Source organism: Ahaetulla prasina, chromosome 10, assembly GCF_028640845.1.
Source record: "Ahaetulla prasina isolate Xishuangbanna chromosome 10, ASM2864084v1, whole genome shotgun sequence".
Classification (NCBI taxonomy): Eukaryota; Metazoa; Chordata; class Lepidosauria; order Squamata; family Colubridae; genus Ahaetulla; species Ahaetulla prasina.
The window spans coordinates 32,549,645-32,674,099 of record NC_080548.1 but is presented as its reverse complement, the minus strand read 5'-3'; the positions used below and the strand labels follow the sequence as shown (position 1 = coordinate 32,674,099).

Here is a 124,455-nt window from a genome sequence, read left to right as displayed (position 1 = left end):
TCATCCTTACAATTCCTGGGTGACCCTCATGCAGTAGTTCCAGGACTTTTTTCCTCAGCTTCTCTGGAACTACCACCCTATCCCCCCAGAGCAGGCACCCCCCTTGCACAGACAATTCCCCTCTTTTCTTTACAAATTCTCTAAAACGGTCGCCCAGCGCAGCGGGCCATCCCCTTTGAACCCAACCGATTACAGTTCTTAAGACAACGTCCCGGTAGGAGGCCCGAGCCACTTCCTGCGATGTGACTGGCCCAGAGTCCCAAGAGTCAATTAGTAGAACGGGGGTGCCCGGAGTAGGGTCTCGATTTCCCGGCAATGGGCATCTGCTCAGTGCGTCCGCATGCCCCAGCTCTTTCCAGGTCGATGCTGTAGTTTGTAAGAGTAGGCGGCCAAAAGATAGTCCATCTGGTCAGCCGGGGTGATAGTGCCACTGGCGTTGGGCGGTCGCCAGCCAGTAAGCCCAATAGTGGTCTGTGGTCAGTGATAATGTCAAAGTCTCTCCCGAAAACGTATTCGTGGAATTTTTTCACCCCTGACACTATTGCGAGAGCCTCCCTATCTAGCTGGCTGTAATTTCTCTCAGCCGGGGACATCGTTCGTGAGTAGGACGCTATAGGGACTTCTGTGCCGTTTGGGAGTCTGTGGCTAAGTACAGCTCCTACTCCATAGGGGACGATCACAAACCAATACTAACGGCAGTCTGTTGTTGTATTGTATTAACAGGCTATCGCTTGATAGCAAACTTTTTACTGCCTCAAATGCCCTATTCTCTGACTTCCCCCACGACCAAACTGTGTTTTTTCCAAGCAATTTATGCAACGGTTCAGCAACGGTTGCCTTGTCTTTTAAAAACACGGCGTAAAAGTTTACCAGACCCAGGAAAGCCTGGAGTTCTGTCTTGTTTTTGGGTGCTGGGGCTCTTTATCGCCTTGACTTTGCTCTCAGTGGGGTGAATCCTTTTTGTCTATTCTATAGCCCAGAAATTCAACAGATTCGACCCTATCTGACACTTGCTTGCTTTAACTTTTAATCCTGCCGTCCTAAAATGGCCAAAACTTTCCTTAATCGCTTCCCCAGTTCTCTTAAATCTTCCCTGATACCAACACATCATCGAATAGGGCACGACTCCGGTAACCCTTGTAGGAGTCGCCCATCAAATTTTGAATAGCCCGGGCCACACTCACCCCAAACTGTAACCGGGTGCACTTAAAGGCACCCGGTGCGTTACAATGGTCTGGGCTTCCGCTGTGCTAGCATCTACGGGTAGCTGTTGGTACGCTTGTGCCAAGTCTAATTTGGCGAAAACTTGTCCGTGCCTAGTGAGTGCAATAAGTGTTGCACTACTGGAACTGGGTAGGCGCTCTTTTGCAATGCTTTGTTCAAGGTAGCCTTGTAATCGGCACAAATTCTTATGGACCCGTCTGGTTTCATAGGGTGACGATTGGCGCCTCCCATTTGGCATGGTCAACTGGCACTAGTATCCCTGGCTGACTAATTTATCTAACTCTTTGTCGATTTTAGGTTTGAGTGCAAAAGGAACCCTCCTTGCCTTTAACCTAATGGGAGCTATTTGGGGTCTAAATTGAAGGATATAGGGGTCCCTTATACTTGCCTAAACGGTCCTCGAATCGTCTGCGAATTCCTCCATTAGGGCGTTTTGCAGGTTGCATCCGCCCGTGGACGCCAGTCACCCCATTCCCAACGCCTGAACCAGTCTAGCCCCAGCAAACTTGGCAAGGTTCCTCGACTAACGTGATGGGCAGGGTCTTTTCGTATGTTCCGTACTTGACCTCGACGGTCGTTGTCCTCGAACAGGGATGCGGTTGCCCTGGTAATCCTGCACCCGGGCCGTTGTTTCTGTAGCTTGCGCTTTGCGATGTCGGCAAGGCTTTCACAAAAGTGTCCCAGGACATGATTGTGATAGCTGATCCTGTGTCTACTTCCAGCCGGCACGGTACGCCTTCAATTGTTGGGTTAGTGAAGATCTTTTCTTCGATGCGGGTAGCTGCGTGGTCTATGGTAACAGTCATTCGGTTTGACTTCGCGCTCTTTCTTTCCTGGCCAATCGCGGGTCGCCTTGCCGATTTCGCGCTCTGATTGGCTGGTTTGAAATTTCGGCGGGAATGTGGGGTTTGCATCTCTGACTCAGAGCCGCTCTGATTGGCCGATTTGAATTTTCGGCGGGAAGGTTGGGGTGCTCGACAGACTTGGGCCAGGTGCCCCTTTCTCTCACACCGCCGACAAATGGCGTCCCTGAACTTACATCTTTGGCGCTGATGTCGCCCCCCGCAGCTTCCGCATTCCTCCGGGTCTTCCCTTGTCGATTTTCCGGTGTAGTGGACTTCTTCCTCCTCTTCGCTGGTTGACTCACGATAGGTTTCTTCGTGGTGGACTGTGCTCGGCTTTGCGCCCGCCATCGGCGTGAGTCGCTTTTGCAAGGTGTCTGCTGCATGGTTGGACATCTCATGGGCTCTGGCTTCGTCCAGAGCGTTTGCCAATGTCAGGTTGCTCTTGGCTAGCAACCGTCTCCTCAAACGGATGTCTCTGACCCCCGTATAAGTTGTTCCAGCAGCTCTTCGTCCAGATCGCGGTACTGCAATGCTTGGAGGCTTGTCTCAGGGCTGCCATGTAGTCGCTGATAGACTCGCCTTCTTGTTGCCTCGCTCCCCAAACTCGTACCGTCGAACGATTTGGACGGGCTGGTGCGTAGTGATTCTTCAGGAGGGTCTGAAGGGTCTGCCACGACACGGAGTGTAGCGGTGTTGGCTCCGCCAGGGCTTCTGCGACGGCGATGACTGCGGACCCACAGTGGCTTATGAAGTAAGCCCGTTTGCGGTTGTCGGAGACTCCCTGTAACTCGTTTGCCTCCAGGAAACTTTCGAAACGGGTCATGTATATTCCCCATGTTTCCTGGGCAGGGTCAAACGGAGTGGGTGGCGTGTAGCCGGTCATCGCTGCATTCGCTATCACCTTGCTGGGTTTGATTCTCGTAGTGAGTTCAGCTCTGTTCTGGTGCTCTGCCTCAAGATCCCATCCTCGTCGCCAATGTTAAGTTCGGGTATTGACGAGGCAGGAGACCAGGTTAGTGACAACAGCTCTTTAATATAGTGTGACCCAGCAAAACTCTGGAGAAAAACCTCTCCTTATATACACTTCAGCCTGAGGCTGCAACCAATCAGGAACGAGATATTTCCCGCCTAAAACTCCCGCCAAAACTTACAGTAATACATTACAGTTTTAAGTTGACTCCCTATATATAGTTAAACATTAGGAAAACGCCTTGAAAAGCTGGCCTTGAGGCTTTGGTTACTAGTCCCTGAATTCACTGCTGGCACATAATCAACCTACGCAATCTGCTAATAGTGCCAATAATGCAAGATCTCCGGAAGGAGGATACGGACTTAAAAAGTGGGGACCATAAGCCCCCCCCCATGAATGAAAACGCCCCATTTCTCATGGGAAGATCTGAAAAATGGGAATGACTTTCACTGGACACTTTTAGTGGCGCTTTTTGCAGTTCTGGGCAGGAAGCCCTGAATATTCACTTGAACCACTTTTAAGCAACACTTTGGCTTGAGATACATGTGAACGCAGCCCGGCGTGTCGGGGTTGAAAGATGCTTGCTCCACCTTTTGCCTCCTAATCCAGGAAGAACTACATTTACCAGAGTGCATTTCCACCCGAAAACTGCAATGGCTACGAAATGATGGGCAGGCCGAGTCCCGCCCCTTTTTAAACAAACAGCGGCCTCAGCCAGTGGCTTTTTGAGCAAGGCGCCTTCGTCTCCGCAAAGAGGCGGCGGTGGCTTGGAATGACAGCTCAAGCGGCCTATCAGTACTAATCCCGCCCACCGAGCCTGACGCAACGGGAGACCGAGGTGTCCGATCCCCAGAGCGGCTCCAGGGCCTCTTCCTCGCTATGGCGTTCGGCGGCGGTTGGTGGGGCCGAGCCGCGGCGCGGGCCAGGGGAGCCGGCGGACTGCTAAGAGGAGAGGCCTGGCCGTGGCTACGGAGGCCGACGAGGCCCAACTCCGGCCGCGGCGCGCCGCTCCCGCCCGCTTCGGAGCTAGACAAGGCAGACGCCTGGCTGCTCCGCAAGAGTCACGAGACCGGTGAGGAGGAGGGAAGGCGGGGCTGGCGGGTGACGTCATGTTGCCTGACAGCTGGGCGGGGCTGTAACAGCGGCTTGCCTGCGGGGCGTGATGGGAGTTGTAGTCCCTCAAAGTTGGCCTTTCATTTTATCAGCGTACAAAAATATATACATATGCACATTAAAGTAGAAATAAGGATATAAGGTCAATAGCTTAAGATTCAAAGCAAATCAAAGCAAGCATTTTGATATGAATTGCAGCAATTCTTTTTCTTAATATTATATATTAATATAATAATATAATATATAATTTATAATAAAATATTAATATAATAATTCAAGGCCTGGAATATTGGGCTCTTGAATTGTAATGAATACTGTTGATTTTTTTTACTTTTAAGTTAATTCGATAGTAGAAAATAATCTAATCATGTTGTATAAATATTGTACTGAGACAATGCAAGTTATCAAGATTTATACAAAAATAATGAATTACATCCCCCCACTTATCCTACTCCCTCCCTCCTCATCTTTTAGTTGTAGTTGATAACTCGTATATTTATAGTGGTTTTTTTGTATTGTGTACATGTTGTTGTATTGTTGTATTGTTTTTAATACTGTATGCCCCCCAGAGTAACCTAGTGACCGGATGGGCAGCAGAAGTTTAATAAGGAAATAAATAATGAAAATGAAAAAATAAGAAACTGTATCTGAGTGAGACCTCTTGGAAGACCCTGCCCAGAACACCCTGAATTTTATAGTTAACGTCAGATGAATGGATGGGTAGATGGATGATAGATAGATCGTTTAAGAGATGGATACATAGATAGATATAGGCATAGATAGCTAGATGATAGATGATGATGGATAGATTGATGACGGGTGGATGAATGGATGGATGGATGGATAGATAGATAGGTAGGTAGGTAGGTAGGTAGGTAGGTAGGTAGGTAGGTAGATAGCCAGTGGTGGATTGCTCCTGGTTCTGTTCGGTTCTATAGAACCGGTAGTAAAACCGGCGGGAGACTCTGCCCACTTGCCCTGACATCATCAAGGGGGCTTCTGCGCATACGCAGAAGTGCACACACACACATGCTCTCGTTGCAAACTGGTAGTAAAGGTAAATAGAACTGACCCTTGTAGATATTGGTAGATGGAGAGATACTGGTAGACAGATATAATAGTTTAATAGCTAGATAGATAGATACAGGCATAGATGGCTAGATGAAAGATAGGTAGATGATAGACAGACAGATAGATGATTGACAGGCTGGCAGGCAGACAGACAAATATGCCGGATGGAGGAATGGATATGCAGAGCTGACTGTGTCCTCCTGTTTCTGCTTGTCCTTCAGCCTTCCTATCCTGGTTTCGGAATGGGCTGCTGGCCACGGGCATCGGCGTGATTTCCTACATGCAGAGCGACATGGGGCGAGAAGCGGCCTATGGTGGGTAATCCAAAGGCCATTCAGCTGGGCTGGGTGCCCAGAGCTGGCCTGGCCACAAAGCATCAGGGCAGCTGCAGCTCCCGTCCGAGGAGAGCTGGAAAGCCAGCTCCATCTTTCCATCTTAGCATCTTTCTTCACATCCCATGTTTCCCCCTCAGGTTTCTTCATTCTCGGGGGAATCTGTGTCTCGTACGGCAGTGCCTCCTACTTCGTCAGCCTCCTCCTCCTCCGCCGCACCATGATGCTCTCCTTCTCGGCCGCCCTCCTGAACTCGGCCGCCGTGGTCAGCGTGGCTCTCTTCTGGCTCTGCGCCATCTCCCTCTACATCGGCCGGCTGGAGGTGGAAATCATCCAGGAGGACGTCACCGACAAGAGGAAGGAGAACGGCAAGGCTGAAAAATGAAAGCCGGAGGGACTCTTCTGGACTCGATGAGACTCTACGGACAATTCGGAAGGGACCGCTCCAGGGTGTTTGGGTCGGAGGGGACCATGGAAGAAGGAAGGAAGGTTGGCTGGCCGGCTGACTCTCCTGCACACGAGAGACGAGTGGAAGGAAGTCTGGTCTTTCAATTTATTTCAGATTTTCTGGATGGGGAGCAACAGATGGGAGGGGAAGGAAGGAAGGGCTTTGAAACCTTCCTCAGAGCAAATGAGCTCTGGAAGCATGAATACTTGCTACTTAAGGATCTTTGATGCTTTTCATGAGTGGGCCTGCTTTGCAAAAAAACCCTCCCCTTTTTGCTTCGCCCCTGCTTTCTGGTTTCAGGTGTGTGTGTGTGTGCATGTGTGAATAAAAGCCGATTGTCTGAATGTCTTCTGCATAGCTTGCCTTAGCTTGTCCACTCTCGCTTACACTTCGGACTCTTTCTCCGCCTCGCTTCTGTCATTGGGCCGGCTGTCGCTCTGGACATTTATATTAAAGACACACAAAGCAAATTGTGCATTTTCTAAGGTTTTTTGTGTGAGAGAAGGGAGTGGGGCCTGTTTTGAAGATACGTTTGGGAAATAATATTTGCTATTATGCTATTATTATTACCTGCAAGAGCAAGGAAGGTCTTGAGGTGGGCGGAGGGAGGCTCTTTGAAATAACATGTTTCCCCAAAAATAAGATCGGGTTTTATATCAATTTTTGCTCCAAAAGATGCATTAGGACTTATTTTTTGGCTAAATCTTATTTTTTGGGAAATATGGTACCAAATGCACCCATCTGGCAATCTGAACTGGGGCTTATTTTGGGGGTAGGGCTTACATTACGAGCATCCTGAAAAAAAACCATGCTAGGACTTATTTTCTGGTTGGGTCTTATTTTCGGGGAAACAGGGTACAGTTAATCCTCAATTTACAACAATTCATTTAGTGACTGTTTGAAGTTAGTACAACGGCACTTAAAAAAAATATTTTGTGACTGTTTTTCACACATACGACCGTTGCAGCATCCCTTATGAAAGGTTGTACAATGGGGCAAAAGTCACTTAACCAATGTCTTACTTAGCCACAGAAATGTTGGGCTCACTTGTGGTCGTAAGTTGAGGACTACCTGTGGCAAAGCCAGAGTCTTGTTGGCATCGTCTCCAGAGGGGGAAGAGTTAGGGCACTTAGAGCTGGTTCTGTGCCTCACCATTTACGGTGATCCCTTTAAATTTCACTCATTTTGAATTTCAGGAAGCTGACTTGGGAAATGTGTGATCTAAGTCAGCTGCAGGTTTCCATAAAATGAGGCTTCTTTGGGTTAACTCCCGAGGATATGTGGTCCTTTCAAGGGCCCGCTGGGGAGGAAGTCTATGGAGATTCTCCATCATGGTTGTCCCAAAGGTGCTTTTTCCAAGAGGCAGCTGAACTTCCTTTGTTTTTCTTCGAAGACGTTTCGCTTCTCATCCAAGAAGCTTCTTGGATGAGAACTGAGCTGAAGAACAACAGAACTGAAGAAGCTTCTTAGATGAGAAGCGAAACATCTTCAAAGAAAAACCAGAAAGTCCAATTGCCTCTTGGAAAAAAAGCACCTTTGGGCTGGGGACGAAGTGCTTGTTTGATCACTCAGGGTCAGGTAATTAGTAAACTAATTACTTTAGTTAATTAATCCAAAAGAGGAAGACAGGACACATGACAAAACAGCTTTCCCAGTCTGCTGAAATCATTTTAGAAGGCAGGAAAGAATTCTTGTTTATTTTTTAATGTTCTTTCAAGTCTCAGATTGCCAAAAGAAGCTGCAAAATGTCAACAAGAAATTATAGCTACCTTCAGCTACCTGATTAATAAAAGGAAAGAAAAAAACCCACAGACACGTACAGTTCTTTAGCAAGGAGTTATAGAGGGAGGGAAAAAATTCACATTATCCAAGTGCTACAATCGTCGGTGGGCACCATCCGTGTCCCACTGACACGTAGAGACAGTCCTCGACTTAACGACCACAGTTCAGCTTGAAATCTGTTGCTAAGTGAGATGTTGAGTGAGCTTTGCCCCATTTTGCGACCTTTCTTGCCACCGTCGTTAAGGGAATCACTGCAGTGGTTAAGCTAGTAACCTGGTCATTAAGTGAATCTGGCTTCCTCACTGACTTTGCTCGTCAGAAGGTTGCAATACTGGACCACGTGATCCTGGGACGCTGCGGCCGTCATAAATACGAGCCAGTTGCCGAGCATCTGAATTTGGATCAGGTGACCATGGGGAGACTCCAATAGTCATAAGTCTGAAAAACTGTCATTTGCCACTGTTTTCACTTCGAAAGTCACTAAGGTTGTAAGTCGAGGACTGCCTGTACAGTTTATTTTGAATAAGTGCTTAAAATTACAGTATTTTCTTTCTTTCTGCTCCAGTGCCACCTTTACCTGTGTTGCCCTGACTCGCCCCCTTTTCTAAGCCAGCTTGAACCCGGGTCCAGCCCTTCTCATCTGCTGCTGGGACTATAGCATAGGAATTGGGGAAAGAATTGAAGAGGATTTTTGCATAAAAAGAGGAACAAAAGTACCTTTATTGGGGGGCCAGATCCAAAAGGCAACCTAGAAGTGCCAACAAAGGACCTCAAGAGGTCTCTTAATAAAGAGGCGGCATTTTGCATCCGTTCAATTGCTGGATAGCTAGGACAACTGTTCAAAAATAAACTGTATAGAACAATTTAATAGCTCAGGATTAACTTGATATCAGTGGGAAAACCACCTTCTACATCCATGTAACACATTGGGTGACGCGTATACGATAGGGGCGCCCAACTGGGCACCTTTAAGACCTGTGGACTCGAACTCCCAGAATTCCCTAGCCAGCCTTAAAGTTGGCTGGCTGGGGAATTCTGGGAGTTGGAGTCCACAAGTCTTAACGTTACCTAGGTTGGACATCTCTGGTGTAGGAGAAAGATAGGCAGAGTCTGGAGGTGGAGTCAAGAGAGGAACTAGCCTGAAATCCTTACATCCTCACAAAAGGTCCAGGTCCAATCCTTCTTGAATTCTCTTCACCCTTATCTAGCTCCAATATACCGCTGACCGTGAGTTGACTAGATTCTTCAGTACACACACGAGGAATAAATCAGCTTCACACGAACGTGACCTCTGCTCCTGCTTCTTCGGGCCTGGCCATGGCAGGTTTTGCATGTTCAACTTGGCCACCCACCCTTGATCCAAGCTCACTCCATCTCAAGATGAGTTCAGAAGTGGTGGGGAACTTCGGCCCCTTTATGACTTGTGGACTCCCAATCCCAGCACGCTGGCTCAGGAATTCTGGGAGTTGAAGTCCACAAGTCATAAAAGGGCCATAGTTCCCCACCCCTGCCTTCAGGGATAAATTCCCTCATCCCCCCCCAAAGCTCAAGGTCAGCATCTCTGCAAAATCCAAGTTGGAAAAAGTTTGCCGATTTGCACAGCAAGGCCACGCGGCCACGTTCCTAGAAGGATCCATTCGCACCATTTTCTATACTTGATTTGATTGATCTTCGCGGTGTCCTCGTATGGATTTGTCCCTATTGCATATTTCAAGGATTAATTCAACGGGAGCAAAACAATGTGAACTGCTGGTGTGACAGGCTGGAATAAGCACATTGAGGAGAGGCATGGTGGGCAACGGCGGGCAACTTTTCATTGGCACATAAATGCAGGTTATAATTGACCACCGACAAACCCCCCCACTTCCCCGAGTTTTTAAAATCAGTCAAGTTCTAGCAGCAGGAACACAGATACAGATGTGCGTGGGAGGTGCCCCTCAATACGTCTGTGGGACTTTTTTCCTGGAAGTTTGGATAGATTTTCCACATTCCTCCAAGCAAAATCCTCCACCAAACACCCCCATTTCAATCCACCGCCGATCTTCAGAAGATGGCGATGGGCCATCCACTCTCCTTGGCGCCGAGGACTAGGAAAGAGATGTGATGAGCAGGTACGTAGGTAGGTAGTAACTTCTTCCAGGACTAAATGTTTCTTCCCCCGGGCTTCCAGAAGGCTGGTGAGCACCCCAGCACCGAGCTATCTCAAGATCCGATCGCTCTCTTGCAGGCAGGATTCAACCGTGGTTCTCTGGGCAAAGAGGACACCGATTTGATCACGGACCATCAATGCGTGGTTAATCCTCCTTGCGTTCCAGAGCTGACCCACTGTGGATACCCCCACTGGCCACAGAGAAGGGCAGGGTGGAAAACAAAGAGTCAGCAGCCGCAAAGGCTCCCCCGGAAATCTGGGCCAAGCTAGCTGAGTTCCCAAACGGGGCCACCATGTTCAACCGCTGCAGGTGATGGTACATGATCTCCCGGGAGGTCTTGGCCTCGGCACTGCTGATGTCCATGAGGCTGAGTGGGTGGTGGGAAGGCGGCAGCATGTTGCTTGGCATGGCCAGGGTCATGTCCGCGGGAGCGTAGCGAATAGTACTCGTGGTGTAGAGTCCCGGGGAGCCGGCCGGGGAGCTGGAGTGCGGATTGCCGAGCTGATGCATCAAAGGGACGACCACGTTGCTCGTGTGGAACCTCTGGAGAACTTCCATCTCCGTCGGGTAGATCAGCGGAGTGAAAGGTGTGGTGGTGCCCCGGTCCTCACAGGGGGAGCCCGAGAGCGGAGGCGAGAGCGTGTCCCCCGAGGAGGACGGAGCCGCCCGGGGAGAGGCGCTGAAGGGCCCCTTGGCCGGACCGCTGTCCATCTCGGGTGGGGTGAGCACCGAGTCTGGGATGGAGACATACAAATGCGAGGACGCCTGTCTCACTACAGGCTTCTCCAGCCGAAGGGCTTTGTTCACAGGGAAAGGACTGGCCTTCGCCCCAGGACAGGTCCAGAGCCCCACTTTGGCCTGGAACCCCTGCTCCGATTTGATGCTGAGGGCCGGACTGGCTCTGAGGGAGGCACCCTTTTGGGTCTGGATGACAGAGGTGAACTCTGATGTGCAAGGTCGGCTGGGAACCATGGTCTTCCGCCCGCCGGTCTTGCAACCATTCACCTTCCTGGCCAGGAGCCCCGTCTGCTGGGGGACCAGCTCTGGCTCCGAATCGCTGCTGCTGTCGGAGTCCTCGGAGCTGGTCGGCAAGGTCTCCTCCTTCCCCTTGGATAGGGGGCTCTCAGGAGAGAACTCCAGCTTGATGCGCTTCCTGGGAGGGGTCTCTGTGTTGCTGCCAGCCCCCTCCTCCGATGCCGCCTCTTCTGGGTATTTGGTTTCAGGACCACTGGGCTTGCTCTCCACCAGGTGGCAGTGCCGCCTCATTTCGGCCACACTTCTGGGGTAGGACTGGGCCAGGGTCCCCGGTGGTTTGCTGGCCGGGCACGGCTTCCCCCGGTCAGTCTCTGAAAAGGGAAAAACAGGGAAGTGTCAGCCAGACAGGGAATGTGTTCGGACCCAGCTCCCCAAACACAACAAACCCTCTCTATTTAAATCAATGATTCCTTTATTAGGAGCGCCAGCAGCCTCTCTCACCGCAGGCTAACAAGTCCGTCCGGCTGGAAGATGGATAGTGGTCTGCCACATCTATTCCTCTTCACCACCCTGCCTTTTGATCCCCAGGACTAGGGTGGGGCTTTGCTAACAGTGGTGGCTCTTCCGTCCCAAGGACCAGCCCATAGATCTCCACTGCTCTCCTCTCCTCTGCCTTCTGTGCATCTGTCTGTCAGTCACTGGACCCAGCTGTTCCTCCTCTTCCTCATCAGGCACCTCCAGACCTGGCGGCTGTTGACTCTCCAACTGAGGGCTGACATACGGCCCAGGCTCCGCCTCTCTCTCTCCCCCCTCGGGTTGCCTTGATGCTGGCCCTGACTCCCACGCCTCCTCCTCCTCCTCTGAGGCTGCTGGAGGGGCCAACAGGCCACAACAGAATGCCCTAACCATACATCCACCAGGCACCAGAGGGAGACCCAACCCCCTTTACTAACTGGATGGAAGTATGGACTTTGGTTAGATTACGCTTGGTATCCGGTGTCCAGTTTTGGTGACCACAACACAAAAAAGATGTTGAGACTCTAGAAAGAGTGCAAAGAAGAGCCACAAAGACAATAAAGCAGAGGTGTCCAATCTTGGCCACTTTAAGACCTGTGGACTTCAACTCCCAGAATTCCCCAGCCAGCTGTGCTGAGAATTCTGGGAGTTGAAGTCCACAAGTCTTAAAGTTGCCAAGATTGGCCACCCCTTGTGTTAAAGCGTCTAGAGCAGGGGTGTCCAAACTTGGCCCCTTGAAGAGTGGTGGACTTCAACTCCCAGAATTCCCCAGCCAGCATGAGCTATAAATATGAGCAAGTTGCTGGCTGGGGTATTCTGGGAGTTGAAGTCCACCACTCTTCAAGGGGCCAAGTTTGGACATCCCTGGTCTAGAGGCTAAACCACACAACCAATGGTTGCAGGAATTGGGTATGTCTAGACTAAAGATCTTTTCTCCCGAACGTCTTCTTCCTCTTCCACCAGCAAGGCACCGTCAAAAGGTGCCCCCCCCCATGCAAGCCCTTCCAGGACGTTCACCTTTGAAATCCGTTCCTGCGCTGGGAGCTTCCGTCTGTCTGGCGGGAATGCCAGGAACCTGGAAAACATCCAGAGCGATGTTCTTGCATTCTGGTTTGCTGGAAAACATTTTAAAAATATAAAGAGCAGGACGTTATTGTTGTATTTATTTGCATCACACTGTTTTTCTTCTTTCAAATTTTGCTGGTCATTGACCTAATAAATGTGGACTGACTGATGGATCTTGCTTGTGTTGCCAAGGTCGGTCCCTGACTTGGAGGCAGCAAAGCCCCTTCAGCTGCCCCTTCCCCAAGCTAAAAGAAATGCAAATTGCCTCCTGATTTGCAAAAGTAAGAGGCAAAGGATTAAAATAACTGCTCATTCCACCCGCCTAAGAAAGCCCACTTGAATGGGACTGACACAGCCAGCCACCTGCAGCCGGAAGCAGCAGCCTAAGGAAGGGACGAACGGCAATGGAGGGCCACAGTTGCTCCATTGTCCAAGAACAAACAGAGGCAGATTAAAATTGCAAACTCCTAGAAAGAAAGAAAGAAAGAAAGAAAGAAAGAAAGAAAGAAAGAAAGAAAGAAAGAAAGAAAGAAAGAAAGAAAGAAAGAAAGAAAGAAAGAAAGAAAGAAAGAAAGAAAGAAAGAAAGGGAAAGGAAAGAAGGAAGGAAGGAAAGAAAAACAGAGAGAAAGCAACAAAGCAAGAGAAAAAAAGAGAGAGAGAGGGAGGGAGGGAGGCAGGAAAGAAAAAAGAAAGAAAGAAAGAAAGAACGAAAACAAAGAAGGAAGGAAAGAAAGAAAGAAAGAAAGAAAGAGAAAGAAAGAAAGAAGGAAGGAAGGAAGGAAGGAAGGAAGGGGCCTCTGGTGGCCCAACAGACTAAATCTGTCTGTTATTAACACAGCTGCCTGCAATTACTGCAGGTTCGAGTCCCACCAGGCCCAAGGTTGACTCAGCCTTCCATCCTTTATAAGGTAGGTAAAATGAGGACCCAGATTGTTGGGGGCAATAAGTTGACTTTGTATATAAATATACAAATAGAATGAAGACTATTTCTTGACATAGTGTAAGCCGCCATGAGTCTTCGGAGAAGGGCGGGATATAAATGCAAATAAATTAAAAAAAAAGGGAGGAAGGAAAGAAACAGAGTGAAAGCAAGAAAGAAAGACAGAGGGAGGGAGGGAGGGAGGAAGGAAGGAAGGAAAGGAAGGAAGGAAGGAAGGAAGGAAGGAAGGAAGGAAGGAAGGAAGGAAGGAAGGAAGGAAGGAAGGAGTCGGGCAGGGGGATTCATTGCTATGGGAGTGATCTGTAAAGGTTTCAAATAAGATTTTGTACAAAGGTCACCAGGATTGCAGGAGAAAGGAGGCAGCAAGTTGGGGTTCTGCTTGCCGGACTAATTCTGGACCCCAATTTGGGACTTTCCTGATCTGGAACGGATTCCAACGGCTACAGGTTGTCCTCTGCCAGGTCTCTCAACTCATTGACGTTTCTAAGCACCTTTTGTAAGGCCTGTGACGCTTGGTGCTTCGGACTCTGATGAAAGAATTCTTCATTCCTTAAACACTTCAGTCCCTTTAAGACTTCTGGACTCCAACTCCCAGAATTCCCCATTTGAAATCCACGGTCTAAAAATGGCCAAGTTGGGAGACCCTGGTTTTAAGGAAGCCTTAGGCAGAAGACTTTGGGGGCTCAGCTTTCAACCTCCACCCCAAATGGAAACTCCTGCTGCCCCACTGCAACACACACACACACACACACACACACACACACACACGGAACGGCTTTATCCACCTATTTAGGAGCTGCCGTCTGCGAATCTATGGGAGGCTGGGGAGATTCAGTGGGGGAGAAGCCCACCCCTCTTTGCCTTGATTGGCCACAAAAAAAAAGTTTGTCAGCAACTGCAGGAGCAGCACAGCTGCCTTTCACTCCATCTTCACCCCCCACTGAACTGCATAATTTCCCCCCTCCCCATGTGCTTGCAAAGGGAGCAACGAAGCCCCCAGCAGAGGGGCAACCAGCTTGGATTGTTGCTCAGCTCCGTTTGTTATTATTTTACCCCCCAAATCTTGGACCCTCCTGAAAGAAAGCCCCTCTCTTCTTGCAATACACACACACAGACACTGCCAGCTACAGGACCCCCAACAACCCCACCCACCCCCTCCCATGCAAAGTTTTAGGGGCAGCTGCGGGGGAGAGGGAGGGAGAAGGAGCTTGCTTGCAGGCAGGGAGGCTGCTGCAAGAAAGTTAATTAGGCTCTAATTACAGCTCTAATTAACTAAAATACTAATCACCCTGACAAATCATACATTAGTATCGGCAATTGCATGCCCGTATTAGCATAAGAATGCTTCCTTTGCCTTTATGGAGAGGGGGAAAAAGAGAATGCAGCCATTAATAACCATCTGGGCCGGCCATTCACACAGCCCGGCTTTTATTCCTGCAAAAAAAAGACTCGGCAGAGGAAATTTGGGCAGTTTAAAGGGTCCAGCTGGGTGGGGAGGGCCCGAGGGGGCTGGGGAGGAGCAGCAAAACCAGGGTGAGGACAGAGCAGGACCCAGAGCCCGAAGGGTGCGCTGGTGGAGGGAATCCAGAATCCAGAATTGTGATGGTCTGTATTTCTTTCTTTTTTTAAAAACAAAATCCCTAAATGGAGAAATTTAGCCCAGCAGGGAGAATACCTGCAGAGCTAAGTTTCTGCTTTAAGGGAATTTAGGGTAGAAAAGCACATAAGGCGGTCTTGAAAAAGGTTGGGGAGCAAATTTTGCTGGACTGCCTCTGTCCTCCTCGAGAATAGAAACAGAAATAGGAACAGAACAGAACAGAACAGAACAGAACAGAATTCTTTATTGGCCAAGTGTAATTGGACACAAGGGAGAGAATTCTGGGAGTTGAAGTCCACAAACACCTGAGGGTAGAACAAGAAGCAATGGGTGGAAACTGATCAAGGAAAGAAGCAACTTAGAACTAAGGAGAAATTTCCTGACAGTTAGAACAATTAATCAGTGGAACGACTTGCCTGCAGAAGTTGTGAATGCTCCAACACTGGAAATTTTTAAGAAAATGTTGTATAGCCATCTGACTGAGATGGTGTAGGGTTTCCTGCCTGGGCAGAGGGTTGGACTAGAAGGCCTCCAAGGTCCCTTCCAACTCTGTTGTTATATTATATTATATATTAAGTCTTAAAGTGGCCAAGGTATATCCGAATTCTTATACTCACCTGAGGATGTAGTTCACCCACACCATGTTTTTTTCGGAGGGATTCTTGACGTTGACCGAGATGGTGGCGCAGGACTGGACCCAGATGAAGCCCCCATTCTTCTGCAGCCAACGATAATAGCGGGTGACCACCTGTCCCTTGTTCAACACTAAAGAGGGGTGCAGAAAGAACAAAAGAGTCCATCTTGGCCAAGGCTCAAAACAGCCACGTGCTCAATTCAAACTTCTGCAGGTGTTTTAACTGCCAGGCAGTTTGCTTGTAGACGTTTCATGACCCAACTAGAGAATGTCACCTGTGCAAGTGGAGGTGGGATATGTGCCCCATTTATATACATGGTGACATTGTCTTGTCAATGTCATTGTGATTTTCCCCTTGATGGTGCCTTCATTTGGGCATTACACTGTAAGCCGCCCTGAGTCTTCGGAGAAGGGCGGGGTATAAATGTAAACAAAAAAAAAAAAATTACTCTCTGCTTGATGGTTTGTTTGGGGTTAATCCCTGCTTATCTAAGTGTTGGCTGCTGGAGAGGAGGTATTCTCTCACCCTCATCAGCACTGATGATGTTCCCTAGTTGGGTAATGAAATATCTGCAACCAAACATCCAAGCTTAAGAGAAGCACCAAGAACTCCACAGACAAATTTATTTACAGCATCTTACCACATTTATCTGATACAGTAAATATTACCTTACTTGCAGCCCATAAAGCATTTCCTTTCCTGAAAGGGAACTCCCTCTTGGTGGCAGAAGCAGTGTACAAATCATTCAAAAATCATTTTCTAGATAGCTCCACGAAAACAATCGCGATGCTTAGGGAGATGGGCAAAGCTCCCCAAAACAGGAGAAGTGTACCTGATTTATTTATTTATTTATTTTTATTTATTATTTAAATTTATATACCGCCCTATCTCCCAAAAGGACTCAGGGCGGTTTACAGGCATATAAAACATCAGTATACAAAATTAAAATAATCTTTAAAAAACTTATTCCAGTGCCCTATCATTTAAAATAGAAATATAAATATTAAAATCAGTTTAAAACCCCTATAAAATTTAAAAATCTAAGCCAGTCCTGCACAGATGAATAAATGTGTCTTGAGCTCGCGACGGAAGGTTCGAAGGTCCGGAAGTTGACGGAGTCCTGGGGGGAGCTCGTTCCAGAGGGCGGGAGCCCCCACAGAGAAGGCCCTTCCCCTGGGCGTCGCCAGACGACACTGCCTAGCTGACGGCACCCTGAGGAGTCCCTCTCTGTGAGAGCGCACGGGTCGGCGAGAGGTATCTGGTCGCAGTAGGCGGTCCCGTAGATAACCCGGTCCCGTAGATAACCCGGCCCTATGCCATGGAGCGCTTTAAAGGTGGTCACCAAAACCTTGAAGCGCACCCGGAAGGCCACAGGTAGCCAGTGCAGCCTGCGCAGGATGGGTGTTATGTTATATAAACAGCTCACCGTACTGCATGGAAATAAGAAGTTTGTTGTTCCTAACATCTTTTATCTTTTTGTAATTTTGTTGAAATGTCTTGGTTTTGGATGGTTATCAGAGGCCCAGTTTTGTGGGGAAGCTGAACAGCATACAGATTAGTCCTCGACTTACAACGGTTTGTTTAGTGACCGTTCAACGTTACAACGGGACTGACAAAAGTGACTTACGACTTACATTTTTCAGACTTACGACCATTGGAGCATCTCTCCGGTCACATGATCAAAATTCAAATGCATGGCAACTGACTCATAGTTATGACGGTCTCAGTGTCCCAGGGTCACAACCTTTTACGACCTTCTGACAAGCCAGATTCACTTAACAGCCATGCTACTAACTAAACAACTGCAGTGAGTCACTGCAAGGTCATAAAATGGAGCAAAACTCACTTAACAACTGCCTTGCTTAGCAATCAAAATTTGGGGTGGCCAATTGCGGTCATAAGTCAAGGACTACCTGTACCACTAATATGTCTGGTGAAGAAGGAAGCCTCTGGGATTGCAACTTAGCAAGGATCTCAGGATCCATAAATCCCGACATGCCATTGCACCATTCTTGGGGCCACGTACAGTCCAAGTGGCTTTGCTGGATCCCTTCAACGTCTTCTCCATGAATGAACCGATAGCAGCTCTTCCCCACGAGTTCCGAGGGACAAAAGTCCATGTAGTCGGTGATCCTGAAGAAGAAAAGAAGAAGGAGACAGTTGTTGACCAGAAATGGTCTTTGGTTTGGGGTGGAATTTAAAGGAGAAGTAGAGCTTGGTCAAACTCTTGTAGATGGTCTTGAAGGGGAGATGACCCACATGGTCTTCTCCATGGGGTGTCTAAGGAAAGCTAGGACTTCCTGGCTTCTTGGAAAGGCAGGACACCTTCTAAGGTGAAGACAGACCTTGGGTCCACCAAGGCTAGGAGGGTTGACCTCAAGCTAGTTGAGGTTCTCCAAGGTTTCTGTCCAGATTGTGGGTATGTGGACAGGTAGGGGTCTTAGGGTCGGAAGGGGTCAGGAATCTTCACATCAGCCCAGACAACTGGACACCCAACTTTTACTTGAAAACTTCTGGTGATGGAGCCCTCACAATTCCAGAAGATAAGATGGTTCTTCTGCTTCCTAGCTTTCATGATCAATGAGAGGTTGAGTTTCTTCCCTTCCCTCTCAAAACCAGTGAGGTCTACTTGATGATGAGCAGAGCACTCCCTCAAGAGAACAGGAAGTCAGATGTCACCAAACCAGGTCATCAGGTGGCACAAAACTTGGTCATCACCCAAGCTGAACAGTGCACTACAAAACATGGCTGAGAGGGCTAGTTCCAATCCAGGCTGAGTCAGCCTGCCGTACAAGTTGTAAGTCAGAGCTAGCGACCATTCCCAAATGTGTCGGGTTCTAGACACGCCATATGCTCTGCGGGGCTTCACTTTCGATTCCCATTTTTTAAGCAATGCCTGCAAGTGTCCAGCCCTCTCCGGCCAGGGCAGGCTACCATCCAGCTGTCCCCTTCACTCACCTGCTCTCACAGTACACGATCTGAAGGTCCATGTTGACCCGGAAGACAAACATGTGACACTCGATGCGCACCTCGCTGAGGGTGGATGGGGGCAGGGTGTGGGCCAGCGCTACAAGTCCCAGTACCCGGCCCAGCACCGAGTGGGCGTGGGAATAGGACGGACGTCGGGAACGGAGGCGGCCCGTGACGTGAATCACCTGGAAGGCAAAAGAGGAGCACAGAGAGGATCAGGGCCCAAGGAGAGACGCCGTATCCCAAAGGGTGCTCAAGTAGTCCTCGACTTACGACCCGTTCATTTAACGATGTTCATTTAACCCTAACCTTTTACCTTATAGCCTGAAGTCTTGATGTGAAGTCCTCTCTTGGTCAAAGTGGACTTCAGACGGACGAAGAAGGAACGTTCCAGGCCTTCATCTCCTTCAGCAGCGCGGGAACTAGAAAGATCTAAAGCACAAGGCTATGTGTTTGTGTGTGTGTGTGTGAGCATCACAGTTTCTATGTGTGCCACAAGGGTCAACAAGGAGAAAAGAAGGACCGAATTTGTTCACCCAAAGCCTCCCTCACCATCTCCTCCTCCTCCTCAGCCTTCAGGGAAAAGAGAAACGCCAATAAAAGTTGCGTTTATTTATCTATGGGCTCCAATCTTGACCACTTTAAGACTTGTGGACTTCAACTCCCAGAATTCCCCAGCCAGAGCAAGGACCTCCAACTTTGGCCATATGCTGGCTGGGGAATTCTGGGAGTTGAAGTCCACAAGTCTTAAAGTGGCCAAGGTATATCTGAATTCTTATACTCACTAAATACTCACTTATACTCACTAAATATTTATACTAAATATAAATATTTATACTAAATATTATGGATATTTATAGAAAAACTATATATAAATACAGGTAACTCCTCGACTTTCAACCACAATTGAGCCCCGAATTTTCATTGCGAAATATTGGTTCAGGGAGTTTTGCCCCATTTTACGACCTTTGCCACCGTCAAGTGAATCACTGCAGTTGTTAACTTAGTAACTCAGTTGTTACGTGAATCCGGCTTCCCCATTGACTTTGCTTGTCAGAAGGTCACAAGAGGGGGTCATGTGACCCCAGGAGACAAGTATGATCACATGACCATGGAGATGCTGTCATGGTCATAAGCATGAAAAACGGTCATAATTCACTTTTTCCAGCACGGTTTTAACTTTGAACAGTCAGTAAGTGGGGGAATATTTCTATTTATTTTAAGATATAAGATGCTTATAAGATATAGATTTATCTTAAAATAAGAGCCAAAAAATGTTCAGTATCTAGGTACAAACACTGCATGCCAACGACATGGCAGCTGACCATGGGCAGCAAAGTTGCTGGCTAATAAGGAACTGGGTTCAGGAGGAGGAGGAGGGAGGGAGGGAGGGAGGGAAAAGGAGGAGGCAGCAGGAGGAAGACGAAGACAGAGGGGGTGATGGTGGAGGTGGAGGAGGAAGGAGGAGAAAGGAAGGAGGAGGAAAGAGAAAGAGGAGGAAGAAGAACAAGAAGAGGAGGAGGAAGATGAAGACAGAGGAGGTGATGGTGGAGGTGGAGGAGGAAGGAGGAGAAAGGAAGGAGGAGGAAAGAGAAAGAGGAGGAGAATAGAGGAGGGGAAGGAGAAGGAGGAGGAAGAAGAACAAGAAGAGGAGGAGGAAGATGAAGACAGAGGAGGTGATGGTGGAGGTGGAGGAGGAAGGAGGAGAAAGGAAGAAGGAGGAAAGAGAAAGAGGAGGAGAATAGAGGAGGGGAAGGAGGAGGAGGAGGAAGAAGAACAAGAAGAGGAGGAGGAAGATGAAGACAGAAGAGGTGATGGTGGAGGAGGAAGGAGGAGAAAGGAAGAAGGAGGAAAGAGAAAGAGGAGAATAGAGGAGGAGGAAAGAGAAAGAGGAGGAAGAAGAACAAGAAGAGGAGGAGGAAGATGAAGACAGAAGAGGTGATGGTGGAGGAGGAAGGAGGAGAAAGGAAGAAGGAGGAAAGAGAAAGAGGAGGAGAATAGAGGAGGGGAAGGAGGAGGAGGAGGAAGAAGAACAAGAAGAGGAGGAGGAAGATGAAGACAGAGGAGGTGATGGTGGAGGAGGAGAAAGGAAGAAGGAGGAAAAGAGAATAGAGGAGGGGAAGGGGAAGGAGGAGGAAGAAGAACAAGAAGAGGAGGAGGAAGATGAAGACAGAGGGGGTGATGGTGGAGGTGGAGGAGGAAGGAGGAGAAAGGAAGGAGGAGGAAAGAGAAAGAGGAGGAGAATAGAGGAGGGAAGGAGAGGAGGAGGAAGAAGAACAAGAAGAGGAGGAGGAAGATGAAGACAGAGGAGGTGATGGTGGAGGTGGAGGAGGAAGGAGGAGAAAGGAAGAAGGAGGAGAGAAAGAGGAGGAGAAGAGGAGGAGGAGAAGAGGAGGAGGAAGAAGAACAAGAAGAGGAGGAGGAAGATGAAGACAGAAGAGGAGGAGGAGGAGGAGGAGGAGAAAGGAAGGAGGAAGAAGGAGGAGGAAGAAGAACAAGAAGAGGAGGAGGAAGATGAAGACAGAGGAGGTGATGGTGGAGGAGGAGAAAGGAAGAAGGAGAAAGAGGAGGAGAATAGAGGAGGGGAAGGAGAAGGAGGAGGAAGATGAAGACAGAGGAGATGGTGGAGGAGGAAGGAGGAGAAAGGAAGAAGGAGGAAAGAGAAAGAGGAGAAAGAGGAGAATAGCGGAGGGAAGGAGGAGGAGGAGGAGGAAGAAGGAAGAGGAAGAGGAGGAGGAAGGAAGGAAGGAAGGAAGGAAGGAAGAAAGAAAGAAAGAAAGAAAGAAAGAAAGAAAGAAAGAAAGAAAGAAAGAAAGAAAGAAAGAAAGAAAGAAAGAAAGAAAGAAAGAAAGAAAAGGGGTAATATTTATATCCCATGGCTTCTCCTTGGATCCACTATGGACAGAGAAGGCGTCTTTTCCTTGCCGCCCCATAGATGCTTTGAGGCAGAGGGGCAAAGCTTCCCGGTTCAGGCCAAGGGGCCAAGACGTGATGGACCCTCACCCAAATCCTGGAAGACCCCTTCTTCTTCTTCTTCTTCTGAGGATTCAGCCTTGAGAGCCGGCTGATCTGCTATTCTCTTTCAGTTGCCGTCTTGGAATAAATCTTTAACAAGTTCCCCAGATAAAAGCTCAGCCGGCAACAATCCAGCGGAGGAGCAAAGGCGGCCCAAGAGGTTTCCCTTCTTTCTCCCTGCCCGTTATTCATGGGGTGGGGGAGGAAGAAGGGGAGGTGAAGCTGAGAAACCCCCGTCTGCACCGAGCCCTGGTGCAATTAAAGGCCAGACCTGGCTCAGCACCGGCACCCCAGGGAGCACCCCAATTCCTCCTCAGACCAGCACAAAGAGGTTTACTTTGGAGTAAGGGTGCACAGAACCCATCAGAAGAAAACAGCCGGGTCTTAAGTTTGAGATGCGGCTCAGAAAACCATGATTTATTCAAGCTGACTTTTAACGAAGCTGCCACCGGCTGGGCTCAGGCACGCAAGAGTGATAAATCCAACAAACCAAGTTTTGGGGCCTAGAATAGGATAGTTTGGGCTCTGCCAGCCAGAGGACAATCTGGGGCTTGCTGGAATTCTGTTAAGTAAGCTCCAGACCAGGATAGAAGTAAGAGAGAACCTCTGAGCATGTGCTAAGTGCTTCCTGACTCAACAGGTGACCAGGCAGCCTCCAAGCCTGCTTGAGCAATCGGGCACTTTGGGGAGGGGGGTGTCCAAGAGTGGCTGTACCTGACTGAGGACCCTCGGACGAGGCTTTGGGGCGGTGGGGGTGACCGGGACCCAGGGGAGCCTTCAGCCCCAGCTGATCGGCCACTTCTAGGTGGTCTCCAGGGTGGACGTAGTCGAAGATGCTGCTGCCGGTCAGCTCCACCTGGAAGAGCAAGGAGAGGTTCAAAGGTCAAGCGGGGATAGTCAGCTGCTCTGGAGCCCACCCAGGGTTCCCCCCGCCCCAGCTGTACACTCATAATATCTAAAGCAGGGAGGGAAGGGAAGGGAAGGGAGGAAGGAAGGAAGGAAGTGCATGTCTTAAACTCTAATTAAATGAAGTCTTAGATTCTTCTCTCTAGATTCAGAACCCTGATCCAGGATTTCTCCTTGCCCATCATTTACTTGTGGGGTGGGGGGAGGGAGGGATGGATCCAATGATCTCCCGAGAGCAAAGCAAAGCAAACCCACCCCCATTATACTCAAATCAGCCAATCTGTGCAGTCAATATCCCAAAATCCCCCTCGTTCCCCTTCTCTCAGGAGGTCCTCTCTTGCCTAGAGGTGCACGGATGCCTCTGCAGGAACTCCCACCCCCCATTTCTCTGTCTCCTTCCTGCTCCCAGGCCCTTGGCAGCCCTCCCCCCCAGAGCTCCCCAAGGAAGTCACATTCAAAGTTAGTCCCGGGGTGGGGGGGTGGAAAGGGGGACCTCCCAACCCACCCCCTTCTTTGAAACCCTGCCGGGGGGGGGTTCTTGATGCCACCCCCTGGCCCAGATTCTAAGACGGCCACTGCGTCAGGTTCACGTCCCCTGCATTGCAATGAAGGCAGGGCAAAGAAATCGATAAATAATAATGCAGAAGTATTGGCTTTCCCTGGTGCGGGTCGCATGCGTTCAAAGAAGCTAGTCCTCATTAAAGATGCGCCAGCTACTCCTCAGCCAGGAGAACTGAGAAAGCCGGAGAAAGGGAGAAGTCGGAAGGGGGAGCAGCCGAGGGGAGGGGAGGGGGAAGGAGGGTCTGTTTTTGGGTGGGGAGAACCGACACGGCTGCTTCTAATAGCTGGCAGGATTTTCATGCAGGGCAGCCGTGTCCATTGTGACCTCGACAGACACATCTGGGGGAGGAAGGGAGGCCACTTCATACAGTGCCTGGTGCTGCATCGGCCTCCCAGCTTGCACAGATCCGAGTGCAAGAAGTCACGGGTGCAACCGTGAGCGAGAGAAGGCCTTTGGGTGAGCGAAAGAAGAAGAAAAAAGGCAGTTGGAGAAAAGAGCAATGGGACAAGAAGATTTACTCATATTTATTTATATAATCTCAATGATCTCAAATGGACAGCTAACATCAAAAACATCATTAAAAAAGGACAACAAAGAATGTTCTTTCTGCGCCAACTCAGTAAGCTCAAACTGCCCAAGGAGCTGCTGATCCAGTTCTACAGAGGAATTATTGAGTCTGTCATTTGCACCTCTATAACTGTCTGGTTCGGTTCTGCAACCCAACAAGAAAAACACAGACTTCAGAGGATAATTAGAACTGCAGAAAAAATAATTGCTACCAACCTGCCTTCCATTGAGGACCTGTATACTGCACGAATCAAGAAGAGGGCCGTGAAAATATTTGCAGATCCCTCGCATCCTGGACATAAACTGTTTCAACTCCTACCCTCAAAACGACGCTATAGAGCACTGCACACCAGAACAACTAGACACAAGAACAGTTTTTTCCCGAAGGCCATCACTCTGCTAAACAAATAATTCCATCAACACTGTCAGACTATTTACTGAATCTGCACTACTATTAATCGTTTCATAGTTCCCATCACCAATCTCTTTCCACTTATGACTGTATGACTATAACTTGTTGCTGGCAATCCTTATGATTTATATTGATATATTGATCATCAATTGTGTTGTAAATGTTGTACCTTGATGAACGTATCTTTTCTTTTATGTACACTGAGAGCATATGCACCAAGACAAATTCCTTGTGTGTCCAATCACACTTGGCCAATAAAAAATTCTATTCTAAAGATAAGATAGATAAGATCACCATTATTACCATTTTCTTTCCTGTGACCACACGGGCCTACATTAAAAATGAAATTATGCTGCCCGCTCTCAAAAGAGAATATATATCTACCCATACACACACACACGTATCACAAACGCACATATACACCTGCTATACACACACAAACACAAACACAGACACACACACACACACATATATACCTATACATACCCAGTTTCCCCCAAAATAAGACATCCCCTGATAATAAGTCCAATCGGGCTTTTGAGCGCATGGCAATAAGGCCAAATATAAGACAGGGTCTTATTTTTGGGAAAACACGGTATACACATATATATTAATCACTGTCCATGTTGAATACATAGCAGAAAGAGGAGATTTCACAAGGTTGGTGATATAGGGAAGCAAACGGTGACTGGATCCGGATGGCCTGCTTTGGGTACTCCGAAGCCCCATCCCAGAAGTTAACAGGTGGTGGAGAGGATGCGTAGCATCCCAGAGTAATCCTGCAGACCCTGCTCAACAAGCATCGCTTATATGCTATATATTTCACATATGCTTAACATAAGAAGTATGTTAACGCAACAGAAAGCATCCGAACAGTTAAAAAGACATTAAAACGCCTTAATTTGAAATGCAATTTTGGGGAACCATCGGTGGGGGGAGGGGGATGGAAAGGATGGGGAGGGGATGCCAAGGGCCAGGAAGCCCGAAGAAAGGGGAGCTGAAGGAAAGGACATCTCCGGGGCGCCTGGTGAGGTGGATGCGGGGAAACGGAAGTGCCCATCAGCCAGGTGGCCGGGCTCCAGCCGGGCATTGTGAGGTTGCCCAGCAGCCAGGAAGACATGGATTGCAGAATGCCATTTATCTCCCGGGCATTAAGTTGCGTCCGGCTCCTCTGCATCCCCCCCTTCCACACAAACCAGGCGCCTCTGCTTCCTCCCAGGGCCCACGGCAAGGCCCATCCCCTTCCCAACTCAAGACGGGCGGATCAAAGGCCGCCGTCTCCTTGCCGGAGGTTCGCTCCGGGCATGTAAGACTCAGCTGACAAGCAGTTGAAAAGGCCAGCGTGGGCGCTCGCCTCGGGGCTCCGGCAAGAGATGTGCCTGCCAGGCTGAGCCGATCAGACCAGGCGCGGGCACCCTGGTTTCCTCCCTCCTTCCCTCAGTGGCAAGGCGCCTGGTGATTGGCCCAAAGTCACCAGCTGACTTTTAAGGCAGGACTAGAACTCCCAGTCACCTGGTGACTAGCCCCAAATCACCCAGCTGGCTTTCACGGCTATGGTGGCACTTGAACTCCCAGCCTCCCGCTTTCTAGCCTGGTGCCTTAACTATTAGGCCGAACTGCCTCTTTATTTATATTTCATAAACGTGTATTTCTATATCCAATTTTGAGACTGCCCCTCTTGCTCTCAGCACGACTTCGGGGGGCATATGAGGAAAACACGGAAAACGACTCCTCTCCTGGCTGTGTCCCAGAGGAAAAGCAACATGGGCCACTCGCGGCGGGCACGGTGCAAACCGGGACTCCGAATCCTGGCATGGTTTCATTGCATCGGAAACGGCCACCCCCAGAAGCACCAACCAGCCAGTCCTGGGAGGACGTCACGAATTCGGACGACCTTGACCAGAGACAGCGCGTCCTCCAGACATCTTTCTAGTGACTCACCCGCCGTTCCGGCCACCTCCTTAGCAAAAGGTGAACCGTGCCCTGCATATTCTGCCAGGCTCCCCGTGGAAGCAGACAGCTGTCACTCACATGTCAGGCACCATATCTGGGCCGGAGGCCAGCCCAGGCAGGCAGGCAGCTCAGCTTCTGGAAAAAACCCACATCCTTCCCCCGCCTTCCCCATCCTCCTTTTCATCCCCCTCTAATTGCTTAAGGCAAGTGGGCGAGTTGAAAGAACGCCCCCCCCTTTGGGGGTCTTCCCACAGACGGAGAAGCGGGCACCTTCCGGCGATTGGTCGGAGGCAGCACCGTGGGCCCCTCTTCTGCCGAGATTCAAATCCCAGCACCCGTCGGCCGTTCTTGCCTTGTTCTCAAGGTGAAAAGTAAAGAAAACAACAAAGAGAAAGGAGAAACTGTTGGAAGTGCAGCTAAGTGACTTGTTCCAGAAAAAGAGAGGAGGCGGTTTCCCCCCCGTAGGATCTTTTGGGAGCCGCAAGGTTTCTCCAACGGTGGAAACTGCAGCTCGCAAAACCTTCGCTTCAAGTAAAAATTGTCACCTGCAAAATTCCTGATTTTTGATTCCTGCAGAAAAACAAAACTTTCCCCCTAAAGGATTTGTTTACACTGTGGAACTGTGTAGGGTCTCCTACTCGAGCAGGGGGCTGGACTAGACGACCTCTAAGGTCCCTTCCAACTCTGTTCTTCTGAATTCTGTATGTCCCCCAAAATCACGATTCCACAATTTAATGGAGACTTTCCTATGGGGTGGGGTGGAGGGGCAACCCCCCAGCCTTGCATCAAGCTGTCCCCGACTAAATCAAAGTAGGAGTATATACAGTCCTCGACTTACAACAGTTCACTTAGTGACCATTTGAACTTACAACAATACTGAAAAGAGTGACTTATGACATGTTTTCACACTTATGACGGTTGAGGTATTCCCTTGGTCACGTGATCAAAATTCAGACACTTGGCAACTGACTTGTACTTACGTCAGTTGCAGCGTCACGTGATCCACTTTTGTGACCTTCTGACAAGCCAAGTCAACAGAGAAGGCTGATTCACTTAACGACCGGGTCACTAACTTAACAACGGCAGTGATTCACTGAACCATGGCGAGAAAAGTCGCAAATTGAGGTGAATCGCACGTAGCAAACCTCTCACTTAGCAGGAGAAATTTTGGCCTCAGTTGCCATCGTAAGTCGAGGACTGCCTGTGTTAGGAATGGCACCACAGAGAGTCCTTAATTTACAACCATCCATTTAGCGACCGTCTGAATTTATAACAGCCCTTTAAAAAAAGGGGGGGCTTATAATTCAAGCTCAAACGTGTGCGAGAAAGAAATGAAAGGCATGAATGAAAAGAAGCTGGGAAAATTTGGGAGGGGGGACAATGCCCCCTTCCCGGAATTTGGACACAATCTGGAATTAAAATCTGAAAGTCAACCCAAAGAGGGTTATTGACGGGCAAGGATCAGAAACGGTCACAGATGCCCTTCCCTTTTCAACAGCTGATTTGCAAGGCAGATTTTTTTTTCTATTTGAGGAGGGGGCATTTCTCCTGAGTGTTGGGCACTTCTACAATTCTCCCCTCCCCCCGTCTTCCTGCCTCAATTTCTCCCACAAGAAAAGAGGGGGGGGGGATAAACCTTAGCAAATCTCTCTCTCTTCCCCTGCGCTCAATCAATTCCTGCTTGGAAGGAGCCGCCTGATCATTGATCATCAATTATCAGACGAAGCTGCCCGGCTGGCGTCATTTCCAGGGGAGATAATTGCAGTGGCTCATTATGTATGTGGCAGAGTGGCTGGCGCGCCGAAAAACCAGACGGCGGATGTTCTGGGCGCTCAGCAGGTGAGGCCGGCGAGGACACGGAAGAGGGCGTCAAAACAGCGACTGGGCACGCGGGAAAGGTTCCCCACCAAACCACCAAGTTCATATCAGCATACTCCAAGGTTTCTACGGGTAGTACGTTCTTGTTCATTGGACAACGGTTCGAAGTTACGATGGCCCTGGGGAAAGTGATTTAGGGCAGGGGGTTCCCAGTCGGGGGTACGAGACGATATTCCAGGGGTTGTGAAATTATAGTGTATATACATAATTATATGCCTATAATTATTTACTTTTGTAAGGGGCGTGAGAATATATCAGAAGCGCTCTAGGCAGTGGTGGGATTCAGACAGGTCTGTCCAGTTCGGGCAAACTGTTAGTGGCAACTGCGAGAGGCTCCGCTCGCCCGCCTGGACGTAATACATGACTACTGTGCATGCGCAGAAGGCCATGCACCAGTGGTGAAATCCAGTTTTTTTTTACTACTGGTTCTGTGGGCGTGGCTTGGTGGGTGTGGTGTGGCTTTGTTCTGTCCCCCTCGCCTCAGTCCGAGCGATGGCTTAATTAGCCGGCACTATCAGCTCTGGCAGCAAACTAGCGAGCCTCTGCCAAGTGTCTCTGTTATCTCCCTTGATGCCAATGAGTCAACAAACAGTACTTCAGCTCTTAGTTAAGCAGTTGATTTGCCTGCTACGAAGAGGCATAGCAGCCCTAGCTGCTTTTATATCCTGTGGGGTGTGGCTCCATGACTCAGCACTTCCTAGGCCTGCCCCACCCCTGCTTCTGTTATTCCCGCCTCTCCTGCCTACAAAACCTAGGGTCCAGCCAGGCCTGATTGCCATCAGCTGGGTCTGGAGGCGTGGCCTGGGGGGGGAAGAGTCAGGGGACAGAGGCCTCGTTATCTCTTCCACCTGGCCTGCCTCTGGCTCCTGGAGCTGAGCCAGGGAAGCCGGTGCTCCAGAGGTAAGTCCTGATGGCCCTTCCCCCTCACTTTCCAAGTCACTTTCTGGCAGGGGGCCCGGTTCAGGGGGTGCAGACACAACAGGCTTAGTGGGCGTGGCAGGGGAAGGATACTGCAAAATATAATTTATATTATAAATTTATAAATTTATAATTTATATTATAAATTTATATTATGCAAAATATAATTTATATTATATTAAATCTCCATTCCCACCCCACTCTGGGGCCAGCCAGAAGTGATATTTTCCAGTTTTCCAAATTACTCAAAATTTCCGCTACCGGTTCTCCAGAACCTGTCAGAACCTGCTGGATTTCACCCCTGCCGTGCACATGTGCAGAGGTGGCGTGTGAGAGGGTAGCGACCACACTCTCACATTTGCGAACCGGTAGGGAAGGTAACTTAATCCCACCTCTGGTTCTAGGGGTGCAGGGTATAGAAAAGGTGGGGACCCCCTGATTTAGACTCGGCACTTGTGCACAACACCTACCTGTGAAAGGCCCAGGTAAATAGACACAGTCTCGGAGATATAAAGGAATTTCCCCTCTTGGTTCAGTGCAAAGACGAAGCCATCCAGGGACTGTGGGGGGAAAGGAACACAATTCAGCTGCGGTTGTGTGTGTGTGTGTGAACACAAACGATCTCCCCCGACAATGTAGTTCCCTCCTTTCCCCCAGCAGACCTGTGATGGAGCCCATCTTGCTCTCTCTTTAAAGTGCTTTGGGTTGTTCTGCGCGTGTGGTTTTTATATCTGTGCCTAGTTGTGTGTGGCTTTTTAGATGTTGATTGGGGTGTTGTTGGCTGGCTAAACACCACACACAAAACAGCCCAAAGCACAGAGAGAGAGAGAGAGAAAGAGAGAGAGAGAGACGCCCCGTGAAGATGGGCTTCATCCAGCAAGAGTCCGAAAGCTCAGAAACTCAAAACTTCTGAACCCAGGTTTGATCCTGCAACATTCATCCTGGGACACGTATATCTTCATTAATGGCCGCTACGATTCTGATTCTTCTTTTTCGTGCTTTTCTTTTTTCCTAACTTTTCCCGTGACTGTAATTTGATCCGTTTGAGAAATCCAATCAAGCTATAAATAAAAAAAGGTAGTGATTTCTTGGGGATCCTCCAGAGAGGGGAGCTACAGAGAAGCTGCAAAGGGAGAAGATAGAGGGGGGAGGGGAGGAATAATCAAACCAACTAACCCCCCTCCCCTTTCCAAAATTGTTCCGGAAAGCAGGAAATTGCTCTCTTGGGCGCCTCAAGGAGGAAGCCTGAAATGGCCCTTTGAATCTAACCATGGCAACTCATCCCCCACGCCAGGAAATTTGGCTTCTTCATCAACCCTCTGAAGCTGAGCCATGACCCTCCAAAGGCAAAAACTGCCCCTCGTCTTTTCAAGGTATTTTGGGGAAGTTACAAAATCAGCCCCAGAGCAGGAAAGACGGACATCCTGAACTCAGAGCCGGAAGTTTTCCAAATTTGGAGACAAATTCATCCAGGCACATGGGACGGGCGGGGGATGTCTTGGCTTTGAAGGATCACCTATAGGGCACAAGCAGAGTCTGTGAATAAAGACAGCTGGGCACAGAACCAGAGGGTGCTGCTACTTCGTTTCTCTGGGATCTGAGTTCAAATCTTCAGAGATGGAAGGAGGTGGTTTTTCTACCAATCACTTTGTTGGGGAAATAATATCGCAAGGGACCTTTAATGCAATAAAAAATCAGTTGACTATCTATCTATCCATCCATCTACCTACCTACCCTATCTATCTACCTATCCCATCCATCCATCTTATCCCTCTCTCTCTCTTAATCTACCATCTCTCTCTCCTATCTATCTATCTATCTATCTATCTATCTATCTATCTATCTATCTATCTATCTATCTATCTATCTATTCATTTATCTATCATCTATCTATCTATCTGATCATTTCTCGCCTTTATTGTTTTCACAAGTAAGTCAAGGCAGCAAACATATCCAACACACCTTCCTCCTTCTATTTTCCCCACAACAACAACCCTGTGAGGTGGGTTTCGCTGAGAGAGAAGGATTGGCCCGAAGTCACCCAGCTGGGTTTCATGGCTATGACGGGGCTAGAACTCCTGGTCTCCCACTTTCTAGCCTGATAGCTTAACCTCTAGACTAGGCCAAATCTCCTTCTGCTTCCACATCTTCCGTCAATTTCATTGGGGCAGCCCCCAATCCCCACCTAATAAAATGGGATCCCACCACCCACCCCTTTTCTGTTCTCCTCAACAACCCCCCCGAGACATGCCCGACGTCCTCTGGTGCCAACCATTTAATTGCTGCGGCAGTGACCTCCCAGCAGACTTGATGGGGGGAGAAGCAATTTTATCTGTCAGCGGTAATTAACACGTCTGAACATTAATTCCCCGCCGTTCCTCTTCCACGGCTTCACTGGGGTTGTGCCAAAGCATTTCCTCAATGTCACCTGTTGCCTGGGAGTCAGGACCCCCCCCCACTTCCCTAGAGCAGGGGTCTCCAACCTTGGCCACTTTAAGCCTGGAGGACTTCAACTCCCAGCTTTGCTGGCTGGGGAATTCTGGGAGTTGAAGTCCTCCAGGCTTAAAGTCAGGTGTGGGATTCAGCCGGTTTGGAGCGGTTTGGGCGAACCGGTAGTTACAGCCAGTGGCCTCCAACTTACAACTGTTTGTTTTGTGACCGTTTGAAGTTACAACGGCACTGAAAAAAAGTGACTTAGGACCCTATTTTCACACTTACAATCTCCAGGGTCACGTGATTTACAGTCAGATGCTTGTCAACTGGTTCGAATTACGGGGCTGGCAAAGGATCCAACGGAAAAACCCGGCAGTGCGAATAGAAACCACAAACAGCTTCCAGCACCTTTGTCATAACTGGGGAGGGGTCTTTTGTGGGAAGAGAAGGCAAAAGTTTCCTGCCCACCATCTGTTCCCCCAATCTTCCCATACATACCGAGGGACAAATCAAATTGCTTCCCAATAAATCTGCATTAGCTCCTGAAAAGGGGCTGGCGGAGGCGGCCGGCGGCACCAGGAGCCCAGGAAGAAATCTATTTCCAAAAGGGCTCCCACCTGGCTGAGCAGCCAAACCAGGTTAAGGCCTCGGTTTCCCTCTGTGCCGAGGCTGGAGTAAAGCCCCTAACTCAATTGGTCCCCTCGCCTGCCACCCCCTCCTCGCTCTCTCACACCTGCATCCAGCACTGGTTAATTAGGTTCCCTCCGAGGGAGGGAGGGGTTCCCCCCCCAACCCACCATGGCTGAACCAGCCGAATCCAGAGCGATGCCCTGAATGCAGAATTTCTGGGTCTTAAGAGAGAGGGAGGTGGGGGAGGGGCTCAGGGGGAGGGAGGGATCAGTGGGCAGCCTCGGTTGCCTGTGGGAGGGGGAAGCTGGGTTGGAGAGTGGCAGGTGGGGTGGGGGGCATGGAAAGGGGCAGGAATGGACCAGAAGACGAGGGAAATAAGGCCTCGCATCCACTCGCTTGTTTTCCTGCCGTGCCTTCACAATTTGCACACTTGACATGCACGGAGGCAGAGGTCTGGAGACTCGCATTCCTGCCAATAGTTAACTGGAGGTGTGTTTATTTTATTCAATTTGCACAGTCCTCAAGTTATGACTGGATGCTTAAAGATGGTTCAGACTTATGACAGGGGGAAGGCGGGAGGAAAGGGAAGAAGGAGAAGGGAGGGAGGAAGCAAGGAAAAAAGGAAGGAAGAAAGGGAGAAAGGAAGGACAGGGAGGGAGAAAAGGAAGGAAGGAAGGAAGGAAGGAAGGAAGGAAGGAAGGAAGGAAGGAAGGAAGGAAGGAAGGAAGGAAGGAAGGAAGGAAGGAAGGAAGGAAGTTGTCGTGGGAGGCACTTTGGTGAATCCCAAGTGATGGACATAACATGGACTTACCTGCAGGATGTGGCCCCCTAAGTGCTTTTCAAAGAGTTCCGTCAGCAGCCCGTTCATACTCCTCCGATCGGAAGCTGAAAGAAACCAAGATTAAAAGGTCAGTGAAGAGGATCCCGTGTGGCAAACACCCCCCTCCTCCCAGTAGGCTTCTTGGGGTCATGAAGCCTGAGAGATCCCTTGCTACAGGCAGGATCTGGCTAAGAGGAATCAAAGCTCCGGTGAGATCTGCTCGCTTGTTCATTCATTCATTCGATTTATATGCCTCCTCCTCCGCTTTCCTTCTCCAATGTAGTCCTGAGATTCCAAACCTCCTCTCAGGGTTGGGGGATCTTAAAGAACAGATCACAGACTCCCTCAGATCCACCACCCATCTGAGATCCTGGATCTGGATCTAGACCAAATGTTTCTTAATCTTTGCCCTTTTAAGATGGATAGACTTCAACTTCAAGGATAGATAAGTGACAGATATGTATAGATAGATGCCAGTAGATCAGATAGATAGGTAGGTATGTAGGTAGATAGGTAGGTAGATAGATAGAAGATGGATAGATAGATAGATAGATATAGATAGATAAATGATAGATGATAGATAAATAGGTAGATAGATAGAAGATAGATAGATAGATAGATAGATAGATAGATAGATAGATAGATAGATAGATAGAAGATATAGCTAGCTAGATGATGGATAGATGATAGACAGATAGATAGATAGATAGATAATATAGATAGATAGAAGATAGATAGATAGATAGATAGATAGATAGATAGATAGAAGATAGATAGATAGATGATAGATAGATAGAAGATAGATAGATGATGGATAGATAGATAGAATAGATAGATAGATAGACAGATAGATAGATAAATGATGGATAGATATAGATAGATAGATAGAAGATAGATAGATAGATAGATAGATAGATAGATAGATAGATAGATAGATAGATAGATAGATAGAAGATAGATAGATAGATGATAGAGAGATAGAAGATAGATAGATAGATGATGGATAGATAGATAGAATAGATAGATAGATAGACAGATAGATAGATGATGGATAGATATAGATAGATAGATAGAAGATAGATAGATAGATAGATAGATAGATAGATAGATAGATAGATAGATAGATAGATAGATAGATAGATAGATAGATAGACGTGCGTTAATTTGTTCCAGGAATATCTAGAGCAGGAACAAATAAGCAGAACTTTTGGCTGGTGTGTGCAGGGGAGGGTCTCTGACCAGGACCCTCACCTAGCACGGGGGCGGTGGGGGGAGGCAGCAGAGGTGAAGGAAGGCACTGAATTTGGGGGAAGCCAAGGATAGAGCAGGAGCGGGAAGAGGGGGGGGAAGGACAGGACGCGCCATTGTGTCCTGCACATTCTTGCCAGACGAGAGGAGAATATTGATCAGGCCCGGCATTCACAAGAACCCTGTCCAAGCTGAAAAGCTTGCCAGCCCCTAGGTTAACCTTTCCTCCAGCCCCACAACTGGCTGGGGGCTGAGAAGGGGAAGGAAGGTGGGCTGGAAGGGAGCCACACGTGCGGGGAATGCTGAATGGGGCTGCATCGGGTGACCCTCGGGGGCATCCCGAGTTCTTTCCTAACAGCCTTTCCGTTTTTTTTTTCTACAGCCCAACCACCAACCACCTGTTCAGAAGTTCCATAGAGTTTGTGGGCTGTTTTCACTTCTTATTTATCTCTTTTTTGTCACATTTTTGAAAAAAAATTTGTCAGTGGAACACCTTGCCTCCAGAAGTTGTGGGTGCTCTTAACAAACTGCTGCAACTAACTTAACAACGGTGCGGCCCAAAAGGGCATAAACATGCGGCTTGCTTCCCCAAAAGTTTCCCCAAACTTGCTTCCCAACTGTCTCGCATAGCAGTGGAAATCTTGGGCTGAATTGGGGGTCGTAAGTCGAGAACTACCTGTAGCCAGTCCCAGAGGCTTAAACCGCCCCCTCCCCCCAAAAAAGGGGAAGATGGCTTGTTCGCTTTAGGCAGCAAAATTGATCAGACGTGGGGTACAAAGAGCCCCCGTCTTTTGGGGAAACTGGTTTTCCAAGGAGAAAAGCAATCAAAAATAAAATTCATATTTCCCCCCTTTTCCTTCTTCTCCTCTCTCTCTGTTTAAATCGCTGCGGCAGCTTCACAGGCGCTATTCAGAACGGCTGCCTCGCCTCGGTTATCTGTACGAATTTACTTGTAACTAACAAACAGAGACCGACTTGACAGACAATTGGGAACAATACGAGCTCCGCTAATTGCTGCAATTTCCTCTGTCATTTTCTTTAATTCCTTCATTTTTCCTCTCTCGAAATAACCCCACAGGTCAGACAGAATGCTCCTATAATTAAAAGCATTTAATGCAAGAATTAGAAAGCTGCTCACATTATGGGGAAGGGAAGGGGACAGAAGCTGGGGTGGGGGTACTGTTAGCCCCCCACCAACCCTCTTTTCAGGTTTGCAACTTGCCAATTTTTCAAAGCCTTAAAACTGCATTTCCCCTCCCAAAAAAAGAAAGAAAGAGAGGGAAGGAAGGAAGGAAGGAAGGAAGGAAACAAGGAAGGAAGGAAGGAAGGAAGGAAGGAAAAAAAAGGAAGAAAGGGGAAGAGAGGAAAGAAGGAAAAGAGAAGGAAGGAAGGAAGGAAAAGAAAGAAAAGAAGGGAAGAGAGGAAAAAAGAAAAAGAAAAAGAAGGAAGGAAGGAACGGAGGAAAAGAAAGAAAGAAAGAAAGAAAGAAAGAAAGAAGAAAGAAAGAAAGAAAGAAAGAAAGAAAGAAAGAAAGAAAGAAAGAAAGAAAGAAGAGAGAGGGGGAAATTAACTTGGGTGCAAAGCCAATGAATTCATTCATCAATGAAGCACAACTTTTATCCCTGTTGCAACCAGGCACAAAACGGCCAAAGGAGATTCTTCTGAGAGCGGGTAGATTTTATTTGGAAACGGGGGGGGGGGGGGGGGCGGTCTCCAGACTTGGCCACTTTAAGAGATGTGGGCTCGGAATGAGGGTTAACGTCACAATCTGCTGAGATTATCGGAGCTGCGACATGGCACATGGCCGGCTGGGCCTAATCACTGAATTCTTTCCCCAAACGCCTAATTATGTGGGAGAATAAAGCTGCCAGCAACACTGGGGATGATGGGTCTACAGCTGCAGCCCATTCTTCCCAGCCGGGCTGCGATGGAATTAGCTGCAGCTGAGAGGCCAAAGAGTTTGCCCGCGGACTTTGGTGGAATCGAAGCGCTGGAAGGGACCTTGGAGGTCTTCTAGTCCAACCCGCTGCTCAAGCAGGAGACGGGAAAAGGGACTTCGATGGGGAGAATGGAGCAGGATAAGGTCATCTGTCCCAGGGATCCTAGAAATGGCTTTGGACGTAACAGGCGACTTTTGCTGGCTACTCAGAAGTTGCGCGTTGCATTTGCCATCCTTGCAATGCTCTTTAAGGGAACTGTGGTGGAATGGGGTCTGGATTCCCGGGAGGGACGGGCTGTTTCCCAGAGACCAAAGTGGCAATGGAGCTTGGAATGATGGAATGGGAGGAATGAGGGGAAAGGGGTTCAACGGCTTCCAGGATTTGTCTATAGTTATGCAAATTGTTTCTATAGGGTCCTGGTACTCTCGGAGCTGGGTGGTTTCCCTGCAGACGCTTCATGACCCAACTAGGGAGCATCATCAGTGCTAGGAGGGAGTGGGGTTTGTGGAGAGGAGGAGGGGAAGGAGGAGGAGGACTATGGGGTCCTTGGTGCTCTCTGAGCTTGGTTGTTTTCTTGCAGACGTTTCATGACCAAACTAGGTAACATCATCAGTGCTAGGTGGGAGTGGGGTTTGTGGTGTGAGGGAGAAGAAGGGGAGGAGGAAGAGGAAGGTGTGGCAAGGCAGACTCCCCTCCCCCCTTGGCACAGCCAGGCCAGAGATGCCATGGAGCAAGGAAACCAGGCCGTTTTTCACCCAACCCCTTTGCCGAACCTGGACAAAACCAAACCTTGTTTTGTTCCAGGTTTCCTGCTGCCGGCCAGTCCTTGACCCTTCCTCTGCCCGTCTCCTGCCACTGGCTCCAGGTGCGAGAGACATCGTACCCCGACATATATTTATTTACGTGCATTTATTTATCCATACCCGGCCTTTATTATTTTGACATGTTGACAACAGTCAGTCAAATGTTGAACTATGAGCTTGTAGGGGGGGGGGGGAATTGTGGGATATTTTTTTAATCAAAGGGGGCGTGGCTTTATTGTGGACGCCATCTTGACTTTTTTGACTGTCCTGGCAAATGCCTTCGCTGTGTGGCACTTCACCAGGTCCCTAAAATGTCCATTTCAGCCCCAAACACCCCTACCCAGCCTTTCCTTTTCACTCCCTCACATTCATGAAGTGCCTGGGGGGGGGGGGAAACGAAATTAAAAAATAAAATAAAATCAGGCTCCGTTTTCCTTGTCAAATTAGGGGCCATTTGAACAATTGGTCTCCCTCCGGAGGCCTCATAAAGCAGCCACTGATCTATCAGCAGGACTTCAGTCGGGTTTTTTCCCCCCTAACAAAAGTCCCAGGAACAGACAGAAACTCCCCCCTCCCAAAGGGAAACCTGCTGCTAATTGTGCTAAAGCAATTGATTACGGCCTAGCCCCCCCCCCAGATGGAGAGGGTAATTGAGGAGGGGGGCCTCTCTGCAGCCTATGTGTGTTTGTGTGTGTTGTGTTGAGGACTGCAGTAACGCAAGGTATAAAATGATGGGTTTTTTGGTTCCAATGAAAGAAGGAAGGAAGGAAGGAAGGAAGGAAGGAAGGAAGGAAGGAAGGAAGGAAGGAAAAAGAAATAAAGGAAGGAAGGAAAAGAAAAAAGATAAAGAAGCAAAAAAGGAAAAGAAATGGAAGGAAGGAAGAAATGAAGGAAAAAGAATGAATGAATGAATGAATGAATGAATGAATGAATGAATGAATGAATGAAAGAAAGAAAGAGGAAGGAAGGAAAGAAGGAAGGAAAAGAAGGAAGGAAGGAAAACCACCGGCATGTGCTAATGGAGCTAGGAAATTATCCTTAAATACTACAAACACTCTTAGAATATTGGCATAATGGCAGCTAACCAGCCCCTGCCCCCTCCCAAAATACGTCTGGGGGGGAAAACCCCTGCCCACCTCCTCTTGGGATAATGAGTCCTCCTGCCTGGCATATTTCCTTTCCACCACTCAACCATCCCAACAAGCCTTTTTCTCTGGGCCCTGTTCTGTACAAGTTTCTAGTCCTCATTGCAAAATGCAAACTCATGAAGCGCCAGGCATCCTCCCCCAACAAGCCCCTCCTTTATGGGGCAGGAATGGGGGAGGGGCAAAACTCCTGAGCCATTTCAAACCTCAACCTTTTTTAAAAACTGGACGCCCAGATGCCAGGAACCGCAGCCACCCCGGTTTTAAAAAGGTATTTGCGGTCTCCATTTGGCAAAGGCAAACCACGACCAAGATGAGTTCCCTGCAGATTTGGGGTGGCCCCCCAAGACGCCCCTCCATGAGCTGGGGTGGAAGGAGAGAGTAAAAGAGGAACAAAATGCCTCCCCCCCCCTTTTCCTCAGCCCCCTCCCCTTAGTGCTGGAATCCGCTGTTGCAGGAGGGCCCCCCATCTCCCCCAAAACAATAGACAGATGTTATCCCTAATGCTCAGCACCCTCGTTATGTGGCTGGTAATTACCCCACAGCTAATGATAGTAATCAGAAAATCCCGCAAGCCGTATTCTTCCCAGGCAGTTAATTTATTTAATTACAGACTTTGAAGCCGCATTATTTAAATGGCGATTTATTGCCTGGCTAATCAATGCCATTTTGCCCGGGTAAGGGGCTGCGGGCAGGCGGGTCTGGGGCGGTGGGCCGGGCTGCCTATGTGCTGGAATGGAGCTTTCAATTGGCCAGGTATGGGGGTGGGTGGGGGCTGGGCAGGGAGCTGGACTAGATGGCCTCCAGGGGCCCCAACAAGTCTTCCGTTTTGAGCGTTCTCTCCCTGCAACATCTACACATTGGGAAGAAAGGAACTGTACAGGGAACCCCCCACTTACAACTATTCATTTAGTGACGGTTTGAAGTTACGACGGTGCTGAAAAAAGGGACCTAGGACCATTTCCCACACTTATGACCGTTGCATCATCCCTTTGTCACATTACCAAAATTCAGATGATTGACAACTGACTCATATTTATGACGGTCGCAGAGTCCCGGGGTCACCTTTTGACCAGCCAAGTCAATGAGGAAGCCAGATTCACTTAACAACCGTGCCTCAAGAAAGGTCAAATGCCTTGCTTAGGAATGGAAATTTTGGGGTCAATCGGGGTCCCAGGCTGAGGACTTCCTGTAGTTTGGCCATTGCCGTCTTCCTAAGGGCTGAGAAAGAGTGGCTGGCTCAGGACCACCCGGCTGCGTTCAGGCCGAAAGTAGGATTAGAACTCGGGATCTCTCAAATTGTAGTCTGTTGCATTCACCAACCTTCCTCTTTTTTTCTGTCTTACTTGCAATAAAATCTGGCTTTTCACTCGGCCCCACCCAGCTCCCTTCCGTAGCTTTGCAGCTCAGGTTGCCTGCCCATCGTCCGAGCCCCCTGAGTGGTCAGTCCCCCTCCCTGTCCCGTCCCGTCCCCTGCCCCCGGCCCCCCCTCCCTGCCTGAGTGCCCTGGACCCACCGTTGCCTGCCGAGGCAGCAGGGACCTCTGCCCGCAGGGTCCAGGGGGGGTCTCCCTGGAGGGCGAAGGTGCGCATCTTCAGGTAGGTGATGGTGAGCCGGACGATGGAGGCCTTGTCCAGCTGGCTGGTGATGGCGCCGGGCAGTGGCAGGAGCTTGGCCAGTTCGTAAAACTCAAAATTTTCCTTGCCTCGGCGGGAACGTGCTGCGTTGCGGGATTTTTCCTTCCGTAGAGCCTGCAGGCTGGAGGAAGGGTAGAAGGAAAGAGAAACAGAGGAGGGAGGAAAGAAAGAAGGAGGGAGGGAGAAAAGGAAGGAAGAGGGAGGGAGGAGGAGAAAGAGAAAGAAGGAAGGGGGAAGGGAGGGAGGAGAAAGAGAAAAGGGAGAAAGAGAAAGAAGGAGAGAGGGAGGAAGGAAGGAAGGAGAAAAAGAAGAGAGAGGGAATGGGGGAGGGAGAGAGGAAGCAGAAATAGAGAAGTGAGGAAAAGAAAGAAGGAAGGAGAAAGGAAGGAAGGAGGAAGACAGAAGGGAGGAAAAGAGAAAAGGTAGGGGGTGGGAAGGAGGGAGGAAGGGAAGACAGGCAGGCAGGAAGGAAGGAAGGAAGGAAAAGAGGGAGAAGGAAAATGAGCTGAGCTAAGGGAGAAAAGGCCAGTGGTTCTCCAACTCCCATGCACCCGGTCAGCTCAGTCAGGGATGATGGGAGCTGTAGTCCAAGACTATCTAGACATATACTGGTCCTGGGAATTTAAACACGGGCATCATAAATTGGTCAACTTTTTCTACCAAACAGGGGCCGACCAATTGGGCCACCTTGACATATGGAAAGAGTCAGGGGGCCTTTTTTCCCAATCCCCCCCCCAGCCCCCTTTCGTGTAAAAATACCAGAACTGCCAAAAGTGGGGTCTACAAACAAACTGGATGCCTCCAGCTGCCCTTGTCCTAGGGAAAGCCATGGCTTGTGATCTATGGCCGGGGTACCCAAGCTTCACTTGCAACTCCCCAAAATAGATTTTGGGGCGCCCCCCCTCCCGCCTCAATCCGACAGCTCCGGAGAGGGCTTGAGTTCCAGTCCAGCTTCCTCCCATTTATCTCCCCCTTTCTTTCTGAGCTATGACAGCCCCTCCCCAACTCGGCCCCTCCAAAGCTGCCCATCTCCCACCCCCATCGTTCCCCACCTGAGGGGTCCGTGCCCACAGGAAGGGTCCCGGCACCCCTCCGACCTTCCAAACAGCCCTTCGAGGTAGGCTGAGAGAGCATGCCAGACTCTAAGGGGACAAAATGCAAGCTCTGGGTCATTGGAGCGGCCACCCAGCCCAATGCCCACTGGATGCCAACTTACCAGGGCACCGGCTGGTTCTTGACCAGCAGCCCCTGCAGGAAATCCCACTCCACGCTGACGCACTTCAGCTCGCTGCCATAGAGGGAGGCCATGGCGCCCAGCAGGGACCATCCGACTGGCGCTGGACGCACCAGGTCCTCCGGTCACTCAGGACGTCCTCCGGTCACGGGTGCAGCCTTCTGAAAGACGTGGGGGGAGGGGAAGTCCCTGTCACATCTCTCCTCTTAATACAGGTAGTCCTCCACTTATGACCACAATTGAGCCCAACATTTCCGCTGCCAAGTGAGACATTTGTTGAGTTTTGCTCCAGTTTTCCACCGTTCTTGACCCAGTGGTTAAGTGAAACATGGCCTTTGAGAAGTGAGTAACCTGGTTGTTAAGTGGCCTCCCCTCATTGACTTGGCTTGACAGAAGGTCACCAAAGGGGATCACGTGACCCCGGGAGGCTACAACCGACGTAAATACGAGTCAGTTGCCAGTCTGAATTGTGACCGTGGGGATGTTGCAAAGATCGTAACTTTGAAAAACCGCCATAATTCTACTGAACTGGAAGCTTTGTGGACTTCAACTCCCAGAATTCCCTAGCTAACATGCGGGGGTTCTGAGCTCTTGATCAAAGGGTGGGGGGAAATTCCTCAAGTTTCTAGTCCTTATGCTTGGGGAAGGGGAGAGGAAGAGTCAGGTGTTTAGAAGATGTTTTTTTTCTTGCTACATTAATTATTATCCTTTTTGGGGGGAAGGGCACGAAGAAAAATATTTTCTGATAAGAGTCGGTGGCATTCTGAAATTGCTTAATGACCAGTTTCCTGGCCTGGCTTTTCCCAATTATCTCAAAAAGACCCTCCAGTTGAGATTTTAGAACTAGGCGCCTGTGGAAAGAAATCAGCAATCTGTTAAAATTCCAAGAATGGCTAATCAGTGTTTCTTTTTAAAAAAAATTATAATAATAATGCACCCCTTTGAATTCCTCCCCAACAGAGAGCTGGAGCGTTCCCCTTCTGCTTTTCACCAGCGGCAAACCGAGGAATTTGTTCCTGTGGCATCCATCTTTCGGGAAAATGGCGTGGAAAGAACAGCATCTTCAAGTGTTTCGCACTCAGGACCCGCACTCAGCTCTTTTGCCCTCTCTGCTGCCACTTAGGAGTTTCCCTTTTTGCATGGCAAATGTGGGCAGTGGATTTTTTTTTTTGTGGCTCACGAAGGGAAGAAGAGAGTACAGGTAGTCCTCAACTCAACGTTTCACTTAGTGACTGTTCAAAGATACAACGGCACTGAAAAAAGGGACTCGTGAGTCGTGACCCTTTTTCACACTTACGATCATTGCAGCATTCATGAAATCCAAACAGCTTGGCAACTGGCTCATATTTATGACGGTTTGCGACCTTCACACAGGTAAAGTCAATGGGGGGAAGCCAGATTCACTTAATGTCCGGGTGACTGACTTAACAACTTTGGCAAGAAAGGGGGTGAAAGGAGGCAAAACTCACTGAACAAATGTCTCGCTTAGCAACAGGCATGTTGGACTCATCTGTGGTCGTAAGTCGAGGATTACCTGTATATATGATGAGCAGCCATCAACAAACCGAGCCTCCCTGTTCAGAAGCTGTGTATCTGAGCCCTTTGTGGGTTTTGAATGCCAGTTTAAAAGGGCTGCACCCGGATCTACATGGAATCGTTTAATTTGACTTTTTAAGATGGTTTTAGATCTGTTCTTGCTAACTTTAAGACCTGGAGACTTCAGCTCCCAGCATTCCCCAGTTGGCCCTGAAAAAAGCGACTTAAAGGTGATGGTCCTCACACTTATGTCCGTCGTAGCATCCCCATCATCACGTGATCAAAATTCGGGCAACCGGCACATCTTTAGGGTGGTTACAGAGTCCTAGGGTTGCCTGATCGCCGTTTGTGAGCTTCGCAGCTGTCTTCCGATAAGCAAACTCAACACGGGAAGCTGGATTCGCTTAATGACCGCACCATCCATTTAACAACCGCAGCAAAAAACATCATAAAATCGATGCACAATTCGCTTAACAACGACCTTGCTTAGCAATGGAGACGCTGGTCCCTGTTTATAGTCGTAAGTCGAGAACTACCTGTAAATCCTGAATCTGGAAACTCAAAGCTCTGGAAATTTGGAAGATGAATCCACTGTTTCTCCCAGGCTTTCCCCGAACCATCAGAGGAGCAATTCAGAGACCGGCTCTTCGAGTAGCAAACTTCAAGGCAGAGATGCAGTTGTTGCACTAAAATTCACAAACAAGAGTTTGCAGCCCGTTGAGACGCGAGGGTGATCTGTGAGCCCATTTCCCCAAAGCGACGGGGCTGCACCCATCAACGCACTAAAGCGACCCTCAGCTGGGAAGGCCCGTTTCTCTCGCCCTTCCTGGTTACAGAATAACAGAGTTGGAAAGGACCCTCGAGGTCTTCTAAACCCTACAGCATTTCACACAGATGGTTGTCCAATCTCTTCTTACAAACCTCCAGTGTTGGGAGCACCCACGACTTCTGGAGGCAAGTTGTTCTCCCTGTGAAAACAGAGAACCCCCCCCCCATGGAAGCAACCAACCCTAACCCTAACCTAATCCTAACCTTAACCCTAACCCTAACCCTAATTCTAACTCTAATCCTAACCTGGCCAAGTTGCTTTTCCGACATTCTTAACTTGCCCCAAATGTGAGAGCAACAGATCCAGAATCAACGTGTTTTAGCCAGCCAGCCCCTGAATTTGCAGCTCCCATCAGAGTTGCCGGTTGCTTTCTGGAAAAGAAGGATGACACAGATGTGGGGCCCCTTCACCTATTTACGGTGAGGGTTGGGTAACCAGGTGCTTCTGCCCCTTCCTCAGGGAGTGGTAAGGCGGGAGGGGTAGCCCTCCTGGCTAAGGGGGTCTTTGCCCCGTTAGACTCAGGAGGGTGGGCAACCCAGACTTCAGGGCCAAAGAGCTCTGCAGAATGGCAATGGAGCGAGTGCTGGCACCCACCGTCGGCCCTTCCTGCTTCTTCATGACTTCAACCGCAAATAAATCAAGACAGGAAGCGCCTGCCACTTACTTCTCAACTCCAAGACAGAATGACATTCCCAGGACGAACGGTACCTAACGGAGCGAGGCCGTAGGAAAACTGTTCGACATCCTGAGACGAAGCCAGGAAGATGGAAAGCCTGTTTGCCACGGATGGCTACACGCTTGCAAACACGCACCTGTCTCAGCCTGGCGCGCGAACGAGCCCGGGAGCAGAGCCTTTTGCCAGCCGACGAACCCGCCACGGGCCACCCGTCCTCCCTCCGTCCCCCTCCCCGCGCATCCAACGAGCGAGCGCCCACGCATACCGATCCGGAGGCAGGCACAACTGCACTCGCACCCCGTCTCCCATACCAATACAAAACCCACGCCTCTTGCGCATATAAAATGGAGATCATCAATAGACACACCGCCTGGCGCATACCAATGGGCAGCCTCGGGAGCTTGGCTAGCCACCTTTGCAAACTCGGGCAGGGCGAGAGGGGGCAGCGGGTGAAGGCCCTCCTGGGCTTTGCGGACTGCTGAAACTTTGCAAAGGCACGCTTGGAGGTGGGAGAGGCAGGGGCAGGAGAACAGCGGGAGTGCGGGGGGTGGTGGTGAAATTAGGGATATAAAGAGAGTCTCAGCCCCCAAATTGGAAGGGGGTGAAGGGGAGGAGATGGGCGGTCCACGCAGACTTGCCTTTCAGAGGGTGGCCACAAGGAAGAGGTTGAAAGTTAACTGCGGTTGGGATGATGGTAGGAGAGTTGTCTTGGTCCAGGGTGCCCCAAATCTGAAAAGAATTTGGTTGCATCTTTCCAAAGTCTATTGAAAGACGGAGGCTTTCACCCCGAAGCGTCTGCCTTTCAAAAAAATGTACCAGTCTGAAAAACAATTCAGTTTTTTTCTGATCCTCGGCTGAAGGAGCAAAGAGACGGGTGGGGGGGAACCTCTTCTGAAGCACCCAGATTACCTTTCAAACAGCACAAGCCATGTTTCCAAGGGCCAGAACTTTCTCCCGGCAAATTGATCTCCTGGATGATCTCGTGGTCCCCAGATTTTCAAGGGCGGGTGGGGGGGAGGGAGAGCAAGAGGGTGCCCTCAAACATGCGCTGGGCAACTGCAGGCAGAGTTGACCCGAATGCCTGGAACTCTCTGAAACCGAGCTGCCAAGACACCCACCCCCACTCGTTCCCCAAACGGGTCGAAACCCCACAACCGTGTGGTTCACAGGAGCACTCCTGCTGAGGATCGTGCCAACCCCTACCCTGGAGAGGAGGATTCGAACCCACGCCATCTACACCCAAAGGTGAGCAGTCTTTGAAATGAAATGAAATTAACGCCCCCCCCCACTTCCCAAACGGCTGTGTAAAAAAGCAAAGTAGCAACTCAAACTTACTTGGAGCTGGTCGCCAAGTGAGTGGAGGGGGGGCTTTGAAGTATTCCTGCTGCGACCCCCAGCCAGCCAGCCTGCCTGCCCTTTTGAAGGATATCTCCTTCCGTGCTCTCTTCTCCCGCCCTCCCCAGCCCCGTCCATCCTCCAGCAGATTGGGAAGAGCAGAAGAGGGACAGAGGAGCGTGTGACCGAACCAGCTCGCCTCTGCAGAATTGCAGCTCACCGGTAGTGACCAGGTTGGTTAGCGTGGCTCAACTCCGACCTCTCAGGCCTTCTCGGCTCTGAATCTCTCCCGTCCATCTCACTGCTGTCTCCTGGACTGGAGTTCCTGCACCAAATTCCTTACTCATCAGCTCCACCCCACAAATATTGGGGCCCAGATGTTGCAGCCATGGCAGAATGTGGGGTCCCTTCTAGGTCTGCAGCCCAAGCCACCTGACCCCACAGGGATTGAGCGGGGGTGGGGGGGGGAGCAAGCAGGCTGCCTTCTGGCTCTTCCTTCCCTCTTTGGAAATGAAGCTGGGGAGGGGGTGGGGGGGCTGGAGAACCGAAGGAAAATGTTTCACTGGGGACAGACTTGCTCCTGCCAAACCTTTCTGGGCTTTTTTTGGGGGGGGGCCCTCTGAAACCGTTCAGATGCAGGAGGCACCCCCCAGAGCCAAGCGAGATCCCAAACCCATTTTCAGTGGCGCTCAGTGGTGCCCGGATGGAGACCCCCCCTCCCCTCTCGAAATCACATACAAAAACCAAACCAACCCAAACCTCGCTCGCAGGATTGGACCCCCTTTGGGATTGGAGAGGTGGGTGGGATACGTAGCAATTTGAGCAAGGCGGAAAGAAACAGTAGGCAGAACTAATATTCAGCCCTTCCAAAGTCCTATTTCAGACTTGTGGGGGCCAGGCCTCCAACACCCATTTCACCATTTTCCGTGTGTGTGTGTGTGTGTGTGTGTGTGTGTGTGTGTGTGTGCTTCCAAGAGCGCCTGTAAATGCAACCTTCTGCCCAAATTCTAAAGCCAAACACAAGTTCTTTTGGCTGCCCAGGCGGGTGAAGGAAGCTGAAATGGCACATCAATTTTTGCAAAAAGAAAAAAGAAAAGAAATTTAATGCATGCAACCTTGCAATTTGGAGTCAGGATACCCTTCCAAGCCGAAGATCTTTTTTTTTGGGGGGGGGGTTGTCAGTGAACAATTGGGGATCTTCTCTCCCAAAAGAAATAAGTGTCTTTTCCAGAAACAGCTCCTCTAATCAACGGCAGCTCCCGCGAAGACCCCTAAATGGTGGGAGGAAGTGGGGATCTGCTTTGACCATCCAACCTCCACCATTTCCACCAATTCTTGGGGTGGGGAGAGCTCAATAAAAGAGCCCACCGGTTTGGCGATCTCAAGGTTCCCCTATTTTGAGCCCCCTCCAGTTGCCACTGAGCTGCCACTACAAGACCGCAAAACCAGCAGAGACCCATTTTTTGTCAACCGGGAATCACTTCAAACAACTTGGAACCAAGTCTGCAAATTGCCTTTAAAAAAAATACCAACAATCTTAAACATAATTTCCTCCAGAGGCAGGGAAAACCATCTCGAACCGATTTTTCAAAGGGCCATTTCTTTGACCAAGCCGTGCCCACCCCCCACCCCCCCACCCCGTCCTCCAGACAAGCATCCCAGACCGACAGCCCCCCTCCCCAATTCATCCCTGGATCTTCCAGGATGCAGCTCCTTGGATTGTGCATCTGATTCGCCTTTGTCTGACCTGCTTTGGCTTCGGGGGTCAAGCTCCATCCTTTCCCAAGGCCGGGGTCTGGGGTCTTTGCCAGAAGAAACGGTCTTGGATGGAGGAGGGGCTGCAGAACCCCAAGTTTTGGCTTCTTCGTTCATGCCGTGACAACTCCCAGCAGGGAGGGTGGAAAAGCTGCTTGTCATCCAGAGCAGCCAGCCAGGGTAGCAGCCGCTGCCTCAGTTTCCCCCCTCCCTTGGCATTCAGCGGTTGGCCGAAAGACGGCGGCCGAAAGCAAGCTGGCACCTGTTGCCTATAGGAAATTTCTAGCAAGGTAAAGAGTGCCTCTGAGGGTATGCAGAGTGCCTTCCCCTGACCACTCAACGAGCCTAATCTAACTCTCCCAAATCATCCAGTCAAGGCTGGCAGCTCCCAAATTTGGCCACAGAGTCATCTGCAATTGACCCCTTGGCCCAAGGGAGGGCACAGAAAGACCTGTGGACAAGCGCCTGGCACCATCAGAGAGAGAGAGAGAGAAAAAGAGAGAGAGAGAGAGAGTTATAGTGTTCTTCACCCAGTTAAATGCAGATTTCTAGCATGGGCAGGTTGTGTTGGATTTGGACACACCCTGTGCTCCCAATGCATCCATTGCCCAATTGCCAGCCTGGCACGGGGGAAGGTGAGGAGACCAGACCGCCCCCTCCCCTTTTCCAGGTATAATCAGCATGGGTGTCATGTAGACAATGCAGGTGGAAGGATCGCAGCAAAGAGCCTGCAAGTTTACTATCACCCACGCACAGACACACAAAGAGACACGCAAACAACCCCAAGGCTCCGCCAAGCCCCGCTTCAACTCACCTGCCTCCTCCGAAGAGCCGCCCGAGAGAGTCGCGCAAGTGGCGGGGAAGTCTCTTTGCCGCTGGGGGCTCCACCTTTCCTCCTAAGGACCAGCTTCCCCAACCGGGCGCCCGCCAGCTGTGCCAGACTTCCCGAACCCACCGCTGGATGGCCGGGCATCGCGGAGGCCCTTCGGCCGCTCTCTCTCCTTCCTCCTTTCCTTCCTTCCTTCCTCCCTTCTTTCCTTCCTCCTTCCTTCCTTCCTTCTCGCGGGCCAGGGTCTCTTTCACCCGGACTGACCCCATCGGCTGGGGGCAGAGCGCCCGACCCGAAGCCCCCCGACCCGGATCGGCGCCCGGCTCATCCCCTACGATCACCGGAGCGGCAGCCGCACCGGGGGGGGAGGCCCCTCCGGGGGCCCCCGAGCCGCCGCGACCCCCGCCGCCTCCCCGGCAAACTTCCCCCGCCAACCCGGGGCGCTTCGGCCGCCTCCCCGCAGCCCGCAGCCCATCGCAGGAGCGCGCTCGCCACCCCCCCGCCCGGGGCTCCCCCCCCGGCCCCTTCCCCAGCGCCAGCCCTCCCCACAAAGGCTGCCGGAGGAGGGTCTGGCGAGGCGCCCCTTCCTTCCCTCGGGGTGTTAACTCTTCCTTCCCGCCGGCTCCTCCTTCTCCCCACCGGACGCCCCCCCTGCCCGCGACCCCGACTCTCCTGATGGCGCCCCAGCCCCCAACTCCGCCCTTCCCGCCACGTGCTCGGAGGGCGCCTCCGGGCGAGACTCACCGCCAGCCGGCGCGACCCCCGCCTCCGCCTGGGGGCAGCCGGCGGAGCTCCTCCGTCATGGGTCGGTTGGGCTCGGCAGCAGCCCCCCCCCCAGTGCCGCCCGTCCCCCTCCCCACCTCCCAGTTGCCGCTTTCCGGGGCGAAGAGCAGCGGGCGCCACGTTGCGCTTCCAGCCGCCGGTGGGCAGCCTGCGGGGGGCGGGCGGGGGGGAGGCAGGCGGAAGGCGCCGGCCGGCCGAACGGGCTGACGAGGCAGCGGGGCTGGAGGAAGCCCAACAGGCGCAGAGACCCCCGCCGGCATCCTGCACCCAAGAGGAGAGCGATGCACGTGGGAACGGGGCGTGGGAAGCCCACGCGAGTTGGCCGGACAACGGGAACTTACGGTGGCTTCAAAACCGACCCGAGTCTTGGAAGTGGGGGCGCAGGGGAGAGATTCTGCCTTCACCCAGCCAGCCCCCCCCCCACTTTAATCTCAGGGGACCAGCCTCAATTTACAAAGAAGACTCTGCAGAACGTTGGGGAGGTGGGAGATCCCACCTGCACGGGTGACTGATTGCACTTGGCACCTTCCGTGAGTCTCTAAGCCATGGCTTACAGGTGGGCCCTCATCGTTGTGCCCCCAAGAGTGGTTCCTTGCAGCAGGTGGGGGGCGATCAGGTGTACCTACTCCCAGGTACACCTCTGTTTTCTCAGCTCTGCCCCCCTCCCCATTGAAGGCATGCTAAATCTGCCCCCATCCCCAAGACTCCAGAGTCCGGTCCACCTGCTTCTGAAGCCCCCAGACCCACAATATGTGTGACACTCATACCACACTCTGTGGACTGAGTGCGGCAGGACTTACCTGTTGCAAAGGGATGACAACAAGGCGTCTCTTGAACCCAGGTCCCCTGGCACTTTTCCAGTCCTTATGATCTGGCAAAGAAAGTTAATGTTTAACATTAACAATAAGTTAACATTTTGTTAGAAACTTGTCACATTTGATTTTTTTTTCTCAAGGATTCTCAGGCAAACGTCCATCCGGATCAGAGAACGGACTGATTCTTTCTTGGTTAGCAGGACAAAGAATTTCATTTTTGGTTTTATGCACAGTTCTTCAGATTCACACGCATTGGCCATCATTCAAAGGAAAGATAAAACATTCATGGTTTTTCTTTCATTTTCTTTTTCCTCCTTGCAGTGTCCTCTGTTTAATTCCCTCCAGCCCAAACTCCTTCTCTGAGCTAGGCCAAGAGGTCGGTCTGCAGAGGCTTAGGGGGCACAGGTCACGAGAAATATATATATATTGCTTCTTCCTGGGAGGTGTTGCAATTTAGCCATATGGACTCCTTTGAGAGATTGCTTATGTGCAGATTAACTCAAACTGCCCAAGGAGCTGCTGATCCAATTCTACAGAGGAACTATTGAGTCTGTCATTTGCACCTCTATAACTGTCTGGTTCGGTTCTGCAACCCAACAAGAAAAACACAGACTTCAGAGGATAATTAGAACTGCAGAAAAAATAATTGCTACCAACCTGCCTTCCATTGAGGACCTGTATACTGCACGAATCAAGAAGAGGGCCGTGAAAATATTTGCAGATCCCTCGCATCCTGGACATAAACTGTTTCAACTCCTACCCTCAAAACGATGCTATAGAGCACTGCACACCAGAACAACTAGACACAAGAACAGTTTTTTCCCGAAGGCCATCACTCTGCTAAACAAATAATTCCCTCAACACTGTCAGACTATTTACTGAATCTGCACTACTATTAATCGTTTCATAGTTCCCATCACCAATCTCTTTCCACTTATGACTGTATGACTATAACTTGTTGCTGGCAATCCTTATGATTTATATTGATATATTGACCATCAATTGTGTTGTAAATGTTGTACCTTAATGAACGTATCTTTTCTTTTATGTACACTGAGAGCATATGCACCAAGACAAATTCCTTGTGTGTCCAATCACACTTGGCCAATAAAATAAAATTCTATTCTATTCTTTTATGTACACTGAGAGCATATGCACCAAGACAAATTCCTTGTGTGTCCAATCACACTTGGCCAATAAAAATTCTATTCTATTCTATTCTATTCTATTCTATTCTATTCTATTCTATTCTATTCTATTCTATTCTATTCTATGAGTAACCTTGGCTGATTGAATCACGTACAAAAGAAATAGGCAGAAACTTGTTTGGTGTAAATCACATCAAAGCTGCAGGATGTTTACCTCTAACTATGGTGTGAAATGCATCAACAGTTTGGTGATTAACCACAGGACATCCCTCCTCCTTCTCCTACACACAATTATGTGAGATCAAATAGCATGTAGGGTCAGGATGTCACAGGATATTGCTATGTTTGCTACCTGATTGCTGTACAAGTCTTTGTCTTTAATGTAAGCAAGTCATTGTCTTTGATTTAAAGGGGCGTGCATTGTTCAAGTTCTACCTTAGACATGAAAACTTCCTGGGTAACTTTGGGCCAGTCTTCTCTCTCAACTCAGCCCACCTTGTTTCTTTCTTTCTTTCCTTCCTTCCTTCCTTCCTTCCCTTCCTCCCTCCTCTTCAGTCTCTCTCTTTCTTTCCTTCTTTTTTCCCTTCCCCCTTCCCTTCCTCTCCTTTTCAGTCTTTTCTTCTTTCTTTCTTTTCTTTCTTTCTTTTTCTTTCTTTCTTTCTCTTTCCTTCTTTCCGCCTTTCTGTTTCTTTCTTTTCTTTTTTCTTTCTGTTCCTTCCTCCCTCCTCTTTCAATTTTGCTTCTTTTCTTTCTTTCCTTCCTTCCTCTTCCTTTTCTTTCTGTTCATCTCCCTCCCTCCCTTCCATAGATACATAGAGGCAATCTCTCTGGGCTGACTATATTACAAAATACACAGTATAATAAAAGCCAGCATCCTAAAGAGAAGCCCAGTTGAGTCTGTCCCATCAAAGGACCAAGCTGGCAATAAAGCTCCAGTCCCACCTAAGACAATCACAGAGAGTCCTCAGCTTATAACCATTCATTCAAAGTCACTATTGAAAAAGAGACTTATGGCTGGTATTCGCACTTACGACCGTTGCTGCATGTACTGTTCAAATGACCAGAATTTAGGTGCTTGGAAACTGGCAGGTATTTAACTTATGACGGTTGCAGCCTCCCAAGGTGTGTGTGTGTTTGTGTGTGTGAGAGAGAGAGAGACGTGATCACCATTTATGACCTTCTCAGGTGGCTTCCTAGGAGGAAAATCCACCAAGGAAGCCAGGTTTGCTTAACAGCTGCAGTGATTCACTTAACAACCAGGGCCAAAGAAGTCAGAAAACAGAATGCTTTATTCATTTAACAACCCTCTAGCTTAGCAATGGAAGTTCCTGTCCCAGTCGTGGCCGTATGCCGAGGACTACCTGTAGCTTGGGGGAGGGGGGGAAACAGTCCCTTCCTCCAAGCACCTCTCAGAAACCCAAATGGTGAGGGGGGGGAGAGAGAAAATGGCCATCCCCTTAACCCCCCCATCCCACATTACTTCCATTTCGGGAGCTGGAATTTCTCCTCCCCCCCAGCCCCATCGAGCAATGGGCAGGATGGACCACAACCCCCTGCTATCCATCTCCAGGTTTTGCATCTACCTTTTGACTGCTGTAGAGATGGGGTGGGGGGGTCCCCTTCTTGAGTGTATTTGTGCAAGTGGCGCAGGCTCCCCTCCCTCTCCCCCGCTTGGCAGAGGTCTCCTCCAAGTGCTGGCATGCATGCCCAACCAGAGAGGGGAGCGTCCGGTGATGCACGGGGGAGGGGGGGCAGGTTGGGTGTCAGGAGGCCCCCTCCCCATCCTGCCTGAAGGGACACGGCCCAAACGTGACCTGTGGCCCAGCTGGGGAGGCCTTTGACATCGGCTGAGCCGTAGCTGTCAGTCAGCAGCTTCCCGTCCGTGTCAGGGGGATCTCTTGGGGGGCTGCTCGGTTTCCAGACGCTGCCAGCTGCTGACATGCGCTTGACCCCCGTTAACTCTTGCGCTGCTGGGTGGGCTTGGCTGGCAAGCCGGCAGGCAGGAGAGGGGCTGCGGTCGGTGGCAGCAGGAATTTGCTGCACCACCGACTTACATTTGTAAAGATGCCGGCTGCACCCTTGTCCATCCTCAGCCGGGTTTCTGTAGCCCAGGACAGTGGAGGAAGAGAGTCCATGTTGCTCTGTGGGAGCCAAAAAGTTAAGAGGGAGGCTTGTTGTAACACCTTTTTCCAACTAACCATTTTTCTTAAAGGCCTCTGATTTTGTGAGTTACAGCTCAGAAAAGCCGGGGCCTTTCAGTAAAGAATTAACTGTAGTTGGAAAAGGTGTTACAAGCTATTTTTTTATTTTATTTTATTTTATTATTTTATTTTATTTTATTTTTTATTTTATTTATTTTATTTTATTTTGGCTGTTAAAATATTTACAGACCCATCACATCCTGGACATAAACTCCTACCCTCAAAACGACACTATAGAGCACTGCACACCAGAACAACTAGACACAAGGACAGTTTCTTCCCGAATGCCATCACTCTGCTAAACAAATAATTCCCTCAACACCATCAAACTATTTACTAAATCTGCACTACTATTAATCTTCTCATCGTTCCCATCACCCATCTCCTTCCACTTTTTTTTTTGTTTGTTTACATTTATGTCCCGCCCTTCTCCGAAGACTCAGGGCGGCTTACAGTGTATAAGGCAATAGTCTCATTCTATTTGTATATTGACAAAGTCAACTTATTGCCCCCCCAACAATCTGGGTCCTCATTTTACCTACCTTATAAAGGATGGAAGGCTGAGTCAACCTTGGGCCGGGCTCGAACCTGCAGTAATTGCAGGCTACTGTGTTCTTAATAACAGGCTTTACCAGCGTGAGCTAAACCGGCCCCTATGACTGTATGACTGTAACCTTGTTGCTGGCATCCATAAGATTTATATTGACTGTTTCCCTGTGACTATCATTAAGTGTTGTACCTTAGAATTCTTGATGAAGGTTATTATTATTGATTCTGCTACCACATGCCTCCCACCGACCGGTACGCTCCCATAAAGAGGGTCTCCTCAGAGTGCCGTCAGCCAGTGTCGGCTGGCGGCCCCCAGGGGGAGAGCCTTCTCTGTGGGGGCACCTACCCTCTGGAACGAGCTTCCCCCAGGACTTCGACAACTTCCTGACCTCCAGACTTTTCGCCGCGAGCTGAAAACATACCTATTCTTCCGAGCAGGACTGGCTTAATAGGGGTTTTTAATTCGTTTTAAATGGGATTTATTTTTATATTATGTATTTTATATTTAAATTTAGGCCATATGGAATAAGTTGGTTTTTTTAAAATAGTTTTTATTGTAATATATTGTATGGTTTTACTTGGCTGTTCACCGCCCTGAGTCCTTCGGGAGAAGGGCGGTATAAAAATTATATTATTATTATTATTATTATTATTATTATTATTATTATTATTATTATTATTATTATTATTATTATTATTATTATTATTATCTTTTCTTTTATGTACTCCAAGAGCGTATGCACCAAGACAAATTCCTTGTGTGGCCAATAAAGAATTCTATTCTATTCTATTCTATTCTATTCTATTCTTTTATTTATTTTATTTTATTTCACTTCACTTCATTTTTTATTTTTATTTATTTATTTATATTTTATTTTATTTTATTTGTTGGTAGTCCTCAACTTACAACGGTTCATTTAGTGATGTTCAAAGTTATAACAGCACTGAAAAAAAGGGATTTATGACCATTTTTCACACTTACGCCCATTGTAGCATCCCCATGGCCACGTGATCAAACTTAAGACACTTGGCAACTGACTCATACTTATGACGGTTGCAGCGTCCCAGAGTCACATGATTCCATTTTGCAGCCTTCTGATAAGCAAAGTCAATGGGGAAGCCGGGTGCATTTCATAACCAAGTCACTAACTTAAAAAATCCAGCAATTCACTTAACAAACATGGCAAGAAAGGTCATAAAATGGGGCAAAATTCCCTTAACAAATGTCTCACTTACCAACATAAATCGACGACTTCCTGTATTCTCTTATTCCAATTTGGGAATAAAGAAGACGGATGAGGTTACCTGTACACAACAGGTAGCAAAATTGAACAATAGTGCCATCTGCTGGCCATGAAAGCAGTTACATGGCACGCTACTGGTCCAAGTACCGTAATTTAAATACAAATTAATTCAAGGGAATTGTGGCTATTGTTACCTCATTGCACTGAATTAATGGCAGCATATAAACATCGATTTGAATATTCACCTTTTGCATGCAGGTAATTCACAGGCAACGCCCATTTTCCTCCTGCAGATTTAAACCCTGAAATTAAGAAAAAATTGGGAAAGGAGATCTGGTCTTGCTTCATGTTTAAACAAACAAAATCTTGCATTCAGCAAAAAGCCCTTGTCCCACCCAAGATGTCACAGAACAATTATTTTGCATTTGATTCTCACTAACAGATACAAAAATCCTGCTAAAAGGGAGGAAAGCAAAATCTAAAATTAGCCAACCTTTGCAGTGTAGTTTGCTTTTCCTTTGCAACAGGTAGTAGCAATGCAGCCTGCTTACACTCAGGTGTACGGCCGGCACCCTCAAGGGCAGACCCTTCCTTTTCTAGCAGGAGGAGGAGGGATGAATAACACACTGAGAGCGATTGAAAAACATCAAAGGGTTCTGAACTCCCTGCCTTAAAGTAGACTCTGCAAGGTGTTTATAGGCAGTCCTCGACTTATGACCATTGAGGAGCCCAAAGTTTATTTTGCTAAGTGAGACAGACATTTGCCAAGTGAGGTTCGCCTCGTTATACGACATTTCTTAAGTGAACCACTGCAGTTGTTAGTCACACGCTTGTTAAGTGAATTTGGCTTCCCCATTGACTCTGGTTGTTGGAAGGTCGCAACAGATGATCACGTGACCACCACCACCCGGGACACTGCGACGGTCATAAATGCGAGTCAGTTGTCAGGCATCCGAATGTATCCAAGGGGATGCCGCAACGGTACTGAGTGCGAAAATTGGTCGTAAGCTACCTTTTTCAGTACCTGTGTAACTTCGGACAATCACTAAGTGAACTGCTGTAAGTTGTAATACTATCTGTACTCTTCTATATTCTCTAGGGAGCATGGCAATAGTCCAATAGAGGAGATGAACAGGTAATAACAACAACAACAACAACAACAGAGTTGGAAGGACCTTGGAGGTCTTCTAGTCCAACCCCCTGCTTAGGCTGGAAACCCTACACTATTTCAGACAGATGGTTATCCAACATCTTAAAAATTTCCAGTGTTGGAGCATTCACTTCTGCAGGCAAGTTGTTCCACTTATTAATTGTTCTAACTGTCAGAAAATTTCAGAAAAATGAGTTAACTTAGTTCTGAGACGAGTCCAGCACAGGAACTGTGAAAGTGCATTTAGAAGCAAAAATGGCCATCAAGGAAAGCCCCCCTCCCCAAAGTCAGTGGGGTGTTAAGAGCTATCAGCCTCTGACGTAAGGAGGGCTTCTGGGCTTGGTGTCAAGCGCAAAATATCAGGAACACTGAGTTCAAAGCACTAAGAGTTATTAAATGCTACCTGTATACAAAAATCTGTCAGGTAACGGTCAAAATTAAATTTGCACTAGATAACGGTCAAGGGAGTTCACGGGAGGGAGGGGGGATTGGCAGACTTGGGCTTCTTGTGGCTGCACGATGATTCCAAACTGATAACATATTTAATTCCGCCTTCCAGCTCGGACTCTTCTTCTCCAACCCTGGAGAGACTCCAGTGCCCCTAATTCTTAACCAGCAAAGTCAAAGAGTTGGCTACAAGCAAAAATGTTATCCTGCCCTTCCCGTCAATGTTGTGAAGGAGCCCCTCTGCCGAGTTAGATAAATGGGCAGGATGTGTAATCAATTAAGCAATTAGCTACCTGCCCTTAAACAAACCACTTAGCGCACCATGATTTTGCGGGCAGAGCAGTATATTAATAATAGGGTTGCGACTGCTTAATGTGTGACCGCATCCTTTTCTGATGCACTGAAGCAAAAGGATCGCGCCCAGCTCCATTCACTGGGGGTGGGGGTAGTGAGGAGAGGGGGATATAAGTTTCGTAATTGCTGGGTGCAATTCTTCAAAGCAAAATATTTAATTAACTAAAAAGCCGGTCACTCAAGCGAATCACTGGGACTGGCTGAGATTAATAAACAGGGAAGGGAATGATGCTACCAGAGAGGGGGATCGTAAGAGAGTAGGGTGAGGGGAGGGGCAGCCAGCAAAGGAGCAGGTTTGTCAAACAGTCAGCCGGGGTTAAGTTGGTCAATAAAAGCAGCCAGAATGGATTTTAGCTGTGAAACTGGAACATTGTTTTTTAACAGCAACAGAACGTCAACAGCTAATTTTAGGGGATTTCACTGAATTTGTAGTTTGCTCGGATTTGAAGTGGGTCAGAAGGACCCCTGCATTCTAACCCTCATTTCACCCTCCTAATAGACCCACAAGAGGCAGGCATCTGCTCCCAGATCATGTGGAGTTTTGATGGCAGCCACAAATTGAGAGCTCACCTCGGCTTTTTTTTCAAGCCAAGTTCACATGATGGCCGCATCCATCCTATTGAAGCCTTGCCTTTTTATATTGCGATTCCTCCCTTGCTCCAGCTTCCCTCTAATTAATTCAATCAATAAAGGAGAATATTTGTAGCTCAGGGTTGATACGAAGGGTCCTTGGTGTTCTCTAAGGAGTTGGGTAGTTTTCTTGCAAACCTTTCATGACCCAACTAGGGAACATCATCAGTGCTAGTAAAGAGTGGGTTTTGGGCACGGATGATAGTTTGGGTAATGAAAACAATCTGCAAGAAAGCCGCCAAGATCAGAGCACCCTAAAAATTCCCCACAATTCATTCAATGCGCTGGCGAGGAGCTTAAAAGCAGCGAAGGGCCGCTTGCAAATGCAGGCCCTTTCCATTGTTCCTACTTCAACAGAGGAGGATCCTGGCCAGTTGTGGGTTGCTACCAGTTCGGCCCAGATCGGGTGAACTGGTAGCGGCGGGAGGCTCCGCCCACCCAGACGCTTCTGCACATGCACAGAAGTGTTGTGTGCACATGTGTGCGCGCACCCACGAGCAAACCAGTAGCAACGGGGTTTTGAAACCCGCTTCTGGTCCTGGCCAAAGATTATTCCCCTCCCCCTTATTTCCTTTCTTCTCCCTCAAATTCTGCCGCTTCATAATTCAGAGGGTTGACGTTGGAGTTCACCTGTGCATATTTATCCCAAGAATTTGCTGGCAGTCCCAAGATGTGCAAAAACTCACCTAAACAAGACCAACCCCAGTTAGTTCTAACTTTGGCAAAGTGGCAGGTGCGGCTTCCTAAGCTTAAAGTGGCTGCTGGTTGAGGCTTTCACTCTTTCAAAACTTAAGTTCCCTTTTGACCTTCGGAAAGGCAGTAAAAATGTGTCTTTTTGCATTGAACTCTCAATGGGAGAGGGTTGTGATATTTTGGATTTTTACTGCTTGTTTTGGGGTTTATTTTAACGTGTTCCACGCTGACCAGAGCTGTAGAGTCTAAATTGGGCAGCCATAAAAATTCTTAATGAAAATAAAATAAAACGCCCACCTGGAGAGATAAAGGTGATGCAGAGATAGCTTGAAGCTAAAAAATGCAAGCGCTCAACACTAGAGGGCAGCAGCTACATTGTGGAATACTTTAAAAGTTTTTTTTTTCTTTTTAAACTCATCCCTGAACCTCCGGATAGACCAGGCACAATGGAGCGGATAGGCATCATGGAGACAAGGCAGGAGGGTGGCCCTCCAAGCAGGAGACGTTTTCATTGGGAATCCTGCACCAGGACAGAGATCTCAAGGAGCTCTCCCAATCTTAGGGCCACAAGATCCAGGTCGCCACAAGCGTCCACATCAAAATCTGAATGGGCAAGTCGCCTGCCTGATTACAAACTTAGAAGTCCCAGAGATTGTGTTTTCAAAAGGCAACTGGACTGTGGTTTTTCCCTGAAAACCTTTTGCTTCTCATCCAAAAAGCTTCTTCAGTTCTGGTAGAAATTCTGGTAGAACTGAAGAAGCTTCTTGGGTGAGAAGCAAAACGTCTTCAAGGAAAAGCGAAATCCGGTGGCCTTTTGAAAAAAAAGGGGGGCATCTTTGGGACAGCCATAATCTGGGTGACTGGAGAATTTCCAGACATGATCTTTAAGAGGGCAGGAGACCCCTCTGTTCTTTTGACACCCCCTCCTCAGGGGTCCCAACCGGGAGCCTGGCAACCGAACCGCAGGCTCCAGTTGGACCTTCTGGACAAGCACAAGGGATAAATTCTAACCTTGCCTGTGATCTGCAGCTTGCTCGGTGGATTTCAGAGATCCGGCTTGAAAGTGGACACGCTGTACGGAGGAGGCCTGTTCCACGCGAGGGAGCTCCGTGTTTCTCCACCTCAGCCACTTTTGAGATGTGCGGACTTCAACTCCCAGAACTCCCCAGCCAGCAAAACGATGGTCCAGGCAGCCGGGGGTGGCCCAGGGTTGGCAATTCCACATTGCCCGAACACCAAGTTGGAAGTCAGATTCTTTAGAGCAGGGGTTTTCCACTTGAAGATGGGTGGACTTCAACTCCCAGAATTCCCCAACCTGCACTGCCACCCATCGTTCATAGCCCAGGTTGAGAAATACTGAAACATGCCCACAAAACACGCAGGACGAGCAGAAAAAAACCACTTTTTTTTTAACAAGATTGATTTATTAACTATGATACATATCACATAAGGCCTTTAAGTTTTTACACCATTCCCATTGAGACACATACAATACTCTGTAGCAAATAACATGATTTTTTTTCCTGTTTAAATTCAGCAAAAAAGGGGGAGCTTTTCTTTGTTTGCCCAGAGATTTCAACAATTTCATGCACTAATTGGATGGGCTGAGAGAGGAGGGGAAGAGAAAGAACCACAAAGAGTTAAAAACGTCCTTAATAGAAGCATAAAAAGGAAATATAGTCTATCACCAATAACTAAAGGATGTCGTTAGCCTCCTAAAAATACAGAGAAATAACCATTATACTTTTTTTTTTCCTTTTTCTTTTTTACATACAGGTCTTTTTCGGTAAATTTTGCTTGCTTTTTCTGAAAAGTGTTCATTTGGGCACAGGTTTAGCTGGAACTACTACCACATTTTATCATCGTTCATCATTGTCTTCTTCAATTAAAATGTTATCCAACATATATAGAGATAATTTTACAGTGTGAAAATACAAGTACCAGGAAAAAAACAAAACAAACAAAAAACAAAACAAAAAGCTGAGTGCAGAACTAAATCCAACTTTTCAGAAGTTTTATTCCCATACAATTTGAGAAATGGATGTGGCTTTTTTTTTTAATATACACAGGAAAAAAAATTAAGATTATTTTAAAACAATAACTTATGCCCTGCTTAAAACTACACTTTGGAATACAATCTCTCTATTGTATTTCCATGTTACTGAAAGGGGAGGGAGGGGATTTAACCTAACGGTTAGACTAGAGCCGATCAAGAGGGGCAGCGAGGGGCAACATACCCCCACAACGGGACCTCTCAAGAATACTGACCAGATGAACTGGAGACAAAGTGACCTCTTGCGTTAGGGGAAGCCACTGGCTGGTTAGAAAACCGATAAGGGGAACGGGCGGGGCGGGGGGAGAGCTGCTAAGTCACCGAAGGACAAATGATTCAGACGAGCAATTCAGAACTTTCCTTTTTTGAGACAAGGCTTTCAAAACAGACCCTAGCTCAAGACCCTGCGTGGGGGTGACCAGACAGGAAGCTCCCGGGAACCAGAGCTGGAGAACCTCAAGACGCTTCTGGCTTTTCACTGGGCAAGGGGGAAACCGATGGGCCTTAGTAAGAAATGGAGAACCACCAGACTGCCGGCTGTCTTGCTGCCAAAGAAGCGAGCCCAGCAGTGCGCTCAAAGGGAGCAAGGCCGCAGTGGTGGGGCCGAGGCGCGTCCGTAAAAGCCGCCCAGCGAAAGAGGGACCGAGAGAAGCTGGTTTCAGACAAAGAAAAGGCAGCCCCAGGCCCCGTTTGTTGGTGACCCATCGTCTGGATTGAGGAAAAACTCACAGGACGATGAACGGGCATCGCCTCTGGACGGGAGAGGTGCTGCTAAAAAAGGAAGGCCCCGGAAATTGGAAAGGTAGGTAGGTTGTTTGGAGGCACCTGGCCCAGTTAAAGGGCCAGCCAATGCCAACTGGTCCCAGAAGAGGGAATGGCGACAGGCGAGGGAAGCAATTGTCACTCTGCAGGGATGCTCGGATCTTGGTCCAGACACCTGGAAAACTGCCCCCCTCCTCCCACCTGATCTTAAGGCCACAGGCTGACCTGTGCACGGGCAGAGCAGCCTCCTGCCAATTTGCAGCTCTGAGCTGGGTGTTGAAGTCAGGAGCTGAATGGCCTGGCACCGGACCAAATGTGAGATGAAGGGTGGCTGCCTTCCCTAATTTCAAGAGCTGCTAGCAATTGTTAAGGGAGGTGGGTTTTTTTTTTAGCACACTCACAAAGAAGGCACAGCGGCACTGGACGTGTGCTTAAGGGAAGGCCTGTCCCAGGTGGGAAACGGGCGTGTCCCCCCTCCCCCACCCACGTCAGCCTTCCATTTGGGTCAACGGCCCAAAGACTGCAGCTCAAGTGGGATTTCCACATATTTTTCCCACCCAGGAGGAAAGTCAGAAGGGAATTTTTTCCAGCCTTCTTGGCCTCCTCCCTACAAGCTCCCCCCTCCCCTTTGTGTGTTCATTTCACATGGCGCATGCATAATGGAGGGGAGGTGGGCCAATGCCGTGTTCCTTGTCAAGAGTCGAAAACAAACCGTTTCCATTATTTACACAAAAGGCGGTGAGAGTTATAAAAAGGAAGGAGGAATGCTTGCAAAGAGGGGCTTTCAAAGCACACGATTCTGACACAGATACAACTTTTAAATGTGGTTCTAAAATAAGGAGTACATAATTCATCTTATTTATAAGAGAGAGGGAGGGAGAGAGAGAGAGAGACTGAGGAAGGAGGAGGAGGAAGAGGAGGAGGAGTGGGCTCTGGATACCAGGAAGCAGAATGGAAGTGGAAGAGAAGTTTAGGGGGCTGAAGGGGATGGGTGGGGTAGGAGAAGGACCGGAATTTAACTCCCACCCAATGAATGTAACACAAGTATCCTTGAAAGGCTTAAAAACAGCAACAAACCACAGGTTTCATTTTAAAGTGCGAAAAGATAGTGAGGATGGCCTAGGGATCGCTCCCCTGCCCCCCCCAGTGGTACCGTGGAAACTCCAGTTAAAACTGCCCTGTTGATGAGAACAACTCTTCCCCCTCGCACACACACGGACACACAGAGACACAAACAGGGCAGTTTACCAGGCACTGCTAATACACAATCCCCTTCACATCCCCAGTGCAGAAACCCCGAACGGTTCTCCCGAGTTCGCAGTTTCTCCCGAACCAGGAAGCCGGGCCAACCTTTGGCTGGGAAGAGGGGGATGCCCCTAGGGCGAGATTCTCCTGGGCCACCAGCCTCTTCCGCCACGGGCCCACCACGCATCAGCAGCTGCCGCTTGGGAAGGGACCAAGGGAAGGGGGCCCAATGGCAGGGATTCAGAGCTGCCCAAAGGTTTCAAGCGTTTCCCATCAGCCTCTTTCCCGTGGCATCTTCCTGGTGAGGCAGCAACCCCGGAACTCCCCCAAGGACGTGGCTCAGGGCTCCCCCGCAGCTCCGTGGTCTGGGTGGCCCTTGCACCAAAGCGGCCAGAAGCAAAGCCCTGGTTTAAACCCTCTCTTTTGAACCCATCATTTCTTCCGGGGCCCCAGTTTCTTCGGCTCCTCCGAGAGACTCCAGCGAAACAGCCTTCCCGAAATACACCACACTCGTAACTCACCTTATTTCTCCCCCCCACCAATTTCCGGGGAGGGGGTGAAAGAAAGGGACGTCTGCAGGTTTGCCCTGCTCTCTCTTCGCTAGCAATGCTTCTCCCCAGTTGCTCCCAACCAGACACGCGCACACACACACACAGCACAACGAACAAGTGTGTTTCTGTCAACGTAGTGTTCCAAAGGAGTCCAAGCCCAGGCCCGACCACAAAACAGCAAACCTTCTTTGCAAATGGACATGTGCCTCCCCTCCCCTCTTTCTCTCCTCTGCTAAGTGCTAACACCAATATCCCACCAGGGCGGGCGAGGGAGGGAGGGGGAGGGAGGGAGGGGAAGAGGGTGGTGAGAGAGATGCCATGGTTTGTCCTAGGGAGACCACATGGCCAGGGAGATGGCCTTGCTTTGCCTTGCCCGAGGAACTCTGCCAGCCGCCAACACTCCGGACCCTTCCTCCCTGACGTTCCGGTCAAGAGGACGTGACATTCCGGCCTTCACTTGAGTTGAGTGGATCCAGCTCTTCTGAGCCACTTCTGGGGATGCAGCCAGTGGGGCTAAAGGAAAGGGGCCGAGGTGAGATGTCCAGCACTGCAGGATAGGCCTCCATCGTTCCTGGAATGTGCCTGGGGAGGGGGGGGGGAGAGGAAGGGGGGAAGGAGCCCCCCCCGCTTCACAGTCCTCTCTGTCCACACATGGATTGAGGCCGAGGAGGGAGGGGTCCAGCGCCCCAACCGGGCTAAACCTGCCTCTCTTTGCTTGGGTCCGAGTAGATCCCGATGGAAAGGATGCTTGCCTGGGAAGAGGGCTCCAGACTCTCCAACCACATCCCGCTGCTTGTAAGCCCAGGGGTGCCCTCCCGTGCCAGCCCCGAGGCCGAACCGGGCTCCAGAGGAGTCTGAGGCGCCAGCCAGCCCGCCGTGGTTCAGCCCCACAGAAGTCTGGAACTGAACGGCGGAGGCGAGGCCGGGCCAAGAGGCGCCAAGGTGGATGGTCCCGTCCTCTGCGTCGCTCAACGGAGGCCTTTCTTCCTGACCCGGCCTGGGTTCACAGTGTGTGCTGCTCGGCCTGGAGCTGCGGCGGGAGCAGGGACTGGAGGGGAGACTGGGGCGAGGGAGGCGGCGTCTGGGGCGGGGAGGGCTGGGCGATGACAGGCGTGGAGGAGAGGAAAGGGGTGCTGATGGGCAGGGTGGAGGGGGAGTTGGGGGTGGCGCCGGGGGGCTCGACGATGGGCCGGCTATAGAAGAAGAAAGAGCACTGCTGGATGAAGAGTTCGATGATTGTCTGGTAGATGCGGGTGGCGGTCAAGGCGTCCATGGTGCTGAAGTCGGGGCGCATCAGGGTGGGCCAGAAGCAGATGGAGAGGTTCTCGCTGGTCATCAGGTTGGTGCGGTTGTTGTGGCTCACTCTGCAAGGACAAAGGGCGGGGGGGGGGAGGTGGGAGGGGGTCAGGCACGGGAGGCAAGAGCCGTCCCTCACCCCCACCCCGCCCAGAGACCACCTGCTCTGTGGAGGGGACGAACTGGGAACGCAGAATCCAAACTGCAGGTGGTTCTCGACTTACAATCGTTCATTTAGCGACCATTCAAAGTTACAACGGCACTGAAAACAGTGGCCGAGGACCTTGCTTACCTGGGAGAAACGTCAGGGGAGGGATCCACCCTGGGGAGCTTCTGCTGTCCCAGCGGGTTTGTCCAATGACCCCCCATGTGTAGATTTTAAGGCACATCTGGGGGGGGAGGGGATGGAAGGAGCCGGAGGAACTTACTTGTTCAAATGGGAGATGACGTATTTGAAGACCTCGTAATTCTCCCTGGGGAACTTCTTCAGCACCTCTTTGAGCGCGTGCAGTTTCTGCTCTCGGTCATTGATCTCTGTTGAGGTGGGGAAAAGGAAGAAGGTTGGAGGTTCTTTTCGAGGAGCCTCCCTCTGAGGTCACCCAAGGGCAACCATGAGCAGCTCCTGCTTAAGGAATAAACCTATTTACCCTGGTTGGTCCTCCCCCCACCCCGCACCCCTCCCCCGTATCAGCTGAGGCTACCCCTACAAAGTGGTCCTGGGGAAGGGGACGAGCTAAGAAGGCAGTTAATACAAAAGTCTTACAAATGGCAATCAAAACATCTGAGGATTTTATTCAGCCAAATCTGCCTTATTACAAGGAATATGTGGCCATTAAAATTAATTTCCTTCCCAAAAAACACTACCAGATACTATAAACCATATAAATTTATCGGACAACTCTCTTTGCATTTTTCTTCCCCAAGTCCTAAGAATCTCAAATTGCTGGCAGAACTGAACTAGCGTGAATAGCAGTAGCTCTTAAATTTATATACCGCTTCACAGTGCTTTTGCAGCCCTCTAGCGGTTTACAGAGTCAGCCTCTTGCCCCCAACCATCTGGCTCTTCATTTGACCCACCTCGGAAGGGCGGGAGGCTGAGTCAACCTGAAGCCTGGTGAGATTCGAACTGCCAAATTGCAGGCAGCCAGCAGGCAGCAGAAGTAGCTTCAGTACTGCACTCTAACCACTGGGCCACCGTGACTCATGAAACTGGGCACTCCAAGTTAAAAGCCTCACATTTTATGAAATCTGTTCTATGTAAACCAGGAAGGGGGAAAATAGCTTTTCACAAGTCCTTGGAGTAATCAAGTCTTCCCAAATGCTCACAGAAAAATCCAGGTATAATATAGAATAGAATCTTTTTGGCACCAAGTGCTGAAAAGGTCGAGCAGAAACATCACGCATGCTCGTCAGGGCCACACTCCGGAAAAGCCGAACTTCTGGGTTCTGGTGCACATGTGCACCTGACAATCATCTGGGTGGCACACATGCGCAGGCCTGTTTTTGGCACTGCCACACGCGCGAAGAGCAGCTGATCATCACACACGCATGTGTGCTAGAAACCCAGAAGACAAACAGGCAAGGCCGCATGTGCCAGGCGACATGGCTTCGCATACTATTTTGGCCACGCATACCATAGGTTCGCCATCTCAGGAATAGAATATAGAATAACAGAGTTGGAAGGGACCTTGGAGGTCTTCTAGTCCGACCCCCTGCTCAGGCAGGAAACGCTCTACCATTTCAGCCAAATGGTTGTCTAATCTTTTCTTAAAAACTTCCAGTGTTGGAGAATTCACAACTTCTGGAGGCAAGTCGTTTTGTTTTGAGCAGTGTAATGCTTTGAGCCAGACATAGACTGGCCTTAAGCACAAAACCAGCTGAGTGATCTTGGGCCAGTCATTTTCCCTTAGCCCTAAGGAGGAGGCAATGGCAACCCATTTCTGAAAAACCTTGCCAAGGACACTGCAGGGACTAGCCCAGGCAGTCTCCGGAATCAAGACACCATTGAATGGAAGAAACGCAAAGCCCAGACCCAGCCTTGCTTAGCAGCCTAGTATAAGGACATAAGAATTTGCATTTTTATTTACCAAGTCTTTATGATCCTGTTAATTAGTCTTAATAGTTAGGTTCCTTGGTATTTTATTATCTGCACATAGCATGAGGGTGAATTCTTCCACTTATCACATCTGTGCTTTTTAGTTTGTACTTGCTAACACCTTACAATAATAGCCCAAGATCCTGACGGTAATAAAGTTAAACCACACTTCTCCAATTTTTGTTTGAAAGGGTTGCATTAAAAACGTCTGTGGCAGCAGCCACAATAAATATTATGGGAGGCTGTCTGCCCAAGAAGCCAGTTCCTTAAGCCAACAGCAGCCTTTGCTTCTTTCTGTTCTGCATTTTTTTTTAAATTTTTAAATGCACCAACGTCACTGGGGTGAATCCGTCACCGGAGAGAATAGCTTTCTGAGCTTAATTTTTTATTTCAAAAAAGTATCTTTTAGAGGAACAAAAGCAAAGGCATCTTTTGTTGGGAATCCCTCAGAGACGGCTTCTCAAGCGGAGACGCCAAACTCCACTTTAGATAGACCACACAGTTAAATATTTAAAGAGCTCTCAGCGCCGCTCGGAGCTCCGACAATTTTAAGTGCATCTGCAGTGAAATTCAGGATTGTCAACAGCAGCATTGCTGGCTCAAAAAAAGAAAGAAAGAAAAAGAAAAAGAAAAAGAAAAAGAAAAAGAAAAAGAAAAAGAAAAAGAAAAAGAAAAAGAAAAAAAAGCGGTAGGGGGGCGGTGTCTGTTTGGACTTCAGCACTGTCAGGGCAGCTTGAAAACAGAAGAGAAGCTTCCTAGAATAGTCACCAGACCAGGGATGCTCAATCTTGGCTTCTTTAAGATGGGTGGGACTTCAACTCCCAGAATTCCCTAGCCAGCCTTACTGGCTGGCTGGGGAATTCTGGGAGTTGAAGTCCTACCCATCTTAAAGTAGCCAAAATATATATATATTTACTGCTTTGAACCTAGCAGACCAATGTTGGAAGCTTTTTCATATATTTTTAGAAACTTGTGTTCACTGGCTATTAATCACCCCTTATTTAAAACAGTCAGGGGGCACTACTGCAATATCAATTTTATTTTGTGTAATTCTGTGACTGGTGGAAGCTGCACCATTTACCTCCGCCTAAAGAAAACCAAAGAAAACATATATATGAGTTTGTCTGAACCAAACAGCCCATGGCTGCAGATCCCCATGGATATTTCGCCTGCCCCAAGGCTGGCAAAAAAAAAAATCAGGAAAGTGACTAGCATGTTCTATCATTCTCTAATCTTATTTTAAACCACCGCACATGATTCAAACAATCACGGTTAAAAACGAAGAGATCAGTAATCACAGAACAAACTAATAACCAACAAGGGAAAGAATTAGAAAGCCAAGCCACCAAAACAAATCGGAACCCAAGTCAATTAATTAAAAAATAAAAAACCAGAAGAGATAAAACGACTTCAGCCTCCCCCTCTGATTTCACGGTGAGAGAATCTGGAAGCAACTCAATGAAGGAATTGCTGCCAGGCTGCAGACAAATATGCCTGTTAAAAAGATTTTGTTGTTTGTCTTCGGCTTTTTGAGATATAGTTCAAAGAGAACTAATTTTATCTTGCTATATTTAAAATATGGCAAGTGGCCTCTCATGGGCACAGGTTAGTTGCAGCCCTGCCACTTCACTGAGACCGCGGCCACAAGGCACCGTTCCTGCCCTAGTTTTTACTGCAGCAGCCAAAGATCTCAGGGCGATCTGCCATGTTTTGGACAGAAAAGATTTTTGGACCCGTTTCAGTTAGGTAGAAATGCATGAATGGCTTGAGTCGATTTAGAACACAGAATAACAGAATTGAAAGGGAGCTTTCAATTCTGTTATTCTTTTATTATCTGTTATTATTCTTTCAATTCTTCTAGTCCAGGGATGTCCAACTTTGGCAACTTTAAGACCTGTGGACTTCAACTCCCAGAATGGCTGGCTGGGGAATTCAGAAAGTTGAAGTCCACAGGTCTTATAGTTGCCAAAGTTGGGCAGCCATTCCGGACAAATGGTTGTCCAACTTCTTCTGGAAAACCTCCAGTGATGGAGCAACCACAACCTATCTAGGCAATTAAACACCCTTCCAGTGTTTAATTGTTCTCACTTTTTAGGAACTTTCTCCTTAATTCCAGGTTGCTTCTCTCCTTGATTAGTTTCCAACCATTCTTTCTTGACCTGCCCTCAGGTGCTTTGGAGAATAGACTGACCCCCTCTTCTCTCAGCCCCTCAAATATTGGAAGGCTTCTATCATGTCACCCCTGGTCCTTCTTTTCATTTGAGGGGTTTTTATTAGTCATTTCTACGAAGCATCCTAGGGCAGGGGTCGCCAACCCCCGGTCTGTGGCATGCCAGAAACTGGTCCTCGCAAACAAGCAAAGCCCCATCTGTGGGATGTAGGCAGCACACGAAACCAGGCCCCCTCCGGTCCGTGGGAAAACCTCTGTCCACAGAACCAGTCCCTGGTGCCCAAAAGACTGGGAAGGCTGCTGGCCTAGAGAACTTCTCTGGCTCAGGTTTCATTGGTCTCCAACCCTACAGCCCAAACTCTGCCTCGTTCCTCCATCAGATACGCCTTCCTTCCCTATTAACCAAGATAATAAATAAAACAGGGAAAAGTTTAGAAGATGCTGCTTCAGCAGTTCGTGTCCAATGAGACTCTTTTCTAGTCTGTTTTCATTTCTAACTCTAGGTGGAGCCACGGAATCCCATCACTCGGCAGCAACAACACTGCCTGACACACCATTTGGATGTTCAACAGCTGACAAGCAAGTGCCGCTAGTGCTCTTTGTGGGTTCGGTTTCAAAAATGAATCTATTCGAAGGCTTCACAAACACGAGGGATTCTCCCTTTGGCGTCCTAAGAAAGGCCGGCCTTGATGGCTGGTGGGCACATACTCACTGTGGGCCTCCACCAGCTCGACCTGCATGTTGTAGGGCACCAGGGGATCCGGCAGCTCTGAGAAGAAGCTCTTCATGGCTCCAGCTACAGCGTTCACAGTGAAATCCTTCTCGGCAAAGTCCAGGTTATGATCTGCGAGGAGGGGATTCAAGGGTTAGGCTTGCCTATCAAACAGCTGCAAAGAAAAGACCAACAGAAGCAAGGGGGGGGGGGCGGAGGGAGCCTCAGCTAAGAAGTCTGGCTGTCCTTCAAATGTCAATTGATTTAAAAAAGTAATTGGGAGGGACGAATGGCCACTCATTTCCCTTGACACTCAGAATGGTGGAATGCAGCATGAATTTAATACAAAATCCCTCAGTCTTGTGACTTTTGTGGGGTTGTGGATGGAAACTAGACAAAGATTTATCGGCAGGAATGTATCTCCAGACCCGAATCTCTCCAATTACAGGAAGTCCCCGACTTACAAAGGGTTCATTTAGTGACTGTTCAGAGATACATCACTGGAAAAAAATTCTATTTAAAAAATATACTATTTTTCACATTTATGTCCGTTGCAGCATCCCTTTGGTCACGTCATCAAAATTTGGCGACTGACTCATGTTTATGACCGTTGCAGGGCTCCCAGGGTCCCCTTTTGTGACCTGCTGACGAGCAAAGTCAGGGGAAGCCGGATTCGCTTAACAACGGTGCTGCTAACTTAACAGCTGCAGTGACTTGCTTAATAACTGCAGCAACGAAGGTCGTAAAATGGGGGCAAAGCTCACTTAGCAACAGAAATGGTGGGCTCAAAGTGTGGTCGTAAGTCAAGGGCTCCCTGTGTTATGATCCTGCTGGGAAAAGCAGCTGGTTGTCCCCCCACTTTGGGAAGGGGGGGGCGAAACCCAGGAGCAGTGTTTTTCCATAAGGGGGCTGGCCCTCTGGAACGCCCCCCGTCCCTTTGGAGGTGCCTCAGTCTCCTTCCAGAAGAAGTTAAAAGCAAGAGTGTCCCCGCCCCCCCCGCCACTGCCACTGCTCGGTCTCCCTGCAAACCCCGACTGCCTTCCTATCTCAAGGAAAAGCACGGAGGCTCTGGGTCCTACCTTGGTCAAATTGCCGCTGCAAACTTTCCATCTCAGACTTGTTTCCACTCACCCGGTAGATCCCTTCAGTACCCAACCCTGGTGGGAGAGAAAAAGATTAGAGCAGAGCAAAAGTGCAAATCTGAAGATTACATTACCAGGAAGGAAATATTTTATGGGAGACTGAGCATAGAAGCCTTCTGCCCAGAAAATGGGGGCACAGGAATGCAAGTCATGATTTCACTCCTTCTAGCACTGATGAGGTTACCTAGTTTGGTAATGAAACTTCTGCAAGGAAGCAACCAAGCTCAAAGAGAACCAACCCACCCACCCCCCTCAGTCGTTTTGTCCTCCTCTCCCTCCTTCTAGAATGGATGATGTTACATACTTGGGTCACAAAACATCTGTAAGAAAACAACCAAGCTCACACAGCATCAAGGACCCCACAGTCCTCCTCCTCCTCCCTTCTAGCATTGATAACATTACCTAGTTCGGTAATGAAACATCTGCAGCGCAGAGAGCACCAAGGACCTGACAAGTCACAATAAGGTGGGATATAGACACCTATTTAGCCCACGGTCACATAACAGGCCTCAAGCCTGTGTGAGGAAAATGTGATTTTGTATTAAATTTGCGCTGCAAAGTGTCAAGGGAAATGAGTGGCCATGAGTGTCCCTTAGTTCCTTCCAACTACTAAAGCTTTTTTAAATTGCTAAAAAGGCAGAAAGAACTTCAGAGCAAATAAACTTAGCAGTGGAGGTTATAACTGAAAAACAAACTGAGGTAGAAACGGTGATGAATAACCTTCTGCCTTTCTGCTTTCTGTATCACATATATATCCGTGTGGCTGTAACCGCTTATATTATACCTTTGTGGTGGATTTTAATTGCTACGAGATGCTGTGGGAAGATAATGATAGCTAAAAGTATAATTACTAGAACCCTGCACTAACCTCACGCCCCTGCAGAAATGTGTTGAAATTATATTTCCTAATTACAAAGAGCTATAAAAGACCTGCCATGAATGGCTAAGGCATTTGTGGGGTTTTTTTGCAATTTGAGGAGGGGGAGAGGGTGGTATAAATCAACTACTTGATCAGTGCATGAATCAAAAACTGGGGATCATCCACAGCACAAATGCTGAAAGTATCTGTCCACCAACTACTTTGACAGTGGATCTGTGATTACAGGTAGTCCTTGACTTACAACAGTTCCTTTAGTGACTGTTCCAAGTTACAACAGCACTGAAAAAAGTGACCTATGACCTGTTTTCACACTTATGACCACTGCAGCATACCCGTGGTCACACGATCAAAATTCGGGTGTTGGGTATCTGACTCCTATTTATGATGGTCACAGTGTCCCGGGGTCATGTGATCACCATTTGTAACCTTTCTGGTTGGCTTCAATGGGAGGAAGCCCGATTCACTTAATGACCACCTGATTCTCTAACAGCTGCAGTGATTCGCTTAACAATTGTGGCCAAAAATAAATAAATAAATAAAATGGGCAAAACTCACTTAACAATGGCCTTGCTTAGCAACAGAAGTTTTGGGCTCAATTGTGGTCGTAAGTTGAGGTATATACTTCAATAGGGGAGCATTTTCCTGCCAAAGAAAGCAACCCGACTTGGGTTTAAATCTTGCCTGTGCCAGAATCTCGTCTGGTGCAAACAGAGATGACAAGCTCCTATGACCATGATGGAGAACCTATGGCAGGAGTGCCACGGGGCATGCGGAGCCAATTCTGCAGGCATGTGAGTTGACGCCCAGGTCAGCTCCACTGCTCATGCCTGCCTGCCTCCCACTGGCCAGCTGATTTTCGGGTCTCTGCCGGGAGATGCAAGCACCTGTGCGGGATGGGGGTGGGGGGTCGCATGCACATGCGCGGGGGGGGGGCAGCACACACACCCGCACCCCGTTTCTGCTAGCAGCAAAACAGTCACACGCGCATGCAGGGAGGCGGGGGGAGCATGAGGAGGCCATGCATGCATGGGCGGGGGGCGGGGCCTGCAGGGGGGCACCGCATTATGTGTGTCGGCGTGCCCATTTCGGCACCCGAGGGAAAAAAGGTTCGCCACCTCTGTCCTATGAGAAAGCTTGACACATAAATCTCAGCATGCCTGGTTATTTTAAGTTCAAGCAAGTTTAATGGTTATTCTTTTTAAAAATGAGAAGCCACTGAATAGAAAGAAAGCTGGCGTGGAAATCTGGAAGCCATCATGAAGCTAAGAAGCCAGCAGAAGATCACAAATTATCCTTCTTGGTAACTGCAGGAAGGTCTTTATAAATCTACAATATTGGCGAGCAGTTCAGCATCTTAGCATCTTCAAACTTGGGTAGCTGCTTTCCGAGAAGCCGACTGGGGAGAAATGCAAAGGGCCTATCTCCCATTCAGGAAGGTACATTAAAAATAGGGGAGTCTGCAAGATTTATTCCGAGGGTAGAGATCACCAATGGCATGGCTTTAAAAGCTCCAAACTGCCAACTGCGATTATGCCATTGATCCCTGGTTGACAGGCAAAGATGCCCACCTGTGTGAGGAATGAAAACGAGACAGGGGTTTTGGGAAAGGCCAGATGAAGCGCAGCTGTACACAAGCAAAGCAAGGGGGCTTTGGAACAGTGCTACTTGTCAGGGGCTTCATCGTAGCCAGAAGGTAACGCGTGGAGCCCACCGGGGTGTCTTAGGGACGCCCAGGAGGAACAAAAATGGCTATCAAATCCAAGCCAGCAGCAGCTTCCCAATCGTACCATCGATGGCAAAAGCGGCTCTCAACTTTGCTGCGGTGAAAAAGCAATGTTTAGTAATATTTCCTGCAATCCACTTCCATGTTTATGTTATAAAATCCTGTTTTACACCCAATCCTTGTCACACACAAAACTAGGCAGGCGTTGTGTACTGAGAACCGTAGGTGAGCTATGACAATAGAACCGTTTTTGTGCCAGAAACAAGCCTCTTTGTTGCTAGATACACATCGAATTCACAAGCAGGCCAAATATCAGCAACTGACCCATTCGGGGGCCATCCAAAATACGGATTATACAAGAAACCGTGAATACAACTTCCCAGGGTTTAATTTGGGCTTAAAATTACATACTGTAAATTGTCCCTTTACACTACAGGTAGTCCTCGACTTATGATCCCAATTGAGCCCAACATTTCTGTTGCTAAGCAATACAGTTGTTAGGTGAGCTTCTCCCCATTTTACGGCCTTTCTTGCCACAGTTAAGTGAGTCCCTGCAGTTCTTAAATTGGTCACACGGTTGTTAAGTGAACCTGGCTCTCCCATTGACTTGGCTTGTCAGAAGGTCGCAAAAAGGGGATCACATGACCCCTGGACACTGCAACCGTCAAAAATATGAGTCAGTTTCCAAGCATCTGAATTTTGATCACATGACCACGGGAAAGCTGCAATGGTCTTAAGTGTGAAAAAACAATCATAAGCCACTTTTTTTAAGTGCTTTTGTAACTTTGAAAGGTCACTAAATGATCGGCTGTAAGTCAAGGACCACCTGCACAGAGACAAAACAGCACTGGGGTGGGAGAAGAGAGCAATCCCTCCCTTTCCTTCCCTAACACCCGTCTCCACCTTCACTTGAGAGCCCAGTTGGCATCACGGATCATTTCTAAGGCCACGTCCTTTGAAGTTTACACTCTGCTTAGGTGATGTTTGTGTACGCTATTTGTTCAGATTAACAGAGCTGGAAGGGACCTTGTAGGTCATCTAGTCCAACCCCCTGCCCAAGCAGGAGATCCTACACCATTTCTGTCCGATGGCAGTCCAGTCTCTTCTTGAAAGCCTCCAGGGATGAAGCTCCCACAACTTCTGAAGGCAACTTCTGTTCTATGGGTTCACTGCCAGGAAATTCCTCCTTATTCCCAGGTTGAATCTCTCCTTGGTCAGTTTCCATCCATTATTCCTTGTCCGGCCTTTGGGTGCCTTGGAGAATAGCTTGACCCCCTTCCTCCTCTCTGTGGCAGCCCCTCAAATAGTGGAAGACTGCTCTCCTGTCTCCCTTGGTCCTTCTCTTCACTAGACTAGCCATGCCCAGGTCCTGCAACTGCCGTTCGGTTTCCAGCAAGGCAAATAGAATGAGATTCTGTGGACCCAGGAGGACCAATGGAAGGCAGGCTCTTTTACATGTCGCGGATCCCCAGCGGCTTCCTGTCACCAGCCCACACGCTCCATTCATCAGTCATGCCCAGAGCAAAGCTGTCACAGGGCAGCTCATGGGCTTCCGCCGGTGGAAGAGACAAATATAATAATGCCTCTTGGAACCGAGACCTTCCTTTTCCCCACTGCCCTTTTATTCAACAGAGAAGCCCACAGTGTCCCATCGAGTTACTCCATCGAACGTGGCCGTTTCCAGAATGGGACAATTGTGAAAAACTGAACATTATGCAGCAACGCCTCCCCGTCCTTCCTGCGGGCAGCAAGCAGTCTCCAAATATAGCTGTTGCTGGATGATGGAAGGATAATTGTTTTATTCTATATGCAAATTAACGGCCAGGGTTATTTGCCCCGGTTAATGAGGCAGAGGGAAATAAAGTTTAAATTGGGGGGGGTGGGGGAGAGGTAGGAATAGGAGGTTTTCAACGTGGGTGGAAAGAACCTGAAGGCAGAGCGAGAAGTAATGGATGGAAGCTTATTAAAGACAGACCTAGAACCTAGAACTAAGGAGGATTTTGTGAGAACAATTAACCAGTGGTGCAACTTGCCTCCAGAAGTTGTGGATGCTCCGTCACTGGAGGCTTTTAAGAGAAGAATGGACAGGCATTTATCGTCAATGGTATAGGGTCTTCTGCATGAGCAGAGGGTTGGACTAGAAGACCTCCAAGGTCCCTTCTAACTCTGTTTTTCCATTATAATATGAAGAGCAGAAAATATTCAAAAACAAACACATACCATGTTTTCCCGAAAATAAGACCCTGTCTTATATTTTTTTGAACCCTGAAATAAGCGCTTGGCCTTATTGCCATGCACCCAAAAGCCCGATTGGGCTTATTATCAGGGGATGTCTTATTTTGGGGAAAATAGGGTAGTAATCATTAACTTTTGAAAAATCTTAACAAAGCTGCACGTTTCTGTTCAAATCTTATCTCAATTGCTGCTCAGCTCTTCATTTACCATTTCATAAAATGGGAATAATACCAGTTGAAGTAGGTGGACTCCATCTCAACAAACAAAATTCTCAGCTAGCAAAAACTCAGGGATGCAAGCTAGCTTATTTCCAAAGTAGGTATATATTTATAGCCTATTCTTTTCCACATCATGTCTTTCAAGGAACTTTAGCCTAAATATGGCAATAAACTGTACAACAAATTTGTGTTTTTCTGTAAACATTTCATTTTTGAAAACAGATAATCAGCCTTTCAACACTCTATTCAATGGCCGTCCTATATTTAGCGTTCTTCTTGCAGTGTTAGAAAATATTAAAAATATTCCTGAAAAAAATATCAAAATGTCTAATTGATCCAAGCCTATAACTAAATTAGAAACATTTTAAGGTGCCATTTGCTATCAAAGATCTGTCAGCACAAACACGAGTTTACTTTTCCTCAAATGTGTGTGAAAAATATGATTAATATGAAAGTAGGTAGCTTCAGTTTCAGAGAAACTAGCAGAAATGCATTTAGCCGATCTCAAATTGTATTATCACCTCGGGGAGGGGGGGAAATGATTTAAATGCATTAAATGTGTCACAGCTTGTATTCTAAAGGAAACAAATTATGCACAAGTACAGTGATCAAAATACTAAAAAATATGCAAAATGACAATATGTATGGCTTCCCCACACCCAAACCATTAAATCAATAACAAGACAAGCTAAATTCAGTTAGAGATCAGTGAAAATGAAGATATTTTTCTTTCCCACTGAAGTTCATAGATTTCCTGAAATCTAACCCTGGTTAAAAACTTGGGCCTGCATTGTCCAGAGGTGGGTTTCACATAATTTTACCACCGGTTCACTGCGCATCAAAAATGTGAGTGTGTGTGCGTGCACGCCAGCTTTGCTCGCGCCTCCCACGCATGCGCTTTGCCCGCGCACACAGCTTAGAAAATGTGGCTAAATAGGACATAGCGCCAGGGTGGGTGGGCAGGTCCACCTGCAGGTCGCCACTACCATTTCGCCTGAACTGGTCTGAACCCGGCTGAAGAGTGTTTCTCAACTCTGACCACTTTTAAGACTTGTGGACTTCAACTCCCAGAATTCCTCAGCCGGCTGGTGGGGGAATTCTGGGAGTTGGAGTCCACATGTCTTAAAGCTGTCAACATTGAGAAAAACTACCCTAGAACAGGGCTCTCCAACCTTGGTCCCTTTAAAACTTGTGGACTTCAACTCCCAGAGTTCCTCAGCCAGCTTTGCTGGTTGAGGGACTCTGGAAATTGAAATCCACAAGTCTTAAAGGGACCAAGGTTGGAGAGCCCTGCCCTAGAAGGCAAAATTTGCCTGGGTATTAGGGAGATTTTACATCCCCTCTACAATACAACTGTATCATTCATTTGATAGTTGATGCCACTCTCAAAGAAAGAAAGGGTTAAATTCTAAAGCAATCCTTCCACAGAAACACCTGGATTTAGCTTTCCTTCCAGTCTGCAATTTTTTAACCGAAAACAACCATGTTGAAGCAATTCTTAAAACACTACAAATCTGATTTTTTTTTAAAAAAAAAATCTGTGCCCTGGTATCTATTCTTGCCTTACCACATTCCGAGCCCATGACATCAGTGGGCTGAAATTCTGACGGGGCCTTCATAAAAATGCCAGCTCCTTTTCGGAAGTCAACAGCTCTTGCCGATTTTGGGACCGATGTGGCGCAATTCTTCTACCCTAGAGCTACTGTTCTTTGATTTCAACCCTAACAGATCCAAGGAAGCCACATAAAAACATGAAAATTATCAGGGAGTGGAAAAAAGAAACGTGTCACAATCGCCCTGGGACTGCCAGTCCGATTTTTTTATCCTCTGTGTTGTGCTATCAGGTAGCAAAAAATTCCTCGAGGTTCACGTTTGTGTTCGGAGAAAGCTGCACACGCATCTGTTTTGCAATGTGTCTGTCGGTGGCATCAGAAGCACCGAGCCGTTGTCAAACACAATATATGACAGTCTAACCGTTCTCCTGCCAAGCTAAGAATCAGCTCAGCTCCAAGAGAGTTAAGAGATTATGCTGCTTTAAATCTGCACCGCTCCTCAGTTGAATCCAGTTCCCAAAGGGTTATACCAGGAGTGAAATGCTCCCGGTTCGGACTGGATCGCCTGATCCGGTAGCAATGGCGGTGGGTGGTTCAGAGAACTGGTAGCAAAAATCCCTGCCCCCCCCCCCATTCCCAGCTGAGCTGCACGATCATCAGAGGGTTGTTGTTGCTTTTTTACTTTTAAAAGCATTTTTTCTTCACCCCGAAAAAATTCTTTTTAGTTAAAAAAAAAGCCTCTGATGATCGCGCAGTTCAGCAGGGATCATCAGAGGCTTTTAAAAGCATTTTTTCTACAACCTCTTCAGTTGTAGAAAAAATGCTTTTAAAATTATTATTTTTTTTAAAAAAAGTTGGCCAAGCCCACCCAGTCACATTACCCCACCACCACCAAGCCACACCCACAGAACTGGTAGTAACAAATTTTACATTTCACCACTGGGTTATACCTGTCGGTCCTTTATAGGTGTGCATGCCACAGATGTCATTATTTTGGCATGATGATTAATGACAGAGGCTTAGATTCTGCGCGTGACCGGCAGAATGAATGTTACAGTGATTTCTAGACCAATGATTCTCAACCTTGGCAACGTTAAGACGTGGGGACCTCAACTCCACACTTAACGTTGCCGAGGTTGATAAACACTGGCTTAGTATAACAGGTGGGACAAGAAAATTTTCATTACCATGCTTTAAAAATCCAAACCATGATTTGGAGCAACTGTGCAACTTGTAAAGGGAAATGGGCCACTTTGGGAAAATTGAAAATAATCCTGAGCCACAAAGGAACAGCTGGTGCACAAAGATGGAGTTGGTGAAGCTTGAAGGAGCTGGCCCATGGCAGAATGTCTTTCAGGATGGCAGCAGCAATAAACGGATTGAATTGACTGAATCTGGGGCCTCTCAAAATTGTTTGGTGTCAAGGGCAATCTATCTTCTAAAATATATGGGGCAGCCACAGAGAGGAGGGGGGTCAACCTATTTTCCAAAGCACCTAAAGGCCAGACAAGAAGCAATGGATGGAAACTCATCAAGGAGAGAAGCAACCTAGAACGAAGGAGGAATTTCCTGACAGTGAGAACAATTCACCAGTGGAATAACTTGCCTCCAGATGTTGTGGGTGCTCCAACACTGGAAGTTTTTAAGAAGAGATTGGATAACCATTTGTCTGAAATAGTATAAGTTTCTTCCTTGAGCAGGGGGTTGGACTAGAAGACCTCCAAGGTCCCTTCCAGCCCTAGGATCCTATTTTCTATGTTCTATTGTTACTACTACTCACATCTGATTGGAAAGTTGGTGCCCTACTCATGCCCTCTTGTAGATACCAAAGACTATAGTGGGGGCAAGAGACCAGACCAGAGAGTTTGGATCCAGAAGCTTGTCCTCCAACTATCGTTGTGCCAAAGTTAATGAAATGCCCAACTAGGGGGAAGTCAGACTACAGACAAGTTTAGGGAGAGCGCTAAACAGAGTTTGCCACCTCACACATGTTTATAAACCAGGGTTTGAAAATCCCCCGTTAAATTGTCTCTGTGCCCTTCCTTATTGCAGCCCAATTTTTCTACGGCACTGCAGAAGACTGAATTCCAGTTGCGCTGCCAAGTTCTCCAAGACATTTGCAGATGGTAACCATGTGAACTCTGGACGATTGCTTTGAAAAATACCTCAATGTTTCCTTTGTTCAACTAAGCCCAAACTCACCACGTTGAGTCATGGCCATCATACTAAGTAATGCTTGATGGAGCCAACCACTCTAGTAAAATTCCTTCTTTTATTTTGGAAAAAAAAAAAGACCCCCACTAGATTAATTCCACGAATGCTACATTTTTACTTTTTTCATTTCCTACTTCCTATTCTGTCTAACTTTAAAAACAGTTTTTCAATATCTCATAATCCAGACTCAGTTATACAGAAGTAGTGTAAAAAAGGAGAAGGGCAAAATGAAATGTTACATTTTTTTAAAGTGGAAAATAAATATTTTGACACTTTTATTTTCAGTCAGTAAAATGAAACATGTGAGATATGCAATCACATAATCTTTGGCTTGTAAAATACGTATCTGAATCTTTTTTGTTCTTTCCCAAAATATTCTCAGTGTTAAATTATACCACACTGTAATCTGGGGGTTTATTAGCATTAAGGAAATATCATCATGGATCACTGTGTGAATTTAATATATATACCATGTAGTATTAGTTTCATACAAGGGAGGAGCTTATATAAAAGTGGACATCTTCAAACACTTTTAACCACTGATGAGACCAAGGGGTGTGTGTGTGAGAGAGAGAGAGAGAGAGAGAGAGAGAGCACACATAAATAAATAAAAGTAATCAAAATTCTTATTATTCTGCAGCATCCTTAGCATCTGGCACTGCTAACACAGCCACAATGTGCAGTTCTGTGCCAAAGTCCACACTACTAAGAGTTCCTATCTCTCGATGCAGCATTCAATACAAGCCAACTTATTATTTTCTGCTTTTTCCCAATTACATCCGCTAAGAGGCTTATTGCTCTGACATGCTTTCGAGCACAGGAGAAGCAGATGTGCCTCTCAGGGTGACCAGGCAGGTAAAAAGGTAGGAGAGGAATAGTGAACGTGGAGAATAGATTTAACAGGAAGCATGTCAAGCGTAGGATAAATTGCAGAGAGGGTTGCCCTGTGCAGGACACTCTGTCTGCAGGATATTCTGTTTGAAAATAACTCTCAAGAAGTTTCCCCCAAGAACATCCAAGTTATTAGCAGCACCAAGAATATTTACTACCTTGCTTTTAAACTGGCGGATTAGCAAACCAGGACTTCATCCAGCATCGAATGAGTGATTTCAATAAACGGCCCCTCCAAGCCACAAGCAAATACTACTCATGCCCCAAAATGAAGGCAGCCAAAATCCATCCTCGTCAGGAGCCAGTGAGAATTGGGCTCAAAGGCAAATATTTCAATCCAAATAACTAACCTGAAATTCTTATTTTCGCTAGTAATAAGAGCAAATATTCCACAGCCAAAAGTCAGCTTTGCGATTTTCCTGAGGTTTGCCGAGGGTTTATCCTACGGGGGATATGCATATACAATGCAAGAATGTCTTTTAAGGCTTCCAGATCAACCTGGCTAATAGTTAAATAATTAAGCAGCTGGCAGATGTTATCCAATTTCACCTACTGTAGCTGCAAGGGATAAAAAGATTCATATTCTGTTTGAACCTCCATGGTTAGACACTGCTGTCAATTATTGATGCCATAAAGAGGAGAGCTGATAAGGGAAGAAGTTGGGAAGACTTATCACTTAGAGGGGAGAAGGCCTTAAAAATGAGTTTAAGCCTTCACAGAAAAGCAGCATGTCCATTTTGCTTCATGGGGTTGGAGAGGCAAGTGCAAATGATTTAACTATAATCATTATTTGAATTGCATAGATGTTTATTTAGTATAAGTCTACTTATTTAATGTAATAGGCCCAGCTGAATGACCCCCTCTCTTCTCCAAAGAGTTTTGCAGCTTTTGGGATAACATGGAAGGAGTTTTCTACCTGCGTGACACACCAGTAAGAATCCGCAAAGAACAGGCATAGTTGTGATGCAAGACGCGGTTGCCTAAAATTCTTCTGGCAGTTCAAAGGTTATCTCTACATAATTAACCAAGGGAAAGGCAGATGGCAGCCACATCGGCAGAACACTTTGAAGTCCAAGTTCAAATCCTACCAGAATACATAATGCCTTCCAAGCCGTTTTAGTTTAAACTGCATTCAACAGTTATGTGGACAAATCATTTCGGTTTCCTGACCAGCGCGCCGAGACTTTATTCCCGTCCCAAATTCATTTTTTATTTCTTCTGCTTAGGCAAGGAATGGCTGTCCCAGTGGTTTCTGTTTCATAATGTGTTATTTGGTCACAAGACAAAGCATGATAAAAACCCCTTTATTTTGCTCCATCAGTGCAGGCTGTGAGAAACAGAAGTGAGGCAGAAACAGAGAAAAACCCCATGCCAATTAGGAGCTCCTGACTTCGTTCTTAACTGTGCAAGCAGCATCACAATTTAGCAAGAGGGGGAGCACGCTCAACAATTTCTAGCCACCAAAAATTATGAAGTCTCTCTGAAAGCATGAGAAACTGAAGGAGACCGAGAATCCGAGATTTCCTCTGTATCACCAAGGACTGTGAACCTCAGGATAATCATCCTAAATCAACCATCTCCGATCCAGTGCCAGGTGTCGACAACCAGAAGAGGACAACCTGTGGTTCCAGAGCCACAGGTGGCCCCACTTTGTACCCCTCAGAGCACCTCTGTCTATGATTACAAAAAACAAGAGTGGTTTCCCTTCATTATAATGAAGGAAATAGATGAAAACTGAATGTCTTAGAACAGGTACCAAGAACAGGGAATATTTGTAAAATACTGAAATGTGGCATCCTTGATGCTCTCTGACCTTGGTTGGTTTCTTGCAGAGGTTTCACTACCCACATTCGTCGGACAGATGATGTTACCTAGTTTGGGGAATGAACCGTCTGCAAGAAACCAACCAAGCTCAGAGAGCATCAAGGACTTGTCACTGAAATAAGTATATCACACTTGGGGGGGAAAAAGGGGGGGGACACCCCACATTTTGACAGACCCAGCTGTGTTCAGCTAGGCAATGTGGCCCTACCACTCCCCTTAAGCCCCAACTTTAACCATTAAAACATTGCCCTCCTGCTTACCTGTTGCTTCAATGTATTCGATGCATCTCTCAATAAAAATGGGAATGGGCTTCTCTGGGGTCACTACAGTGGTCAAAGGCACCCCAAAATAGTTGTTCTCCCACGTAGTCTTTGTGATAGATGGTCGAGGCTTAGGCTTTGGTTTCTGTAGAAAACAATTGATCGGAGTTAGTACAGCCAGGAATAGAAGGAAGGAAGGAAGGAAGGAAGGAAGGAAGGAAGGAAGGAAGGAAGGAAGGAAGGAAGGAAGGAAGGAAGGAAGGAAGGAAGGAAGGAAGGAAGGAAGGAAGGAAGGACTGTTTTATTGCCTAAAGATAATAGCTCCACATTTCACTTAAAAACCTTGTATCTCATTAGACAAATGGTATCTATATCTCTGAAAGCACAAATTGCTAGTAAATCATATTTGTTTAAATTATGGCTGTAATATTCAGTTCAGACTAATGGTTGGTCTAGAAATCAGGAGCTAGTCTAGATATAAGGAGATGTGAGTTCTAGTCCCACTTTAGGCATGACTTTAGCTGGTTGTCTTTAGCCCAATTACCAGGACACTCTGAATTCTAGTCACACATTAGGCAGCTAGGTGACTTTGAGCTAATTACTCTATCTCAGCCCAACCTACCTTGCAAGATTGTTGTTATGGGGAAAAACAGGAAGAGAAAGGAGTATTATATATATTCGCCAGCTTGAGTTACTTATAAAGTAATAAAAGTGGCATAAAAATCTAATAAACAAACATGATATGAGAGCCACTGTATTGCTGTGGGTAAGATGCCAGGCTTGGCGCAGGGCCTCCGAGATTCCAAGCCATCCTTAGCCACAGAGTCTCTCTGGTATCTTTGGGTCAGCCACTCTCTGCCCATCCAGGCCCGGCAGGCGTGTGACGGTGGGAAAATAGGGAGGAGGAAAGGAGCTATGACTATGCTATGCCACCATGAGCTCCTGAAGGCAGGAACCCAACCAATAAATAATACCAGTTGGAAAACGTTAAATGAAAAAGCAGAAAGCCATTCAAGAGATATGTCACAACAGAAGCCACGAGAAGAACAGACTCAGTGCAACCAAAACAATGATGAGCATATTTATACACTGAGAGACAGAGAGAATTCAAAATAGCAGCAGGCATCAAAGAGGGCAAAAGTGAAAGAGGAAGAGTCTGTCCAGATTAAGGCAATATGATGCAGATCACACACGGTTTTGTTTCGAAAACAATGCTGTGAAAGGTATTTTGTGGCTTAAATAGGGTTGGTTGAGGCTGAAACAATATGCCAAGACTAGCTTAGAACAACAATGACAAGATCTAGTAGATTCACACAGGATAAAGATGAGCAGCAGAGGATCATTAAACACTGAACTACAGTTAGTCCTTGATTTACAACCGTTCATGTAGTGACCGTCCGAATTTACAATGGCACTGAAAAAAGTGACCTATGACCATTAGCCACACTTATGACTGTTGCAGCAGCCTCATGGTCACATGATCAAAATTTGGATGTTTGGCAACTGGTTCATATTTATGACGGCCGCAGTGTCCCAGGGTGACGTGATCCCCCTTTTGTGACCTTCTGACACGTAAAGTCAATGGGGAAGCCAGATTCACTTAACAACCATGTTACTAACTTAACAATTGTGCACAATTGTGGCAAGAAAGGTCACAAAATGGAGCAAAATTTACTTAACAAACATCTCACTTAGCAAAGAAAATTGTGGGCTCGATTGCAGTCGTAAGTCGAGGACTACCTGTACAGAAAAGAAGACAAATGAAAACAATCACAGAAGGATTAAATCCCCAAATCAGAATCCTGAAACAAGCCTCTCTTTCAAATATACAAGAAAGAGAATGGAAAAGAGAGAGAGAGGGAGGGAGGGAGGGAGGGAGAGAGAGAGATTACTGACTGAGACAGTCCTGGATCTTCCAAATCAAAGATTACAGATTTGATCCACAGTATTTGGATGTAAAAAGATGAGGAAACAGAATTAACAGGCACCATATATAGATATACTACTAAATCTTTCATGTCTGATTATTTGTAACCTTCAATTGGGCAAAACAATGCATCATACAGCAATAATTTTTTGAATCGATCTACCTCAAATGAGGTTACAGAATGTGCCCTAAATTCAGGGCCCTTGAATCCCGTGGGACAGAAGTTTGGCCAGGTTGATGTGCTTCAGAGCTCCCAAACTGCTAGAATCACTTTTTGACTTGGAAAGTTCCTGTATCATACAGGGAAAGCCAATGGGGAAAGCCGGCAGGAAGTCGGAAGTTGCTCCCACTGCTTTTTTGGCTACCTGAGGTCATTCGCTGAAACAATAAGCCACCAGGTTGCAAGGGGACCGGCTTCTCATAAATAACTCTTTAATCCTAAATTTTACCCCATGTAACTACTTTTGCAAATTTCAAATCACTGAGTGACAGGAGCCAGTTGGCATCATATGTAAGTTTTGTAGCCACCCTTCCCCCATACACATACAACCAACCAACCCAAAAAGAAATAAATGTACAATTACTTCTCATCAAAAAAATAATAATTTACATTTTTTTTCAAGATGAGGAAGTTGGCAGGAAACCTGAGAAGATGGACACACTGCAATAATTGAAAAATAACAATAGGTGGGGTGTGACTCAATTACAATGAGGGTCCCAACATACAAGGACAGATGTTGTGTTATTTTGAGCTCGAAAAAGAAAGAAAAAGAAAGAAAGGAAGAAATCAGTGGCCTGGATGAAATACCAATCCTTGAGGACATCTCCTGAACCATGTGGCCCCAGGAAACTTCTCACCCTCTCCATTGTCTATTTCCTGTTTAGTCTATTTCCATACAACTTCCTCTTCTAAGGTTCTGGTGACAGAAGGATATTTTGAACAATACTAGCTTGTAACAACAAGAGGGGTGTGTGTGTGTGTGTGTGTGTGTGTCTGTAACCATTTATTTTCAGACCACAGAAGAGAAAGAATGTTTCTGTACAAAGATAACCAGATACTTTAAGAAATTAAACCAAGTAACCATAGCTTAATAAGAGCTTAAATTCTATTTAAGAATTTAAGATAAATGCAGGTAGTCCTCGACGTACAACCATTCATTTAGTGACCGTTCAAAGTTACAATGGTACTGAAAACAGTGGTTTACAACTGTTTTTCACACGTAGGACGGTTGTGGAACCCCCATGGTCATGTGATCCAAATTAAGACGCTTGGCAACTGACTCACAAATATGACAACCGCAGTGTCCCGGGGTCACATGATCCCCTTTGGTGACCTTTTGACAAGCAAAGTCAGTGGGGAGGCCAGCTTCACTTAAGCACCATGCTATTAACTTATCAATTGCAGTGATTCACTTAACGACCATGGCACGAAGGGTTGTGAAATGGGGCAAAACTGATTTAGCAACAGTCTTGCTTCGCAACCAAGATGTTGGACTCAACTGTGGTCATAATTCGAGGACTACTAGAAAAGCATCCAGCAGCCAAATTATAATTCAGTGCAATTTGTTGACTCAATTAGACTTGAAGTGTTTGGAAACTTACATTCAGGCAAAACGATTCAAGGGGTATTTATAACTGTGGCTGAATTTACCAAACAAAATCATACGCTGAGGTCCTTTGATAAACGTGTATGAAGACGGAGTGTGTCTTTTTTCCTTGTCTGCTCACCCTAGCAGATGATATTTGAAGATTAAACAAGGTGGACCGCTTCCCTTGTACTTCTGCTATCCTACACTGCTTACCCTACTACAGAGATTTATTGAGGAATAAATCCAATAGGTAACAGAAGCAGCCATATATATTGCATCATGACTGTAAGCGACAATAAAAGGAGCCAGCTTTTAAAAAGCCCTGGCGATTTACAATCAGCACTTCAGCTGTACAAACTGAAAGAGCAAAGTATGATTAGGTCTCAATCAGTTGAAAAGCTTGCACAGGGAAAGGGATGCTGGGTGTAAATCATGATGCTCGAATTTTTGTGCTACTTGTGGATATTATTTCAAGAATTGACGTTGAAGCGAAATGAGGATTTTGGAGATAACCTTCGCTTTCCTGATCAGAGTGCTCTGGGACAACCTAAAAACTAGAACATCTCAGAGAGAGAGTCTAACGTGCTCCAGGGTGGGTTTTCCACCGCTTCATTCATAACCCTGAAGAGCTGCACAAAAACAGACATTCAAGGCCTGAAAGAGAATAATGGAAACACATTTAAAGGAACATACTCTGAAAAACTGCAGGATGTGTTTCAGCCAGCAGATTTCTGCTTTGAGGCATAATTAGTAAATCACCATTAAGAGAGACGGCTTGGTCTAGTCTAGTGGTTAAGGCACCAGGCTGGAAAATGGGGGACTGTGAGTTCTAGGTCCCACCTTAGGCACAAAAGCTGGGTGACCATAGGCCAATCCCTCTCTCTCAGCCCAACCCACCTCACAGGGTGGTTGTTGTAGGAGGAATATTAGATATTATTATTCACCGCTTTGAGCCGTTTATAAAAAGATAATAAAGGCGGGATATAAACAACAATGAAATCCCAAAGCTGGAATGAAGTTCAATGCTAGAGAATAGCTTTGTAGGCTCAGTCACTCTGAGTCATCCCCCATTAAAAAGATGAGCTAGCAAGTTACAGGGAATAAGGAAAGAGCTTAACGGGCTCCCAATTAACACCTGGCCATCCAAAAGGTTAAAGCGTGTGGACTTCAACTCCCAGAATTCACCAGCCAGCATAAGTTGTTATTCACACATCTTAAAAGTTGCCAAGGTTGAGAAACACCGGGTTAAAGAATTCAGATTGCTGTTGGAACAGCCATTGTTTCAAAGTTTGCCAGATGTCTAGCGGTTCAACCCTCAGCCAGGCACGTGGATGTCATGAGGGAACCATTAAACCGGCTTAATATTTGCAGCAGACACACTCAGTGAAGAGAATGTAGCAGAAGGCTGATGGTTATCTTCCTTCAGTTTAGTTAACTCTTCTCTTGAAAAACACTTTTAAAAACCATCTGTACTCCACCCACCCATCCAATTGCTGCGATGGAAAGATGCTACCTAAGAATGACAGAGGAAGGTATTGCGTGGGGGAGATGGGCAGGGTAGAAATGTGAGAAATAAATATTCTAATGAAAAGAGGAGATACAGTATTTTAGCTGGAAATGAGTCTTAATTCTGCACATTCCAATTAGAAAAACAATTGTCAGTTATGGCTAGAAATAAAAGGTGGCCAGAAACAAGCTACCGGTAGCTCTATTACAGTATGTGGGAATTCTTTTAAATCAATTTTCTTTCAGATATAAACCAATCTGAATAGCAAAATATTTGGGATTTTCAATAATTCCGTTAAGTACCAGTAGGCATTTTATTTTGCTTGTGGGGTTCCCATAAATATCTAGTTAGCCATCCTTAGCTGGATACAAACTTGTCATCTAGCGACACACTTCAATTTTTTGCTAGACTGATCTTGTCTAATCACTGCCGTGTGGTTTTTAACACGGCTGGCAATTTAACAGACTGGCCACGCTCAACTGTCTTGCCTCAGCAATGATCCAGACCAAATAATATTTGGGGATAATGAAATGTGTAAACTTTCTTAATTCTTTTCTACAGATGGAACTGACCCCATCTTCTTCTTCTTCTTTTTTTGAGTCCAACACTTGTTAGGATTCTCCTGCTATATTTAAATGGGGAAAGTATAGTGGATTCAGTCATTGTTTTCATACAGAAGTGACTTCTACCATACGCTGAGTCAGCTCTTGAACTTAACAGCGCAGGAATGCAGATTAAAAAGCAAAGTTGATTTATCATGGAAAAAATCAATGTGACAGAAACCCGGAGTCAGTTGAGAACAGGCTTAATGAAGCAGCAAAGGCAGTGCAGATTTAAATGCCTAAGCCATATTAATTTTGCAATATGGCCGATAGCATTATATTGGCAAGCTGTCTATATGCACATAGAAGAAAAAAGATGGATACAAAGAACTCATTTTACCTATGAATAAACTGCAAACCCCACTTTTATATCACATTTCTATCTATCAGGGAAATAAGCCCAAACTATAATTGAGCTACCAAGAGCCTTTCCCATCCCTTAAAGGTGTAAAATGGCTGAAGTATAAATGAAGACTAGCCATGCATTTTAGAGAAGATGTTTTTATGAGACACACAACATGGCAATGGATACCCTCCACTCTGAAACCTACTTGCGTACAGTTGGTCCTCGATTTATGACCGGTTGCTTAGCGGAGGTCCGAGTTTCCGATAGACCGACTTTGGGGCTACCTACAATCTGGTTTAAAGTCCTGATGATCATGTCCCTTCTGTGATCATATGGCTGAACTTCAGGCCCTGGCAAAAGGCCTGTATTTACAGCCACCTGCAGCATCCTGCAGTCACACAATTGCATATTATGATGGCTTTGCCGAAAACCAGCCATTTCTTTCAGGGTTTGGCAAAAACACACCCATAGTGAATGATGGCTTTGCTTGACAATCACAGTGGCTGCTTTACAACTGTGGCAGCCATTTAACAACCGACATATTCATTAGGTAGTCCTTGACTTACAACCATTGGTTTAGTGACCGTTCACAGTTACAACGGCACTGAAAAAAGCAACTTATGTATGGCTGGTTTTCATGCCTAGCATCCCCATGGTCACCTGATCAAAATTTGGGCACCTGGCAACTGGCACATATTTAAGACTGTTGCACTATCCGGCGGTCATGTAAACACTATTTGTGACCTTCCCAGCTGGCTTCTGACAAGCAGAGTCAATGGGGGAAGCCGGATTCGCTTAACAACCTCACGATTCACTTAACTGCAGTGGTTCGCTTAACAAGGGGCCGTGGTAGCTCAGGCTGTAGAAGCCTGTTATTAAAACACAGCAGCCTGCAATTACTGCAGGTTTTAGTCCCACCAGGTCCAAGGTTGACTCAGCCTTCCATCCTTTATAAGGTAGGTAAAATGAGGACCCAGATTGTTGGGGGGGGGGCAATAAGTTGACTTTGTAAAAATATACAAATAGAATGAGACTATTGCCTTATACACTGTAAGCCGCCCTGAGTCTTCGGAGAAGGGCGGGACATAAATGTAAATTAAAAAAAACAAAAAAACAAGTGTGGTGGAAAAAGTTGCAAAATGGGGCAAAACTTATTTAACAGCCGCCTGGCTTAGCCACAGAAATTTTGGGCTCAATTGTATTCTATGTCTATATTTCTGGAAGAGCAATTCGTAGAAAACCCTTTCCGGTTATTTAAGCTTTCCCTTGCACCAGGCTCTGAAATCTACCCACTGAGCTTCGTTGCCTGTCTGGGCTCCCTCTGCTGATTAAGAGGCAGCTCAACAACGAATCCATCTCCCCACCCTGAATTTTCCTAGTGAGCAGTTTTTGTTCATGTCTGGATGGCAAGTTCGAATTTCTGCAAACTGCTGGAAGAGCTCTCTCGGCCATTGACTCTCTCTGGATGCCTAGTTTTACTCTCTTCTTTACGCTAACAGTTCAAACAGACAGCCTGGTACAAAAAGGAGCCTCGAGGGGTTGTTTTTTTCCATGTCCCATAAAGGAATGGAAGAGTTAATAATATTCATACCCTTTCTAATCAAGGGCTGTTTTCCAATTAGGAGATGTAAGATGCCATTGTAGACTGGGAGGGGAAAGGGCTAGCTTTTCTCTGCTTTCAGCTTGCAATGCATACAGCCATCCTATAATTTTAAAATAAAGTATAGTAGTTGTGTTGTTGTTTTTTAAGTAGCAAGCTCTGAGTCATTATCAAAGCATTTTCAAGCAGAGGGCATTTAAAAAAAACAACCACCTATCTGGCTTTTGTATTTTTTCCCCCCTCTTCCAGTAACGGAGCTCTCCTGCCAATGCGGAGAAGTCCACCCTGCTGGCAGCAGGACAACTGCAGCAAGAATGAAATCACCACCGTTTTGTAAAGCAGCCACAGCCTTGTTTAAAGAGAAAGGAAACCTTTCTGATGCCATTTCAAACTCCTCTGCAAAACTGTAGATTAAGCGGGGGGGGGGGGGGGGGAAGAGGGAGGAAGAATCACATGAGAAATGAAAACATATAGACATTATCCGCCACTTCCTACTGACATTTTAGGCGTATTTCTGATGTCTTGTTACAAACCAGAACAGTAATGAAGTTCCCAGAAAATAATTTGAAACACAAAGTCCATATTGTACACTTGACAACTAGCTCTTCAAAATTCATTATTTTCAAAACGGCCAGCTGCTTACTTGAAAATTGCTTTCTGAAGCTGGATTTAAAGGGCAGATATGAAATCTTACACGGAAAAAAACATTGTATTAGTATCTGATTAGAATTGTTTTCTTATCATTATCGAACAGACCCCTAAACTAACTCTGATCAGAGATTATCAGAGAATTATTGCTGGCTACCTTCTCAGAATGCAAAGGGACAGAATCTTGTGAGAATTTGCATATCAGATCAGCATCCCATATTTCTGTGCAACTCAAGGCAGTGTAAACAGTACTCCTTCCTTATGTGTTCCCACCCAACAACCTTGAGTTGGGCTGAGAGGAAGTGACTGATCCAAGGTCACCCGATGTCTTCTGAGTTCTAATCCAGCACCTTAACTTCTGAAACCAAAACGGTTATCTTTAAATCAACAATTTTAAGTATTCGTTGCATCCTTTACATTTGTTCCCAATGTTTCTCAAATAGAGACGCTTCTGAACAGCAAATAAATTGTCCAAGTCTTATACAGACATGCAGCCCTCTGTTCCAAAAATACAAGTACCCCCGAGTTCAAACATGACAAACCACTCCTAATTATTTTTCAACTGGATTACCAAACAACTGAATGACCCTCTAATGCAGGGGTGGGGAAGGATGGCCCTTTTATGACTTCAGGACTTTGACTCCCAGATTTCCTGAGCCAGCATGTCTGGTTCAGGGATTCTGGGAGTTGAAGTTCACAAGTCATAAAAGGGCCATCCTTCCCCACCCCTGCTCTAATGGCTGACAAACCACTCCCAGATGTACAGACATCTTACCTTGGTGGTCCTTCTCAAGCTCCTCAAGATATTTCTTTTTCTAGGGTCTTCATCAGTGGTCTCGTAGGGAATGACAGCATTATCTCCTTTATAGCCTTGGGACGTCTGGTCTTCCTCTTTCTTCCTGATGGGCCCCAGCTCATCATCACTCCCTATACTGAAACTGGTCCTGAAACTGGCAAAGCGCCCAAGTCTCGTGCATCGGGTGCGATACAGCACTGGCTTGCTGGTCAGAGACACCTTGCGCCCCCGCTCCAATGAGCCGGTGTCCATTTCGCTGTCCGACCCGTTGCCGCTCCCGTTGGACTGGGTTTTGTTGATGTTCCGAATGGTGATGATTTTGCCTTGGGTGCTGTCGTGAGGCACAGAGTAGATATTCTCCTCCTCGTTCCTGGGTTTGACCACGGCGTCCATCGGCTCGGCGTAATCTGAAGGGTCGAAGCCGTCGGTAGGTGGCCAGCTACTGGAGGAGACGGGCTTCCGCTGTCCCTCTCGATGTCCTTGCTCCAGGTAAGAGAGATCCCCCTTGGCAATATCAAAATGGACAGCGGGCTTTGGTTTCACCGGCGGAGGTACTTTGTTGTTCAGTTTGCTTTCGAAAGTGCTCATCACAGAGAAGACCGAAAGCCCATCGTTGCCCTCCAGCTCCATGGAGAGCTTGGACAGATCTTTGGACAAGGTGGGCATGGAGCCGTCGTCTCTGAAAGGGCTGTAGCTGGGGGGCTCGGCATCCTCTTCGGAATCCTGCAGGTTGGAATTGCAGAGAGGGGAGCCGGCCCGGGGAGAGTTGAAGACTTCCTCTGTGGTGCTGCAGGCTTCCGCGGCGTTGTCATACATGTGGGTTGCCTCGATGATGTTCTTCCTCTCCACCACATCTTTGAAGAACAAGTGGAAGACCTCCAGCTTGTGCTGAGGCTGGCTGCAGGGGATGCTGGTGAATTTCCCTTCGATGTCCTGGGCGATTTCCTCCCCCTCCGTCAGCTGTTCTCGACTCAGGTCGTTGTCCAGGACGTCGATGGAGCCCTCCGTGAGCGCCACAATCTGAACGGGGATGATGTCCTGCACTTCGCAAAGAAAGGCACGTAACATAGCCAGGGATGCCTTGCGCTTGGCGGAGTAAAACAAAATGTAACCGTGGACCAGCCAGCTTTTGCGAATGCTGAAGGCGGAGTGGAAAGAGAGCAAGGAGAGTTCGATGCGCCTCTTGTGGGGTCCGATGGGGTATTCAAGTAACACGGAATTGCTACTTCCAGAAGGGGAGGGCCGGCAGGTTTGGGACTGAAGAACGGGGAGAAGGATATCGTCGGCGTTAAAAGGGTCTCCGCACAACAAGCACATGACAATCCGAAGGTCGATGTCGGCCAGATCTTTAAGGCTTGCGGTTGAGCTCATCAGATTTAAGTTGCGCTTTGAATCCAGCAAGCCTTTCAGCACTTGGCTGATCTGCTTCTCGTTAATGTTGCGCCCGTATCCTATGCCGGCGGAAGCCGGGTCGAGGAAGACGCACTGCAATTTACTCGCTATCTGCTGGCCTTGCTGTATTAAGCTGTGTAGTGTTTCTCCACTGGTATCCCCTCTCTTGTTCACCAGAATCAGAGTGAGAGGAAGGTGAGCGAGGTGGTTGTCCCTTCGGCTGAGGGTGGACTCCCTACTCTTCTCGATGCTCTCCACCACGTAAGACAAGGACTCCTTAGAGTTATAAAGGCAGAGGCAGCCGTGGGGCTGAAATGTGGGTGTCTGGAAAGAATTAACCGGGAGCCGGACATTCCCCTCGATGGGTCTCAAGGAGAGCTCGTACATTTTCCCATCTATCACGTACTTGTCGTCATTTGTGCAAAGAGCTCGGATCTCGTTGGCTAGCTCACGGGCGAGCCCGTCTTTCCCAAGGATGACTAAGTTGATGCGGTCGATGTTGGAATCGGAAAGCAAGTTTTTCTGATTGCGATCCGAGGGCCTGATAAACCTGGAACTTATTAAGTGCTCTATTTTAGCGTCTACACAAGCCGGGCAGCTGGGACAGGTGTCCTTGGTGGGATGGTAGACGAAGTGAATGTGTTTCAAGATCAGGGCGTCTCGTTCGGCCTGCAGCTTTTGCAATGCTTTAAATCTCTGCTCTTCCCCCAAGACGTCCTGGATGACCCCCATTTTTTCTTTGCTGGGCTTGGCATCGAGCTCCAACTCGTAAAAGAGTTCCGAATACTCCAGGAGCAGTTCCTGGAAGTCCTCCTTGGCCTTCTCGATAATTTGTTTCTGATGCCGACCGTAAATATCCATGTACACAGATTCTTCTAGCCACATGTAAAAGTCCTCATTCATGATGAAACTGCGAGCTTCTTCCCAAGGTTTTCCCGGGGTGATGAAAGGGGACGTCTCCAAATTCTCCTTGAAAGCCCTTCTCATTTCTGCTCTCTTCCTCTCATTCCTCAGCTTTTCCAGGTGGGTCTCGTAGAGCTGCTGGGCAGGCAAGGTGTCCATCACATCGAACGGGATGCGGTCGTTCTCCATGTTGTCGATGTGGCTGGTGGCGTCCCAGGGCGTCTCCTCAAGCACGACGAACCACTTTAAGAAGTCTGGCTTGGTCTCCAGCAGCTTCTCCACTTTGATGCAACTCAAGTGGTTGATTTCATCCAGGTTTGGAATCAGGGCGTCAAAGGCAAGAGGTAACATGGCCAGGTACATCTTTTTCCTGCGCTCGATATGCTCTTGCTTGAGGCGAAAGATGTGTTGTAAGAAAAGTTTCTTTGCTTTCTGAGTCCCTTCCAAGTAGACATAATCCTGATATTCCGGAGAGGATTGCATCTTTCGCGAGACATTGGACCAAGTTTCGTTGTGGTTTTTAACGATACGGCTCACCAGCCACTCATACTTATCCTTCGCGGCAGCAATCTGTTGGCTCTGTTGTTTCAAAGCCTCGAAGTACGGGATAATTTTAGTCTTTCCCCTGCTTTTGTCGATCAGCTGCACCAAAGTGCTGAAGGCCAAGTCGACGTTCACGTTGGATCTGGCCGAGGTCTCCACCACCTGAAGGTTCTTCTTGCTGAAGACAAAAGTGTGCGCGTCTCGAATGTACCGCTCCACGCCTTCGTCGCACTTGGTCAGGACCACCACGGTGGGCTTCTTCGTCTTGGTGAGCTGGTTGTAGAGGTTGGAGACAAACTTGAGCTGCTCGTCGAAGTTCCTGTTCATGCCCCGGCTGACGTCGATGCAGAGCAGAAAGCCGTCCACCAGCAGCTTCCCGTCGGGCATCTGCTTCTGCTCAAAGTCCTGCTCCAGGCCAAGCTGATCGGTGCAAAAGTACATGAGCTTTTCAGCCGAGGCCAGCTTGGTCGCCGCGGCCCTCTTGATGTAGGGCTGCAGGGCGGTGCTGCGGTGCGGCTGGAAAGTCTGGTCGTCGATGAACTCGGTCTGTTCCACAACGTGCATTTTACATTCCACACAGTCCTCCAGAGAGCGCACCACTTCTCCCCAGTACAGGAAGTGGTCATTGTTAACCACCCGTCCTCCAAAGTCACTGGTGCTGAGAACGGAGGTGTGGTCCAAGTGGAAGTCATCTGCTCTCGGCCGCACAAACCGATTGCAGAGGCAGGACTTCCCGATGCCGCACTGGCCTTTCTCCTTCTCGGTCCCGGACAAGCCCACCACACTGATGTTGTAGGTGGGAATGCGGACATCTTGCTTCCTTGCCATCATCATCGTCCAAACATCCTGTTTTGCGCAGGGCTGCTTCCTAGGCTATCTGGGTTCTCCCGTGCAACCCCTAAACGGCAAGGGGCACTACTAGCAGTTCGGATTAAGGACGGTTAGCACAGCAAAGACAACTGTCCCCACTCTTGGCGCGCCACCAGCAGCTCAGTTGTCTCCGATCCTCACAACTGGGTGATCAGCATTTTTCCCTGAAAGAAAAGAAAAACAAGAAATGGTTCAGGATGGTTGAAATTTAATTTAATGTGCGGTGGACGTAAGTGTGATGACAGGTGATAAATTTTTTCAGTGCCATTTTAACTTTGAAAGGTCACTAAACAAATGATTGTAAGTCGACCTGTACCTGAAGAATCCCCCAACTCAGCCCCTTCCACGAGGACAGGCTTATAAAGGCCCCTTGTCTTCTGAGTGAGTTTAGCACATCTGGAGGGCACCACGTTGGGGAACATGGATATCACGTTTCCTCCTCCCTTAATTACTGAATGGTTGATGTTTTTGTTGATGTAAGATTCAGGAATGGCACTTTGTGTACCTCCTTGTGTAAAGGGAACAAAGTGAATTATTCTATAGTGCTATGTTAACTGGAGCCAGAGAAGGTAGTGATACAGAGGTTAATTAAAAAGCAGTACGCAATTTGTCTCAGCTCAAGCCATTCCGAAACATATTAGGCGTGTTAATCTGCGGGGGTGTAGATTTAATCTGTTACTTATGCTTTAAAAGTGGGGATTGGCATAACAAGGGTGGCCTCTGGTCTAGAGTTATGACTGATGGAGGGGAGATCTTGAATCCGCAGTCAGTATATAATACCTTTTGCTCCGATTGTTAAATAATGCTGCTTAACTAGTTCTTCATTCGGAATGGTTTACGAAAGACAAAGGGTGGCTGTGAGTTTTTAATGCTATTGTATGTTTGAGTTAGAAAAAGAAACCTGCAACATTTGATCCCAAGCACATTCAATTTTTCTAAACGGCAGTTTAAAAAATCAGCTGAGTCACCAGATAAAACATTCCAAACTCTTTAAAAAAAAACTGGGAAGGAGGAACCAGCACAGAGTAGAAATTCAACCCTGCTCTGAATCTGACCAAGAGTTTATCCCAAGTACAATTACATCTCAAAGGTATAGCTGTTATTTAGACCAGGGGTCTTCAAACTTGGTCCCTTGAAGACTTGTGGACTTCAACTCCCAGAGTCCCTCAGCCAGAATTCTGGGAGTTGAAATCCACAAGTCTTCAAGGGACCAAGGTTGGAGACCCCTGATTTAGACCACCTCCATTCCCCACTGAGGTATCTAGCCATCCGGGTTTTTCACATATCCAAAAGAAATATAGAAATACACACAATTTTCAGTACTAAAAAGGTATCATTATGTTATGATTTTGCTATCTCTGTACAACCAGCTTCCCATTTACAGGATTTTTAAAAGCTATAAAGCTGCTGTGATTAGGAAGTATTAGACGTTTCTACATTACAAATGATATCCCCCTCTCCTTAAGGAAAAAGGTAGAATGGGGTTAGAAAAGATGTAGGGGGCATTCTATTAAATGAAATAAATAAATAAAAAACAGGGATATCATTTAACTAAAGGGGGACAAATAAGTTCTCCAATTTGGAAAACTACCAGTGAGCAATCTCTGTTAAAACATCTACAGGAGATTAATGAAATGTTGCGGCATTTTTAGACCTCAAATTTAGCAGATGTATTTTCTAAGCAAGAAATATTATGTCAGCCAGTTTCCTAGCAAGAAAAGTTTTAAAATTGGGGGTGGGTGGGGATTGCAATACAAGTGTTACAGCATCTAATACCCATGAAACCAACTAAAATCTACTTTATCCCATCCTCATTCTTTGACTCTGCAACCAGGGAATTTTCCTGACCGCCATCTACGTTCTGCCATCCTTGCTGCTCTCCTCAATCTTGCAGGGGTTTACATAGTGCCAAGTTTCTATTACTATTTAGCAAATACAGAGTGCCTCTCTGTAAAACACGTTATTTTACATTCAAATTGCTTTTTGAGGATCCATGCATGAAAAGAAGGATTCAAGTGTACAAAATACATTAAACAGGTAATATCTTAAGCCATTCATGGGGATGATAGTACACTGAGGATTTATGTCCATCTCCATTGGTATCTTCTCCCTCTCCACTTCTCCCCCACCCCCAAAGTATGGATTGGCCCCCACCGACATCAAGAGCTTCATCCCTATAACCAGTACTTTAACTTCTCCATAGCAAATAAGCAACCCTGAAGAATCTGACAGACACACGCACACTTTCTTAAGAGCAGTGTGTTTCAAACTTGGTAACTTTTAAGATGTGTGGACTTCAACTCCCAGCATTCCTCCATCTGCAAGCATGGACTTCAACTCCTAGAATTCCCTAGCCAGCATATTCTTTACAAACCATAATGGATCAGGCTAAGCGAAGGATGGGTAAGCTTTTGATGCACACACATCGTCAGGGGTCATGGACAAGTTGAGGTCCCAATGGATGACTCTGTATCATGAACGTCAGCAGGGTAGGGTACTTCCACTGGGAGGAAGTTCGTGGGACTTTGTTTTATTAATTGTGCTATGCCTAATTTATGGCTCAGATCAGGGGTCTCCAAACTTGCCAACTTTAAGATTTGTGGACGCAGCCATGCCGGCTAAGGAATTCTGGGAGTTGAAGTTCACAAGCCTTAAAGTTAGTTTTCAGTTAGTCGTTAGTTTTCAGATGTCAGGATGGTGGACTCCAAGGGCTACTGGCTGCCTACCTTATGTTAAATGCATAGCAATCATGGTCTTAGCATCATGTGCGCATCCAGCCAGTCACAAATGCATGTATTTTATTGTATCTGTGAAACCGTTATTCATTTGCAGGAAACAAGGGAAAATTCTTCAGTCCAGAAGATTACAGTAGTTAGCTAGCTGGACAGTACCACAGAACGGCTGCCAACCTTAGTTAATCCTACGCTGTAGGACTCTGTATTATTTTATCATGTTTTATTGTTAAGGAACAAGTAACGTTTCCCTACCGCATGCAGCTCACAACTAAATTAGCTTTCTTGTCTGCTGGATGCTCTTTTTAACCAAACGGAAACACATCCCAACTGAGCCCGTTTCAAAACTCACCACAAATTAACTTAATTTAAGGGCGCTTGTTCGGCAAACAATATCTGTGATATTTGTACTTAACGCTCGTTTTCGGCCTGGCGTGGTTCGAGTGTTTGAAATGACATGCTGTTAAAAATCACTTTTAATAAAGCCAATGGCAAATGAGTCTGAAAGCACCACGAGCGGCAGAGGAGGGAGACGCTGCCTGACAATGGGCAACGGAGTTCCTCGCAGAGCCATAAATTTCCTCACTGCACTATGGTGGCTGAAGTGTAGAGAATCTCTGAAATGGGTCATTTATATCTTTGGAAAGGCTGATTTAAGCTTTTAACCATCTGGATCCGAAATGTTTAATCTCAGGCAACAGATGGGCTATTCTTAGAGGCAGAGAGGAGCTTTCAAACCAGGCCCCTACCAAGACCAAGACCAGCCCACCTCTGAGAATTCACTGTCAGAAGGGCAGGGAGGAAACACCAAGGGTAGGAATGGTGCTCACTGGCTTTGCTACTCCTCTATTGGATCTTCAGTCGTGAATTAGGGAAAGTACACTGAGTAGGAAAAGACAGATCATTATGAAGCCTTCTGAAGTATTTTGAGTTCCAAACAGGGGTTCTTAATGAACATATAATTACAATTAAGTCCTCGGCTTACAACCACTCACTTAATGACCCTCCAAAGTTACAACAGCATTGTAAAACGTGTCTTATGATTGGTTTTCACACTTACAACCACTGCAGCATCCCCATGGTCACATGCTCAAAATTCAGACTCTTGCAGGCAACCAACACATATTTATGATGGTTGCAGGGTCTCCGAGTCACGTGATCCGCTTTTGGGACCTTCTGACGAGCAAAGTCAATGGGGAAACCAGATTTACTTAACAACGATGTTAACTGCAGTGATTCACTGAACAACCGTGGCAAAAAAGATCATAAAATGGGGCAAAATTCCCTTAACTGTCTCGCTTAGCAACGGAAATGTGGGGCTTAGATGTGGTTGTAAGACGAGCACTATCTGGATTCCAAAGCTACTCTAACCATTCCAGAATTGTTCTGAAACGTAATGAAGCCGTTTATAAATTTAATAAACAAAACATTTATACTTAATCTTCTACAGCACGTAATCTAAAGGGGGGAGCACATGGCAGGTTACAACACGAAACAGCTACACAACTGACACTGTTCAGCAAAGCACAGCATAAAACAACAGAGAAATGGGCTGTCGCCTCCAATCTACACACCAAACAAGTCAATCCTATCTAGACAACGTGACAATTCAAAAGCCTCACAGAAAAGCCCTGGCTTAACAGCCTTGCAGACAGATGTCAGAGTCAGGTACCAGAGGAAGGTTATTTCAAAAAATGGGGGCCACCACATAAAAGTATCTTCTGGGGCACCTTTTTTAAATACCGGGAGCGTTGAGCTCCCAATTGCAGCTTAGAAGCTGTCCTCCAACGCAGCCCTGGGTAAAAGCACATCGCATTTCTATAGCAAATTCTGGGAGTTGAAGTCCACAAGACTTAAGCTTAGGACCGGGCTATCTACGGGACCGCCTACTGCCGGCTTCTATCTCCCATCGTCCGGTACGCTCCCACAGAGAGGGACTCCTCAGGGTGCCGTCAGCCAAACAGTGTCGACTGGCGGCCCCCAGGGGGAGGGCCTTCTCTGTGGGGGCTCCGACCCTGTGGAACTAACTTCCCCTCGGACTTCGACAATTACCTGACCTTAGGACCTTTCACCGCGAACTTAAAACTTATTTATTTCGTATGGCTGGACTAGCCTGATTTTTATTTTTATTGGATGGGTTTTTAAAATTTTGTTATTTTACGGGGGAGTACGTTTTTTAACATTTTGGGCATTTAAATTAGTTTTTTAAGGGATGTTTTTAATTATTGTGTGTATTTATATTTTATCTGCCTGTTCACCGCCCTGAGTCCTTCGGGAGAAGGGCGGTATACAAATTAAATTATTATTATTATTATTATTATTATTATTATTATTATTATTATTATTATTATTATTATTATTATTATTATTATTATTGTTACCTCCCGATGACACAATGAGTAATTTTTGTCATCTTCTCTTTTGATGTGACTGTCCAATGAGCTAAATAATAATAATAATAATAATAATAATAATAACCACGACCACCACCACCCAAGAACCTGTTCCGTTTTCTGTTAATGGACAAACTAAAAAAGAGCAGGTTATGAATCAAACTTAGCCCCAATTTAAAAAAAAATCCAATAGTGCTCAATAATCAAAGAGAAAGTGAATTTGCAAAGACAGCCCTTTTTCACCTGCCTTGTAATTCTGAACATTCTTAGAGAAGTAAAAAGTGCCCGAGAATCCCTGTGAAGGACGGGAGCTATTAGCTTACGGTAGTTAAGCTCCCGTTATCCCTGTGGTATCGCCACACTTTGAAGCATCAAGCCGCTCGGATGGTGGTGGAACTGGAGGCTCGCCAAGCAGGCTGGATGCCTTCCCAGCTGGGTCATTAAAGCTAACTAAGTGGAGATGGGAGTTGAGGAGAAATTCAAGCTCTTGAGATAAAGGGAGCCTGGGTACCTCCGAGAGCCAAGGGTGGGCTCCTTCTGCATTCATCCTTCTCAACCAAACACCCTCTTCCCTGGAATAGTGATGATTCCACAGACAGGGGGTCCTTGACTTACGACCCAACTGAGCCCAAAAACTCTGTTGTTAAGCGAGATATTTGTTAAGCGGGTTTTGCCCCATTTTACTACTTTTCTTGCCACCGTTAAGTGAATCACTGCAGAGATTAAGTTAGCAACATTGTTGTTAAGTGAATCCGGCTTCCCCCTTCACTTTGCTTGTCAGAAGGTCGCAAAATGGGATCACGTGACCATGGAGATATTGCAACCGTCATAAAAGTGAGCCAGTTGCCAAGCGCCTGAATTTTGATCACGTGACCATGAGGAAGCTGCGATGGTCGTAAGAGTGAGGAACAGTCATAAATCACTTTTTTCAGTGCTGTTGTAACTTTGAATGGTCACTAAATGAAGTGCTGTAAATCGAGGACTATTTGTACTGGTTATTTACATCCTTCCTTTGATGCAGGTTGTCCTCCACTTGCAACTATTCATTTAGTGATTGCTCAAACTTATGACAGTGCTGAAAAAGGTGACTTGCAGCCAGTCCTCATTTTACAACCGTTGCAAGATCCCAACAGTGGCATAGTTGCAATTTGGGCACTAGGCAGGGGCTGGCATTTGCGATGGTTCCAGGGTGACTTGATCGCAATTTGTGAGCTTCCCAGCCGGCCTTCCAAAAAGCAAAATGGGGAAGACAGCAGGGAAGGTCGCAAATCACAATCCTGTGATATCTCGCTTAACAACCACAGCAAAAAGGCTGTAAAATCAGATGCAGTCACACAATGCCTCTCTTAATGATCACACCACTCAATGACAAATTTTCTGGTTCCAATTATAAGTCGAGGATTACCTACAGAAGTGTATGTATCATTGTTGTATTGTTTGCTGGCCTTGTACACAATTTCATAATTTTATTACTGGGTTCTTTTCCCATTATTTTACCCAGTTTATCTATAGGAGGACTGTAAACCGTTCAAAACTGGTTTAAGATGGAATGGCATATATGACAGACAGGCATATACAGCTCTGTCTTCTGCACTTCTAGGGGCATTTTTAGTGGAAAAAGATGTTTTCAAAAGAGACTGATGCTGTTGAAAATATTATCTAAGACAGGGGTCTCCAACCTTGGCAACTTTAAGCCTGGCAGACTTCAACTCCCAGAAACCCCCAGTCTGCAAAGCTGGCTGGGGGATTCTGGGAGTTGAAGTCTTCCAGGCTTAAAGTTGCCAAGATTGGTGACCCCTAATCTAAGACATCTGTAATTATAACCAAGAAGTAACAAGTAGAGCTTAGCTTCCCAAATGAGAGCTGCTGAATTTAGCAACAGCTGAATTTAAAGAGAGGGGTAGATCCACTGGGGAATATTACCTGCAGAAATCCCACTGAAATTAATAAATGCTGACTAAGAGCCTCGTTCTTGCTTCCCTCCCATTTCAGAGAGACTGGCAACCAAGACATTCCCAAGAGATGCACAGCTGCCTTGCAGACCAAAGTTCTTCTGTAATTCTTCTCTCAGCAAAATCGTTAACCAGAGCTTAGGACAAAGGAACCCATCAAAATAGAACTACTTGGAAAGGATCCTATGAAGATAGCACCCACAATTGTTTAATACACTGGCATTATTTCTATTTCCGCATTCTTCGAAAGAGATACTATAGGTAGTCCTTGACTTATATCCATTCGTTGAGTGACCATTCGAAGTTACAACGGCACTGAAAAAGATAACTTATGACTGTTTTTCACACTTACATTCATGGTCGTGATCAAAATTCAGCTGCTTGGCAACTGACTCAACCTATGACCATAATGACTTGCAAGGTCTACGGCTAAGCACCTGGTCCATTACCTCATAGTCCTATTCTAAGGTGCCTGTAACCTGCAAAACTCAGTTACGATCAGTTTGTCAGTTTCCCGGGGCATAAGATGAACAATGTATTTAATAACCCAACAATCTTTTAATCCAACTACACTGGTTCTTTTTCCAGGAGGTGAACACCCCGAATTACTAGCTCTCTCAATTTTAAGAGAAGAAACAGACAGTCCACAAAAGAGATCTGAATCTACTTCTGCTAACAATGATACTTAAAAAAAATCTTAACACACAAAGAACGCACTGAATTGCAAATGCTGAGTCCTGCCATAACATACCTTCACGCCCTACTTGAGAGCTATTCACAGGCAACCAGCTGTTCATTCTTGAAAAAAAAAAAGAATATATATCGAATATGCAGACGAGCAGACCTATTACTAAACCGCCACAATCTGTAATATACGTGTCAGGTGAACAATGGTCCCTGTTCTTTCTCCTTATGTGTTTGCCTGGTGATGTGGCGAGTGCTCTCTTTTATGAAATATGACTAACTCTCTGTATATTCTTTTGCTAACACGGCTTTTATCAGCCCACCGGCATCTTCAATTTTATTTTAAAAGATAATCAATACATTTCAAGCCACTAAGTAACTGTAATAATTACACCCAGAAGTAATCTTTGACGAGAAGCTTCTGCTTGCATCAGTCTCATCAGTTTAGAAAGACAATTAACACCAATGCATTTTCAGTGCTCCGAGCTGGTGTTAAAAAAAAAAAATCACTGTCGAGAAATAAAAGCATCAGCATCTGGACACGCTGTTCAGCACCTACAACCCAATTATTTTAGCAAGGGGTGTCCAACCTTGGCAACTTTTAAGACCTGTGGACTTCAACTCTCAGAATTCCCCAGCCAGCCATGCTGGGAATTGAAGTCCACAAGCAATAGTTTCTTTTACTGTGCCTTGATTCTCAACCTTCACCACTTTCATCACCAAACTGCCAAAATTCCTTTTATACCCTTAAGAGAAAGCAAGAAGGATAAAAATTGATGCATTAATTTGTTTTTTTTAAAAAAATCAAGTTAATTTTAAAAAAATAGTTGATTATTTCAGAGTTCCCCTTAAAATAATTTGTAGAGATGCAACAGAAACATATTAAAATTTAAAGCTACTGAAACAGTATGCAACCCTTCAAATTTAATTGCAAAAAACGTGAATTGGAATGTATGGTGGCCCAAATGTTTAACACTTTTTTTGGCAACTCTTTAAAGCAGCTGTGTCTTTTCCCAGGGTTGCAAGGCAGCTGCAGATAGAAGCTTTTGAACCGAATTCTAACATTACATTCTGTATTCTATGCAGAGTGGAAATCCATTGTTAATAATTAAGGAACCAGCAGTCGAGAAATATGCCACAGACTTAGCATTTGGTAGAAAAACACTGAAAAGCCTTGGAAAAGATATTGAGATGCTGTGAATATGTGCCTATACTTACAAAGATCAGAATCATTTCAGACAATGTTTTCCCCTGCGACATGCAATGGAAATTAAAGTTCAATCTGGAAGAGCCAGGACTGAAAGAGCACCGAGGCTTTGAACTTTGGTGTTGAAGTCTCTGGAGAATAACAAGAACACCGAAGAAAACAAATGGATCAATCAATCCAGACTTCTCACTTGAGGCACAAATGACCAGGTTCAGATTATATTTTGGACATCTAACACAGAAGACCTAGCTCCCTTGAAAATGTATAATGCTGGCAAAGATGTTGAAAAAAGACAAAGAAAAGAAGAAAAGAAATGGATGACTAGCAGCAGGCTGGATGGACTCGATTACAGTGATGATTGATACACGGATGAAAGACCTAAAGTTGCGTTTTTCAACCTTGGCAACTTGAAGATGTGTGGACTTCAACTCCCGGGACAAATCTGGGAATTGAAGTCCATACCTCTTCAAGTTGCCATGCTTGAGAAATACTGACCTAAAGGATCAGGTTAGAGATAGTTCCCTATGGAAAAATATCTGGTCATTGAGTTAAGGCCAACTTGACGACACACAATCGGTCAATCAATGTACGTCTCACTGAAGCCAAATGCTCGCATTCAAATAAAGCTGAAGAAGCTTCTTGGATGGTAAGCGAAACGTTTTCAAAGAAAAACCCAGAAAACACAGTTGCCTCTTGTAAAAGCACTCTCAGGACAATCTTGACCTGGACGATTGAGAAGCTCTATAGACATTTAACTAAATCTCAGGCAAATCCACTAACTTACTCACTTTTGTTAGTTTTAACAAGAATTAACTGAGACAAAAAAAAGTGGATTTTCCTAACAGATGTAAATTAATTTTAAAAATTGCCATGAAATTGCTGTTCTATTAAAAAAATAATCTGTTGAAAAAAATAAGATTTTTCCAATTATGATTAGCAGTAGAATGCTGGCTGAACAAGAGAAATAGCTATATTAAGAAATAACTGCTTTTTGCTTCTGGGAACCATATAAATTTATGTTGTTCAGAAGGCATGTGGGATAGATGGGGAGAGCTCCTGCATTATGCCTGAAAATGTAAAGGCTCCAATTATCAGCAACAGAAACAGTTTAACTAATATAGCAACCAACTGGCAAGTGTACAGTATTTGTTCAGAAAATAATTGACTTGGAAAGTGAAAGCTTGATTTAAATCACTTTGTCCTGAAAAAAAAATCTCAGCATGGCAGAAGTATATTTTGAAAATAGAAAAATTGGATTCTTAGAAGTCTGCAATTTTCTCAAGCATATGTCTTATAAATTTCTATTCTTGTCCAGAACAAAAAAAATCAGCCCAGTGTGGCTATTATTGGATCTTTAAGGGATTTTATTGCATTTTAAGGCTACGAACTGGCCAGAAATTCCAGAGAATTACTATATAAAGTTGGTAAGTTTTACAGCAAGGTATAGTATACCTCTCTGAAAGGCACAGCACATTAGATTTCTCACTAAATCAGAAATGATTTGTACTGTATTTAATTGTATTTAAAAAATACAATTTACAAATACCTGTTTCTTCAACAAAGTAGCTAGATTCACACATCAAGCTAAACTATTATTTTCTTTTATTGATGGTTTATTGAATGATTGGTTAAAATATTGGGGCATATTCCTACAAATCATATTGTGGCTAGGTGTAAAGCCACTTAGAGTCACCTCGAACCACAAGATAGGTGGCACATAAATTTAATGATAATTAGCATGAACCCTCATTGTACACTGTCCAGGAGCTTGTTCACATCATACCAAACCAAAGTGGCCTCCCTTCTTTGAAATATTTAGTCAGCAACCCAAAACTTTATCAGGATGCTTTGAATTTAGTGGATTACACTGCAAACCATATGGATGGAAGTTGCAGTGCCAATGTTTGTGGTTTGACTGATGAAGCAATATGCTACAAAATACTTATTCACTACAGCAACACCCCTATTTGTTCCATCTATGTTATGCAACTTGATATGCAATTTGCTAGCATCATTCCATTTTCTTACACTAAATGTGTGTGTTCTCCAAAGACAAGGTAGGTTTTAGTAATTATAGCACCTTTGCAGTACATATAAATTATACAATTGAAACTTCATGTTTATATTTAGCAGCAAATTGCACCAACTTGAAGCAGTAACAAAGAGAGCCGGTTTGCTTTGAAATGCATAAGACCAAACAAAAACTTTGTAAGTTATCTGTCAGCACACAATGACTGAGTTATTTCAGAAAAAAAGGAGGCCAGCTAAAAGACAAGTGGTTTCTTGATAAGCTTATAAGGAAGGAATTCAATTTGACCAAAAGGAAAGGTAGGGGGATTGCCTAGTATAACTGGAATCTGAGTCATGGCAACTGGACTTTTCTTTTTCAGTTTGAAATTCGTTGCTTATCCCAGCAGATTCTTCGATCACATTAAAACGGCTCAGTTGTGCATTCCATCTCCATCAAAAGTGGGAAATTAATAATGGGATTAGGCTGCACGTGAAAATTTATCTGCTATGGTAAGTCTGCAAGTAGCCAGTTCTATAGTTAAAAATAGTTAGAAACACTTACACCAAAGTGTTAGTTTGTTCCTGAAACACAATTCAAACTATTCATTCAATTGCTATTTGAGGACAAGGTCAAAATGACTCCATAAGAAATGCTGGCACTCGCGTTTTAAGCTGCATTCTAAAATATTGATAATATTTTTACAAATGCAGTTAACTTCCAAGTAAATATATTATTTAAAAAATGAGGCACCAATTACAAAAATACAGTTAGGCACAGATTGACTGAACTATAATATAAAAATATAAACTCATTCACACTGCCGAACTTGATTGAACAAAATGCAATGGAATTTCATCAAAATACCACAGTTCATTTTACAAGACAAACATGGAACTGATCAAATCTTCTCAGGTTTCAGTTCAAACCATAAACTACATTTAACTGAAAATCAGTGGGTTATATGTTTTTTTCCTTATATCCTTCTCTCTTCAGCACCCCATTTTTCCCCTCTAGAAACCAAAAGAAAAAGAAAAAAAAAGAGCAAAATCTGCACCTCTGCAGAATACACAAAGAACCTTAGAAACAAGAATACATAATAACTTTTCAAAACCTTGCCACTAAGGATCTTACAGCCATCAAAACCTGAAAACATATAAAAATGTCACTTGTCTTGCATTTTCTCCGTCTCTCAACTTTCAGCATGGAAAGGGAGTTCCTACAACCACGTGGGAACCAGAAGGAAAATAAGCCCTGGGGAAAGCTGCCTACTTAATGCATATAAAATGCATTTTACAAAAGGACACACCAACATTTCCCTGCAAGAATGTGAATGGTAGTTAAAAGCCAGGTCCAAGGCTTCAGTCCATCCTGTGTGAAGGAATGGAAAAAAACAAAACTATTTACTGCCACATCCTGAAAATCTGCTGTTGGCAGTATTTTCAGACCTTACAAGGGGGGGGGGGAGAGAGAAGTGGGGGGGCCCCACAAACTTGGTTATATTCTACTTTGCAACTAAATGCTCAGATGCAAATAAATCTAAAATGGCTTTTCAGGATCAAAATTATTTCTTATTTAATCAGTTGTACTCCAAAAAATCTCATCCCTAAGTATTAAAACTGCAAATAGTAAAGCTAAGATTTCTCCAACATCATTTAGAATTAAAAATTCATGACTACCTCAGTGACAGAAATTATGATTACTGGCAGAATTAGTTCTGCAAAAGACTCATTGTTTAGATTGTGGCTGCACATAGCCTGATAAAGTATACTATTTTGTATAAAAGATTAGCAAACCCAAAAAACCAATGGTCTTGATATCCATATCAATAATAAGAACTGATACCAAAACATGGTAAAACAAAAACCTCAGAAATTAGAAACTTATAAATATTAATGAACATTTGAACCAACTTTAATAAAAATATATATTTCCCATCCTATAAATGTTATTTAAGACACCTGATGATTACTAACCTCTCAAAAACACATTTATATAAACGAAAATGTGGATTCAAGTGAGTGGCAGTCTTTGCACTTGCAGACAGAGTAAACAGAATGCTCATTATTTGTCATTTGCATATTCTAATTAATTTGCTATGTAAAGATGATGTTTTGATGATTTCTTGACAAAGACTACAAGGGGGAAACAAAGGAAAATTGCTGAAATGCTGTTACAATCTCAGATATACATCCTTGGAAAATTCTGTTCCTGTCTTTTAGGATAGTAATAAATTCAAAGCCTCCTAAAGTAAAAGTGATTCTAATTTTCCAGAAGGAGGAACCTGGATATTCATGTCATCTCCACTAGAAAGGCTACATTTCACCAATTAAATTATTCAAACAGAACAATCAAGAGATTCTAAAGAAAAAAGGCAATTGCTCTCGATCCATCCATCCTTGGGGAAGACGTAATGGCGAGAGCACATGTGACCTGGAAAAATGAGCCTAAGGAGGCAAGCAGAGCCTTCATGCACCTCAACAGTATATTATAGAGAGATGAAGAGAATTTAGAAGAAAAATGTAAAGAGCCTTCTTTTCCTCCTCCTCTCTTCCCCCCCCCCCCCCGCTGCTTTGGATGGCTTTTACAATACCATTTTGTCTAGGCTTGGAAGCAAGGGGATGTCCTGTCCAGTTTAACTTGGATGGTAGAGCACAGCATTGCAGATTTTCCAGGATTGGGAAGTTGAAAAAAACATATTGGAGAAGCATAACTGCTTCTGTAGTGTGGCCAAGAGAATTAGATGAATACATCCACAAAATCGCCAGAAGTTGAGCATGACTTGTATCATGACATTTCCCCAAGTGTTTTGATGAAGTAACATCAGCCTGATAAATCCTACCGCATCGAACAAAATATCCCATTTGCAGCCACAAGTTAAGGAAAGCCTCTTTTTGCTTCCTAAGCATTACTGACTTGCAGAGATGACGACTACAAATAGCCAAAGGTTGCTATTCTGCAGAGAGTTTGGAGACGTTGTTCTCAGGAGAGCCAGATGGAAGAAAAAAATGAGACACGCAGAAAACAGCACCTGATTTCTCCCACGATGTTATCGCTCACACACAGGTAGGCCCTAACTAAGGCTTGTTTTGAGCATTATAATAAATCTGTACAGAAAAGTGTGAAACCAATTTTGGTCTGGCCATTTTAGGCAACAGGAATTGAAGGTGGTGGAGACAACACATTCACAAGGGGAAGGTATGGGCCCTTTCCCCCCAAATGCACCCTCAGTTCTGAAACTGGGGCAATAGATATAATCCCCATGGATTTCCCTGGAATCCCAACATTCATTTCAGCTCTGCAGCAACAGATGATCTCAACGTACAGGTAACTCCTCAACTTGCGACCTCAATCGAGCCCAACATTTTCAATGCTAAGCAAGGAATTTGTTAAGTGAGTTGTGTCCCATTTTGCGACCTTTTAGCCAGGGTTGGTAAATGAATCACTACAGTTCTTAAGTGAATTGTGCGGTCGTTAAAGCAAATCTGGCTTCCCCCATTGACTTTGCTTGTCGAACGCCAGCCAAGAAGACTGCAAATGGAGATCACGTGACCCCAGGATGGGGCAACCTACATGCCAGTTGCCAAGCATCCAAATTTTGACCACGTGGGAATCCTGCAATTGTTGTAAGTGTGAAAAACGGTCATAAGTCAACTTTTTTCAGCGCTGTCGTACCTTCGGACTATCATGAAACAAACGGTCGTAAGTGTAAAGGCTACCTGTATTCCAACTTCTTTAACTTTAGGAGAGGAATTACCACCTCCCTTAGAGAGCAGGGCTGGACGAAGCCCTCCTTCCCAGAGGCAAAATAGGGCCACTTGGAATTCCAGCTGTCTATCTGGGGGACCCAGGAATCCCCAATTGTGGGCTTCCAGTTCCTGTCCAGTATTCCCAGAGCAAAACAGACCCCAAGCAGGAGCCTTCCCAGCCTCTCTCTGCTGCTTCCAAGGGATCTCTGGCTGTTTTCTGATGGTTGACAGAGGTTAGTTCAGGCTTCTTCCCACCCCACTCCAGCAAATGGTCCCTCCTTCCCAGGCCCCCCACCCCTAAGAGGCGCCGTTGGCCTTTTGTCCCTCACACTTTCTCTGGCTCTTCTCCCCTTTTACCTCGACTCCAGCTCCCCCATTATGCCAAAACGGACCCCCCAGACCCCCCCACTCCAATCACAGCACCCTGGGAACTCCAGGCCCCTCATTGTCTGGGTCCGCCCAGCACATCCAAGCCGGCCTCGGAATTCAGGCATCGGCGCTGCCTTTGCAGGGAGGGCGGTGTAAGGCTGGCGGGGGGGGGGCTCTTCTCCCCCCACGGAGGGGCCAGACAGACAGACATCCCACCCCCAGCCAGGGATGCCCCCTTCAGAGCCCGGGGGCGCCCGGGAGGGGCGACCCGTTTCCTCCTCCCCTCCCGCTCCCCACCCCCGATGCTGCATCCCCCGAAGTGCGGGGGGGGGGCTGGAGGACCCACCTGGCCCTCCCCGAGGCGGGGAAGGGTCTTCCTCCCTCCCCCCTCCCGCGCCGCGCCCCCTCCCGCAGAGGGGCGCCTCCCTTTCCCCCCCCCGCCCGCTGGCAGCGCTCCGGGAGGGGTCTCCTCCTGGGGACCCCCGCCTCCCCCCCCCTCCTCCTCCCCCCCATTGTTCCGAGGCGGGGCCGGGCCGAGGCGGCGGCGGCGGCGGCGACAGGCGAGGCGACTCACCGGGTCGGGGGCGGCGGGGCCGGGCCAGGCCGGGCTCTCGGGGCGGGGCGGACGAGGACCCGAAGCGGCGGTGGCGGCGGCGGCGAGGGCGGAGGAGGCGGCGCCATGTTCCTCCCTCCCTCCCTCCTCGCTCCCTCGCTCGCCCGCCCGCCCTTCCTGCCTCCCTTCACCCGGCCGCCGCGAGGGAGGAAGGGGGAGGCCGGGCGGCGGCAGAGGGCGGCGGGGAGAGGCGGCGGGGGAGGCCGAGGCGGCGCCCTCGCCTCACGCTGAGAGGAGGCGGCGGCGAAACCATCGACTGAGGGAGAAGCGGCAGGGCGCGGGGCCGCGTGCGTCTCGAGCGGCGGGTGCGGGGGGGTGGGGGTAGCCGCGCGCGCTCCGAGACGCTAACGCGCACGCGCGCCCAAGGAGGCCGAGCCTTTGCGCAGGAGCCGCGGCTCGCGCCGCCGGCAGACCCTGAGAGCGAGCGAGGGGGCGGGGCCGACAAGGGGGCGGGGCCGACGCTACGGGCCGAGCAGGAGCAGGAGGAGAAGGGGACGCGGGCGCGCCCCCGGAACGCAGCGCCGAGGGAGAGAAACGCGCCTGCGCCGGGGTAGCCCCGCCTCTCACGGTCCGCGCCGGAGGGGGGCGGGGCGGCTATGCGGGGAAGGAGAGGGTGCGCGCACGGACGCGCGCGGTGAAGGGAGGGGAGAAAGAAGGATGCGCGCGCCGCCCGTCCGTGGCCTCCCGCGGGCCGGAGGGGCGAAGCCGGAGTCGGGAGCGCTGCGGTGGCGCGCGCGCGCTCGCTCGCTCGCTCCCGGGGCGACTCGTTCTACCCTAAGGGAAGGGGTGGGACCCCCGTAGAGGGTCTGGTGGGAGAAAAAAGGGGTCTCGCTGCAGCGCCCCCAGACCCTCCTCGCCGCCGCTGGGCTTTTGTCCGGGAGCGCCTCTCCGGCCTCGGCGCTCTTCCTCCCACCGGGGCTGATTTCCTCCCGGTGGCTGCCTTTGGTGGGCAGCCCGAGGGTTCTCTGCCTTGGGAGCCCTGAGCGAAGCCCCGGCTCTGGAGGAGGCTCCGATGCTGGGGAAGGGCAGGACTGAAGGGTCCCTGGTGGTCTCCGAGCTTGGTTGCTTTCTTGCAGACGTTTCATGACCCAACTAGGGAACATCAGCAGGGCTAGAAGGGAGTGGGATTGCTCTCTTATATACTTGTAGCTTGCCTTATACGTGTGGGTGGGGTGATCCCTCTCTCTCTTAGCACTGATGATGTTCCCTAGTTGGGTCATGAAATGTCTGCAAGAAAACTGCCAAGCTCAGAGGGCATCATAGTCGTCCTCCTCCGTTTTCCGAGGTGCCAACTTGGCAATATTTGTGGGCAAATAGACACCCTCCTAGATAAAAACGCGGGCTACACCCTTACCGACACCATTTTTATTTTCTATAAATTCCTCTAAAGCTTCAATGAGGCCCAGAGGCGTTTTTTATGAATTAAGATAATGGTGGGAAGTGCTGCTTTGCTTTGCAGGGAACCAGCTTCTCGTTTCATATTTCATGTTAATTAAAAACCTTTGCAGAACAATTTTGGATAGAACAGGGAACCCGTCATACACAAATAGGAAGGCTGCATGATTCGTCCCTGCCTGACTTAGGCTGGAAATCTGTGTGCAATATTTGGGAGTGCCACCAAAACCAGACGCCTGGGTTATATTTTATGGTAAACTGTGGTTTGCTTAAATCAGAATTGATTAAATAAACAATAACAGCAGAGTTCATCCAGTGTGTTAAACCACAACCAATTTCACTTACATATTACCTATGTGCTAGATCAGTCAATCAATCGGAATAGAGCTGGAAGGGACCTTGGAGGCCTTCTAGTCCAACCCCTGATCCAGCAGCAGACTCTATAGCATATCACACAGGTCTCTTCTTAAAGACCTCCAGCTTCTGATGGGGCAGCTTCTGATGGCAAGCTTTTCCACTGGTTGATCGTCCTCACTGTTAGGAAGTTCCTCCTTAATTCCAGGTTGCTTCTCTCCTTGAATAGTTTCCATCCATTGTTTCTTGCCTGCCTTCTGGAGCTTCGGAAAACAGGTTGACCCCCTCTTCTTTGGGGCAGCCCCTCAAATACTGGAATACTGCTACCACGTCACGAATGAAGGCAAATATACGTATCCCAGGATAATGTTGCAAGATCCAATCTGGGTCACACACCAGGACCAGGAGTTTACTTTTCCGAGCTTTGGGACCCATGCCGGAGCCCAACTTCAGGGATCTTCTCTCCTCTAGAATATGTTAGTTATAATTTACCCATATTCCAGTGGAGAAAAATTCCCTGAAGATGGGCTCCAGCATGAGTCCCAAACCTCTTGTCCCAATGACTAACGCAGATTTGATCTTGCAGTTTGGGCACAGTTGTGAGATTAAGGACTACTTGCATTTGAAAAAAAGGGGTGAGGAAGACCTACAGACATGTTTTCCACAGCAGGAGAAAAGCAACCAAAAAGATCAATGACTTTTCAGCCAAAGTCCATGGTTTTGGGGGTGACCTTTTGGGATTTAAATCAATATTTCTTATTCCAATTCGCAGACAGCTGGATTGAAAAGCTGCTTTGTCACAAACCTGAGCTTTGCCCAGAAATCTTTAAAATAAACAAAGAAAACAAATACGGTTGTCCCAGTGGGCATTCTAGGGAGGGCAAGTGACATTCCAGATGGCACAAAGTTGTTGCTGGCACCCCAGTCGCTCTTTCTGCCTCTCCCGGTTCTCTTTTCCTGCTGTCCTCCAAAAGAGATGGACTTCAGCTCTGGAATGGGATTTAACACATCTGGACAGCAGCAGGTTGGAGAAGACCATCGTAGGTCCTTCCTTGGTCTTTTTAATGGCAGATGATGAGGACTTTGTGTTCTGCCATGAAGCGTGGTCTCTTCCAAACTCGTTTCAGAACAGGACCCGAAATCTCCCAGAATTCTCCAGGTGATGTCAAGTAACACAATCTTGGCAAAGTAGTTATGATGCCCATTCCCATGCACCTAGCTTGCTCCTTAAGGCTGTAACCACAAAGTTTCAGGAATCTGCCCTCCATGTTTCTCAGAATGCTTAACTCAGGCAGTCCTCTGCTTATGGCCATTTGCTTAAGTGGCCTACGTTTATAGCCATTTACAATATCCTGTGTTCGCATGACTACGTTCTACAATGGCTTTGCGACACTCCGACATCATTTCCAGTTTACAGCAAAACCAGCTCATTGATTTGTTTAATGACTGCTGCAAAAAAATAATCGTAGAATTGGATCAGTCAGATGTGACGTATGTGATGATTTACAGCCGTGATGGGCAGGTTCCATTACAGACATAAGCCGACGACTACTCGTAATTAAAATATTAATTACAAGGCAAAGAATGTAGATATATAGGTTATTCCTGATGTTTTGCAAACGTGCCCTCTAATGAAGGGAAGGAAGGAATTGTTGGATGGTGCCCAGAAGCGGCTACAGATAATCCTTGACTTACAGCCACAATGGAGACCAAAATTTCCATTGCTAAGCAAGATAGTTGTTAAGTGTGTTTTGCCCCATTTTACAACTTTATTTGCCAATAAAATTGTTAAGTGAATCCCTGTAAAGTTAGTGAATTGCTGCAGAGATTAAGTTAGTTAAGACGGTTGTTAAGTGAATCCGGCTTCCCCATTGACTTTGCTTGTCAGAAGGTCGCAAAAGGGGGATCAGATGACTCCAGGACCCTGCAACCGTCATAAATACGTGTCAATTGCCAAGTGTCCGATTCTTTATTACGTGATCATGAGGATGCTTCAAAGGTCACAAGTGTGAAAAACAGTCGTAAGTCACTTTTTTCAGTGCCGTTGTAACTTTGAATGGTCACTAAACAAGCAGTTGTAAATCGAGGACTACTTGTAGTGCACAATACCAGGAGCGTACATTCAAATAGAAGTAACAATTAGCAGTTTTGGACACCTTGAAGCTCTGGTGATCCAAATTTTCCTTCTTGAGGCTGACAAAGAAACACTCTTTGGGGCAGGAGATGCTCAACAATTGTCCTCCTCCATTATTTGAGATTATTATTATTATTTTGTTCTTTTGTATGGGGTGTTAAAAGTTGATGAAGTTCTCAAGCTAGAAGCCCATCAGGAATGTCTCCTATTCCCTCTAGACCACAGCACCCTCATGCGTTAGGGCGCAGAAAACTTGGGCCTACAAGGCCCGACTGAGCCTGGGGCTAAAGTCCAGCCCGGGCAGCGCCTGGGGCATCACTGGCTCAGCTTCCTTCTGCCACACGAGTCCCCGGCTTCGCGCGAACATCGGCGGGACTCGAGCTCCCCCTACTGGAGGCAACCGGCACACTTCGTCCCGTCCCCCCCCAATAAACCCAAAGAAATTACAGCTCCCGGCATGCAGCGCAGCCGTGGCGTAGCCCTCCCGGCCGGGAAAACAACCCTATAGGCTCCTTGCTGGCGCAAAGCCTGACGGGAATTGCCCCATTCCTTAGGCGCTCTTCCGGTTCCTTCCCTCCTTTAGACTACAACTCCCGAAGGGCTGAGCGCTTGGCAGCCGCCCTGTCGGATATCCCCTAGGAAGGCAGAATAGAGTCGGGGGGCTCGAAGCAGCTTCCCGGGGGCTCTGCGGGCAGCAGCAGAGGAGGAGGAGGAGGAGGGGGACTCGGGAGCCATCATGGTAAGGAGCGGCGGGGATCTCTTTAAAGGAGGCGGTGGGGGGTCACTGGAGCAGTGGGGCTCCCAGGTGGGGGGGAGATACCTGGGGGGGGTCTTGCTTGGGGTCGTATAAACCCTAATAATGCCATTATTTCGGTCGGGGGGAGGGCGAGGAGAGGGTCTCAGCGGGGCCATAAGCCCCCACCCCCAGGCCAGGCCATATTTCTAGGGGCCACCCAATCTCCCCCCCACTTTCCAACAGCCAAAATACTTTATTTATGTATTAAATAAAAATATTTTATTTATGTATTTATTTATTCATTCATTCAATCATATATAAGGTAACAGGTAAAAGTATAAACATAGTTTGGATACGTGAAAAGAGTAAGTAAAAAAGGAATATTAGAACAGGGATGGAAGGCGCGCTGGTGCTCTTAGGCATTACAGACTCTTACATTATGCATTGAGGTCAACAGTAGACAGTCTTAGGTTAAAGTTTTTGGGGTTTGGGGAAGAAACCACAGAGTCAGGTAGTGCATTCCAGGCGTTGACCACTCTGTTGCTGAAGTCGTATTTTCTGCAATCGAGTTTGAAGCAGTTTACCTTGAGTTTGTATCTATTATTTGCTCCTGTATTGTTGTGATTGAAGCTGAAATAGCCATTGACAGGTAGGACATTGTGGTAGATGATTTTACGTACTATGCTTAGGTCAGATTGAAGTCTGCGTAGTTCTAAGTTGTCTAAGGCCAAAATTTCGAGTCTGATGGCATAAGGTATTTTGTTGCAAGCAGAGGAGTGGAGGACTCTTCTTGTGAAATATCTCTGGACTCATTCAATTGTATTAATGTCCAATATGCAGTGTGGGCTCCAGACGGATGAGCTGTATTCAAGAATTGGTCTGGCAAAAGTTTTGTATGCTCTAGTTAGTAGTACAATATTACCAGAGAAGAAGCTACGCAAGATTAGGTTAACAACTCTTAATGCTTTTTTGGCAATTCTGTTACAGTGAGCTCTGGCACTTAGATCATTAGAGATGAATACTCCAAGGTCCTTGACAGAGTGAGGGTCATCTATAAGGTCATGGTCATCTAATTTGTATTTTACATTTTGATTTTTTTGCCAATGTGCAAGACAGAGCATTTGTTTGTTGAGATTTGAAGTTGCCGCTTGTTAGACCAATCTGCCACATTATTCCCATTTATCCCAAAATCTGGGGGTGGGATCCCTGAGGTCAATGAGGCTCAGAAAGGGGCCAGGGGCAAAAAAAACCAAACACCTCCTGTCTTGAATCTGTACAACAGCCCTGTAAGGTAGGCTAATGATATTTTGCTAGGGATGTTGCTCCCCCCCCCCCGCTCCTCTCATCCCCAGCCAACGTGATAAAAAAGAGGAGAAGCACTGAAATCCAACCTGCAGGAAGTCTTCCACTTACGACCACAATTCGGCCCAAATTTCTGTGGTTAAACAAGACAGTTGTTCAGTGAGTCTTGTCCCGTTTTATGACTTTTCTTGACAGAGTTGTTAAATGAATCACTGCAGTTGATAAGTTAGTAACCAGCTCGTTAAGTGAATCTGGCTTTCCCGTTGAGTTGACCTCGGGATACTACGACCGTCATAAGTACGGGTCAGTTGCCAATCATGTGATTGTGGGAATGCTGCGACAATTGTTAAGTGTGAAAATCATTCAGAAGTCACTTTTGTTCAGGGCTGCTGTATCCTTGTACGGTCACTAAATGAATCATTGTAAGTCAAGGACTACCTATATTGTGAAAATTCCCTTGAATTGTCCCAAAAAAAATTTACTTTTTTTTTTAAATTTGGCAAACAAGTCGTTGCTGTTCTACTCTCTTGCAATGCGGACGTTTCCTAATTAACCAGGACATAAAACTGCTTGTATTATTCCTGGAATTAAAAAAAAACAAACCCAATTCTTTTGTGGTATTGAACTGTTGGCCTTTTTGCTCTTTGTGCTGGGCTGGCTTTCTTGTTTAGGGTGGGTCACTTCCCTATCTTAGCTCCACAGTTGCAAAGTGGAGCTAAGCAAAAACGGGGTCAGGGTAGCAAGGTTTTTGCAATCCTTTGGAAAAAAAGTGCCTCGTTCTCCAGTGTACAATTCATGCAGTAAAAGATGCCAAAAGGAAGCAGGCAGTAATTGGATCTGCTAAATGGAGACCAAAGAGGAAACAAACTGTTTTGTAGGCAGGCTCCTGATGTTAGTGTTAAATTTATGTTTTACCGACAAAGAAAGAAAGGGAGACTAGCATAGATCTATTTCAAGCTATTTAGCTTTCCTCAGCTAGCCATACCCTATAGATCAGCAAATTTAAGAGTTGTGGACTTCGACTTCTAGAACTCTGGGAGTTGAAGTCCACAAGTCTTAAAGATGCCAAGGTTGAAGACCCCTGCTTTAGATGAGAGCTAAATAGCTTGAAATAGATCTATACTACTCTCCCTGTATTTCTTTCGTCAGTAAAAACATAAATTTAACACAAAAACGGTTTTGTCACAAAAGCGACTGCCTGCGAAGGCCCCTGGATTGAGGATGAAAGGCGAAAACAGAAGCATTATGCTCCATCCCATAATTGGGTAGACCAGGTTGCGCTGATAGAGTTTTCCCACCGGAGAAAAAACACCCCTGATGTGAGCTAGACCTGGTACCCACAGGAGTTCTGCGCTTCTCACTGCTTGCAGCTGAATGATGTTTGGATTCTGGACGTGTTTGTTGGTCTTCTTTTACAGATCCGCTTTATCCTGATTCAGAACCGGGCCGGCAAAACCCGCCTGGCCAAGTGGTACATGCAGTTTGACGATGACGAGAAGCAAAAGCTGATTGAGGAAGTGCACGCAGTGGTTACCGTCCGAGATGCCAAGCACACTAATTTTGTGGAGGTGGTACCTTTTTCTGGCCTTATTTACGAGATTTTTATCCTGCCTTTATTGTTTTTTCCAAATAACTCAAGGCAATGAATAAACATAATAATCCTTCCTCCTCCTGTTTTCCCCGCAACAACGATCCTGTGAGGTGGGTTGGGCTGAGAGAGAGAATGACCGGCCCAAAGTCACCCAGCTGGCTTTCGTGCTTAAGATGGAACTAGAACTCACCATCTCCTTCTGATTGGCCAAAGTCACCCAGCTGGCATAGCCGGCTGAGGAATTCTGAGAGTGGAAGTCCATAAGTCTTAAAAGTTGCCGAGGTTGGAGACCCCTGCTTTAGAAGACCCTCATCAACCCTTCTCAAGCCAGCAGACACTTGTAGACACCATGTCCTCCTCCATGACAAAATACCATCCCCGAATTGTGATGGTGGGGCTGGAAATCCAACCCCCCAACACATAGTGACAAAGTGTCAAAACAGAGCCTATAATGGAGATCTATTTTGCTGATTTCCCAGCTGCAATAAATTATATACAACTTAGACACACATTTTTAATCTTCCTGTTAAGATTTCGATATTCTATACGTTGAATATTACCCCATGCTCCTTTTTCACTAAAATACAAAATATATGAATCGAGGTGGTGCAGTGGTTAGAGTGCAGTACTGCAGGCTACTTCAGCTGACTGCTAGCTGCAGTTTGGCAGTTTGAATCTCGTCAGGTTCCAGGTTGACTCAGCCTTCCATCCTTCCAAGGTGGGTAAAATGAGGACCCAGATTGTTGGGAGGCAAGAGGCTGATTCTGTAAACATCTTAGAGAGGGCTGTAAAAACACTGTGAAGCAGTATACATGTGTTTCCCCGAAAATTATTTACTTATGGGACCGCCTGCTGTTACCGCATGCCTCCCACCGACCCGTACGCTCTCACAGAGAGGGACTTCTCAGGGTGCCGTCCGCCAAGCAATGTCGGCTGGCGGCCCCCAGGGGAAGGTCCTTCTCTGTGGGGGCTCCCACACTCTGGAACGAGCTTCCCCCGGGTTTACGCCAAATACCTGACCTTCGGACCTTCCGCCGCGAACTGAAGACACACCTTTTCATTCGCGCGGGACTGGCTTAAATTTTATTGATTTTAAATTTTCTATTATTAATTTTAAGGGGTTTTAGTTTTATATATTTTAAAGTTTTTTAGGCCAATGATAAAATAAGTTTTTTAATTTGTATTTTAATTGTATATTGTATTGTCTGTTTTACTTTGGCTGTACACCGCCCTGAGTCCTTCGGGAGAAGGGCGGTATAAAAATCGAATAAATAATAATAATAATAATAATATTTTTTTTGAACCCCGAAATAAGCACTTGGCCTTATTTTCGGGGAGGTCTTATTATTTTGGGGCGTGTGGAGCAAGACGAGGCTCCTCTAGCCATCTTACCTGATTTCCAGTGCTGCGTTTAAATATTTTTGGAGAGGGGCTTGTTTTCGGGGGGGAGGTTTATTTTAGCGCATGTGCTCAAAAGCCCAATTGGGCTTATTATCAGGGGATGTCTTGTTTTCGGGGAAACAGGGTGTAAGTGCTATTGCTATTGCTATATGATCAATAAAAGCCAGCAGGCAGAAGGACAGGCGTCTCTTAAGGCTGGTGAAACCCATCTTTGCATTTGAGCCATTTGGCCAATGGATAAAGATGCTTCTTTCTGCGTTGAGAAGGTCTGATGGCCACATCCTTGACCAGCATTGTTCTGCTTCTAACACAGGGTTCTCCAACCTTGGCAACTTTAAGCCTGGAGGACTTCAAGTCCCAGAAACCCCCCAGCCAGCAAAGCTGGCTGGGGGAATTCTGGGAGTTGAAGTCCTCCAGGCTTAAAGTTGCCAAGGTTGGAGAACCCTGTTCTAACAGACACCAGTGTTTGTTTTCTCTCCCCTGATGGTGGTTTGGTTTCTTTTTCTCTAGTTCCGAAACTTCAAGATCATCTACCGACGTTACGCGGGGCTCTACTTCTGCATTTGCGTGGACGTGAACGACAACAATTTAGCTTACCTGGAGGCCATTCACAACTTTGTGGAGGTGAGTGTGGGCCTGTCCAGTTGCAAAGCAGGCCCATCCCCCTCGCAGCCCCATGAACATCTGTCTTGGCTTCGAAGCCGTGCCTGAAATTCTACCCTTCCGGATAAGTGGATAAGACAGCCAGTCCTCGAATTAGAACAGTTTGTTTAATGACCGTTCGAAGCTGCAGCGGCACTAAGAAAGTGACTTTTGACCGGTTTTCATACTTATGACTATTGCAGTATCCCCAGGGTTACGTGATCAAAATTTGGATGCTTGGCAGACTGACTCGTATTAATGACGGTTCCAGTGTCCTGGGATCACGTGATCTTCTTTTGAGACCTTCTGATCAAGCAAAGTTAACGGGGAAGCCAAATTCACTTAACAACCATGTTACTAACTTAACAAACTGCAGTGCTTCACTTAATGACTAGAAAGATCATAAAAGGGGACAACTCACAATAGCTGTCTTGCTTAACGACATAAATCTTGGGCTCAATTATGGTTATAAGTTGAGGACTGCCTGTATCTCTAAAACGACAGCCTGACGGGGCACGGGTCATCTAGTCTAGTAATAGTAATAATGTGGCAGCTTCTCATTCCTTGTTGCTAGAAGAGCCAGGGTGGCCCAGGGCTCAGAATTCTGTACTGCAGGCTAATTCTGCTGACTGCCAGGAGTTCGATTCTGACCTGCTCAAGGTCGACTCGGCCTACCATCCTTTCCGAGGTTGGTAAAATGAGGACGCAGAGTGTTGGGGGCAATGTGGTGATTCTGCAAACTGCTTAGAGGGCTGGGAAGCCTTGTGAAGCGGTATAGAAGTCTAAGGGCTCCTCTTCTGATGCTGAGACTTTGCAGAACTTTTTCCATTCCTTGTGACCCAAACCTGTTTCTCCTCCCCGTCTTCTCTTCGCCTTTGATCATCGCAGGAAAGACTAGTCAATAAAACGGGCTCAACGTGTACCCGGTACCTCTCTCAAGAACAGCATGCGCTCTCCCTGCCCACAGCACACGCAGCAAGGTGTTCTTGGCCACCGGGGTTGCATCCTACTTCCTCCCTGTCTCTTGCGCAGGTCTGACGTACCCCATTCAAGCCCCCTCTTCTCTCTCTCCTCAGGTTTTGAACGAGTATTTTCACAACGTCTGCGAGCTCGACCTGGTCTTCAACTTCTACAAGGTGGGAGCTCATTACTTAACTCGTTTGTCAGACAACCGTTTGTGTCAGACCTGACGCAATTGGACCCCTTAGGAAAGAAAAACCCTCGACTCCCATTTGATTAAAGCAAAGGGTTCTTTTACTAAGGATGTTGGTTGCAGTAAAGTCAAGCCAGCTCTGAAATCTATCCCGCTTGGTGGATACAAAAATAAGGTGTAGGTTTGCCCTCCAGCCCATCCTTCCCCCCCCCCCCCACCGGTGACCAGTCCGTTTCTAGCCAACCAGAGCGCGCCAAGATGCTCGAAAACTGACTCATATTTATGACGATGGCGTGTCCTAGGGTCATGTGATCCCCCTTTGTGACCTTTTAACAAGCGCAGTCTTAACAGGAAAGGATTCACTTAACAACCTGGTTACTAACTTAACTTAACCCCTGCAGTGATTCACTTAACAACAGTGGAAAGCAAGGTCGTAAAATGGGGTAAAACTGAACAGCTGTCTCACTTATTAGCATGAAATTTGGGGGCTCGCTTGTGGTCGTAAGTGGAGGACTACCTATATCCCAGAGGGCAGGAAAGGCCCTTCTGGGCTCCTCAGCAGAAATTCTCCAGCAAACGGGATGCGAAATAGACCCCTTATTTATCAGATTTGTTTATTTGCCGCTCATCTCGCGATTCAAGGCCGGCTCGGCTGGAGCAGCAAGTGGGGACGGATTCCTGATAGGCTGCCCTGAGGCCGGCGGCCATGCTCGGTGGGCTCTTCTGCGTAGGAGCCTTTGCCCCCTCCCCATTTCAGCATCCCCCTCTGCTTCTTTGCAGGTCTACACGGTGGTGGATGAGATGTTCCTCGCTGGGGAAATCCGAGAAACCAGCCAGACGAAAGTGTTGAAGCAGCTGCTGATGCTGCAGTCGTTGGAATGATTGGGGGGTGGGGGAGGGTGTTTCTCATCCGCCACCTCATTGGGGTCCTCTTCTTCCTCTGACCCTGCCGCTTCCTGCCAGCCCCTCCTCTCTTCCTCTCCAGCGCCCCAATCACAGACTTGCTTGCCCTGTAACCCAGAGCTGAAGGCTGGCAGAGAGCAAGCGTTTGGGGAAGGGGTTTCCGTTGGGGTGCTGCTTCTGCTGCTGCCCCTCCCTGCCTGGAAAGTGGGGTGCCTGTGGAAGAGGGGGAGCTGGCAAGTTAGGGCTGGCTCTCCCCTTTGGTAAAAAAGGGGGAGGGGATTTGAAGAGGAGAGAGCACCTATCCTCCCTCCCTCCCTCCCACCCACCCACCCACTCATCCTCAGCCATTTGATCTCCCACTGCTCTCCGCTCTCCCTGTTGCTGGTCTGCTGCCCCCTCCCCATCTGCCCATCCATGTCAACGTGTTGCGCTGCATCTGCAGAAAAGGGACCACGGCTCTGTGTGCGCGTGACTCTGTGTGTATATGTGACTACAGGCACCTGTAATAAGTGGATTTGAGCGATTCAACTGCCAGTAAAGTGATGTCTTGAAATAAACCATCCAACACTGAAAAGAGAGAAGTTGCTCATTTACGTCCTGGACTGATTCTGGAGGAACAATGCAGTGCTCCCTCCCCAGCCCACGTTTACCTTGATCAATCGAACAAGTCAATTAATTATGTTTTGTTTTGGTGTATTGCATGTGCCAGACCAAGAACTGCTACTAGACAAAAGGGAACACCAAGTTGCCCTTTACCAAAATTTATGAACCTCTTTTGAAAAATTTGACAAGTCTGCCACTCGGTGCGTGCCTCGTTCCCCTTGCTGAACCCTAAAAGGGGAAAAATAAACCAGGTTTCATCACCCTCACCATGTTAATTAGTCCAATGTAGAGTTTCTCAACCTAAATTAAATTTAATAAGGAAATAAAGGAACAAAACGTCAGGAAATTTTAAGCTGTGTGGGCTTCAGCTCCCAGAATTCTTCCAGTAGCATGTTTGAGGATGTGTGGACTTCAACTCCCAGAATTCCCCAACCAGCATGAGGCAGGCTAACGGGAATGCTGGGAGTTGGAGAACTGAAGAAGCTTCTTGGATGAGAAGCAAAACATCTTCAAGAAAAAAAAAACAGTTGTTTTTTTTGTCCCAGATTGGATCTTGCAGCTTTATCCTGGGACAAGTATTCTTACACAGACCCAACTAGTTTCTTAGCTTAATAAGTTCAGTAAAAAATATTAAATTTAGTTGAATAAAAATATTAAAATTTATTTGCCACCCATCTCCCTGTCATGCGACCCTATCATGCAGCTTACAGTCTGGGAAAACAATATTACAAAAGATCAAAATAAGAGAAGAAATGTACGTATTTTTAAAAAAACGAAAGGAAATTAGAAGGGCCAAACCCTGATCAGCTAACCGTGGTTAGGTGGGTCATGCAGACACCTTTTCAAGCTATCTGACTTTTTCCTGGCAAGTCACTGATCTTTCTCCAGAGCCAATTAATAGAATTCATTCAAAATTCCTAAATGAAATTAACCTTCCCCCTCACAGTAGCAGATGCCCCAGTGTGCCACATTAGGAGGAACCTGCTACTCTTATATTGTTCAGCGTAGTACAAAATGGTGTGTCACAGACCAGGCAGGTGTGTCCCGTCTTTGCATGCAAATCCTGTAATCGTAGAACTCTTCTGAGGTCAGAATGACCTGGCTTTTGCTTCTATGAAAGGTATTTTTCATCAGGTGGCTCACTTGGCTGTAAAATGCCTACCTGGGACGGCAAATCGCCTTCCGTGTTACTTCTGCAGTAGTAGGGAGGGTGGGCAAACCCAAGATGCCCTCTGGCGATATATCGGCCAGCTCCATCTTACCTGGCAACCGGCCCCCAAGTTTGCTCAGGTGGAGGATTGGTGGCCACCAGGGGGCGCTTTTTAATACTTTGCCTACCTTACCTGGAGTTGGAGGTATTTCAGCCATCCCACCCAATCCCCACCATTTGAACAAGCCAAGATGGTCCAGGGCAGGGATCTCCAACCTTGGCAACTTTAAGACTTGGCTGGCTGAGGAATTCTGGGAAGACTTGAAGTCCACAAGTCTTAAAGTTGCCAAGGTTGGAGACCCCTGGTCTAGGGCCTAGGCTAGGTTTACAGTTCAGGGCTGTTAGAAACAGTACGAGTTCTCAGACGGAACTACTCGAGACAATAACTTGGAAGCAGGAAAGAATGTATTCACAAGTTTGCAAAGCTTTTTACCCCCCCCCCCCTTTACACAAGTTTGCTCCCCCCTCCCTCCTTTGGCACAGCATCCTATTAAAGACATCTACCTTGTATGGAACCTGCTTCCCCCTAAAAGCCCCCTCACCTATGTCACGTCCCCAGTTTAACCATAACCTAGTTTTTGCTAGCAGAAGGTCTATTTTTGTCTTTTGTGTTTCCTCTATCCTGACATTTAGCTGTTAGCTGCTTACCTAGTGTCAAAACAGCTTCTAATTTTCCAATTAGTGCATATGTTCAGAAAAAATAACAGTTCCATTTTTTTTTATAAATGACAGGGCCAAGCAGAGGTGCATTTTCTCTTGGTTTGATGCATTATTCTATTTTATTTATTCGATTTTTATCCTGCGTTATCACTTCGTACGTAATCGTTTTATGAGTGACACAAGGCTGCAAGATTTGCATAACATTCCTTCCTCCTCCTGTTTTCCCCACAACAACAACTTTGCAAGGTGGGTTACATTGAGAGAGAGGCCCAAAGTCACCCAGCTGGCTTTCAGTGGCTAAGGTGGGACTAGAATTCACCGTCTCCTAGCGATTGGCCAAAGTCACCCAATTGGCTTTCATGCCTAACATGAGAGTAGAACTCCCCGTCTCCTGGTGATTGGTCCAAT

General features: G+C 47.1%; 4 protein-coding genes across 6 annotated transcripts; 2 read left to right on the top strand and 2 right to left on the bottom strand.

Moving 5' to 3' along the window:
* Window positions 1–2,791: 2,791 nt before the first annotated feature.
* TMEM160 (transmembrane protein 160) lies at window positions 2,792–6,310 on the top strand. Its single transcript, XM_058195842.1, has 3 exons — window positions 2,792–4,111; window positions 5,445–5,537; window positions 5,696–6,310. Exons 1-3 carry the CDS (start codon window positions 3,919–3,921, stop codon window positions 5,938–5,940), a joined length of 531 nt encoding a protein of 176 aa, XP_058051825.1. The 5' UTR covers window positions 2,792–3,918; the 3' UTR covers window positions 5,941–6,310.
* A 3,070-nt stretch (window positions 6,311–9,380) lies between these two features.
* Window positions 9,381–40,809, bottom strand: NPAS1 (neuronal PAS domain protein 1). The gene is made up of 11 exons (XM_058196489.1): window positions 40,718–40,809; window positions 39,387–39,622; window positions 32,720–32,793; window positions 29,316–29,405; window positions 22,364–22,505; window positions 18,951–19,066; window positions 18,623–18,819; window positions 17,691–17,797; window positions 15,647–15,794; window positions 12,444–12,541; window positions 9,381–11,281 (listed from the first exon to the last, which is right to left on the bottom strand). Exons 1-11 carry the CDS (start codon window positions 40,807–40,809, stop codon window positions 10,080–10,082), a joined length of 2,502 nt encoding a protein of 833 aa, XP_058052472.1. The 3' UTR covers window positions 9,381–10,079.
* An 18,302-nt stretch (window positions 40,810–59,111) lies between these two features.
* On the bottom strand, window positions 59,112–110,367 carry ARHGAP35 (Rho GTPase activating protein 35). Of its 2 annotated transcripts, XM_058195436.1 has the most exons (8): window positions 109,925–110,367; window positions 94,573–94,764; window positions 90,528–94,420; window positions 81,534–81,678; window positions 69,673–69,750; window positions 68,594–68,725; window positions 64,045–64,150; window positions 59,112–63,684 (listed from the first exon to the last, which is right to left on the bottom strand). In XM_058195436.1, the coding sequence occupies exons 3-8, from the start codon at window positions 94,218–94,220 to the stop codon at window positions 63,324–63,326; spliced, it is 4,515 nt and encodes a 1,504-aa protein (XP_058051419.1). In that variant the 5' UTR covers window positions 94,221–94,420; window positions 94,573–94,764; window positions 109,925–110,367; the 3' UTR covers window positions 59,112–63,323. The 2 variants fall into 2 exon arrangements, with proteins under 2 accessions (XP_058051419.1, XP_058051418.1); XM_058195435.1 differs by lacking the exon at window positions 94,573–94,764.
* A 4,055-nt stretch (window positions 110,368–114,422) lies between these two features.
* Window positions 114,423–122,157, top strand: AP2S1 (adaptor related protein complex 2 subunit sigma 1). 2 transcript variants are annotated; one of them, XM_058196258.1, is made up of 5 exons: window positions 114,423–114,585; window positions 117,303–117,452; window positions 119,387–119,500; window positions 120,595–120,654; window positions 121,452–122,156. In XM_058196258.1, exons 1-5 carry the CDS (start codon window positions 114,583–114,585, stop codon window positions 121,551–121,553), a joined length of 429 nt encoding a protein of 142 aa, XP_058052241.1. In that variant the 5' UTR covers window positions 114,423–114,582; the 3' UTR covers window positions 121,554–122,156. The 2 variants fall into 2 exon arrangements, with proteins under 2 accessions (XP_058052241.1, XP_058052242.1); XM_058196259.1 differs by lacking the exon at window positions 114,423–114,585 and adding an exon at window positions 115,924–116,043 and having other exon boundaries at window positions 121,452–122,157.
* Window positions 122,158–124,455: the final 2,298 nt, after the last annotated feature.

Coding starts and splice junctions, on each gene's coding strand:
- AP2S1 (XM_058196258.1), top strand. Junction 117,453..119,386: donor AGCACACTAATTTTGTGGAG/GTGGTACCTTTT, acceptor CTTTTTCTCTAG/TTCCGAAACTTCAAGATCAT. Junction 120,655..121,451: donor TGGTCTTCAACTTCTACAAG/GTGGGAGCTCAT, acceptor GCTTCTTTGCAG/GTCTACACGGTGGTGGATGA.
- ARHGAP35 (XM_058195436.1), bottom strand. CDS start 94,220: ATGATGATGGCAAGGAAGCAAGATGTCCGCATTCCCACCTACAACATC. Junction 69,751..81,533: donor CGAATACATTGAAGCAACAG/GTAAGCAGGAGG, acceptor CTCTCCCACCAG/GGTTGGGTACTGAAGGGATC. Junction 63,685..64,044: donor GTCATCTCCCATTTGAACAA/GTAAGTTCCTCC, acceptor TTGTCCTTGCAG/AGTGAGCCACAACAACCGCA.
- NPAS1 (XM_058196489.1), bottom strand. CDS start 40,809: ATGGCCTCCCTCTATGGCAGCGAGCTGAAGTGCGTCAGCGTGGAGTGG. Junction 18,820..18,950: donor TCAAGACTTCAGGCTATAAG/GTAAAAGGTTAG, acceptor TTTGCCTTCCAG/GTGATTCACGTCACGGGCCG. Junction 17,798..18,622: donor ATCGTGTACTGTGAGAGCAG/GTGAGTGAAGGG, acceptor TTTCTTCTTCAG/GATCACCGACTACATGGACT.
- TMEM160 (XM_058195842.1), top strand. CDS start 3,919: ATGGCGTTCGGCGGCGGTTGGTGGGGCCGAGCCGCGGCGCGGGCCAGG. Junction 4,112..5,444: donor CCGCAAGAGTCACGAGACCG/GTGAGGAGGAGG, acceptor CTTGTCCTTCAG/CCTTCCTATCCTGGTTTCGG. Junction 5,538..5,695: donor GGGGCGAGAAGCGGCCTATG/GTGGGTAATCCA, acceptor TTTCCCCCTCAG/GTTTCTTCATTCTCGGGGGA.